Below are 144,179 nucleotides of genomic sequence, written 5' to 3'. Positions count from 1 at the left end.
GTGTGGTGAATTGCTTGATATTACTTCCAAGTGATGGTCTCTAAAAGGCAGCAGAATGACCAAAATTTCACTTAAGTTTTTGAAATTTCATATTAGAAGCAGTTAGACATTGTTCATAAATGTTGTCACAATCCAGTGGTTCTCAGTCCTGGTCTTGAATTACCACTGATCTGCACGTTGTTAGTGTTAGACCTCACTATAACACACCTGCTTGTTAGTATCCAAATTAGTTAGATAATTTGTAGTGCAAACAGGGGAATCTCTAAAATGTGCAAGGCAGTACTACACTCTTCAATCGTTCTTCGAAGGGGTCTTTATTAAAGGGAAAGGTGCATTTCAAAAAAGGTTCTTCTGTTGTTACAAGCTTGACATCATAATAGAAGAACCATTTCTGGTGCTATATAGAACCCCTTTCAAAAAGAATTCTGTATAAAACCATGTACAACGCATTCTCCATTAATCTGAAGAACAATTGCTTCATGCAAAGAACCATTTAAGCATAAAATGCTTCTATATAGAACTCATGGTTCTAAACAGAACCATTCCCTTTACTAAAGAACCCTTGAATAACCATCTTTTAGGAGTGTGCTTTAGAACAGAACTAAAAACCACTGCTCTTCCCTAATGATATACTTAAGGTCTACATTACCCATTTTGAAGGCCTCCAGTAGTTTCCTAAGTTGGATTACTGGCAAGACTTCAAAATATCATCTTGTTGTACATATTGTAGTTCTTCTTTGTAGTTGGTTCTCTGGCCAAGTCTTGAGAATAGTGGCCTTTATGTCTTCAATTAAGATAGACATCTTTGTACAAAGATGGAATAATGGAATTAGTAATGGCATGCCCGACATCATATACTCAGGCAAGGGGTAGTAATCCAGCAGATTCTCTTGACTAACACAACATATTTTCTGTAGTGGTTTAGGGATATAAGTACCCATGTGAGGAAGATGTATGGCCTGATGCTTCTCTGTATTAAAATGTACTGCTGAAACCTCATGAAAGAGAATTACTTCAATGTTTTTCCACTACAAGGCCTTCTTCAGTCAAAACATACTTGTTGTTTTTGTATTCTGTCCCCTTCACTGTAACCTTGTGGGCTATCTCAGTGTTGAAAGACTCAAAGTTGAGATGTGAAACTGCTTGTTGAATTTCATTATTAATAGTCCCCTAAAAAGAACTGTGCTTTTCTCCATAACATCTGCTGTATTCCAGCATAAAGAAATGCTTGCAACAGCTGATGTCTCTCTGCCAGGGTCCCACAAACATTTTCAAAGTTGTGCAATTTTCTGGCACACTGCTAAAAAAGTGTGTTTTACTCTCAATTCTTAGTGTCCACTGACATTTGAGAGGCCAAAAGTAGACAATCAGCTCAGGATAATGACTGAGATAATGATGCTTGGGTTTTAGTGGTTGGTTGGGAAAGGCTTGCCATAGAAAGCCAGTGAAAATATCTGGTGCACATATGGGCTCAACAATCTCTCTTAGTTGCAAAACCACCCTCCATATTTTACTATCACTTGGATTACTGGTTTTGTCTCCAATCATGACTGGCAGCATCCTGGGCAAACACCAATTTTGTACTGCATGGCCAGATAGCTTTTCACTCCTTGAACTAACGCTACTGGGTTATTGCCCAAGTACTTGAATTGATTTATCCATTGACAAGAGGACAAATGTATAATGCCAAATCAGATGACGCAACCCCTTCAAAAAGGTCGTAGCCAAGACGTGGAGGTAACTCTGACTGACATACATGAAAATAACTGAGCTCTTTAAACACTGAGTCAAATTTGATACCACCACTGGAACTTTAAGTTGCATCAGTGTTCAGAGACTGGCTGTGATCTCTATGTAACTGCACTGTTCACTTACTGCTTTTGAAAAGAGGAGCTGATTTGAATGCTGTTCTGTCAATAGTGCAATAGCTACAGAAGTACTCACTCTTACTGAAATTCTCTATGAATCCTCCTATATTATGCGCAACCAGATTGTCTCCAACAATGGAACACAATGCCCCTTTGCAAACTTGTCCATCAAGAAAAGTAATGCCACTCACCTCTAGATCTTGTCAGAAATGCTTAAAATCCTGCTCTCTGCAAAGTAGAACACATTGCGGTTGGTCAGTACTCGATCTAAGGTATGGTATAATGTCTGCAAGAGTAGCATACACGCAATGTATTTTGTGTTTTTTCTTCCCAGATCCTAGAGGATTTGCTACTTTTAAGGCATCCTGATATAGGATTAATCCACTAACACGTTTTCTGACATATTTTGTCATCCTAAACATCCTGAAGGATGTCTTTAGATTGGGAAGTTGTGAACACTTGTTTATGATGTTCCCTAACTGAGTCAATCTGAAACAAAGACTAAATAGTTTCTTTAATTTAGCAGTTCAAAAGAAAGCTTCGGTTTTCAAGACATCAAGAAGTTACTGTGTTAACAGCAGATGTTGGACCCTATATAGCGGTATCGAGTGGAATCATCCTTCTTCGTCAGAACCGAGCAGGAACAACTGTTAGCCAAAATTAAAAATTGGTTGCTTTACATTTAACAGCTCAAAGGTGTGTGAGAATCCAAACTTTTACATTATTTTATCTTTGCTGTCAAATTAATTTGTTTAAGTAATATAATGTACGATTAGTTTAAGATGTAGTTATTTATTTTATATATTTGCGAATTGGTTTGGTGGACCAAATAAAGCCAACTGACTGGCTAGCTTTGCTAAAGTTAGCCAGCTAGGGATTTTCCAAGGGTGCAGCTACCATAGATGGCTGTGTAGTTAATGCTACAGTTAGTTGTTTTTCTAGCTAAGGTTTAGTCAGCAGGAGACATACTTGGAGTTCATATTTACTCTTTAGTTTAGAACTCCAGCTGCAAGGCTAGTGTTGCTATCAAATACTAGAATTCGATACTCACCCAAAAATCCCAATCATTTTGTAGAAATACATCAACAAAACTTCTCTCAAACTGCATAAGGTCACACAGACTAGCTGATGTGTTTTATCAAACAATACGACTGACTGTAAACTATAAAAATTACTAAAACTTCACCGCTGTGTGCAACCATTTCAGATAACAACAGGTCTGGTAGAGGGCTGATCTTGAATCAGATTTCTCTGTATTTACTGATTCTAGATCAACACTCTTACTCCTGAGGTGGTTGTCTAAAAATAAGTTTTGTTAGCTTTTGTAGTTCACAATAAGTGAAGGTCTGCAACAATAATTAATACCTGGATGCACTTTGAGCATGTTGAGTGAAGTTTTATAATTTTAAATAGAAACAATTGGGCTATTTGGGCTGTTAGTAACATTGACTTTGCAGCTCCAGTTCTAAAGAAAAGAAACAAAAATATTAACCCGAAACATATCCTGGCAAATTCACTACTTTTAGGGTAAGTGGAAAATTATGTAAATTAGATTTTGGCTAAACCATTCCTTTAAAGATTTTTAAGAAAATTGAGTTTATCATTCATTTTCAGAATGTTTTCATTTGTTTTTCAGCTGTGATCCTCATGTTACCAACCCTGTCTCATGAGTACATTCATGATCTATTTCCTGGACCTGAATATTTTCACAGAAGAAAAACTATATGGGAACTGTTTCACAAGGAGCAGGAGGTACACGTTACATTAAGTTGGCCTATACTGTACTCTCACTACAAGCATTCAGTTAGCTTAACAAACAAAACTTGAATTAAACTATTAACCTGTAATTTGTTTTTTAATTCCTAATGGTATGCGTGTTTGATGTAGTCCATTGGCCGAGGATGTGCACTGGGACATATCTGTATCTATATTATTAAAGTAAATTACTGACTATTTATTTACAATACTTTCACAGTAACCTGCTGTACCATATTCAAAGTAAAAGTAGTAAAATAACGGCTGTATACTGTGATGTCCCAGTGAGATACGTCTCAAAATTACTATAAAAAAAAAAAGCTATAGGCTACTGGTACAATCGTTATTAAAATGATTTTCCCACAGTAATCTTGGTAACGCTTTACTTGAACCCTGCTGCATAACCATGACATAAACATGTCATGAAAGATGTCCAGTAACATAATGTTGTCATATTAACATTGCCAGCTGTCATTATAGATGCTACAATGTTGTCACATGCTAATTTAGTCATGACATTAAACATCATAGTGTTTTGGGTTTTGAAACTTTTTTGGCAAACAGCCCCAAATGGATATGGACATGGACAATTTTCTGCAACCCAAGCCTGTTGACCACCCACATTTTTAAATTTCATATTTAAAATGGAGCTTCTCAAAAGATGATTTCAGCACTGTTATTCTCAGTTACTGCCCGTTAATTTAATTGGTTTAAAGAGATTATGGTTTGTTGGCACATTCTTTATGAATGTCTTTTAAACTTGCTTGGCTTTGTGCTCTATGTTGAGCATAACCCCACTTGTGCATCAAGTGTGGTCCTGACCTCTAGTTTGGGAACCCCTGTTTTAGTACCATATTAATTTACATAATCTGGCATGACAGCTTGTAATTGTAAAATGATTAACTCTCAATCAAGAAAATGATTCGGGTGACAGAGGACTGGCTGCTCTACAAGTGAACCCCAGTATATCTCAGAAACTCCTAGGCCCAGCATTCCTGGATCTCCTAGACCTAATGTTCAAAAAAAACATTGAACCCTCCAAGATCCCTACAGCTACCCAGTGCTGAATATGTTGTATATATTGATAGTGAGCTAAAACACATTAGAAAGCAGTATTTTAAAATGCAGCGCATTAGCCAAGAAGATGGATGCATGTGAGATATATTTAAAGGAACATTTTTTATAGAAGATGGTAAAAACACTCTTAACTTCTAGTATAAGTTGAGGTCTGAAGTTCTATGCGTCCTGTGTTTGCAGAATTTGGAATGTTTAAATTAAGGGGGCCCCCTGGTCCAAAGGCCCCATAGGGAGTGGGCCTCTCTCTCTTAATCCCAAATAGATGAGATCCTTTTAATAAGGACCATATGTTCTGTCTCCTTTTTCAAAAACAAGCAGCCTATATAAGTCATTGGCTATAGTGGTCTGAGGGGGACACTTTAGAATTGGCATGGATCCTCTCTCAGGTACTTTATAGTGCTTGATATGATACTGTTTTATTTTGTAATAAAAATCTTATACAATGAAGACAGTGTCAGCGGAGTCTCCTTCATCATCTTCACATCATCGCTACTTAATAAACAACAAGATTTGGCATCACGAACAGGATCGCGGACAAGATTTTGGCGTCACGAACTTCGGACGTGTTGTGGCTGGCTGCGTTGCCGACAGCTTTGGCGCACTTACTCCCACACCTAGCCGACAATTCAGGTGAGCGCTGGTTTGTTCGTTAAGGCTGTAGGATGTTTGCTGTCTAGTCGCATCGTAAAAAATCATGTGTGTGTGTGTGTGTCATGCTGTGTTGATGTTTGGAGTGCTTCTCCATTCTAAATTGGGGTTTATTGCATTGTAAACGCCGCAATGAAAAGGGGGAGTATTATAGAGAAAAGGAAAGCTGATGTGAAAGTGTAGAATAGCCTAATTAGTAATGATAAGGTGAGCTAAATAACACCATGTGAGATTAATGAAGGTTGGGCCCTTATCGTCTTAACGGTAAGACATGTGTATATTAGTCACTGCGTGAAAGTTGGCTTAGAGAAATAGTCAGATCAGGTTAAAAAGGGAAAAAAAGTGGGGAAATTAGATTAAGGGAAAATTGGATTAATGGGGGAAAAAAAGAGACGAGAATAAGAGAAGTTAAAGAAAATAGAGAAGAGAAGAGTTAAAGAGAAATAAGAGAAGTTAAAGAGAATAGAGATGATAAGAGTTAAAAGAGAAAAGGAGCCACAGATTTGGACCAAAGCCCTCTGGGAGGCGGTTTTAGGCGGTCCTAAAATCCTGGAAAATCACTAGGTTAATTTCGGGTCAGTTCAAAGGAACTGGAGGTGTGGAATGGAAAATTCAATTGTAAAGTTCCCACTCGAACACTAGTTGATGAACAGTGTCTAAAGCAGCTTTTTATTGAATATTCACACCTCATAATGTCTTGGCTGTGTTCCAGTTGTGTGACTGGCTTTAGGAATGTATAAATGATAATATGTAAAAGCATATGAACCTCTACGAGAGGACATTTCTTTGATTTTGTTAAAATTCATGAGCTTTCTTGAGGGACATTTTTGGATTTGTTAAGACTTATGAGCTTCAGAAAAAGGGGACTTTTATAAATGTACATACTATTCATGAGCCTCATTCAGGGGACTTTGATAAGCTTTATGAGCCCCCAAAAAGGACGTTTATGATTTTTGAGAGGAGTGGTGAGACCATTGAGGATGTTTGTGTGCATGGGTAAAGAAAAATTAGTAAGTATTTAATGTGTTATTAGAGTGAAATAAACTGAAATTTCTTTATTGATGATAATTTAGTATTTAAAGGAGGAAAACATTTGGTATAGATAAAAATGACCTAAGTGTTGGCAGATAAAGTGTGTGAATCATATGGGATTGCCTATTGTGTTGTTAAAAATACCTAGTGGGTTCATTTGGTATTTAATTCTGATTTGTTTTTCCCTTTATCCACCTATGGGGTGTGTGAGAATTGGAGAGGAGAAAGAGGGAGAAATAAAAAAATAGAGAGAAGAAGAAACAGAAAAGAGAAGAATAACAGAAAGAGGGGAAAAAAGAAAATGATAAGAGAAGGAGAGAGAGACAGAAAGAGAGAAAAAGAGAGAACAGTGTATGTGTAGAGAGAGAGAGAGAGAGAGAGAGAGAGAGAGAAGAGAGGAAGCAGCAGGCCAGTGCTGACACAGAGTGAGGTCTGATGATTTAGGAGGCAAAGGGGTCAGCTCATGTCGCAAGGGGGGAAGTTAGGAGAAAGATTACAGAGAAGTAAGTTGCTGAAGGTAAAGAAGAGAGGAGATGTTGAAGGCTCAAGAAAGCTAGAAGAAAATGTGTGGAGAGAGGGTTATATAACTCGTAAGGTAGTAGTTGTGATAGAAGATTTGAGTTCTACTGGGAGTTTTCATGGTTGCTACAAGAGTTCAGGAACGATTCACCACAGCAACCACTCCAAGGGTGACTGTTGCATCGATGAGGCTATGACTTTAACTACGACTTTGAAGGGGATGAATGCTACTACAGGGAAGGCAACAAGTTCTACTTTTGTTTCTTCTGGAAGTGAGGTTGGGCCAAGGGCAACCTTTGCCAATAAAACAGTGACGACATCTCTGTCACCTACGAAATATGTAAATGTAACACAGACACCTGGTATGACATTTTTGAACTTTAAAGAAGTAGTAAATACAACCCAGAAACCTATGTTAAAAATAGAGCTTAGTGTGAATAGTAGTAATGAGATATTTGAACCTAGAGAACAGATGGCGGAAGAGAATGATGCAGATGACAGCTCAGAGGACTATTTTAGACGTGGAAGAGGAGTTTTTTTTAACTTTGACTGGACATCAGAAGACGTGACTGACCAATATCATGTATTACAGAAGAGAGAAACTAAGTGGAGGGCATATGGATTTGATTTCTAGGTGTCACAAATCGCAGACCCATGGGCAGGTAGGAACTCATGGTTCCAGCAGTTAACTCATTCTGTAGGAAACGGAATTGTCCATCTGTGGTGAAAGTTCCAACACCAGGCACATGGCCTTTAATTTTAGAGGGGTACCAGAACCATTAAGTGCTAAATGTCAATCTTATGCATTATTGTGGCTGTTATATCAGCAGCAATCAGCAGAAGATAAGGTAATGGCTCTGTCAGTGCATCTGTTTAGACCTAAACATAATTGTTCTTGGTTGGGAGAGTTACCATATGTGAATTTACTTGATCAGTGTAACATGACAGAACCACTCAGATGCTCGTGGATAAAAAGACCAAAAAAGGCTTTACAGTTTGAATCATCAATCAAAATCATTGTCAGGAAACAGGCACAGGTCAAATCCAGAAAGGGCAGCAAGTAAAGAAACACAAACATAACAACAGGCAAAAACAATCCAAAAGGGGTCAGGCAAAAATGGGTGAGTCAAAATACAGATGAATAGTCAAAACCGGAAAACACAACACAGAAAATAAATGCTCAGTAGCTCTAGAAAGAAGCAATACCTCACACTGAACTGTTCTAAAAGCCCAGGCTTTATACTGAAGCTGGTGAGAGGTCACAGGTGTAACAGATCAGTACTCAGGAGAGAGAGACCTGTGATAGCAGCATGGTGGAGGGTCAGGAGTCATGTGATCTCCCAGAGGATTCAGGGAGATGGAGTCCAGGGAAACCTCTGAGCCATAGGGATGCATGACAATCAGCATGAAAATATGATAACGGCGATCCCTGATCCGTTGGAAGTGAAATCTGTGGGGTTTGTGGTGATAAGGCATATATATTTCTACCGTATGGGTGGATAGGATGCTGTTACATTGCAACATTGAAGCTGCCACATGAGGTTTTTACTGTCCAGAAGGGAAAAGTATCTGATGAGATTCAATCTGATGCTATTTCTGGAAGTAGGAAAAAAAAAGAGAACTGGCACAATTTCATAATCTGGAGTCCTATCATTGGAGGATAAGTCTAGGAGAGAAGTGGGGTATAGGATTATTTGCATGGTATGGTGTGATATTTTTGGCAGATCACATTGATAATATTACCTACACCCTACAGGGTTTTGCAAATGAGATAAGAGGTTTTGAATACTTGTCAAATACTCAAAAGAGTCATAGACTGACGTTGCTGAAACATGACATGGCTCTTGATTATCTTTTGGCCAAACAAGGTGGCCTATGCGTGGCTTTGAACTTAACTGGTGATGCCTGTTATACTTTGATTCCTGATAGTTCTGACAATATGACTAGTGTCATAGATACATTGAAGCATATAAGGGATGCATTTGGACTATCGGAAGGAGCTGGATGGTCTGTGAATGCTTGGTTGCAGGAGAAATTAGGACCATTGGGAGCAGTGTTGGTTCAGATTATGGTAGCAGTTCTTATATCATTGAGTGTGATGTTCTGTTTCTGTACATTGTTGTTAACTTTTGCAAAGGCTATGATATTGAGATGGGTTGGCATTGTGATGCCTGGAGATCAAGTTCAGATGCCATTACTACATAGGACTGACACAGACAATGAGAGGAAGTGGTGATAGAAGGCGAACTGATGGAGAAATATCCATTTTGAATATCTATTCTTATTATAATCTTAACATTTATTTCTGTTACTATTTGGGTATTTAGCAGCCTCTTACTATAGAGTGGGATGATAGCAGGGGGAAATGAAAAAGGTGCTTTATAACTTGGAATAATGTGAAAGTATGATACTGTGAATTTCACATTTATTTATAAGGTGTTAATCTGTATTTGATGTTTCAGTTTACATCTGTTATTTTTGCAAAAGATACTGGTTGGTGGTTTTCTTTTCTTTCCTTCAAGAACGATGTTGGGGGAAGACCACTGTAAGGCTGGTTGGATCTTCGGGGACCCCGATGTGCATGGACAATAAGACTGGACTGAAGGACTTTGAATAAGGACACTGTGATACAGTGCCCAGAGTCAGCACATCATCGATACTACACTGAGAGTCGACGCTGCTGAGGAGCTGCAGTGTGATACATTTTTATGTCTTCATATATATATTTGCATAGTACTGGATTTTGTTATATTATATTGTAATGTGTGATATTGATAGAGGACATTTATAAGGTAGTGATAATCTTAGTAAGACATAATAGTTGGATTGAGTGTTTGAGTTGTTTATTGCATAAATTTATAACACTTTCTTTGGTTATAAATTGCTTGAAGACTGATGTTTTCTGTTATGGGGTAAGTACATTGGGACCTCAGATGTTTTTTTTCTTTTTTCGTGTGCTTAGGGATATTGGTGTTAGGCAGGGAAAGATCCATTGGAAGGTCCGATGGGTCGACCAGCCTGAATGTGGACATTGTTTTGATTTTATTTTCTGAGGTTTCCGTATGTATTTGCTTAAGTCATATCTCTATACAATTTGTCAAAATTCCTCCTTTTTAAAGTGGTCTGGAGTACTCTATGTGGTTTCCTAGGGCAGAGGGACCGTGAGAGAATTATTCCTGTCTAGTTTGTTTGATGGACATTTCAGGAAAGATAGCCTGACAGGTTTTTTCACTCTCACTCCAGAAAGTTGTTGCATTGCTAAGGTTATGCTGTAGGAAGCATGTGTAGGTGGAACTATTATTTTGTTACAACTGCAAACATATATGTGATACCTTTTTGTTTTTTGAGACTTTGTGGAAGTCTCGGAGGGGGGAAATATGAGGTATATTTAAAGGAACATTTTTATAGAAGAAGGTAAAAACACTCTTAACTTCTAGTATAAGTTGAGGTCTGAAGTTCTATGCGTCCTGTGTTTGCAGAGTTTGGAATGTTTAAATTAAGGGGGCCCCCTGGTCCAAAGGCCCCATAGGGAGTAGGCCTCTCTCTCTTAATCCCAAATAGATGAGATCATTTTAATAAGGACCATATGTTCTGTCTCCTTTTTCAAAAACAAGCAGCCTATATAAGTCATTGGCTATAGTGGTCTGGGGGGGACACTTTAGAATTGGCATGGATCCTCTCTCAGGTACTTTATAGTGCTTGATATGATACTGTTTTACTTTGTAATAAACATCTTATACAAGGAAGACAGTGTCAGCGGAGTCTCCTTCATCATCTTCACATCATCGCTACTTAATAAACAACACATGCTTTCAAAAGAACTTCGCTGCCGATTAGTGAGGAACACAGTCACCAACATAGTGTCTATCATCAGAGCAACAACTACTGAATTTATGTATCCATCCAGAAATGATGTCCAAGCAATGGTAAAGTGGCTGGTAGAGTATTATCCCATGCTTTGTGATAACTCTGAGAACTGCAGAGATACTTGGGTAAGTGTCTGCTACAATTTGTGCACTATGTCACTGCAAGACATTAACTTGTTGGTAATGTCATGAAATGCAACTTTAAATTTCTCAGTGCTGGTAAACGCATTGCACCATGCATACCACGTATATTACCCACAATATTAAAGTTTTTCATTGGGTAATGCTTTCTTTTGTAGTCCCTCAAGTTCTAGGTATTAGCAAAGTAAGTATGTGGTATAAACTCCAAAATACTAGATAATTATTTTGGGTAACATGATGGTACGTGTAGTTTAGTTTGAGGTACAATCACAGTAAAACCACAGTAAGAAGCAGTACTTCCTTTTATGGTCCTGATTCAGTTTCATTTCTAGGTAAAGATAAATACATGCTATATAACATGCTATATAACATACTATATAAGACTTCAAGACAAATAAGTCTTTGTACTGTGTTTTTACAACCCCAGTTCCAAAAAAGTTGGGACACTGTGCAAAATGTAAATTAAGCCATAATGCAATGATCTGCAAACCATTTAAACCCTATGTATCATTGAAAATAGTACAAAGACAACATATCAAATATTGAAACTGTGAATTTTTTTTGTTTTTTGAAAAATATTTGCCCATTTTGAATTTGATGCCAACAACATGTTCCAAAAAAGTTGGGATGGGGCAACAAAAGGCTGGCAAAGTTGTGTAATGCAAAAAAACATCTGGTGGTAAATTGGCAACAGGTCAGTAACACGATTGGGTATAAAAAGAGAATCCCAGAGAGGTTGAGTCTTTCAGAAGTAAAAATTAGAAGGAGTTCACCACTCTGTGAAAGACTGCATGATCAAATAGTGCAACAGTTAAAGAATAACGTTTTTCAACATAAAATAGCAAAGAACTTTTGCTTTTCATCATCTATGGTGCATAATATCATTAAAAGATTCAGAGAATCTGGAGAAATCTCTGTATGTAAGGGACAAGGCCAAAAACCAGTATTTAATGGCAATGATCTTTGGGTCCTCAGCGGCACTGTATTAAAAACAGAAATGATTCTATAGTGGAAATAACTACATGGGCTCAGGAACACTTCTGAAAACCACTGTCTGTGAAAGCATCATTAATGCTGAATGATACATACATGATTTGGCCACATATGCACATATTTTCAGGGAAAGCCTTACATATATTAGCAAGAGAATGTAAAACCTTATTCTGCATGTATTACAACAGCATTGCTCCGTATTAAGAGTCCAGGTGCTAAACTTTTTAAAAAACAATACAATTTCTTAGTTTCAACATTTGATATGTTGTCTTTGTAGTATTTTCCTTTAAAAATCTGGTTTACTTGATTTGCATATCATTGCATTCTACTTTTATTTATATTCTGCACAGCATCCAAACTTTTTTGGAAATGGGGTTGTACTTGTAACCTTCCTGCATTAACATGCAGCATTACAGTGACATATGGTTAGGCTGTTTTGTTCATACTATCATTTTACCATTTTACCCCAAATAATTTCACAGTACTTTGGTGAGGTGCCTCATACCTCGTTAATATCTAGAACCTTTTGGGCATTTCAGTGTAATTTAGTTCAACTGTCTTTGTCATCATGCTACCCATTGTGTCTAAACAAATGATTGCTTTTGATTTTGCGAAGTTAAACAAGGAAGAAACGTTGTCACAGGTGTCGCTTTAGACAAGCGAACTAAGCAAAAATTTCACCACAGGAACAATTTCTAGAGATGTACAAACACAAATATGGTAAGTACTTTGTACAAATACAACGATCAATAAAACAGTAAAGTCAGAAGTCAAGAAATAATTTACATTTATAAACTCCTCGGCAGACACCCAGCTAAAAAATAACTAGATTATCTAGTTATTGTTAATGTTATCTAGTTAATGTTATCTTTAGCAATAATGCACAGATAAATTAATTAAAAGCTGAAATTCAGTATTGATTATAATTGCTGTAATGACCATGGGCCAGAAATATGGAAAATCATCAAAAAATGAATGTCTCTCTCTTTGATGACAACGTCGTTTTATTCTGGTCCAAGGTGAAATTAACTGTCACTATGGCACATTGACCAGTAATACACATGAATAAAAGGCTAAAGTTCTTCAGGGATATTGAAGGCCTTATTCATGACAGGCCATATAACAGTGAAATAACCAAAAAAGAACAGTTCCCCCTGTAAGAAAAAAACAAAATTCAATCTAGCTGATACCAATTTTCTACCTTAGAAATAGGTGCCAACATGGCACAAAAAAGCAATAATGCATTCAAATAAATGTTATTAAGAAGCTGAAATTATAGATGGATTTTGAGATCCTTAATGATGGGCCAAATGAGAAATCACCAAAGGAGAACAAGTCCCCCCCTTAAAAAAAACTTGATCTGGCCCATGGTGATTTCATATCATAATACTGGTAATGTGGCACCTTGAGCAACACTACACACCATTAAATGCATAAGAAGTCGAAATTTCAGATAAACTTTGAGAGACTTATTTCTGTCACAGCAGATAAAATAGAAAGCCCCCAAAAGAGACACCCCCACCCCCAGGATAGGATCTTTAGACAGAATATTTGTTGAATTTTTCTGCAATAGATTCTGTGCATGATAGATAGCCCAACAACAAGACATACAAAAACGTATTGCCTATCAAACACTGATACAGATATCCTGTTTGTATGTTAATCACGCATAACGCTTCTGACTCATAAAAGAAATTAGATCAGTCTTATCTAAGAAAATATAGAGTAAAAGAGGCCTATACAATGTTAGTTGTGAGGCCAGTTTAAAATCATGGTGTAGCTCAAAGCATTGCATACAGAAATGAATTACTCATAGATTTGCCAGTGAAAGAATACAAAACCTACATTTGGCAAAAGAACATGTACAATGTTACATAATCTGACATGGAAACAACATCCACCAATAATTTAACCTGTTGTGGAAATGTAAAATCACTAATTGAATAGTTGATTTAAAGTACACTATAAAAAGTGGCTCGTCAGATCTACTTAAAAAAATACTTATTGTAACAAGCAATGAAATAGTTTTATTCAACTCAAAAAATGACTTTGATTGAAAGAATCATTCACACATTTACACAAGTATTTATTTAGGTTGAATAAAACTAGTTAATTTACTTGTTACCACATGACGTAATTTTTTAATCTGACAAGCCACTTTTTACAGTGTATATTTCTTTTTAGTATTGTATTGATATCCAGCTAATAGCTCAGGTCAGTTCAGTAATTCTGTAAAACTTTAAAAATTCAGAACTAGAAACTACTTGGCGCACTATGAAGTTTTTGCTTGTTTTTTTTTCATGGAAATCACTGATGTGACCAGAACCATTACAGCACACTGTAAAATGTGATTCTGACTCAAAGCAAGTTAATAATTAATAATTTTTCTAGACCTCAGAGCAATATCAATAAACTGAGTTGGCAAACGTATTTTCATTCAGTTCAAAAGTGCAGTGAGGCACTCTGAAGCACAAGTGCCGTCGTTATCCTGTGACTGGGTAAGGTAAGTAAGGCTAAATGCTTAATATTATTTAAAATAATAGGATCTCAAAACATAATTTATACATTTAAAATAACTTTGAAGCCAACTTCAGCCTTGTCTAAATAAACCTAGTTTGTTTAGTATGTCCTGCTTCCAAGCTAGCTAAATAAAGAACATTATAAAAGTTATTTAAAAAACTCGTTACTAGTTTTTGATAGGGTTTTTTTGTTCAAATGTGGCACTGCTTTGTCTGTTCTAACTGATCAGATGTCACAAAAATAAATATTGCGGCACATGGTGTGTCATAAAAAAAATTCCTGATGATATAGTAATATTATGTTTTGCCATATTGCTACCTCTAATCCCAATTTTTGTTTACTTTGGAAAGATGATAATAAGATGATAAACACTGTAAAGATTCCTGTAAGGAATACATTTTAGTTGTTTCCTAACAAGTGACTGAACTCAGAAATATTCAGATTCAGATTCAACTGTGCTGTTTGTTTTTAACAAGATGTGGATGGAGCAGTTATTAAGAAAAAAGGTGCAGTAGAGGATTACATTTTTTAGGCAATATTTTATGTTTATTTTTACATGTAGTAAATTTAAAGTTTAAAAATTGAATGGCATATCTAAACCTTTTTGCTGCTTGTTATGTTATGCTTGTATTCTCAATAAATGTGGCAGATGTAGTCTGAAAATTATTATTTTTGAGTAGTAAGTAAGTGGGCTTATATTTTAAGAAATGTTAAGAATGCAAAAACAGAAGTTTGCATGGATCTTTCTATGTTGGAACAACTTGAATTTAAGAATTAAATTCTTAAAGTCCTTATTTAGTCTTATTTAGACTTAATTTAGTTGTATTTACTACAAAACTTGATTAAATTCCAACTATTTTCAGTTTATATTAAAAAATAGGTTGACTTAACATAGTGATTTTGAGCATACTGTGGTAATTTATTTGAGTATAATTTAAGTGGTTTAGATCAATATACTTAAAATAACAAAGTAGAAATAAATCTAATAGTATTGTGTTTGAGGTTTTCTACTTTAAGGAGCCCAAATTACTACCTGTTACGGCACAAACAAATAACTCTAAAAGTTTAATTGTTTTATATAATTAATCTTACTATTTAATAGCCAAAATTAAAACAAAGTTTTTCGTCAGAAATTGAGTTTACACATTGCTTTATTAGTTCAAGCAAGTAAACAAATAAACAAACAAATAAATAAGCGAATATGTACATGAATTATGTAAGTAAATAATAGAAAAAAATCAGTTACAGGAATAACTAATACATAAAATTAAAAAAAAAATTATAACTCTGTTTCTGAACACCCTTGTAAGAGCTTAAGTCACAGACATTCTGAGAATTCAAAACAGGATGGATTGCACACATGAATCAAATTTTTTTCCAAAAAGTTTCTAAGATTCATTTTGTCTCTTACATTTTCCAGAAAGTAACACATTTCTGGGAACAAAAAAGAAAAATTCACAAGCAAATCTGCTTTTTCATCTTCACTGAGAATTTGCGCAGGGCCTCATAACTGGTCATTTATAGCAGTGGAATTTGTGCAACCTCTAGCTTGAAATGGGCTTTGTTCTCAGGGCACCACCTGTCTGCCTTATGTAGGTATATATTGTGCTTCTGGAATGAGGAAAAAATAATGACTTATGACACATTGTGCAGCTGACAAAGCCATTATTACGACACTGAAGTAAATTTTTACCAAATGTGTGCCTTGTAGCTCATCTGTGTCACTTGTCTGCAGATTCTCCACATCAGTCTGTGGAAGATGACAGATAAAAAGATTAAACATTTAAAATGCAGAACAAAAACAGGTTTATGTAGTTAATGATTAATTTAGTGGATTAAAATTTAAAAGCTTATGTAATGTGAAATAATAATGACTGAAAAAAGCATCACAAAATAAGTTACAAACAGAATGGACAACAGCCCATTTTTTACTTATAAAAACATATGTTTCAGTTTTATGCACTAGTAAGTACTAAGCAGTTTTATATAACTCCTTGAACATTTGGCTTCTGTGTTCAATGTAGTGTGAACTTTTTTTGGGTAGTATATTCACTTCTTACCATGTTTTCCACCCTGTGTTTCTGATTTGATTACTTGTTTGCATACCTAAACACAGATGATGAAGTTTAATTTCTTTTTCTCTTTTTTTCTCTCCTTCTAGTGGCCTAGCAGTGGCTGGGCACACTTCAACACTTGTCAAGGCATCACACCTGTAATGATGTTCTGACACCAAAGGAGCTTTGAGAATGTGTTTGAGAATTAATACAAATGTTTGAATTATGTGTGTAAAATTTAACTTTTGGGAAAATAGAGCAGCACTCTTAAAAAAAAAAACAAACACTTGAAATATGTACAATGTTAGAGAATTACGTAAATACATTAAGTGTATTACCTATGAGTGTTGTTATATTTATATGTTGTTAATACAGAACCTGCATTATTGTTTACACCTTAAGTACAGTATTTATAGACTTGAACCATTTGACCATCTTCTATTACAAATTACAAAGTATAAAATAAATGGCCATTTAAATACAGTGGTTGTACACTAAATTTAATTTTATAAATTATGTTTTAGTTACTACAAATTGAAGAGTTCATGTGCTCCACTTTCTGCTTTCAAAGCTTGTATCACCAGGGGTCTACTTTCACCATGCAAAATTTGGCATTGATTCCTCCTACTGATTTGAAGTTATTCACGCTAATTCAAACTAATGTTCTGTGCCCCTAGTGGCCTCTCCAAGTGGCCTTTTTGACTTTTCCAAGTGGCCTCTTGTGGCCTCTTGGTACCTTGGTTGCCTATATTGGATCTTTAATGTTTCAGATATACTCTTGTATATACAATATGATTGATTTCTGGCCTGCTGGTGGGGCATGGCTTTTTAACAGGATCTCTCAAACACATACTTAAGTATATTGAACTAGTATTGTAAAAGCACAAGAATTCTTTTATATATACAAATTATATACTGGGATTATATAACTTGACATACCTAACATGTGATTAAAGTTAGTCTTGCACACATACTTTTAGCATGCTTTAAATGTATTTTTACAGTTCTTTTTGGCAGCACAGACTAGTAATATTTAATTATTCCTTAAGAGAAGTGAAAATAACACGACTAGTATACCTAGTATACATAAAGCATGACTTAAATATATATATCAAGTACACATTAGTAGTGATTAAGTACAAATTAGTGGTTCCAAAATAATGTAACATAAGTTAACACTATTTTGAAATACCTTTTTGTCACAAGGGTAGGCTACTTCTGCTCCCCTATCTTTAGAAAATTCTGAGTGTTTACATTTCACTTCTCTTTTAGATGCCCTTTAATCAATGCAGGTAAAGTTGTAGCAAGCTATTTATACTAAATCCGTCTTTGCCCATGACTGTTGCTAGGCCCAACAAATGTAGCTCCAGGCTCAGCAGGCCTGTCTCCCTATCCCCATACTCCTACCAATAAATCTGCCCTGTGTCCCCATTCCCATACCCCTACCAATGAACCAGCCTTGTGTCTCTATCCCCATACCCCTACCAATGATTCAGTTCTATCTACCCATTCCCATACCTCTACCAATGAACCATCCCTGTGTGCCCATCCCTATACCCCTACCAATGAACCAGCCCTACTCCCAAATGAAGGAGCTGAAAATATTTTTTAATTCTTTTCAATTATAAAAATTATAACACTAATTGTTTTTCCACAATTCATTTTCAAATATAGCTAAATGTTTATAAACTATTGTGCATTGTGTTGGTTTTTATGACAAATATACACACATGGCAGCATATTTGTGATTTTAGTTTAGTGAGTATCCATTTTACAGCTTTTAGTACATTGAGGGATTAGCATGATAATTTTGAAGCTGTTGTTTAAAATAGCCAGCTGATGATCAACTAAGTAGCCAAGCAAAGGTTAAATTACATTTAAACTGTAGATGTAATAAAAAACAGGTAATAGAGGGTATCTCTGATACTGTTTCAGTTTTACATCAAATAGTGAATTTCACTGTATTCAGAATGTTGGATGCATGTCTGCACAGTGTTATATTCTTAATATCTATTTAATATGTAATCTTATCATATGTTCTAAATAGCATAATACTTACAATGCTTATAATGAATAATGCTTTCACTTTGTGTTATAGTCAAGGTATGTCCAGGTATAGGTTTATTTGCAGATTATGTGCGTAGCCTGTACAGTTATACAGATAATATGTATATTGAGCTGAAGCTCAGTAATAATGAATTACTTTTGTATTTTCACATGCATCTTGGCACTGGAGACTCATTTAAGACCATTTCCTACAATTCCATACTTCATGTACTTAACAATATGCTTCCAAGGCCTATATTCAGTTACACCTGACCCACCTCTACGTTTGTCTTTTGCTCTGTATTTTGTTTTTGTCAAAATTAAGTGTCCCTTAATTTTTTTCTGCTTCTGGTGGCATGTCTCCTCTGAATGGTATAGAAAGTATATTACATAAAATGTTCAGATTAAGTGCTTTAGTGTGAGTTAAATGAAAATGTGTATTTTGCTGCACTTTGCTCTCAAACCAGCTTCAATTCTTCATGGCATGGATTTCACAAAATGTTGGAAACATTCCATGAGATTCTGGTCCATGTTGACATGATTGTATCATACAGTTCCTACAGATTTTTCAGGTACACTCATATGCTATGAATCTCCTGCTCTACCACATACCAAGTGTTCTATTGGATTCAAATCCGGTGACTGGGAACGCCACTGAGAAACACTAAACTCAATGCCATATTCATGAAAACAGTTTGAGATGACTTTTGCTTTGTGACATGGTGCATTGTCATTTTCGAAATAGCCATTAAGAGTTGGGTAGCCTTAAGGGGCCTGTGCATGGTCAGCAACAATGCTCAAATAGGCTGTGGCATTCAAGTGATGAATGATTTTAAATTACACAAAACTGTGCCAAGAAAAAACATTCCACACACCATTACACCACCTCCATGAGCCTGGACTGTTGACACGAGGTTGTCCATGGATTCATGCTATTGGTGCCGAATCCTAACCCTACTATCTATGTACCGCCGTAGAAATTGATATTCATCAGACCAGGCTACATTTTTCCAGTCTTTACCTGACCGGTTTTAGTAAGCCTGTGCCCACTGCAGCCTCAGCTTTCTGTTCTTGGCTGACAAAACTGAAACCCAACATGGTCTTCAATGTGTTGTGCATTTTGAGATGCTTTTCACACACATGCTCACCACAATTGTATATAGAGTTTTATTATATGGGTTACAAGTAATTTCTGCAGCACTGCTGCTTCCTGGATGTTTTACCTTTATTGCGTCATTCTGACTTAACTGTAGAGGCTGTTGTGCGTGAAAACCACAGCAATTATAGAAATATTCAAAGCAGTCCGTCTGGCACCAAAAATCATCCTACAGTCAAAACTACTGTAAAGGTGTTGTAAAGGTGTTCCTAATAAAGTGCTTGATGAGTGCGTAAATTGTTGATTTTATGATCAGATATTACTGGTTTTATTCCTGACCAGATAGGTGCTTTGAATTGTTGCAATTCCCAAAAGATAATCTCTGCTAAAGTAAAAGCTATTTCCACTGGTACACCCATCATCATTGTTTTATGTTTGAATGATTTCCATTTTAATCATTTTCCAGCTGGCTGCCTAATTTATCTTTGCTCCAGGTTTGAGGTGGGAACAGAGCTTGCAGATTAAGCTGCTGCCTTTTTAACCTTAAAGCCAAAGGTATGTACTATGCCTTAGCCTAATGCCGGGTGCTATTTGACAATTATAATCGCTAACACTGTATTATACTATCTGCACATTCTTTTCAAGTATACCTTCATAAATACTACACTTTTAACTTGACTGGAGACATTCCTTTTAAAAAACACTTAAATAGGGATTGAAGACACCAATTATTTCTGTTTTAATTTTTTTTTCCGTTCTTACAAATCTTTAGCTGTGCAAAAGTACAGGGCCTTTACTGTCATATTACACATTTCATACAAGTCACACAGTTTCAATGGGAGGCAACTGTGGACTGCAGCCAGGCCAGTCTGGCACCCTCACTTTATGGTTATGCAGCCATGCTATTGTAACACATGCAAAATATGGCTTGATGTTGTAATGTGAAAACATGCCTGAAAGAGATATTGTCTAGAGGGCAGCATATGTTGCTCCAAAATGTGTGTACTTTAGCATTAATGGTGCCTTCACAGATGTGCAAGTTGTAAGTTACCCATACCATGGGCACAAATAGACCCCAATACCATGGCGTTTTAGCTTTACATTGTTAATATTCTGGATGGTCCTTTTATTCTGGCCTAGAGAACATAATATCCTGCCATACTCATAATATCCATTGTGCAACAGTCCATTTCAGACAAGCTTGAGCACAGAGAAGCCAATGGGTTTTTTTTTGTTTCACATGTGACTTCTGCTGTGCATAGTACAATCTTAACTTCAGGGGTGAAGCTGGACTACTAGAGCTAGACCTTCAATTCAGTAAATGTCAAAACTCAGGCAAAACATGGTGAAAAAACTCACGTATAATAGTGCTTATAATAAGCTTAAAATAATGCTTATTCCTGCTAGCATCCCTATGGGAATCTAGTGGTTTGTTAGCACACAGCATTTCACATGAACATTTTTAGCTATTGTAGATTAAACACATATATTTGAAGCTACCGTAAGATGGTTTATTTTTTACTTGACACTTGTCACACACATATTAGCATATTTTTACCTTGTAGTTTCACAGTGACTCAGTAGAGAGTACTGGAATACTTGCAGAGTTTAAACACAAGCATGACTCTAATGATTAAAAAAAAGAAAACCTTAGACCTTCTATGAAGGCTTCCCTGAGGGTTCCCCTTTGCTTAACTTGCATTTGTGGATGCAACAATCAATGTTGTTTTTTTAAAGGTTTGTCAAAGTATTCCTGTGCACATGTGGTGATACTCATCACAGAAACGTGCTGTTTTTTTAAATGCAGTGCTTTGCGGATAAGATCAGATACCTCGGGCCAAATTTTTTGACAATATAACACACTTTAAAATTGCAATCGCTTGTTTAACACTTTCTGAAACATTCCGTTTATGTTAAATCTATTCACACACCACAACAGTCAGCCTGATATTCTAGCCATAAATCCAAAAAGCATAGTCACTGTGTAAATTTGTTGGACAGTGGTGTCTGTGTGGGTAAAACATAGACAGGACAATTTTGACATTTTATAGTGATCTGCTCATCCTCTTGTTAGAATACCTGACCCATTTTGACTGAGCTAAGGTCTTAGCTAAGGAATTAACTCTGCTTTAGTTTAGATGTTAAAAAAAGATGTTATGAAAAATTGATAAAAGGAGTCTTCAGCAAGTCTTTTCAGCAAATGGTCTTATTTTATTATAAGTGAGTTTTGCAGAAATAGGGCACTGTATCTCTAATGCCTGGGGGCACCACATAATCTTAATTTGATGCAGATCTTGTAGACGTAACTTTTTCTAGTTCATCCATCAGACTGCTAAATAGTGAAGTGCAATTGGTCAATCCAGATAATTTGTTTCCTTTGCTCTAGAGTCCAGTGGCAGTGTGCTTTACATCACTCTAGCTGATACCTGGCATTGTGCATGGTGATCTTGTGCAGCTGCTCAGCCATTGAAATCCATTTCATGAAGTTTTGGACGCATAGTTCAAATGCTAATCTTGCTTTTAGAGGCAGTTTGGAACTCTATAGGTGTAACAATCCCCTTGTAAATCTCAACCAAGAAAACAGTTACTGAAGTCCAAGGACTATACACCCCAAGTATAAGAGTAGAGGAGATTGCAAATAAGCCCAAACAGGAGAGACAAAAACCCGTTGAAGTTATATTGGAAAAATCAGTGGAACAAACACATACACATATACAACCCCTATATACACATAATAAGTGCCCAGTGTCCATCAACTCTGAAAGTCCACCAAGTCCAAAACTCAAAGTCACAAAAAATCCAAAATCCCACAAGTCCTTAGCAATGCATTGCAGTGAACGAAAAAAGAAAAAATCCAGGATAGATCTCACCGGTGGAGCAGGCCTGACATCCAGTTACATCCAAGACTGTTAGAGGAAATCCACCTTCTAGTTCCTCCATGCGCTTGTCTTGCCCTTTTAGATGGATCCTCGGCCGAGCTCATGAGTTCCCAGGTTGAGTGGTAGGCTTTGGGTTGTACTGCTCCTCTCACCCCAAACACATCACCACCCCCACTTCCACATGGCCAAACTTTTTTCTCTCCTTCCTCTTCCTGGTTCCAGTCACCTGTCCCAGTGACTCCACCCCCCTTTTCCAGCAGAGCTCTTAAAGGGCCTACGCAACTCTTAGTTCAGTTTCAGTTAGGGCCCCTGTATAATACATGGCTAATACAGAATAAAAAAAACTCCATTCATTTAATACGGTAAACACACACAAAGAAGGTTTAACCTTGCAAGGATTTTAATTTAAACCATTTTAAGACTTCTCATGTGGCACTGTCACAGATCAGCCGGAGGTACGAGGGACTCAACTCCAAAATAAGGCTTGAGATTTCCCACATGCACTGTGTCTACTCTGTCAGGGTTATTCTGCCATTGTAGCCTATAATTAACAGGACCTAGGATTTTCATCACCTTAGCTGGACCTGTCCACTTTGGTGCTAATTTGGATGAAAACCTATCAGAGGCTTTGGACTGTGGGTGTGCCCTAACCCAGACCAGATCTCCCACAAGAAATTGCGCTGGTCTCCTGTGGGCATTATAATATCTGGCTTGTCTTTGTCTGGCCACTCCCACTTTCTGCCTTACCTCCTGTGCCATCTGGTGTTGTTGTTCGAGTAGGGTATATGATTGCTGTTGAGGATGAGGTGCTGGTGTTTGATGAAATAGCCTTTCTAATGGGCCTTTCAGTTGCCTTCCCAGGGCCAATTCAGCCAGAGTTCGCCCTGTTGTTTCATGCTGGGTGCTGTTGATCGCAAACCGGAACTCTGACAACCACTTATCCCAGTCATCATGGCGATTACCCACAAAGGAGGCCATCATAGTTTTTAGAGTGCGGTTAACCCGCTCTGTGAAGTTGGCCTGAGGATGGTAGCTGGTGGTCATCTTCTGTATTACTCCCCATTTCTTGCATACATCAGAGAGGAGCTGGCTGGTGAACTGGGGGCCCCGATCTGAGACAAGGTATTTTGGCACACCCCATCAGGTGAAGATCTCATCCCGCAGCAACTGACAAAGATGTGGGGTTTTACTGTCCCGTAGAGGGAATAACTCTATTCACTTGGTGTAATAGTCTACCACAACTAGCAGATAACTGTTTCCCTTCTTGCTTCGAGGAAAGGGCCCCATAAAATCCAGTCCCAGCATATATCCAGCTTCTTCCACTTCAGTTGTCTGTAAAAACCCAGCAGATTTCTTGTTGTCCGGCTTGTACTGCTGGCAAATCGCACACAGTCTCACATGTTGCCACACATCTTTTCGGACTGTGGGCCACCAGGCCACCTCTAAAATCCGCAACAGAGTCTTAAGTCTGCCCAAGTGACCCCCTAGTGGATTGTCATGAAAATAGTGGAGAAAAGCGATGGTCATCTCCTTGGGCACTACCAGTTGATACTTCCAGCCTGCTCCTTTAATGGGAATCTTGAAGTATCTCCCAACCAATGCACTCTGTCTGCTTGCTGATGTCGGCCTCTTTGGCCCGCATCTCTCTGACTTCTTGATCTTGTTTTTGAGCATGTGCGACCTCAGCCAGAGAAGTGGGCAAATCAGAGGTGTAGGCAGTTGGGGGTGTAGACACATAAGGGGCCATCACTGGTGATTGGTCAGGCTCCACTGCCCGCGAGAGCGCATCTGGCATGACGTTCATGCAGCCTTTACGATAGTAAACATCAAAGTTAAATTGTTGCAGCCTCAGAGTTCAGCGGGTAAGCCTGGAGCTGGTCTTTGGACAATTGAATGCCCAGGCCAGAGCACTATGGTCCGTGAAAACCATGAACTTGTCTCCCTCCAGGTAATGGCGCCATTTCTCTATGGCCCAAACCACTGCTAGGCACTCCTTCTCCGATGTAGAGTAGTTCTGTTCTGCCCCATGGAGCGCTCTGGAGGCATATGCAATCACTGTCTCCCCCTCTGCAGTCTCCTGGGTCAGAATTGCTCCTAGCCCTACATTACTGGCATCAGTATGTACCTGGAAGGGCCGAGATAGATCAGGTTGGGCCAGAACAGGAGGTGTTTTCAAGGCCTGCTTTAGCTGATCAAAACTCTTCTGGCATTCCTCTGTCCATGCCCACTCAACTGCCTTTTTCTTCAGGTGGTTCAAAGGCGCAGCAAGGTCTGCAAAGTGAGGGATGAATTTGTGATACCATCCCACAAGACCCAAGAACCTTTGCAAGGACTTGATGTCTTGCGGGACAGGATAATTAGTCACAGCCTGGGTTTTCTCTTCATCAATCTCCACCCCCTTTCCTGAGACGATATGTCCCAAAAACCTAAGCTGAGGTTGCAAGAAGTGGCACTTTTTCAAGTTCAAAGTGAGGTTTGCAGCCTGCAGTTTGGCGAATACAGCATGGAGATCTTTTAAATGCTGCTCGCGGTTAGGGGAGTAGACAATGATGTCATCAATATACACAAAGCATATGTGGCCCCGTAATTCCCCTAAAACTGTTTCCATAAGGCGCTGGAAGGTTGCCCCTGCATTTTTTAAACCAAAAGGCATAGATTTAAAATGGTAAAGTCCTACAGGCGTAATAAAGGCTGTCTTGGCCTTGCTCCTTGGATCCATTGCTACTTGCCAATAGCCAGATTTCAAATCTAAAGAGCTGAAACACCTTGCCCCATGTAAAGATTCCAGGATGTCATGAATCAGTGGCATAGGGTATGCATCTTGGAGTGTCTTGGCGTTCAGTTTTCTGTAGTCGACACAGAAGCGGTAGGATCCATCTGGTTTTCCCACCAGCACCACAGGCGAAGCCCAAGCAGACTGAGATGGCTCTATGATGTCATCTTCCAACATGCATTTCACATGCTCCTCTATGATGTTTCTTTTCAGGGGGGATACCCTATAGGCCCTAGTGCGAACTGGAATCTCATTACTGGTATATATATGATGCTGGGTTATGGTGGTCCTTCCTAATTTTGAAGAACACACTGAGGGCCAGGTTTGAAACAGCACCTGCATCTCTGGTGGATGAGATTTCAACAGAGCTTCATGGGCTTCATGGGTTCCAGACGCAACAGTGACCTTCACACTGAAGGAGAGAGGAGGAGCCATAGCCACATACAAATTCACAGCCTTTCTTGATTCCGCCGATAGTGACCAGGTCAAATCACATGGAGAGTGGTTTAAAAATGGAAAGAAAGATCTTTTCCCCTGGATCAACACTCCATATGTATGTCCCCCTAAATTAAGCAGGACTTGAGCTTTTGTTAAAAAATCCAGTCCCAGAATAAGAGGAAAGGCTAAGTTGCTGTCTGCCATAATGTAGGTCTCCAAGGTCCAGACGGCCCCATGCCAGGTGTATGCCAGTTGAGTCTTCCCTTCGGCCCGGTGTGACTTGCCATCTGCCAACACGAAAGTCAGAGGATCCCCTGTACTCAGAGTCTCTCCAACCCTGGCCATCTTGTGCCAAAGACTACTCTGCATCAAAGTGTAGGTGCAACCCGTATCCAGCAAGGCTTCTCCTTGGAGCCCTCGTGTTTCAATAGGAACAACCAGCAGGTGTGGAGATTCTGCTTTAGCTAAGGCCACGTGGTGACTGTGTTGGCCCCGGTGTTCCAGATTGACACTACTGGAGCTTTTGCTGTTCTGTTTCTTCTTGGTCTTGTCACTAGAAGCCTGGCTATTCACTCTGGCCCAGTAGTCCTTTTTTGCAGCCCAGTCACGCTCTACCATGGACCCAACTTTAACTAGTTGTTCCACAGTATGGATTGTCCCTCTCAAACTACTGACTAAGGCTGGATTGCTGTTGTTCATGATACGCCTGACCAATTCGACTTCCGTCATGTCAGGCTTCCATTTTAAGCACAGTGCCCTGTAGTCATAAGCAAAGTCTCTTATGCTTTGGTCAGGGGCCTGGACACTGACACGCAGCTGCTCCTCCACCTCAGTCAAGTAATCAGTGGGCAAAAACGCAGACAAAAAGGAGTGCTTAAATTCAGTCCAGTTATGAATCTTTGTCTTCTCTGCCATCCACCAGCTCTTTGCAGATTGTTTTAGGACTGTTGACAACGTGGCTATGAGTTCGGCATCAGACAAGGGCCTTAGTGATAAAAAGTTTTCACACTGCTCAATAAAGCTTAACACAGCAGGAGTATCACGAGATTCCCCAAAAGTCGGAAAATCTAAGCGAACAGGAGGCTTAGCAACGAAAGAAGGGGGGCCAGACACAATGCCAGAAGAGGGTGTCATGATGTTACTAACATTAGGAGATGGATAAAAAAAGGAGTTTTGACTCATAGGGGTGCTAGAGCGCTTTAGCTTACCAATCTCCCTTTTCCATTGTTCATCTCTGCGCAACAGACATTCAACTACCCCCTGCTCTAATTGTTTTAGAGAACTTTTTAAAAGCAGCTCAAAGTCCTCAAACTTTTGATCCACATATTCTCTAAGGCTGTGCTCTCTATTCACTGCACTCTCTACTGAAGCTCTAAAATCCCCCTCTAAAGTATCAACCTGGTTTTGGAGGCTGTTAACAGATTCTTTTACCTCTTGTATCATACTGTGGTTAATAATGTCTGTAACTGTTGAATCTTCCTCATCCGAAACCTCTGAGTCATGAATATACATTTCACTTAAAAGAGAGGAAATTTCTGCGACAGGTTGCCTGAATGTTACAAAGGGTCCAGGTCTGATAGCTGGAGTTACATCCTGGCCCTCCTCTGGTTCTCAAGTGTCAGCCATTTGCATTTCCATTTTAACCTCACAAACTGGGCTATTTGCAACTCACAACTCTCTATAACTCTATTCTCTTGTAGTGTATATCCCCGTACGGGCCACCACTCTGTAACAATCCCCTTGTAAATCTCAACCAAGAAAACAGTTACTGAAGTCCAAGGACTATACACCCCAAGTATAAGAGTAGAGGAGATTGCAAATAAGCCCAAACAGGAGAGACAAAAACCTGTTGAAGTTATATTGGAAAAATCAGTGGAACAAACACATACACATATACAACCCCTATATACACACAATAAGTGCCCAGTGTCCATCAACTCTGAAAGTCCACCAAGTCCAAAACTCAAAGTCACAAAAAATCCAAAATCCCACAAGTCCTTAGCAATGCATTGCAGTGAACGAAAAAAGAAAAAATCCAGGATAGATCTCACCGGTGGAGCAGGCCTGACATCCAGTTACATCCAAGACTGTTAGAGGAAATCCACCTTCTAGTTCCTCCATGCGCTTGTCTTGCCCTTTTAGATGGATCCTCGGCCGAGCTCATGAGTTCCCAGGTTGAGTGGTAGGCTTTGGGTTGTACTGCTCCTCTCACCCCAAACACATCACCACCCCCACTTCCACATGGCCAAACTTTTTTCTCTCCTTCCTCTTCCTGGTTCCAGTCACCTGTCCCAGTGACTCCACCCCCCTTTTCCAGCAGAGCTCTTAAAGGGCCTACGCAACTCTTAGTTCAGTTTCAGTTAGGGCCCCTGTATAATACATGGCTAATACAGAATAAAAAAAACTCCATTCATTTAATACGGTAAACACACACAAAGAAGGTTTAACCTTGCAAGGATTTTAATTTAAACCATTTTAAGACTTCTCATGTGGCACTGTCACATAGGGAATGATGTAACAAAGAATAGTAGATTTTTACTCACTATGTGCTTCAGGACTCTGTGGTCGCACTGTGTTAGTTTGTGTGGCCTACGACTTTGTGGCTGAACTGTTGTTGCTCCTCAACACTTACATTTTACAAAAATAGCACTCATAGACTGGGGCAGATCTAGCAGGGCAGAAATTTCAAGAACTGACTTATGGCAAAGTTGGCGTCCTATGACAGTGCCATGTTTAAAGTCACTGAGCTCCTTAGTTCAGCCCTTTCTGCTGCTAATGTTTGTATTTTATACAACTGTTAGCAAAGTATGTGGCTAAATCACCTGAACTAATACTTCGGGCAGTATAGTGTATCTAAATACAATGCTTAATGGACATGCTGATTGGAAATGATCACATCAGTATATTACTTAGTGTAATTAAATACAACCCCAATTCCAAAAAAGTTGGGATGTTGTGTAAAATGTAAATAAATGTAAAATAAACAATGCAATAATTTGCAAATTTCATTTTTTTTACAATAGAACATAGAATACATATCAATGTTGAAAGTAAGACATTTTACCCTTTCATGAAAAACATTAACTCATTTACAACTTGATGGAAGCAACGCATTAAAAAAATTTGGGACAGGGGCAACGAAAGGCTGGAAATGTAAATGGTACTACTGAAAAACAGCTGGAGGAGCAAAACTAACTCACATGACTGGGTATAGAAAGAGCATTTTAGAGAGGCACAGACTCTCAGAAGCAAAGATGGGCAGAGGTTCACCAATCTGCGAAAAAATGCATCTAAAAATTGTGGAAATCCCTGTGGAAATCCCGGGACAAGGCTGATGCTCAATATTGGATGCTCGTGATCTTCGGGCCCTCAGGTGGCACTGCATTAAAAACAGGCATGATTCTGTACTGGAAATCACTGCATAGGCTCAGGAACACTTCTAGAAATCATTGTCTGTAAGCACAGTTCGCCGTGCAATCCACAAATGTTAAAGCTGTATCATGCAAAGAAGAAGCCATATGTCAACACGATCCAGAAATGCTGCCATCTTCTCTGGGCCAAAACTCATTAAAATGGACTGAGGCAAAATGGAAAACTGTCTGTGGTCAGATGAATTAAAATTTGAAATTCTTTTTGGAAACCACGGACACCGTGTCCTGCGGACTTGAGAGGAGAGTGACTATCCAGCTTGTTATCAGCGCACAGTTCAAAATGGTATGGAAAGGCACCATCAATGCTGAACAGCATGTAGAGGTTTTAGAACAACATATGCTCCCATCCAGACAACGTCTCTCTTTCAGGGAAGGCATTGCATATTTTAGCAAGACAATGCCAAACCACACCCTGCATCCATCACAACAGCATGGCATCGCAGAAGAAGAGTCTTGGTGCTGGACTGGCCTGCCTGCTGTCCAGACCTTTCACCAATAGAAAACATTCAAGTTCACGGCAAAAAAAACCCAGGACTGTTAAGCAGCTAGAATCCTACATCAGACAAAAATGGGACTCCCAAAACTCCAGCAACTGGCCTCCTCATTTCCCAGACGTTTACAGACTGTTGTTAAAAGAAGAGGGGATGCTACACAATGGTAGACATGGCCCTGTCACAACTTTTTTGAGTTGTTGCCATCAAGTTCTAAATGAGTTAATGTATTTCATGAAATGGTAAAATGTCTCACTTTCAACATCTGATATGTGTTCTATATTCTATTATAAATAAAATATGGGTCTATGAGATTTGCAAATCATTGCATTCTGTTTTTATTTATATTTATTTACATTTTACACAGCATCACAATTGGACTTGGGGTTGTAATTACATAAGTTCTCACAAGAAGAGCCACTGCAAAATAAATTAATTAATAAATAATAAAAATCAGTAATTTTTCAGTATATAAACAATGTAATTGGAATAAATGTTTAAATTGCAAATGGATCATTGTTTCCGCCTTTGTGAGGTTGGTACATGGATGTAAAATAGGACATAAACAAATAAAAAAAAAAAAGATTTAGGATTTAGATTTTTTTTTTTGGTGAGTTTTTAATGTTTTATATTAATGTATTTTATGTTTAGCTATATTTTACTAATTTATACATATTTATACTTTGTTTTATGTTTTCTATTATTGTTATTATTATTATTAATATTATCATTTTTATATTGCTGAGTTTATATTATACTATCATGTGCCCATGTGGCATAACAGTAACACAATAGCTTCAGATTAGTTATACATATGTAAAAGAAATGTGAAATATTGCAAGTGTTGTGTCACTGCATTCTTATTCAAATAACATATTCACAGATACTATTAATTCAATAGGGTATTACAAATAAAAAATAACAAAAAGTGCATGGATTTCTTTGAGGTCATAAATGTGTCCTACATAAAGAAGGACTTCAGTTCAGAAGTTTTTCACTTCTGTATTTCTTTCCAATGCAAAGCAAAATGATTTTGATGATAACATGGGGAATGGTGACGATGGGAATGCAGACTCAGTAATCCTGATCTAGCGCTGAAAATATTTTAGTAGATCTCCAGTTATCTGCATGAGTGAGTCTGATGTCTGATTCAGGCGGAACTTTAGGATCAGATAAAGGGCGAACAAGGCCTGTTTGTTTAACAGGGGACTTTCACACAGTTCAGAGGAACTCAACTAGATAATCAATAACAAAGCTTGTAGAGTCCATGGCTCCCTCACCCTGACACAGGTATGCTAAGACATCAGCAAGCATCACCCACAAAACGCCAGTGAGGCAGAAAACCTTTGGTCAGCTTAACACAGCGCGTTTCAGTTTTGGTCATTTCAGTTTTAAACATATTTTCTTAAGGTATTTGTACCTGCTTGAAAAAGTGAGAAGAATTATAGGACAATTGGTTTGTATGGCTATAGATTTAAGACTTTAAGCTTGCAAACTAATTTTGAAGATGAAGATGTAAGCCCAAATATAGGTATGGCATGTTGTAATGAAATAAATGTTTTGTTTTTCAATAAGATTGATGTCATTAATAGCTGAAATTTGATTCACCAGGTTATATAGGTTTGGTTTTAGTGTCAGTTTAGGATTAGGTTTTGAGTTAGTGCTGGACTTGTGTTCTTGTTCTCTGCTAGTATTTCAGAGATGAGTGTGATCTAATCGGTTGGACAGCTTTGTGAGCCCAGTTCCCAGTGCTTATATGTGGAAAGTAAGTGTGTGTGAGTGTTTTCACAGTGTCACACATTCTCCCTCTAGCCCTTGGGCTCTCACAGTGAAAAGGTTAATGTGGTTCCTCAAACATGTAGTCAATTCAATTCAGTTTATATAGTGCTTTATAGTGGTTTTAACCGAAGTCGTTATCATAAAGAAGCTGTACAGAAATCTAAGTCATGATCCCTACTGAGCAACAATGATAATATTCTTTCTAAGAGTAATAGGAAGAAACACTAAGGGGAATCAAGAGTCCTCTGTATAGGTGGTTCTAGCTGAGTACAACATTTGATCAGAAAAAGTATCTGATTTAATAGGGAATTTCATAGTTTTTTCATAATTTTATTTATAATTTTATCAGCTTATTTAAATAGTTAAGATGTAAACAAAGTCATTTGGTGTATTTTTTTTTTGTGAAATGCTCCATTCTAGAGAATCTTACCAAGTCAGAATTGTTTATAGTGGTGGTGCTACAGACTAGTTGTCTAAGGAGTCTAATGGCACTACATGCCACGTTAGAAAGCAATTACATGAAATGGTTATGGATATGTTGTGTGATGTCTGAGATTCTGTGTTACAGAGGTTTTACAACAAGTGTTTGGGCCTAAAATGTATTTATTCATTTATTTTTAAAATGATCTGTGGTGGAGAGGGCTTTCCGCCCAATGACCTCTTGGATAAGCTCCAGCTCCTCCCGCGACCCAGAAGGATAAGCGGCTTAGAAAGAGTGTGTGTGTGTGTGTGTGTGTGTGTGTTTGTGCTGGAGATGTACATGCAGTGTGTTCTAAGGTAATATAGTCCCCAAAAAAAGCAAAGTGGTTTTGGATAGTAAATAAAATGGATGGTTCCTATTGCCAGAACTGCAGAGAAATCCAAAATCATTTCTGTACAACGAACCTTTTCACACAAAACCATTCTAAATGATAAACCTGCATTTTGACGTTACAAAATATCCTGGCTGTAAGAGTTACTTTGATGTGATGCACGTTGCGAGGAGCAAATGTCTTGTTAATGCCATACCTGTTTTTCCTAAAGTTTGCAATTAAACAGTATGTGTAGCATAAATCTGCAAGCAGCACTGTTTTATATAATGTGAATTCTGAATCATCAGCTACACAAAAGGTTGCAAAAAGTAGTAGAAATGATCTTGTGAGGCCAAGTATTGTGTTGGTGCATCGTGAGGAGCTAGATAACATCACCATTCATGATGTTGTATAGTTTCATGGAGTATTTAGTGGAAAGGGGTATTAAACTGTTTTGACGGGTGAAAGACAATTCAGCAGACAAAAAGTGCAAAAGGAGGTACACTCTCTCGTCACTAGGGTGCAGGAAAAGCTCTGTCATTGCATCTTTCACTCTCCAGGAAGCAGAAGCAGAGTGAAGTTGACAGGTATATGAAGATCGGAATGTTGACCGTTGTAAAACCTGACCAGTACACGCCCACTTGTCCCACCTCTCTTCCATTCACTGGCTAATTTTGTTATGACAGACACCAAATAGGCTTCAACCACTGGCCCTGAGAGGTACCCTGACTGAGAGCTGAAAGGGAGGTAGGTGGAGTAGAGGGGGAAATAAAACTCCCAGCGAGGTGTCTGCAGAAAGATATGAAGTGCACTGTATATGTAGTTGAGCTCTATGAAGACTAATAGACTAAAACCTGTGAATGTAAGAGGGACTCTGCATCTGGCACCTGACTGATATGAAACTCAGTTCAATCACTGAGTGTGACTTGATCTGAATTGCGTGCATTCTGACAGATGTGGACAAACATACAAAGGCAGCGACACAAATCCTTCTCCACTCTTGTTCTTACTAGCAGTGACTGCTGGAGATGGTTAAAGAAGACTCATTTCTCCATGGCGCAGCGGTGTGAATTATGTCAGAAGGACAATGGAAAGAGCACTTGGAGCTCTGTGTGGGATGTAGGAGATTCTTCTCATGGTCACTCACATCTCCTTATCACTTTTCCAGCCCAGCTAATGATGGTGAATCCGTTGGACGGAGAACTGATAAGGGCATGTGCCTGACACTTACAACCAGTGTCTATTTAGGACACATCAGAGGGCTCAATATGTGACAGAAGTTAAGTGAATGTGACTGATTTCGTAAGTGCTCTTTTTCTTAGAACTAGAGAGCCCAGCTTCCCAAGAGCGTTGTAATTTTTAAATATTACTAAGTGTTTAAATATCTTTTGATTATCCTGGCATCTAAGATTATTTTATAAAGTTACTGTGATATATGTGTGTTCAACAAAATGTGTCTTAGCCCTCCATTTGATTAAGTTTGGCACATCTGGGATATACAGAAGTATTTAATCAGGCAGTTTCAGGCAGTAAGGGATCATGCGTGTTTATCTTTTGTTTTTATGTACTCTTCTGGCACTCTTTGAATCTATGGCAAGTATTTTGCCTATTTACATAAAGTAAAGTTAATTTCAAATTATCTAAAACTTTTATGCTTCACAAACAAAAGGGAACAATCATGAGGTTATATTCTATGACATATTATTTATAGAAATGACAACTGATTTATTTCCTATTCCCAAAAGCCTGGTTATCTTTCACTGTGAGATGGTATTAGCTTCCAGGAGGGAACCAGTGTCGCTACTTATATGTAAGTCTTGATAATTTACTGCATTAAATTACAAAGTACACTATAAAGTGCCATGTCTCTTATGAACTAGTGTTAATCAAACATGATTTAACCCACAGATATAGTTAGCAAAATGAAACGTTTATTATATATAGCAGAGGCAATGAGGATTGCTTACCATTAGAGGTTAAGAGTATACTTTGCACTATATATAGCACTACTAGTCAGTACTTTTAAAATTTAATTATTTTTTTTTTTTTTTACAGAATGTTACGTTAGCAATTCCAACTGATAATTTCTTTTTAAGCTTTGAAGAACAGTTGTAGTACACATAAAATCGGTTTCATAAAAGACCAAATAATGCAACATGTAAAGCAGCATCAGAACTATCATAATCAGCGGCACCCATAAATAGTGTAAAATACAGCACCATTCAAAAGTTTAGAATCACCATTCAAATGTTTGGAATCAGTATTTTCAACACTATAAAACCATTTTTTTCTGCAGCTATATTTATACAATGATTATATTAAGATGGCAGTACTCTACAAACTTATAGGTTCCATCAAATGATGATGTAAAGAAATAAAGAAATTTAAGATGTGTAAGAGATGTAGAGGATGCCACTATGATTGACAAAGCTCAAAAATCAAGAAAGATTTTCTAACAAAATTAACATCTAGCATGCTCTCAGTGGAAAAACCTGAAAAATCAAGAACTGAGAATTGAAACAGTGTGTATATATATATATATATATATATATATATATATATATATCTATTTCAGTATTTGACATGAAAATGCCTGTTGCCCTTTATATTGTGTGTAAATTTCATGAAAAAAGGACCAAAAGAAATGGCCCAAAATGACTTGGAAAAAAGTCTAGTTCCATTGACTTAAATTAAAAGTAAAGTAGGTTTTTTTCTTCTGCTGCAAAGCTATCATTTTGGAGATGTGTATAATATTTTACTAATATGTCACTCTGATAGGCTTCAGTCGAATTTAATCTAAACACTTCCGTCCAATGGCAGGCTCATTTCTTTTCTTTATTCAATATTCACTATTTGCTCATGTTATTGTTTCGCTATCCAGTGTAGACAAGAGTTTTGGTCTTTAGTCTTGGTTTCTTTCAAAGTAACTGTTTAGAACAGGGGAAAAAATGTGGGCCCACTACAACCTAAACAATCTATAAAAACAACCCATTATTGTCCTGTTTATATGTGCCTTTAAAATCAACTTAGAGACAAATATGCTCAAAATTTGACAAAAATTATCTCACTGAATATGAGTTTTCTCAACGATTAATGGTATTCTAAACTGACTCACCCCTCAGTACCTGAGTGAACTTCTCTCATACTATGAACCATCACGCCTTCTTAGATCACAAGGTGCTAGCATACTATTAGTACCTAGAATTAATAAAGTTACATCGGGGGGAGAGCCATCTCATACAAAGCCCCCCAACTTTGGAATAATCTTCCAGTCAGTGTTCAGGACTCAGACACAGCCTCAGTCTTTAACTCTAGGCTAAAAACTTACTTGTTTAGTCATGCCTTTGCTAATTAGTTTTCTGTTAGATAAAAGGTGCAGTATGGTAAACTGAGAGTGTTGGTGCTGTCATCCAGCTGCTCTCACGCATCCACTCAAGTTTGCTGACGGTGGGGTGGAGAGGCACTGACATCTCAGGGAGCCCTCATGTCTGTTACCTTTCTGGTTTCTCCCTTTTAGTTAGGTTGTATTACCTAGACCTGCCGGAGTTTCTGCTGCTCTCTCTTAATACTGTAATCTGTGATCAGTCACTCTTTACAGAACTAACTCTCTGTGTGTTTTCTTTTTCTTTGCCGAGTTGAACAACTCCCCATCCTGTGCCTTCTGATGCTGTTGCTTCTTCTGCCTTGATTGGGTGCCCATTGTTTGCCAGTCTTCTGGACTGTTTCAGCCTTCTGGATCATTTCAGCCTTCTGGACTGTTTTTACCACCATGTAGCTTCACGCTGTGCAAACCTCACCATCATGAACTGACCCTCCAAATGATGCTGCTGCTGCTGCATAAACTCAAACTATTTAATTAACCGTTGCTCTACCTGTATTTCCCTGTTTTGTATTTTAATATTTTAAACTAACGCTGTTTGCTATCTGGTGACAACCAGAGGACAATGGGTTCCCCTTTTGAGTCTTGGTTCCTCTCAAGGTTTCTTCCTCTTGCTCATAGGGAGTCTTTCCTTGCCACTGTTGCCATTGGCAACGCTAATGGGGGCTTGGACATGGATTTTTCTGTAAAGCTGCTTTGTGACAACACCTGTTGTAAAAAGCACTATATAAATAAACTTTGACTTTGACTTTGACCTTAGATGTTAGTTTGAATTCCTCTTAAGTGACTCCAAATATCTTTAGTATTTACGCTGTGTTAACTCTTTCATTAAGAAGTGAAGTTTTACAGGGTGTTTTATGGTGTTATATGGTATTATTACTATAAATGGATTATTGCAGTGTAATATTTATCATTTAATAAGTTCTTTCTGTTTTCCCTGCTGCAACACACCATATTCTACCCAGAAAAGCCTTGTAAAATTTGTTGTTTTGAAGCAGGAAAACCCCTAAAATGTGCAGGGCATTCTCCAGGGTATATTTAAAGATATTACAATGATCACATTCCAAAGAATAAAAAAGGATCAAAATAAAATTCTGGTATAAGTTAATTTTCAATTTGCATTCAGTGTTATGTAGTATTTCCCATTTGTATTTGCATTCAACATGTCCACATGTCCTATGATAGATTTAAGTTTTTTAATCTCATGTTCACTGAGCAAGGCTTCTATCTATTACTTTTAAAATTAAAACATCAATTCCCTCATAGCTATTGATTGGACACTTGACTTCAGTATTTTTCATTGATGATGCTGAAAATGCTCTGTTAAACCTCCTCTATTCAACAGGTAACTATATTTAGTCCAAGCTGTCCTATAGTATTCAAATGAAAGCTCTACACTATGCACCCTTTTGTTGTTCCACTTTATCAAACAATGTGCTACAGCTTTCATTTTTTTCTGAACTTTTTAAATTTTACACATTTAAGGTACAAGACAATGGAAAAGCAAATGGTAAGTGTAAATATAAAACCTTAAATACAAACAAACATGGTAAATAAAATATAAATTATAAACATCAAAGTTAAATCTAAATATGGAAAATTTGTTATTTTTTGGTGCGGCCTCCCTACAGATTTAGGGCTTCTATATGTTATTCATTTTCTATTTAAATGCCACTTAAAATTTTATTACTCTCCAGCAGATGTAAATATTCCAAAACTATCAATGAACACGGAAGGCAAAAACAAAAAGGTGCACCATACTGAACAAAACTGTAGTAGAGACCAGTGATATTCTGAAGGCTTTCATCCACAGCACAGTAGATGGTGGTCTGAGCTCCCTCCCACATGGGCAAATGCATAGCAAGTACATGGGCACCATCAAGAACCTCATCCAAAGAGCAATACTTTGTAAAAAATGTCAACCTAGCTCAGTATGCACAACTGCAGTTGACTGAAAAAAATTATTTCTGTATTTTAAACTATGGTTAAAATGTTGCCATTTCCTGTGTTCTGCTACACTGGTCATACAGTACCAGCAAGTTCTTCAGTGTTGCGAGATTCGACAGCATCCCCCCAGGTTAGCATTTTATACTGTTTGCCATAATAAATTAATTGCTTTGTAGTTTCTCAATTAAATTTTCTTTTAAAGTTTAAAAAGCAAAATAAACTATTACAATGTATGCATTGGTACAAAAAAGCAAATTTCTTCTTCTACTTCTACTAGTACTACTTAATAATAATAATAATAATAATAATAATAATAATAATGCAGAGTTTTTTGGGTTTTTTTTTTTCATTTAATCAAATGAAACAAATGTCTTAAGCTTTTCTTATTCTCACAGAATTTTCATGTCTCTGAAATCCAAGAGATATTTCAAATCTTAACGGACACTGTTTTGAATGTCAGTTTTGAACATTTTGTCACATGAATGTTCCTTCATCACTTTCGTGGAACAGACTGGAAACGGTGACTATATAGCTGGGAGCGGATTTCTTTAGCTGATCTAGAAGGTTGGTCTGCAGGAAATGGCCCAGGTGATTCACCCCAAACTGCATCTCAAAGGTGTCTGCTGTTTTGGGCACATCATCATTTCTGGAAAAAAAACAAAAAACATTCTGACACTCCTTTTACAGCCACATTTTAAACCTCAAGCAGGACATGTACGTATATTATTGCTGTCAGAACAAAACCTCTCCAAAATAGAATATATCAAAGTATTGTGAATGATAGCAGCAAAGCTCTAGTAACCATCACTTGCATTCTTGATGAGAATGTCCAGTATGTCCTCATTCTCCTGGATGTCTTTTGCTAGGGCCTGGAAAGAGTGCAGTGAGGCCAGATCCAGCTTCTTCAGCATCACATTGCCATTTCCATTCCTCTTCCTGATCTCCTCTGCTGTGGTGTGTGGCTTACCTAAGTCTCACACATAGACACTCTTTTTTCAGTTATTTTTTGGTGCCACAATCCACAATCAAATGCTGCATATTTTGACTACTGGCTGCTCATCAAGCAAATTATTAGTGCTTGAAACAAACCTTGTCTAGAACAATCCTGGCATACAGTGCTATGAAAAAAGAATTTGCTCCCTGATTACTTTTGTTTTTACATATTTGTCACACTTCTTTTAGATCTTGAAATAAAATTTACTATAAAATAAAGACAATGGGCTCCACAGTAAAATACTGATCTCCAGTCATAGAAAGTGTTTGGTTGCAGTTGTTGCTTCCAAAGGTTGCTATAGCTGCTAAAAGGTAAAAGGCTGTAAAAGTTTAGGGAGGCAATTACTTTTTCACATGATACAGGTGTTGCAAAACTTTTTTCCTTCAGTAAATAAACTGATCACTTAGAACCTGTGTCTTGTCTTGAACTGCATTTTGTATGATGATCTGAAACCATTTACTGTGACAAATATGCAAAAATAGAGAAAATCAGGGCAGGGCAGATACTTTTTCACAACACAGTATGCTGGCTCAGCTGGAAATGCACTTCAAAGTGCAAGTGTAATTGATATAAAAAACAAACATGGAAAAAATTTGTTTCAGTTTCTTGAAGATTTTAAGTGTTACCTCTTTTCTGGAATTAATTAATTAGCTGAATCTGGAGGATGTAAAACAAAAAACAACCTCAAACAAACAAACAAACAAACCAACCCAAAACACTAATGTATTTCATAGCTCAACAAAATAAATTTAAAATGATATGCTTCATATTTCATTACGATAGGTGTATTTGAGTGTTTTTTTTTACATAACCTCCATAATTATAGCTTTAAATGATAAAATATAATATTATACAAAAAAAGAAAGCTATATTCACTTTAAGCTATGCTGTTTGCCTTGTAAGGTTTAGAATCATATGCTTTGCCTAAATTATTAGCATATTTTACCTAATGACATCCTGTTTTTAAATTTATATTTAAATGTTGAAGTATAATCATTAATTTTACAGATATTGTTTTATTACCTTTACTTTCATAAACCCACCTCTTTTAGCCATGTCCACTACCTCCTCTTTTCTGATCCCATTAGCTCCTGCGATCAAGACTGTTTTGACATCCAGACAAGTATTGCTTCGACACATTCCACCAGCCTTCCATCTGCGCAAAACCAAGAAGTAGTCATCCTATATGGAAAAAAAATATATGGACATATATTTTTGTAAATATGAAATACATTTCAAACACATTGCAATCCATGTCAAAATAGATTCCAATTTTATTGTTAAATTGATTGGAATGGAATCTGGTGCTGACCCCACATTCAACAGGATATACATTTAAATTCCATTCCACCATTGCAGTAGGGGCTAGCCTACAGTATACAAAAGTATTCTGTATATTTGCTCAAAGACAATAATTGCTGGTGACATTAGATATGGTTTAATTGGTTGATATTGTCATGTCAAATAAAACATCTCTTTACTTTTAAAAAAATGTTCTTTACTTTTAATGTAAATGAATGTAAAGACATTTTATTCCCAGCAATTTTGGAGTATTTCAAACGGTCCATTTGTCATGACATTTTCAGGCAATGTAAGTGGCATGTGCAGCGCTCAAATGGCTTAGAAAAATAAAAATCAAAAAAGAGATATTTGTTTTTTTTGGACAGCAAATATGTACTAAAAAAATGCAGCCTCAAGTCCACCCTCATGTTAAGAAGGTGAACAGCAGACAGTGAACATTATCTGCAGTGCATTTATTTTTAAGATTCAGATACACTCAGTGCAAAGAGCCCCTGAGATAATCCAGCTTCAGCAGAATGCAAGATGTATGCAAGTACATGTCTGAATAGGAGCCACAACCAAGTGGGAGAGGTTGTATATAGGAACATCTACAAATCATGTGGATAGACACTCCCTTCAATATTACCAATACGCAAAGAACACTAAACCAATGCATTTCAAGTTGAAAATTCAAATCCGAAAATCCTACAGGATGTCTGTCTATAATCTAAAACTCAGAAGAGTTTGGGTTGTGCAACATGGTAACAGAAGAAGTAGTCATCCTATATGGGAAAAAAAATATATGGAAATATATATTTATATATATGAAATACATTTGAAATACATTGCAATCCATGTCGAAATAGATTCCAAATACCAAAATGTATTTCAGAATATACTGCCATATTAATCAAATATATTTTAAAATGCATTTGATTCAAAATATAAGGGGGAGGGGAAATATAAGACATAGAAATGTACTATAAAAATACATAAATGTATACAAATATATTTATCAAATACCTCCAAAAATGTATGAAAATATTAGCGAGTAGACCTTTAACATGGCAAAAGCAAGTGTTGTAGATACTAATAAACTGTGAAAATGCAGTTTGATCAAAGTACAATGCAAAATACAAAAGTCAGTATCATTCATTCAGTTCATGTATAGTTAGTTATATTTATAACCTTTGTTAAAACTACATACAATTAAAAATATGACAAATACAAATGAAAGCATTTTAAATATACAACTAAGAAATACATTTTTTGGCCATTTTCATGTAATGCAGAAATTTATTTGGAATATGCATGTGGTAAAAATGACCTAATTATTTTTTTTGACTTTCTCCACAGTGATTACAAATACGCTTGACAAGCAAAGTGTATATGCATAGCTATGGTGACAGCAGCTTCCTCCTTCCGCTGGAATGTAGGTTCCCCAAAAAAAAAAAGTTCCCAACCCATACGGAAAAAAATATGTCTATATTTTTGTAGATTTAAAATACATTTCCAATACATTGCGCTCCATGCTCATATACAATCCAAACACTAAAAGGTATTTCAAAATATATTGCCATATTAACCAAATATATTTTAAAATGTGTTTATTCTAAAATATATGGAGAAATATTATACATAGAAATGTAGCATTGAAAAATATAATGTGAATAATGTGAAAATGTATGAAAATAGCCAAAATACTTGTCTAATGTGCTTTTTGATCATTTTATATTTTCTTTATTTTAAATACATTTTGTGTGAGCATGATCTTACTGCATAAGTACATGGTTAATGCAAAATACAATGAGGAAAAATGCAGAAGTCAGCACCATTCATTTATATCTGTAACTTTTGTTAAAACTACATACAGTTGAAACAATATAACAAATACAAATAGATACATTTCAAAAACATATTTAACAAATAAATTTGTTGGCCATTTTCATACATGGCAAAAATATATTTGATAACTATATGTGGAAAACACATTTAAAATAAATTTTTTAAATATATTTAACATATGCATTTTTTGCCATTTGCATACATTATCAAATATATTTTTGCAAACACATTTGGAAAATACATTTAAAATGGATTTTAAAATGTATTTAACAGCTATATTTTTAGTCTTTTTGGTTATTTTCATATATTTCAAAAACATCATGGGAAAACATGGGAGAGTTTACCCATGTACCAAAACCCTCTGCTTTATAAGGAGTGAGTGCCTTCCAAAGCTTCAAGTGTTACCTGATATGGAGTGACACTTTGTAATTAAGTGTTAATGGGGAGAGATCAGTTTGGGAAAGACCATTAAATACTCTCACAGGAATGGAGCTGAGTGGAGAGAGGAGGCTTCCAGAGCAAAGACACACATGCATCCTACACACAGGCTTTTTTAAGTTGTAGCATCTGACATAGGCATTTATTAGATTAATTCAGTTAATGGGCACATACTGTGAAAGGCTAATGAAAATTAAGTAAATTGCTGATGTGACAGAATTTTAATAAAGCATATTCATGTGAAAATTCAGTTGATAACAGGATCTCATTTGGCAAACACCGCTGGTGTCAAATCCTCCATTCTTGTGTCTTATCCTTGGATCTATTCCTCTTGTTCTCAAAGGACAGAGAGAAAACCTGAGGAAAGAATGCAAGGAAAGAAAATGAGGACATATGGTGCATGATTAGGGTTAAAATTATGCCAGTTCCTCCACTTCCTCATCTATGTGCTGCAGACCTTTTTTCAGCCTAAAATCTCTTAACATTGACAAATCATGGTGAAACTTGACTTAGTATATTTATAAATACTATGTTTATAACCCTTTCTAACCCTGTGAAATTTCAAAACAATCGGCCCCTGGAGGGCGCTACTCTTGATTTAAACAGTTAAATCAAGTATATCTTCTTATCCTTTTCTCTGGTGAGCAGTTGCTTTTAGTAATTCTCTGCAGTGAGACTTGCAACTTTATTATTACAAGTGTTTTCAAAAAAACATTCACATAATTTTTTCACTGTTGTTAAATGTTTGAAAACAGCACTTTTCAGCTGAGTCCCAGAATTGTTATCCAATAATTACAAAATTGGTCTTGCAATAATGTTTTGCTTCTATAGGTGAATAATGATTTTAAAAAAATGTTGATTTTTTTGCCATCAGCCAATCATAACCTTGCCTTGGCGTTTCTGATCTAATTGTCAAAATATAAAAACTATTTAGCCTGATCATCTCAAAATTTAAAACACTTACAAAGCCATAAGTTCCAATGAGGCAAACAAAGTTTGACCTAGTTTTGTCTTTATACTACTATAGTATAAACCACTATTTTTACCACTATAGCGCACAGTATGACTTATTATGAATTATTAAAAAATCATACTGCAGTAATTTTCTGCACTCTATAGATAAGTAATGGGTGTGCTATAATTAATCTTTTTAAGCTGAAAAACTTTACAATTACAACTCATGTTAGAATTTAAACTGTTTGTCATGTATTTTCACTTACTTATTTAAACTCCACCACTTACTATACCAAGGTCAAAAGGTGAATTTCACTTCAACTTGACAAACATTATCTTTGAACATTTCTCATCAAGAATTATGATAAATAGAGGCCTTCTTCAAAATTCTGTCTGCCTTTTATTTATCTTCTATCTGGGACGTATATAAAGCCGTATGCTTGCACATCAAGCCGAATAGTGCTAATAGAGCTTGTGGCATCTACAATTGCAAAACTCTGCCTAAACCATAAGTTGCAGAACCACGAAGCTTGGAGGTCATACATAACGCCTCATTGTGCTGATTAGTGCTTGAACCCTGCATATTGTCATTAGCTTGGGAATTTACAGCCAACAGTCAACATCGCAGAATAAGATGAATTTTTTTCTGTAATCTTACATGTTGAGCATCATACACTTGAGGTAGGGCAACACATGTCAACTTGATTTGGGTGAATACAAGTAAATGCTTTGCCATACTTCAGAAATACACTGAAAATTTCTTTTCCATAAGACATGATGGAATACTTACCGGCATGGCAATAGCGCAGAATTAACCTAACCTAGTTTCACGTCTATGATAAGTTTTATAGCAGGTAAAAGCAGACAGAAATGGGAGTGCAGTGTCTGTAAAAGTTAACTGATATTTAGAAAGATCTAAAATACCACAGAAACATTGATAATACTTATGCCAACTTTACTCATAAAACTGGTCCAATTTGAATAGTGCATCTGTATCATAGGCTGCTCTGGCCATTGTTAATAATGATAACAAGCTCATACCGCAGTGGTACCATTCACAGTCTTGGGGATGCTGTACACATTTTTTGCTTTCACTCATCTACCACACCTGATTCACCTGATTAAGAGGCTCCCCATATGCTGGCTTAGGTGTGTTAGTGTAAGGAAATCATAAGAGCATGGAGTCCCAGAACTGGAATTAGGAACTACTGCAACAATTCTGAGAGCCATTGGTCACAAAACACATGCAACTTAGACAGGGTTTCTGACCAAGTTCCAACTTAACTAATGCAACCTCAGTTAACTCATTCTACAATTAACAACTTTCTTTTTAATCCCATGTTAAGATTCTCAATCTTAGATTAATTATTTTATGTGTACATTAAGCATGCTATTGATCCAAAAAAGGAATAAGGAAATAATACTAATTAATTATTAAGAAAGAAAGCATTTTTCATGACAAAAAGCAATGCTGTGTCCCACTATCACTGTGTTAGTGCATCCTGGAGTAAAGACTGCTTTCTTCAGGGCTCCCGAGTGGCTTCACAGGTCTCGGAGGAAGCCTGTGTTAGCCTTCACCCTCCTAGCGTTGATAGCATCGTGTGATTGGGGGAGTCCCAACTAGCGGGTGGAATTGGAGACGACTATATTGGGGAGAAAATCGGGTAAAAATTAAAAAAAAAAAAAAAGACAAGACTGCTTTCTTCATATTATTTTCCTCCCCTGAAAAGCTCTATTTTTCATGTAATTGTTGCCACAGACATCACAAAAAAAAAACAAAAAACAAACAAACAAACAAAAAAAAAAAGCAAAAAAGGCTAGAGGTATTTTTAATATAGATATCTAATACCATAACACTATAGCTATAGCAATAATTTTCGCTACAGGCTTCAGGCAATCCGCGCAAAATGTGAACCATAAGCTGCCGTTAACTGGACTGGTGGTGATTGTGCAGTGATGACTGAGCCGCGGACAGGTCGAGCAAATGGGCACGATCACCCCTTAGTTAGCTTAGCTCAGGGGTCGCAACCGAAATGTCAAGAAGAGCCATTTTGTCTTTTCAACAAAAATGAAACCACCTTGGGAGCCACAACATTTTATGTCCGTTTTACGATCTTGGCTGTAGGTATGTCTCAGTATGTACTGACGCTCTAGTTCGGGCTAAAAATATAATATAAACGAAAAAGCAGACTTACTTTGCTCTGCTTTAAGCTTTAGCCCAGCTGTAGCTGCTTTTCTCACATCTCATGAAACTTCTCTGCGAGTTTCCTGTAAAATGTCTCTCAATGTTCGACTTTTTACGAAGCTGAAGTCGCTTCTCACTCTCCTGCTTCTCATTTGAATTGTCCCGAACCACCTTAAATGGTGCTTGAGGCACCAGATTGTACTGCTGCGCCATTTAAGGTGGAACGGGACAATTTGAAAGATAAACGACTTCAGCTTTGAGAGTTGTTGCAAATTAAACGTATCAGGAAACCAGCTGGAGTGCTTATAAATGCAGATAAGTCCATTCATCTCCGAATTATCGATGTTTGTCTTAAATCTTTCTTTTTGCCTTTTCGTTATCTGCATTGCTGTGTGTCCAGCAGTTTGCGCGTCAATATTCAGCGTTAAAGTTTTGTGAATTAGCAATTATACATTAACTCCAGCGTTTAAGACCATTTATTGTGAAAACTGTGTTTGAACTGTGTTATAACGATTTTACATTATTATGTTATTTTCAGTGGTGGACGAAGTACACAAATCATGTACTTGACTTAAAGTAGAGATACCCAAGGTAAAATATTACTCCAGTAAAAGTAGAAGTCCTCCCTTTAGACCTCCTCTCGAGTAAAAGTACAAAAGTATTTGCCTTCAAATGCAAAAGAATTGAAAGTAAAAGCACTAAAAGATTAATTATGGCTCTAATGTCCTATTATCATTTTTGTAACAAGACTCTTGCTTGATTAACTTATTTTAGGTGAAAATATTCTGGTGTCACTCTTGGTAAACAAATGTTTTAATAGAATGTCATTAATTAGTCTGACACTGATGTCTATTAAAAATATCATCAGCACAAAACACTGAAGGCAAACAATTTCCATTAGTTAGAACCAAGTGGCTATGAAATAACGCTTCTTTCGTTTTGACATTACGTTTTTATGCACACATATCCAAAAGGAACAACAGATTTCGCATAATGTAGCAGAGTAAAAAGTAGGATATTTGACTTTGAAATGTAGTGGAGTGAAAGTAAAAAGTCGCCCAAAATGGAAATACTTCAGTAAAGTACACATACACGAAAAAACTACTTAAGTACAATAATGAAATACATTTACTTAGTTACTGTCCACCACTGGTTATTTTACCTAAAAATCCAGTTCTGCTGTGGAGCCCCAGCAGCTCTGCAGCAGCAGTGGAGAGATTATTCAGGCCTGATTCTCACCCCAAACAGAGCCAGGGTCACTGATGAGGATGATGAGGCTAAAGTGTTGCTGAAGCTTAATAAAGGACTCTGAATATCGTGTCTGTATCTTGCTGAAATGTTTAAATTGGAGCAGTAGTATTTCAACAGTTGACAACGCTTTGCACAAAAGTTGATTGGTTTGTATCCGGTTATTTTTGTTGATTTTTGTTAGGAAAAAAATGGAATTATTGACTTTGCCTTTACTTAGTCTAAATCTTTGTTGGATATCACACCTTTGGTTATGTAAGTTTGATTCTTGGTTTATACTTAAACTTACTTCTTGGTGATCTTGTATATTTGCAGCTTTTCAATTGTATGTTTCTTTCTGGCACATGATTAAATGCAGTGTCTTGTTCACACTATCAGTTGGGCTTGTTTGGTGTGTCAGATGGAGATTCACAAACATTCTGACAATCATGCTGTGGAAGGTAGCGCACTACTTTTCAAAAAGTAGCTTAAAAGTAGCCACTACTTTTTCTGGAAAAGTAGATAAATTGTAGCTAGCTGTATTCTAGCTCATTTTTCAGTAGCTAGCCCAACCCTGTTTGTTTTCCATATACATTGAATAACCAGAAATTGTTTTTGCACATTGAATAATCGGCAAATTCCTAGTATGACATACTTTATTAATTTGTTGTCCAAGCATGTAGGGCTGGAACGCCAATGTTTTTGTTAAGATTCTTCTTTTTTTCATTTTTATTCTGATTTTCCACTGAAACATATCATAAAGACAAAATCGTAAGCTGTAGGGATGCACAATGATGTTGAAAAAATCATTGGGCCGATTCTTAGATTTAGCTGATATTTCAAACCGATATTTGATGACACATTTATTGTAAAACCGGAAGAGAACCGTTAATGTTTAGACAATGATGGCTGTGCTACAGCAGTGCAGCTAAAATGTCTCCAACATCACCATGCACACAAACAAAACCTGCAGCTATTCCAGTAAAACCTCTGGGTAGGATGTTTTAATGGCTTAAATCTCCTAAAAAAAGACCCTACCAGCATTAAATCTACAACGCTGAAATTGGCTTTTTTGTTCGCCTGCTTCTTATTCGACTTTTCCTGTTCCACCTTAAATTTAGGTTAACTTTAGATGACTATGCAATACCAGTGAGTATTTGTTCAAATATTCCGGTAATTAGTGGTCGGAGACCTAGGGCCAATTTTTTATTATTTTTTTTTATGTAAGAGCAAAAGAAATGTCAAGGAATCAGACAAATATAATGGTTTTATAAATACTTACCTCAAAAGGATAAAACAGATCAACTGAAAGTTCTGATAGCACAGTCTGATCCTGATATCTTAATAATAACAGAGACCTGGTTAGGCACCCCATAAGTGATGCAGATGTAGCTCTAAATAATTTAATTCTATATAGAATTGGAAGACAACTGAGAGGAGGTGGAGTAGCTATTTTATAAAAGCAAACATCCAAGCTAAATCCTTAATCACAGTTTCAAAAGAAAAATGTTTTAAGTTCCTAGCTTTGAAGTTGTCCCTAGGGAAAATTACTCTTTGTGTTAGTAGGGATTTACAGGCCTCCTTCTGCTCCGTCTCCTACAACAGCTGAAATAGCTAAACTTCTATCGCACCATACTTCTTCAGAAATGCAGGTCCTAGGGGATTTTAATATTAACCCATTGTCTAATATAATAATCCAATAATTTAAAAGAAATGTAGGACAATATTACCCTCACACAGTCAATCACTACATCGACTCAACCAAACCTAAACGACCCCACCAAGTCTACCCTGATTGAGATTTATGTATGGGGCCTCGGGCGCCAGAATGCCACTGCTGTATCATTTAATCAATCAATTAATCAATTAATCAGTCAGTCAATCAACCTTTATTTTTACTCAGAAATACACTGAGGATGACCCTTGTTTTCAATGCAGCTGAGCATTTACAGCAGAAAGGGAAAAAAAATAATTTTGGAATGGAATAAACTAAAATAAACAGAGCTACAAGAACAAATTAGCAGTAAAATCAAAGAAAAGAAAGAGTGTTTCTAAATAAAAATCAGTGTGCTTCTCATCGTGCTGCTAGTGGGAACCAATCAACTTTTTCATACAGTCTACAGTAACCGTATTCATTCCATATATTCAGACTTTTTGTATATATATATATATATATATATATATATATATATATATATATATATATATATATATATATATATATATATATATATAAAAAAAATATAGTGTTAGAATGTTGTGCAAAATGTAAATAAAACCAGAATGCAACGATGTGCATATCATTAGAACTGGACTTTTTTTTTTGTTTTGTTTTCTGAAAAATCTATGTCCATTTCAAAGTTGATGCCGGCAACACATTTCAAAAAATAGCTGGGACGGGGCAACAAAAGACTGGTAAAGCTGTGTGATGTTAAAAAAACATGGTGGTTAATTGGCAACAGGTCAGTAACATGATTAGGTATAAAAAGAGCATCCCAGAGAGACTGAGTCAGAAGTGAGGATGGGTTCACCATTTTATGAAAGACTGTGTGGGCAAATAGTGCAACAATTCAAGAATAACTTTTCTCAACATAAAATAGCAATGAACTTGGGGATTTCATCATCTATGGTACATAATATCATTAAAAGATTCAGACAATCCAGAAAAATTTCTGTATGCAAGGAACAAGGCCAAAAAGTAATACTGGATGGCTGTGGTGTTCAGGATCTCAGGCAGCACTGCTTTAAAAACAGACACAACTCTGTAGTGGAAATCACCGCATGAGTTCAGAAACACTTCTAAAAATTTTTGTTTGTGAATCCAGTTCATCACTGCATCCACAAATGCAAGTTAAATCTCTACCATACAAAGAATAAGCCATGCAGAAACAGGATCCAGAAAAGTCACCACCTTCTCTGGGCCTGAGTTCATTTAAGATAGACTGAGGTGAAGTGGAAATGTGTTCTTTTTGGAAATCACGGATGCTCCATCCTCTGGGCTAAATAGGAGAGGGACCATCCATCTTGTTATCAGCACACAGTTCAAAAGCCAGCATCTGTAATGGTATAGGGGTGCATTAGTGCACATGGCATGAGTTACTTGCACATGTGCTGAATGTGATCTAAGCGATGATGGTGAAGGCTTTATATAGATGAGACTATCTATGTTAACTGTAGGAGCATTTCTGAAATTTCTACTACGATGTGTTGTATGGGCTCTGTGTATATATGCCATAGAGTTCTTCCTTTGGGTGCTAATCACAGGAATGCTAAGACAGTCATAGTCTAGCAGATTTGCAAAATCAAAATGAACCATGATAAGGTTAAAAATCCAATTAGCTTCTACGCATGTTTTTGTTAATTGAAAAGCTAACAAAGGTATCCATAACCAATCTTCTTTTAATAAGCTGATCCCTCTCCAGACTCTGAAGCATATTGTAGTACCTTGAGGTGGCACAGGTCCTGACATCACACCAGAGAAGCTCAATCCTAGGAACATTTAAGATAGTTTTAGTCAAAATCACGTCAATGCTGACACATCTGAAGAATTTAGTTCCAGCTGTTGGTGAATGAAGCAAGTAATATGGACAATATCATGAACACCAAGAGTATTAGCATGTGGAAAAAAAAAATGTCCAGGTGTCTGGTAGTTTTGAGGGGTAAAAGCCATCAGCAGTATATCTACAGATATCTACATCTATTGTATATGCATGGGTGTCACTATTTTAAAACAAGACAAAAGCAAGATAAAGAAGTATTTATGATTTTACACACAATAGACCTTAAATGTTTGGTAGGTAAAAGACAAACGTAATGTCTTTTACCAGACATAAAGCTTCATGTAGAATTTGTGGAGTTCCCATTTATGGCAGATGCTGCAATCCGTATCTCTGCTTCAGTGGCACTTTTGTCCCATTTCATTACGGCAGCTGCAACATGAATTTCATATATATTAATCATAATAAAATGTTCAACATTCAAACTCTTACCAATTAATAAGGATTATTACAGAATATATGAAAATGCTTACCTTTAATCACAGAATACAGGTGTGTATCTTCAAGGGCCTTCTTTTTCCTTTTCCCCTTTCCCCTTTCCCTTCATGTTGAAGCTGCCCATGAGGTTGTTAGTTAAGTTAGCCTTAGAACAATAAAAATAGTTAATACAAGAGCCAATTTAAGGGTAGTCTGGCCACTTCTTATTTCTCCCGTTATATTAAAAACATGACTGCAAAACGCCAGGGGGTGCCCGCAGTCGAGTCCTTAAGGAATGGCGTTGAATGGAGCTAAACCATCTCTAACCATCAGGACATTCTTTGAATTTTGGAGCAAAAACCTGCCTACATATTCCCTTTTTTAACAGGTTTTAGGCTGTAGAACACTAGCATTACAGCTACTGAGTGCTGTCTGGTTGGTGAGCTGATCAGTTCATTGGCGGAATAAAGCAGCTTACCGATGTCACGAACATTGATGAGGCGCTGTTATAAAGTCCTATAACTGGAGTTCAAATGTGCTCAAAAATATACTAGCAGTGTTAAAATGTTTTATGCTGTTACATGTTCAGGAAATGAATGTATTCTTTTATATAAAAATATTTAATCATTTACAAGCCATGATTTTGCTCAAATGCTCCATATTAACCCATTCGTTTTGGACTCGCCTAGGAGCCCCCTCTAGCATTTAAGAAACCCGGAAGACATTACATAGTGGCAGCTCTCCTCTCTACATATTCTCTGTCAATAATTAAAAATGAATTAAATTAAAAATAGACAACAGAATTTTTTATCTACAATTAGTCAAAACAAATTACTCAACTAATGAAGCTATATGTAGATCCTTCACATTTTTTCCACCAACGCTGGACAGTTGTACAGCCCTAAAAACAAAAAAAGACAGACAAAACAGGACCACCATTGTGACTTTCATACAGCTCTTCAGTGTATGATTCGAACACCTCATCCAGCCTCTGCAATCTTACCAGAACCTCTCTTGCATTCCTGTCCTGAAGTCTAGACTCTTCCCTTTCAAACTCAGCAATACTGTCCATTTTAACTATATGTGTATCAGACAAAGGTAGCTCAGCTCTTCCAAGCCACTTGACCTCCTCATTTATGTCCAGACATTTTGACAACACTCACTTCTGAAACACTAACCACAAGAATCACAATAAATTCTATGCTTAGTTAAAATTTAAAATGATCATTTTACAGTTTCAATTTATTATTGTAGACAACATGTTATACAAGTGTTAGATTCAGAAAATATTTCAACTGGAATATAATATAAATGTCAAAAGTAACCAATAATTCATTATCTGTCTGCATTAATGCTATGTGATGTATATGAAGACAAGTTCTCTAGGTTCTGAGTGTTAGGCAGGATGGAGCCAGGCAGAGGCAAATTCCCATCTGGAAAGCAAAAGAATTCTTCAAGTCAAGACATAGTACTGTGAGAAATGCAAAACTAAAAAGAAAAAGTGTTAGGAGTCTAAAACAGGATGGGAGTCTTGAGATGATTTGAATTTGGGCATACCACTGTGTTTAATAATTTAAGTGCAGAATTTGTGGCCTGAAACAGGAGTTGTTTCTGTACATTCTATTTTACCTTGCTAGTCACTGAGAGGAAATGTCATATACCAAAATTATCTACAATGAATCGAACCTTACCAGAGGGCTGAGAGGTTATGTCACCATAAGAACTAGAACAAACTTGGCTGAGTCTGCGAAAATCTGAAAACAAGATATAAACAGCATCACAGTCACTAAAATGTTCTACACAAAACCTGAAGGTTGATACACTATATTGCCAAAAGTATTCACTCACCCATCCAAATAACTGAATTCAGGTGTTCCAATCACTTCCATGGCCACAGGTGTATAAAACCAAGCACCTAGGCATGACTAGACCCATGCAGACTGCTTCTACAAACATCTGTGAAAGAATGGGTCGCTCTCAGGAGCTCAGTGAATTCCAGCATGGTACCATGATAGGATGCCACCTGTGCAAGTCCAGTCATGAAATTTCCTTGCTATTAAATCCTCCACAGTCAACTGTTAGTGGTATTAAAACAAAGTTATAACAAAGACCTCCAAACTTCATGTGGCCTTCAGATTAGCTCAAGAACAGTGTGTAGAGAGCTTCATGGAATGGGTTTCCATGGCCGACCAGCTGCATCCAAGCCTTACATCACCAAGCGCAATGCAAAGTGTTGGATGCAGTGGTGTAAAGCACGCCGCCACTGGACTCTAGAGCAGTGGAGACGTGTTCTCTGGAGTGACAAATCACGCTTCTCCGTCTGGCAATCCAATGGATGAGTCTGGGTTTGGTGGTTGCCAGGAGGAAAACAAGATCCTCCAACAGCTCAGAGCGTTAGTTGTTGCTTCCACAACACTGGATGACCTCCGAAATTGCATTGAAAGAGCCGTGAGCACAGTGACACCCAACAAGCTCAATCGAGTATGGGATTTATTTGACTATGGCATTGATGATGTCATTACAGTTGGAGGAGATAATATTGAGCACTTGTAAAATTATATTATAAACTTTATGCTCACATACACCATTTACAATTTGCATTGTTCTGTAATGATTTACAAGTGAAATAAATCATTTTGAAATCGAATTAATGAATCACTATAATCACTTTTTGAATATATATATTTATAATGCATTTGTAGGCTAGGAGCAGCTGATTATGGGATGTCCTTTCATATTTTACTAAAACCCATAAGTAACACACTAACATAATACACATATAATACATAAATAAACCTATACTTTCTTACCCTAACCACTCAGTGCTAAATATTACTTCGCATCCGAATTTCTACGAGGTTGAAATTGGCTAGGCTAATGCTAACTCCAAGAGACTGCTGTTCTTTTATGTCTGCTGTTTCAATCCAAACTGGACTGCCTTAGATTACAATAAACAAGAAAGTAGGAGGTGATCGAGGGACTGCTCCAGTTTTGTTTTCATTATCAACCGAAATGTGACAAACATCCATGTCTCATGATATGCTGTGTTATTTGTGCTTATTTGTGATTAACCAGTACAAAGGTTATGACAAAGCTTATACCTTAGGAAGAATTTCAACTTGTACACTGCCTACTATTAAACACCATAAAAGTACAATAAGCACATTAATAAAAACAGAGGAGAGAATCTGTAGGTTGTGTGCTGTTTTTAAAAACTGCCTTTGTAAATATAATCAAATAATTGTGCTAACATGTTATATGAAACAAAAACTGCAGTGAAGCTGATCACTAACCAGAGGACAGGATGGTTTGGGTTCCACCATAAGAACCAGAGCAACCGGGGCTGCATCTATGATGATGTAAATCTGGGAAACAAGACAGTCAGCATTAGAGTGACTTCAACAAATTTGTATGTTGATGTATTCATAAAAGGTGATTATTTGTAGATACTAAAGAAATAACTTAACTACTTGGCCAGCATTTTGTGCTCACATGAGCAATGACCCCCAACTACTAACCAAAGAACTGAGGGGTCACCATCATGACAACTAGAGTGACCTGGTCTGTGACGATCTAAACCTGGAAAATGAGACAGGCAGTATTACAATGAGGTGTGCTGGATAAATAAAAAGCCAAGAATTTTAAGAAGGAAGTAAATATATGTTTAACTGACTACAGAGAAGTCTTACACCCTATTCGGATGGGATAAGTTTTAAATGAGGAGGTGGGGTAAGGTATTTATTACTGGCATTTCTCAGTGATCTTAGTCATGTCCGAATGTGGCACATTAGTCAATTTTAGTAACTGCGCACTCCCGCATCAGTAAAGATGCTGGTGCCTTTTACCTTTTGTAAAACAAGCCATAAACATAACCTTAGGTCATATTAATTTCGGGCAAATTGATGTCGGTAAAAGCGATATTATAGCCTGTGAAAAAGGAGTTTCTTAAGTATGGAGGCATGCAAAGAAGCATTTTTTTTTTAGTTTATTTAGTTTTATTTTATTATATATAGCACTTTTTACACAAAGCAGCTTTACAGAAAAATCCAAGACCCCATGAGCAAGCCAATGGCGACAGTGGCAAGGAAAAACTCCCTAAGAGCAAGATGAAGAAACCTTGAAAGGAACCAAGGGGAACCCATCCTTCTCTGGTTGACACCAGATAGCAAACAGCATTAGTATAAAATATTAGAATACAAAATGGGGGAAAACAGGCGGAGCAATGGTTAATTAGATTAGTTTTAGTTTATGCAGCAGCATCATCATCAGGAGGGTCAGTTCATGATGGTGAGGAGAGAACGCAAGTTCTCTGACAAAGCTGAAGTCGGCTTCTTATTCGTGAGTTTTTCCTTTTCCATCTTAAATGGTGTGACAGTTATTTGTGTAATGCCTGAGGTGCCAGAATATAACTGCTGCTCCATTTAGGGTGGGAACAGAAAAATTCCAACAGGAAGCTGGCGAATAGGAAGCTGACTCCGGCCTCACTGTTTTCAGTGACTAAAATTAGGCCGATATATAATGTTACAATCCTTTCTCATGTGTTCAACTCAGAACATGTAAAAATTCCAGAAAAAAAAAACTTTGATTTTATGCGGTGAAGTTGACTGTTTATTGTGAATTCCCAAGATAATGGCAATGTTAATGACGCATTGCATGGACAAAAAGGTAAATGGTTAGGTTAAACAGAATGGCTAAATTAAATGTTTTAAAGGGGACCTATTTTGCTCATTTTTAGTGTTCATAATTTTATTTTTACATGCTTCAATGTTCCAAATACCTGTTCTGCCCCTATACGCTCCGCCCCTAAACAAACTCTTCCTGCCTCCAGTATAATATAATAAAAAAACAGAGTATCTCACTGTTCTAATGAGAAACCTCTTCATTGATCATCAAGCACAATCATGGCAGAAAATGCACTGTCTAGTTCCACATCAACAAAGGAGTTAAACAAGGCTGCAAAAATCGTCATACTTGTTAAATCTGTATGCTGAACATATAATAACAGGAGCAGGATTAGAGGAAGATGATCAAGTACATCCATACCTTCTTTTAGCAGATCTCAATGCTCATAGCGGAAAATCAGGAAGACATGAAGGCCTATTTAAGGAAAGTTAAAGAACAGCGGACAGATAAGACTCAAAATAAAAGATATTAATACGACACATATCAGGCTATTGTCTTTTCTGTAATTCTTTTTGGATGTGAAAACAGCACAGGAAAATTTTGGTATCTCTTTAAGATTGCCCGGATGACTAAACTGAATCTCGATTTCGGACATATTGTGAGAAGAACCAATTCAAGAATTATGCTTGGAACAGCTGAAAGTAAAAAAGGAAAAAGATGGCCCACAACAAAATGGACAAAAAACTATCCATATGGTCAGCAGGTATCAACCTGATGTCATTAATGATAAGAAGAAAAAAGCAGGAAGAAGAAGAATGACAAAACAAAATAATAACAACAATAGTGACACATCAGAAAAATAACAGCAAATGTAGTGTACCAAAGCCATAATCTAATGGTTCTCTGTAAAACTGCGTCCATCCATCCATCCATCCATCCATCATCTAAACCGCTTATCCTTCTGGGTCGCGGTGAGGTGCTGGAGCCTATCCCAGCTGTCATTGGGCGGAAGGCAGGATACACCCTGGACAGGTCGCCAGTCCATCGCAGGGCAGACAGACAGACATACACATTCACACACACACTCACACCTAGGGGCAATTTAGCATATCCAATTAGCTTAATTGCATGTTTTTGGACCGTGGGAGGAAACCGGAGTACCCGGAGGAAACCCACGCAGACACGGGGAGAACAGGCAAACTCCACACAGAAACGACCGTGGTCGCCCAGCTGGGAATCGAACCCAGGCCATTTTTGCTGTGAGGCAACACCGCTACCCACTGCGCCACCGTGCTGCCCTAAATCTGCGTCATATTTACTAATTATATAGACAATGAACCCAATTAAAATTTAAGTACCGTTATATGTAAACCAAACTACTAACCAGAAAGCAGAGCAGTTCTATCAGCCTCATGAGAGCCACAGTGACCTAGGCTGTGTCTGCCCTTATCTGACTCTTGAAAACAACATTCAATCAACAATATTTATGTAAGTCATTCTGTCCTGTTTTCCATATGCAAATAGTCACTCATCATTACATGAAGGTGTCACTTTTAAATGGAGCTGGCACCATATTCAAAATTGCAAAAATGGACGTGAACAAGGAAAGGGATGAAATAGTCATTTTTGTCATCAATATCCAACAAAATGTAGTTCAGCAAAACAGGTCTTCTTCGGACTAGGTAATGGAATCAGCCTACTTACCTTTACTTGTATTTGGTCTGTTCTCTTCCTCTTCCTCTTGTAATTTTACAAGTGCTCAATATGACCTCCGCCAGCTGTACGGACAACATCAACACGACAGTCAAATTCATCCCATACTCGATTGAGCATGTCGGGCATCAATGTACTCATGGCTCCTTCAAAGTGATTTCGGAGGTCATGCATTGTTGTAGAACCAATAACGAATTCTCTGAGCTGTTGGAGGCCGACAAAAATCATGTTGCACAGTTATGACGGATTCACTTTTATTGAAGTGGAGAGCGCAAAATGCTTTCTGCTCAGGGGTCGCTATCTCCTCTCAGACTGAAGGGAGCCAGACAATCAGAAACTCTATGACCCCCTCTTTCAATTGGTATGTGATTGGTTCCTAGGCGCCTCACAGTTGTAAAAATATGGCGCTTCAGTTCAAAGAAATCCAATGTATAACCACGATGCAGAACGTCACACACAACTATCTCATCCTATCTCTGTTAGAGTACAAATGCATATTTTTCATCATGAAGCATCTTTTCTGATATGAACATGAGAACCCATTCCTGCATTGCCAGGGTCTATCTTGGCATTCTCAATCTGTCAATCGTTTAGTAATTTGAGCAATCGGATTGTGGCTGTTCTTGACCTGCTTCTAAAGGGCTTGAAGGTGGTTTTCAAAAGGAAAACATGAAATGTCATTTAAGAAGCAGTTATAGTGAGTGACATCTCCTCATGAAGACAAACTAAACCATGTACGTTATACACAGAGAATGTTTTACCATACAATTGTGGGCATCTTTGGACAAAGTACCTCATAAGCTGACAAGCATAATCAATGTAGCCATTGTGGGTCCTCTCATCTGACTCAAGCATAATGGACACAGCCACAGTCAGAGACTAGGAGTATGTCTCTGGTGAAAGAATGCCTTTAAGTACAACCAGTCCTGTGTACAATAAGAACTGTCTAAATTCAGTGGCCTTCCACCTGTCTAAATCTTCTAATCTATGTAGTTGCCTGTTAAACTCACTAGGCATCATTCCCCTTAACTGGTTCAGGCACACTGAAATTTCACACTTATGACTGTTAGGTAGTCTGCACAATTTTGGTCTACGAGTTAAATACACCAAGATGCGCCTCACTACCCCTAAGCAAAACATATGCATGTAATCTAAAACAAATATAGAGATGCAGTGAATTACTGCATCAATCAAAGGGGTCTTAGTTTGATGGTTTGTGTAATGCATTTCTTTGGATTTATCATCCGTTCTTACTGTGCATATTTCTTGGTAAACAATCTAAGACGTGTACCTTTAAGGGTACACCTCTCACAGCCATAACATGATGTATGACCTTTAATGCATTTCAAATGCGCCCTAGTGGGTGCATCACACACACACGCTTGAATTTGAGTTGTATAGTTTTTCTCATTTTGCAGCAGGCCATTTTCATTAAGTAGCTTGAACTCATCTAAAAAGTCCCTCAGGTATTCCTCAAGAGGTTCAGGCTTTAGCATGCCATAAAATAGTGCCACAACAAAGGCTGAAAATTGTTCGATGTTGCCTAAGATTGTGTTCTGTTGGACTTAAAAAGGGGAACACTCAATATTTATACTAAGGCTGATCAAATCACAAGGGGGATTAAACTGTGACAAGTAGGGGTGGGAATCTCTAGGCACCTCATGCTTTGATTTGATTACGACTCAGAGGGCTACAATGCGATTCTAAAATGATTATCGATGCATCTTGATGCATCTTTTTTTTCTATACTATATATTTTTTTCTCACTGTGTGAGGTCTTGGTACTTTTAAAGCAAAGTATTTGGAATGATCTATAATGAATTTACTTCCAATATCTGTTATTACCAAAACAAATAGAAGTGATATGGCAAGTGAACTAGAAGGCTCTCATTCACTGCTCTTGTTTGAAGCACATGAGACACTGGCTGCCACTCATCTGGGATAAAATGCGCAGTTACGGTGAAATAAGATCCTGTGGCAATAGATGTCCATGCAGCACATGGTACAGCTGTTCTACCCGTTTTCTTTTATATATTTTTTTTGTAACTTCGGTTTTGGTCTCGTTGTAGACAGTGGGGATTGCTGTGTCAGTAAAATATCTTCGAGACGAGACGCTGTATCTCGGCTCCAAAATGTGCAACATAGCGGGAAAGCCCTGGTTCTCAATAACTGAGAACTGGCGTGCAGACTGCAGGTCACATAGCAACGCAGTCTCGCCTAGCTAGTAGCTAATGAAAAGGCAAAGAGAGAGATTTAAGATGAACATTTGGAGATAAATGGACTTATTTGCATTTATAAGCAGCGCAGTTGGTTTCCTGGAACATTACACCTGCAATGAGAGACTGTCAAACACTAAAAAGTTGCGAAGATGAAGTCAGCTTCCCTTTCGAATTTTCCTGTTCCACCTTAAATGGTGCAGCCCTTACATTCTGGCATCTCAGGCACCATTTAAGGTGGAACAGGAAAATTCGAAAGGGAAGCTGACTTCATCTTCGCAACTTTTTAGTGTTTGAAAATTCAAACAAGAAGGTAGCAAATGAGAAGCTGATTTCAGCCTCGTAAAAAGTCGAATGTTGAGAGATATTTTACAAGAAATTATTTTACTTTTGAGGAAGGGTTTCCTGCTGGGGATGCGAGAAAAGCAGCAAGAAGTCTGCATTTTGTCAACATTATGTTAGCAATTAAAATTTTGAAAATTTATTTTTTAAATTTGTGAATTGATTCAGAATCGTCCGCATCCACATTGCGATGCATCTAAGAATGGCTTTTTTCCCCCCACCCCTACAAACAATAGGGAACACCTGGGAGAGGGAGGAGGCAGGGAATACAAACAGGTGAGGATCCTATTCGGGAAGATAGGGAAAAGCAAAACAAAACACAAGCACATGGCTAAAAAGCACATGGCTACAACACAGGGGAGGAAACCGATGAAGACAGAGGGACAGAGGAAACCCTGACAGAACCCCCCTCCTAACGCACAGTTCCCGAGGCATGAATACAAAAGGCATCTAAGGCGGGAACTGGGTAGGAGGAGGGACCAGAAAAACAGGAAACTAGACAAAGGACAGAACACCAGACTGGGACCATAGACTAAACTGGGCATGGACTGGACAAGTGACTGAATAACAGAAACAGGGAGAGTGACCATGACAGTGACTGGGACAGGGACTGATACAAATCCATAAATGGGCACAAAAACATGAACATTAACAGGCATAGACACAGTAACAGAAACTGGAACAGAAACAAAACCTGGGGTAGAACACTGGCTAGACACAGGGGAGAACAAAAACTGAGTTCTTAGGCTGAGCAGGGGACTTCAAGGGTGGCTTATACCTGTATAAGTATCATGGATGCAAGGGTGGCTTATACCTGTATAAGTATCATGAATGTAATAACAATGCAGCCATATTTTAGAGGGGGTGCATTTCCTGGCAGGTGGACAGCCCTAAAAGGCATCCCCCTATAACTTACTTTCTGTTGACACAATGATATGTTTTTAATTACACATATTTTGGACCGGTATGTGATACCTGTTTAAGGATCATGGATGTATTAATTATGTTGCCAGATTTAAGAGGAGGTGCATTTCCTGGCAGGTGGACTGCCTCAAAAGGAATCCCCTATAACTTTTATTTCCATTCACACAACTATGATATGGTTTTAATCACACATATTTTGGACCAACATGTGATACCTGTATAAATATCATAGATGCAATAATAATGAGGCCATATTTAAGAGGGGGTGCATTTCCTGGCAGGTGGACTGCCTTAAAAGGCACCCCCCTATAACTTTCTTTCTGTCGTCACAACTATATTTTTTTTCATCACACATAATTGTGACCAACATGTTGCAACAACCCCCCAGCCAGATCCAAAGGAGCGTTCTTTTCCTTACAGGTGCACTCAACTGAAACACCTCGTGTAACCTTTTTAAATATTTTAGTAATATACAATTAGGGCCAGCATGTGTTTTCTGCAATAAATCTTAAGGGATGCAACCAATTCAGCAAAAATTTGCATTTTTTTGGCCTGCGTTCTTCTAATATAAAGTATTTCCCTGTCATTTTCTTTTATTTGAGATGACTATGAAATGATTTTAGCATTATATATTTGCAAACAGCATGTACCTGTGCAAGTTACATGGCAGCAATAAAAGTGTATCCTGGTTTATAACGAGTTGCATTTCCTGAGAGGTTATTACAAGTCACTTAGAGCACGATTTCTGTCAACATTTTTCAGCTATAAAACAGTTTTTTCAGAGTGTAAAATCTAAAGAAGCTGAACCAGATTGGTGAAAAACGTAACATGAGTAGTAGGCGAAAAGTTTTACTGCATCAATGCAGACTACTATGTCGTAGAATAAGTAAGCAGCGGTGTATGCAGGCTACATTATACATTTTGTATTATTATTATTTACGAGTCACTGTACTTTAGAAGAACATCTGGTGTATTTCCATTGTGTAAAACAGCGATTTAATTTGTTGTTGATCGAAATGAAAGTGATATTTTGCAAGTGCTTCAAGTCCATAAAGTAAAGTAAAAGCGGATTACCTCCAGTTTCTTGCAAAAGACGTTGAGGTGTATCTCGCGGCAGGGGTGCCGAATTCGGCACAACACCGGCCTTAAAATAACCAGACACAAAGTACAGTAAAAGTAAACACTGAAAGTGCTTCGTAAGTTCCGGGCTCACCTTTCACTAAGATACGCCAAAATAAAAGCTCAGTTGTCCAAGTTGCTGGTAGAAATAAAATGACTGCGCCATCGCAATTAGAAGATAGCAACATATAAATAAAATAACTATGTTATTTTTTCAGTGGAAATGCCTATAGTTCTTTGTTCTTTTTAAATTTGAAAACAGCCACAAATAACCCGGAAGTATGACCGTCCTCATGCCACGTCAGTATGAGTTTTGATTCACGATTACTTGTAAGTTGTCACATCTGTATGTTTTACATGACTCTCAAAGTGCATGCAACTACCTCAGATTTTATTTGAAAACTATAATCTCTTTTTGTGCATTTGAAGCAGTATGCATCTCGTCGTGTTGTTGATTGTGATACTGTGCACAGCTTTGACTAGTGGCACCGAATTAACCTTTGAGTTACCTGATAACAAGAAACAGTGTTTCTACGAGGACTTAGCAGAAGGAGTGAAGTTTGATATCGACTTTCAAGTAAGACGCTTTATGCTTGATGGGTTATATAGTCATTATTTAGACATCTTTAACAAAGTATGTGCTAGTATTTGGTATATTCTCCAGTGTGAGATATTTTGTAGTGTTTAATATGTATATTTATTCATTTAGCAGAGTCTTATCCAAAGCCACGTGCAAAATGTGCAAATAGTGAAAGCCAAGAGACAGAGACACAGTAACCAGAGAAGCCACAAGAATCCAAAAGAATTCACTACCTGAAAGACAAGGTCTCTGTCATAACTTGATCTTGTTAATCCAAGTGTAGACTTTGATGTCTAATTTAGTATGTTTAATAAACTTGGAAAAAAAGATTGCATGTCATTTCCACATCTTAAACATGAATTGTACAAAACATGCGAACCCTTCTTTATGGTGGGGTTGTCATTTTATGAAACCTTGACATTATTCAGTGCTGTCTGTTTTCTGTTTGATTCAAGTTATGGATCTATGGACTTGAGGATGCTTGCAAGTAAACTGCAATGATGTGCTGAGTTGGGGTCTGAAAAAAGCATAGAATTATACATTCTGCAGATGTCAAATTGCTGTGTAATTTTTTTTTAAACTAAATTTAGTCCATTTGTACTGTTTCAGTTATCTTTTACTGCTGTTACACCATGCATATTCACACTGGTAGTGCTTCAGTGAGGCCATAGGTCCTGAAGATAAAGAGCAGCAATGAACCACTTCTACAGATATTAGCAATGTGAGCACAAGAAATGAGTTTGTTGTTACTGCAAGGATGTGTAAAAGATGCAACAAAAAAAATGTGTTAACGAGAGGATCTTTTGCATTGCAGGTTATTGCTGGAGGCAACTATGACGTTGACTGTTTTGTGACGGATCCAGTCAATAATGTTCTGTATGAAGAACGGAAGAAGCAGTATGACAGCTTCACTCATACAACAACTCTAAAGGGTGTTTACAAAGTCTGCTTCAGCAATGAATTCTCCACCTTCTCTCATAAAACTGTGTATTTAGACTTCAGAGCTGGAGAAGAGATACCATTATTGCCTGATATGAACAGAGCAACAGCGCTCACACAGGTAGGAAATGCATATACTCACTGGGCTGTTTTTATTGCTCAGATGCCCTATTGTTTACTTTTGCACTCTAGTTTTTTGTCCTTTATGTTACTGACAGAAAACTGATAGAATGATCTGGAATAAAAAAGAATATTCTTACAGTAATTAATTGGGTAATAGGTCAACCTTGTCCATAATTCATTAGAAAATCATAAAATGTCTGCATAAAATCCACAAGAAATAATTACATTTCTCTATAAAGTCTGCTTCTTGTTTTACAGATGGAGTCAGCCTGTTTGTCCATCCATGAGATTTTGAAGATTGTGGCAGACTCTCAGACAAGGTATCGTCTTCGAGAAGCTCAGGACCGCATTAGGGCAGAGGACCTGAATGAGCGTGTGTCGTACTGGTCCATTGGAGAGACTATCATTTTATTTTTGGTCAGCCTTGGCCAAGTTCTCATGCTCAAGAGCTTCTTCAGTGAGAGGAAAACCAATGTAGCCACCAGCACATAGACCCTTTTTAGTTGCCTTCCCACTATTACACCACATTACAACCACTTGACTAAGTCTTTCCCCTTTTTAATGGAAGCTGCTTCTGTTAGTTATAATGCGTTTTATATTATATTATATTGTATTATATTATTATACTACCATTGTTAATAGCACGCACACCCCACCACTTGGTTTTTTTTTTTCACTATTGGGCTTAAAAAAAAACAAGTGTCCACTAGAATCATCTTTTGGTGCAAATTAATTATCTATCAATAAAATATTTGTTGAGTACTGAGAATGTTGCATTTTAGTGTAAGCTGGTTGGATCATTCTTTACCCTTTTTCCCATTATCCTTTTTTTTTTAACTTTTCAAAGCTTTTTGATGTTATGCATTGTAAGCCAAGAGTACTTTAGTTATCAACATTGTCATGTCATTTGTCTTTATCCATATTTTACTGTGTTTCACATATTTGTCATATTGCTTAGGCATGTTACATATTCAGAAAAGTGAAATTAAGGTGCAGTTCTCAGGATTTTTTGGATATTGAACACAATTCTTAAAATATCTGTTACAAATAGGGGATTCATTTTAGGCTAAACTGTTGTTAACCTGTTAGTGTAGCATAATTTAATTAGATATGCCAAATTCCATTAAACTATTATTTGAATGAAATTTTGTATGATTTTTTTTGTTAAATCCACTATCTTCTTGGTTTATTGATTATGTTCTAGTGGAATTGTCAGTCTTGCTGCCTTCCTACTTCATGGTTGCTGATTAAAAACAAAATATTGTTTTCATTTAAGCCATTGACCCAAAGCTGAAAAGCACTGCATTATAGATAATGTGACCCTACTCTGTTTTGAAATTATTAGAGAAAGTTCAGAATAAGCTTCATTGTTCTGTGACTGGATCTAATTAAATTGAATTGTCATGAATAATTACCACAAGGGTACTTGTCATTCAGCTTTTGTTTCCATTAATCTGGCAGCATTGTTTTTGGCATTATCATAATATATCTTATTCCATCAATCACATGGTTAGTGGACCAACAAATCACAATATATTTTTCTTATACACTGATATACATACACAGGATGCATCAAAAGAAAGAATCAAATGCACAAAAACCTTCTCTTGTTGAAAAAAAATGGTAACTATATAGTTACAAAATAATATTTTATTATTTGACAAAGTTGTAGTTGTCATCTTTTTCTGAACATGTTAGGAAAAGTGGGACATCTTTTAATGGCATTCTGATATATTTTGACTATTTTAGACACTTTTACAAGCTAGCATGTCATGGCCCCATGGCACGAAACAGTTATCAAAGCTTGTAATCCAGGATATTTCACAACAAGCTTAATCATGTATGTATATAGGGGTCTACATTATACTACCAATGGTAGCCTACCTTATTGATGCCTCTGTGTAGTGTGATAGTGTTAGTAGTTGCATACTTCTCTAAGTTACTTACACTCCTAATTCTTAAAATTCTAACATTTTATCACTTTAAGCAAAATGAATCCTAAATCACAACAGTTAGGGGAAATGCAGCATAAAGGAGCTGAAAGTCAGTCAGAATTAAAGTTGGTTTGGAATATAGAGAGCAGACTGAGCCTCAGCTTTGCCAGAGTGTAATAAATGTGCAGAAGTCCACCGAAAGGTGCTTGATTTTACACTTATTAAGCCAATTACCTTCATTATTGTAACAGACACATATGAATGTTTTGTTATTCTGTGTAGAATTGTGCTGCACTAGTAATGAAAGAAATATGAAAGTATTTATTTTCTTTTGTTTTACTTTTTCTATGTAATATCCTAATAAAAAGCTATATTCAGTACAGTTTTAACACATTTAGCTTTAGAAGGCTTGTAACAACTCACAAAGACTCAAAATACAAAAATTTAGTTTTTTTTGTTTTTTTTTTTAATCAGAGTCCCATGACGCATTCCCCAAAAAGTGTCCCTCTCTTGCTTTTAAAATGTAACTAGATGAGGCATACATGCTAGTGCATGAAATCATGGAAGGCCCTGCAGCACCAAGAGCCTTATTTCGACAACAAACATGTTGTAAACAATCAGATGAACACTGATGACCTGTATTTATTTATTTATTTTTTTTGGAGTATCATGCTGAATGCTCACGAACAATGCTGTCTCGTGCAGGCCGTAATGAATTACAATATTAGTTGTTAATAAATATTACGATGATAAATTGGTCATATATGGTTGAACACAGGTCAGTCAGGATTTGCAAATATAAACAACGGCTTGTAGCTATCAACTTTCAGAGCTTACGAATAAATGAGCCTTAGCCTTCCGCATGAACGAGATTAATAAATATGAATAGACTGCTGTGTCTGAGTGCCCTGTGTAGAGCGCTGTGCTTTCTCCGCGTTGACATCAAATCACTACTGGCAGAGGCACACGTAACAATCCAGAAGATGACTACGACAAGTCAGACAAGACAGACATTTTCTGATAAGCAGGTGTGAGAGAACATTGATATGTTATCACTGACATGTTGGGCTTAGCTTAATGCCTAGGTTTCGGAACCACTGACTGGGCATGATGTTCAGTCGACTGATGAGCGGCAGGGTTCGGAGTCTGGACAGAGAATTCAACTGCACTGTCCGGCTTCTAGACGACACAGAATACACCTGCACGGTTCAGGTCAGTTTTAACATGTTTTCATGACATGGTGGTTACCGTTGTCGCAGACACACGTGTTTCCTGTGCTGCTGCTGTTGCGCACTGAAGGTGAAAATTGTTTGTGCATGTGCCGTATACGATGATTCGCCACCCTGCCAAATGTGGACGTTGCTTTTTGTCTGCAACATTAAGATACCGTTTAGATATTTTGGTAACACATACAAGAAGACAATACTCGTATGGACGCTGTGTTTAATACCTTCAGCCCATTGCTCGGGATACAGCCAGACTTGCCCGAACCGTGTACTTAAAGGTAAGCATACATTCAGCCTCATGCATCACACACAAGGTTAGGAAAGGGAAATCTCTTTAGTAAGTGGTTGTTCTGCTTTGCATACTTTCTGCTATTGAACTGGGAAGCTCTCATTATTGTTTTAGTTGCTATGCTTCCAGCAGTAAGAGTCTTCAGTTAATTCACAGTCTAACTCTTTTACTATCTAAATGTGATAATTGCAACCCACTTTAACACATAGTGTTGTTATGGATTTGGTCTGAAGATTAAAGCTTTTCTTTTTACATCCATTCATCCCTTTATTAATGGACATGACAAAGTTAGAAGTTGTTTTTGCCATGTATTTCTTAAACACATTCCCTGAATTTTGATTCTTGCTCCCTTGGTTTAGATCAGAGAGGCATGCAGATTTTCCTGCTTGAGAAAAGCAAACTTGCTGAGACTCAATAAAGCGTGTAATTTTACATAAAAGTGTGGTGATCTAACTCTCTATCTTGCAAATCAAGTATTTGTCTACAGACCTTTTTGATAGTTTCGAGGTATTGACAGGCCAGACCTGACAAACTTTTGTCATACTGTGTGTCCTAGGATCCTTAAACACACCTGAAACAAACAATCAAAAAACCTTCATTTACTTAAGTTGAATTACATATACTTCTTCAAAAGGTGATGGACCTGGAATTTTAGGGCAAAACAATGTACGGAACACTTTCAGGATGTACCTCAGTGAGTGTGCTTGTGGGCAAGGTCATTTATGTAATGTTTTTGGGAATGTCAGTCTTCAACCATGACATTCCATCATCCTTATAATTCTATGTGATGCTGTGGTCTCCACAGCAACAGAACGATTCCATTAGTCTCCATCTGCTCCTGCACACACACACACACACACACACACAATGAAACGTCATTAATACATAGCAGGTCTCCCCTTTTTCTCCTCCTCTTCTTTCTTCTCCTGTCTTCTCCTCTGTCCACAGTCCTTTTCTATTCTCATTATTGATTGGTCAGAGGGGTTCTGATAGAGACAAAATGCTTATTAGTGAAATATGGCCCCTCTCTTTTGAAAGACTGCTGACTTGTATGCATGAAATGTCATTGGACCAGTAGCCTCAGATTTAAGTTTGCACACCCTAAACTTGTCAAACACTCGTGTGCAGATCAACTCTTATTTGGATCTGTTCAGAAAGAATGTTTCAGTTTTTTTAATCTGACTGGGTTTTTGCCATAGTATGCAATAGGAATATTTGAATTTAATGTAAAGCAAGATACAGCTATGTATATAGTGTTGCTCTTTGGGCTGGGGCCTATGATATGTTAAGGACACTCAGCAGGTTAAACTACTTATAATTTGTGTGTGAGTGTGTGTTATGTGAGTCAAGCCAGTGAGTGCCAGTCAAGCATATCCAGGTAGATATGTTCCCTTGCTTGGCACAATCCTACTATATGATACACACATATATTGCTCTTTCTGTTGTACCCAAGTCACCAGCTCATTTACTTATACCCAGTGTTTACGCCATAAGCATTGCTTTTCCTCTAGTTATAATTGAGCACGAATTTGGTCAAATTACCTGTTATACTGTTACTGTTTTCATTTATTCTCCACCACAGTCCTTGCAGTTCAAATCGAAGGGCAAGCTCAAATAAGCTCAACTCACTGTGTAATTGTTTGGTTAAATAACTTTAGGGACCACATTGCTTCCTGCTTCATTGGAGCCGCCTCTCTCTTCAGTCACATTTAATCAACACATGATCCTAGAGGACAGAAAAAAAATAAAAATAATAAATGAATTTGTCACAAAATGCAGTGCTTATTAATGATGAGATCTTTTCGGTAACTCCAAGCAATGCTTATTTGTCTAGATATCCATGCAAAAGTCCTCATTTTGCGGTATGTGAATATGGAACATCATGATAAACTATGTAACCCAATTTGCGAATCAAGAATCAAGTTTCCTGTCTTCAGCAATATGGTGTGCTCCATGAAAAGTCATTGATCAGAGCTTTGAAAAATCCCCAGTAGGATGTAGGAGTGTGGCTTATTTTACTACAGTTGCATTATTCAGCTTCAATTCAGTTCAGTCCAATTCATTGTACAGTGCTTTTTACAATGGATGTTTTCACAAAACAGCTTTACAATAATCAGGGTTCAAGCTCTACTAAGCAATCTGAGGATAGCAGTGGCAAAGAAAAACTCCATAAGAGCATGAGGAAGGGTCATTGAAAGGAAGCAAGACTCAAAAGGGGACGCTTCAAGATTACACAGTATCTTTGTGGAATGGGTTCACATACAGAGAAAACAAAAGCTTTATGTATTTATGCCGTACGGGTAACATACAGACACAAAACCAAAGTGTTAGCATTAAGTAACCCTCGCATACTATTTGGATCAACTTTTACCCATTTTAAGTAGTAAAACAGCAATACTAAATGCTCTAAATCTAAAATCTGAATGTTGTGTTTTGACTTTGGAATTTTATAAATGTACAAAAATTTCACATTTTTGTCCAGCTCCCATGTTTTTGTACAGATTTACTGGCCATCTACTAGTTTTAAGAACAATGATATTGTTCTGCTCCTGCTAAAGCGTTGTAGTGCTCATGCCTGCTAGTTCAAAGTTCTTTATTGTCATTGTCATAAAACAACAAGGCATCATGGTATCTCCACAATTAATTAGTTAATAAAAAGACATCCATAATAAATAATAATTTAATGACTTAATAAGGCACCTAAATTGTGATGGAATTAGTGACACTTATGTTAAAGGGATGTTCAGTGAGGGGGTAGTGGGGGGCATGGCACAGCTATTAAGTTGTCTTATTGCTTGAGGTGTAAAACTGTTAGCCAATCTGGAAGTCTTTGCAGGATCTGAACCTTCTACCAGATGGTAATAATTAGAAAAACGGATGAACGGGGTGTGATGAGTCTTTGAGGATACCGAGAGAGCATTTCAGGCAGTGGGAGGTCGAGATGGTGTTGATGTCTGGCAACATAAATCCAATGATTTTTCCTGCAGTGTTGCTTACCCACTGTATGGCTGTCTACTCTGCCTTTGTGCAGCTGAAAAAACATAGCACCATGATAAAGGTTTATCAGCAGCTGCTGTGGCAGGTTTACCTTCTTTGGTTTCCTCAAAAAAAGAGACGTTGTTGTGCTTTCCCGATTACAAAGGCTGTGTTGGTATCCCAGGACAGTTCCTCCATCAATTACAGGCCGATGAACTTGAAGTTGGTGCCCCTATTCTGTCCTTATTGCGTGTAACGTAACACAACTTGACAGATAGCTAAACAGTTGGGTTTGAATAAAGAGCTGGACCAAAGGCATTTCAGTGTCTTCAGTGTTTATTTTATCCAGATTCCCAATCTTTTTTGTGAAACTGCAAACAAACATTACATATCTTCAGTTTTGGAAGACATCAGTATGCTTACAAAATAGACCACTGAGATATTTGTAAAGCAACATGCTTTGTATCCATACAGTATGTAATATAGAAAGGCATCTAACATTACTAACAGCTCAAGAAAATGTAAGTAATATTCTACTCATCAGCATCTTAAAACATAATGCACAAAGTTTTACTCACAAACAGTGATGTCTAAGGCACAAAACATGAGGATGGACAGAGATGAAATTACACCTGCTTCATCACGCACAGCTCAAATCCAAGATGGCTGCACTGACCTCTAACCCTCATCATGTGACTTAACTAGAAAATCAGAATTAAGGAACACATTTGTCTAACCTTAGCAGCACCATCTAGTGGCTGTAAAATAGAATAGTCAATGTATAAAAGAACATTCACAACACCCCCGTGTGCTGACTCTGATCTCCTAAAGTCCATAACAATCTCCTTAGTTTTCCTGATGTTCAGGCTTAAATTGTGGTCATGACATCAAACTGCCAGATATTGTACCTCCTTCCTATATGCAGACTCATCATTGTTTGTAAGGAGGCCGAGCACCGTGATGTCATCAGCAACTTAAGTAATTTGATGGGTAGGATCAAATGTTAGTTTCAGTGTAGGGCATGATGTGAAGTGATTTATTTTTATCCAAGATAAAATTAACCTCGCTTTTGTAGAATATCGCCACCTCATGCCAGATTGGGGTCAAACTTGATTGGCTATTAGGGATTGCCTGTGTGGATGCAGCATTCGTTTTTCATGATGATTTGCCAATGCTAAGCCTTCCAAATGCCTGTTGAAACTTTCTGGCTATGATGGCAGACATATTTTTCTAACAACTGAGTTGTCTATAACCCTCAGTTATAAAGTAGCCCAAAGATGCAGCATGCAAAGTTTCAGCTTAATCAGACAAGAGGTTGCTGAGAAACAGTTTTTGGATATTTTAGTCCCCCCTATTGAAAAATTGATTTCAGTCTTGGTGAGCTTCCTCAAAATCATGTTGGGTATAAGACTCTTCAGTTTCATGAAAATTGGTCAATGCACACCCGATCTGTGATATTAGCTCAATCCAGGGTGTAATTGACATGTGGTGGCCATATTGCTTAAAAATACGCAAATTTTTACATATTTCTCCACCCTCCTGCGAACATTTAGACCAATATTCTGTGGATATCTTGAATACACCTACCCTCCAATTTTGGTGTTTGGATGCCTTACAATATCTGCTTTCCAAACAGTTTTAGGGCAGAAAAAGAAGAACAAAAAATCCTAGCAAAAGCAATAGGGTTCCATGCACCTATGTTAATTAAAAGATTCAAGGAATCCGGAGAAATGTCTGGGCTAAGTTTTGCTCATTTAGTGTCAGGTTTCACTAACTGTGTGTTATTTCTAAATTTATCATGTAAGCAATTAAAAAAAAAAAATAACTGTAAGGTGGCACAGCATTTAAGGAACTTAATTTAAGGTGGCACTAAATTTAAGGTGGCATTGAATTTAACAGAGCTGCATTTAAGGTGGCACTAAATTTAAGATGGCTCAGAATTTAAGGTGGCACTGAATTTAAGGTGGAACTGCATTTAAGGTGGCACTGAATTTAAGGTGGACCTGTATTTAAGGTAGCAGTGAATTTAAGGTGGAACTGCATTTAATATAGCACTGAATTTAAGGTGGCAGTGGTTTAAAGTAGCGGTATAAAGTAGCACCTAGCAACACATTACCTTCCACCATGGATACTGTAGCAACCGCTACAGTCTTCCACCATTTTAATGTTTTAACGTAATTAGCTGGCTTTTTTAAGCCAACTTAAAGTTCGTTTACAAATTTTCCCTTTCTAGTTAAATTTGCCCTCGGACCCAGCTCAACCTAGCCAGAGCCTTTTTGTTTTTTGACTGTTGGGTACTGTACTGTGTGTCTGCGATTTTAGTAAATGGACTGCTAGCTGACTTACTAAATAGGTTGGTTTAAACAGTGTAAAAAATAATGTTTTTGTTCAGAGGTAAAGAATAAAATAGAACAAAACTTTGTGTGAAGAGAGGGGTCATTTTTGCTTTGATCATTTTGTTATAAAGCAATGACAACCAGAGTTTGCTTTTTTTTGCATCTTCTGGCGCCACTTAAGGTGACTGCCTTTTCCAGTAGCTCCGTGTCTGCGTTTTTTGCTTTGTAAATAGTCTTTTTGCCTACTTTTTTTTTTCTTTTGTGGACATCAAGGCGTGAATAGTGAAAAGTTGTACAACTTTTTAAAAACTTTTATTCACTTTTTAATGGAACTTTCAGACTATGGCTGCACTGCACGTCTTTACTTTGTCTACACTAGGGGTCAGCTTATCGCGCTGAGGAAGCCGGTGGCTTTGCTGACAGCAGCAGAGATATAAACCAAGGCCCAATCCCATTTCTTATTTTTAACACTGCTTCTTGTTTTTCGAGCGTCACCTTGCCCCTTGGAACTAAGCTACAGTGAGTAGTGGTTGAAATCGTCTCCTACAAAATGGAACAACCCTCAAATAAAAAAGAACATTACTTCATTAACAGGCTACTAGCAGAGGAGGGTAAAGTTCAGCAACCTTGCTGCTGGTCTTTAGTTAAATTTAGGGCATCATATGCCTTCAAAGAGGAGGGATGAGACAATTATTAATTATTGCCCACCCCTAATTCTTCCGTGATATGAAGCTGAAGTCAGCTATTTATTAGCTTCTTGTTTGAAATCTCCTGTTCCATCTTAAATCGTTCGGGAGTTCTGATGTCTAAGGCAGCAGAATGTAACTGCTGCACCATTTAAGGTGGAATTTGGATATTTAGCTAGCTAGCTACCGAGACATTGGCGTACTGCTAGCGATTTTTTATGCTTGTTATGAAGAAAAGATTCATAATACGTTCAAACGACACTAAACTAAGATAATACAATGGTTATCGTAATTTTTAACAGACAAAATACTTACATTTGTGGGTTTCTTTGGTTGCTTCCGCAGCCATCTTGCCAGTTTTTCTTTTTTCTCATAACACCCCATTTGGAGTGTGCCTCTGAAAACCTCCATTTGTAGGGCCATTTAGCCCTAACACTTTGCTCTATCCCTTTAACTCAACAAAAATTAGGACACCCTACTCCTAGGCTTGAACACACAAAACGGAGGGCTAAGTGGTAGGGGCAAAGGGTGAAATGGGATTGGGCCCTAATGTTCCTGCAATAATTATGTGGAACATACGGTCACTGGCTAATAAAATGGACGAACTGTCCTACTCTAACATGGACACAATGGGAATACCAGGAATGCAGCATTTTGTGTTTCACAGAGTTATGGCTGAGCCCGTGCATACCAGACTCTCATGGTCATCTGAATGGTTTTACTTCTGCGAAGGCGGACAGAGACCACAAACAAACTCGTAAGAAGAAAGGAGGTGGGCTGGCTTTGTTCATAAATAACAGATGGTGTAATCCTGGTCACATCACAGTTAAAGAAGTATTCTGTAAGCCAGACATTGAACTGTGTTGTAGCTCTGCGCCCATCTGCTGCATGAGTTTTCCCACATCATCCTGTGTGCTCTGTACATTCCACCTTCAGCTAATGCAGACGCAGCGTGTGACGTCACCAACTTCATTCTTAAAAGAAATGAAAAATTGTTATTCTTCAAATAACTTAAGAATTCTCTAAATTTTTTAAACTGTTTTCTTAAGAATAATTCTAAGGATAAGTAATATTTTTGAAAATATTATGTTTTTAACATTACAACAGACTCACACTCATCTTAGGCTTTAAGAGTTGGCAAGGTCAGCATGTAAATTCATCAATTTGTCTGCTCCTGCCCATCTTCATCTTGCTTCATCCCCTATAGATCTTGTTCACCATTTTTTTTTTACCCCATTTGTTTGCCCCATTTTGCTCCTCTGAGCAGATTAAACCTAATAACAAAAATAACAATACAAGTTCAAATCTCACGTCATATATGGTATAGGGTAAAATTGCAGCCTACATAAAAAAAATGAAGATTTTCTAAGGAAAATAATTAAGATTATCTTAAGAGAATATTTGAAAACTTCTTAGGTTTTTTTTTTTTTTGAGAATTGCATTTAAGAACATTATGAACTTCTTAGTGTTTGTCTTAAGAACCTTTGTAAGTTTTTTCCTTAGAAAGTTTTTGTGAATCCAGCCCCTGATCCCTAGTGCATTCATTGAAGTGTCTGGAGACTTCAGCCATGTTTCCCTCTCATCATGTCTGCCCATTTTCAGCCAGTTTGTGGACTGCAAGACGAGAGAGAACAAGACACTGGACCTGTTGCCAGTGTTAAAGAGGCATATAAATCTACAGCTCCCCCCCCCCACTGGGCCATTCAGACCATAACCTGGTTTACCTCAGTTCACAGTACAAGCTCATGATTCAGAGACAGTGAGAAAGTCCTTGGGAGCCACAGCATTTTATGTCTATTTTTATCTTGGCTGTAAATATGCCTCAGTATGTGCTAATATCTTAGTGTAGGCTAAAAAACATAATATAAACAAAAACACAAACTTACGTATCTCAGGAAACTTTTCCGAGAGTTTCTTGTAAAATGTCTCTCAATGTTCGACTTTTTACGAGGCTGAAGTCGCTTCTCATTCTCCTGCTTCTCGTTTGAATTGTCCCGTTCCACCTTAAATGGTGCTTGAGGCGCCAGATTGTACTGCTGCGCCATTTAAGGTGGAAAGGAAAATTTCGAACAAGAAGCTGGTGAATGAGAAGCTGACTTCAGCTTTGCGAGTTGTTGCAGACGTATCAGGAAACCAGCTGAGTGATTATAAATGCAAATAAGTCAGTTCATCTCCAAATTATCGATGTTTGTCTTAAATCTTTCTCTTTGCCATTTCGTTGTCTGCATTGCTGTGTGTCCAGCAGTTTGTGCGTCAGTCTTCAGCGATAAAGGTTGGTGAATTAGCAGTCATGCGTTAACTCCAGCGTTTATGACTTTAATGTGAAAAACTCTGTTAGAACTGTGTGTTATAACGATTTTACAGCAAAAGAGCTAGTTCTGCTGTGGAGCTGCTCTGCAGCACTGGAGAGATTATTCAGGCCTGAATCTCACTCCAAACAGAGTCAGGGTGACTGATGAGGGTTTTGAGGCTACAATGTTACTGAAGTTTAACAAAAGACTCTGAATGTCATGTCTGTACACATCTTGCTGAAACATTTAAATTGGAGCAGCTTTATTTCAACAGTTGACAATGCTTTGTACAAAGTTGTTTGGTTTGTATACACTTATTTTTGTAGATTTATGTTAGGAAAACCTGTAATGATTGACTTTTCCTTTACTTAGTCTAAATTTTTGTAGGATATCATGCCTATGGTTGTGTAAGCTTGATTGTTGGTTACACTTAAACTTACTTTTTGGTGATCTTTTTGCAGCTTTTCAGTTGTATATTTCTTTATGGGGCATGATTAAATGTAGTGTCTTGTTCACACTATCAGTTGGGCTTGTTTGGTGTGTCAGGTGGAGATTCACAAACATTCTGACAATCATGCTTTGAAAGTAGCTAAAAACTATCCGCTACCTTTTCTGGAAAAGTATCTAAATTGTAGCTAGCTACCCCATTTTGGGAAAGTAGCTACAAAGTAGCTAACTACAAATTTTTCAGTAGCTTTTAAAAAAGCTGAGAGGGAACAGAGCAAGAGAGAGGGACGAGCAGCAGCAACTGCGAAAGACTGTAGGAGAGCTGAAAAGGCTAACTGACTGAAGCCACTGAAAAGTGGCCAACATAGTTTAGGTTGTTTGGAGTTTGTTTATTTTGTGTGGGTGAAATAAAAATAGGGCTGCTGCGACACTGAACACTGCCTCCAGCGTCCTCCTTGAGCCTGGGATAGCACATGCCGTGCTACACATGTTCTTTGACTTATTCAGCGCATTTTACACCATACAGCCGGTACTGTTAGAGGAGCTAAGCTTTAGCTGATGACGGTGGATGAATCTATCATCTCATTGATAATGGACTATCTTACTGGATGACCTAAGTATATGCAGAGTCTTCTGCCAAGAAGACTCTGTCTCAGAAAAAGTGGTATGCAGTGTTAAGTCAAGGGACTATATTAGCCCCATTTCTGTTCAGCCTGTACACCTCACTTTAGGAAGTCCAAACCTGCCTTGTCATCAGTCATTATGCCATTGATGGAGTAGATGTGGAGGTCGTGGGGACATTCAAGTATTTGGGTGTGCACTTGGACTACAAAGTGGATTAGAACTGTAACACTCTGTGTACACTCCAAAGCCCCATGTACTTCCTGGGGAGGCTGAGGTCTTTTGGTGTGTGCACAAAGTTCATATGGACATTCTACCAGTCTGTTGTAGCAAGTGCTTTATTCTATGCTGTTGTGTGCTGAGGCAGCAGCATTAACAAAAGTGCTCTGAACAAATTAAACAAACTTATTAGGAAGGCTGGCTCTGTTGTAGGAGTCAAGCTGGACTCTTTGGAGGTTGTGGCAGAACAAAGGGCTCTCAACAACCTGTTAGCCATCACTGGAAACAGAGAAGCACATTAAGTGGCAGCTGTGCTGTGTTAAAGAGCACCTTGTAAGATCTTTCTTACCCACTGCTATATGGTTCTGTAACGAGTCTCCTTACTGCAGAGACGGTACTGATCTCCTGCTGCCTGAACTGTGCTGAACCACATCACTCATCTCTCTTATTAATACACACTGCAATATATCATAACCGCTACTGTAATGACACTCTCACTGTGCACTGTGCAAATACAACAAACCTGTCTTATATGTTATGTAAATATGCAAATAGATATACTTTTATTCCATTTTCTCACACTTTTTGTTTATTTTTTATTAATGCCTAATTTATGTCTATTTTTATTTATATTTTATTTCTGCCTAATATATTTAAGTTTGTGCAATTATCTATCTGTCTAATTTTTTTAACCATGAAACCATATGAAACTGTTTATATTTCACACATACATACCTCTACTCCTAGCTACATCTACATTTCCATATTTCATTTGGCTACATTTCCTTTTTCAATGAAGACACCATTTATTGATGTCATTTCTGATGGGGATAAGAAACTATTTTGAATATTTAATAAAGGAGGCAGATCATGAAAACTTTGCTACAGTTGTGTGTGTGCCTTTTACTTTTGAACTGTCTGAGGACAGTTTCCATGAAAACTAATTTCTGTCTAAATTCCATAAAATTCTCAACTTTAGAATTTAAAAGGTAATTCTTTTTATATTTGTAAATTTCAACAAAATTCATGTGTTAAGATATAAACAAAGAGTGGTTTGAGAGAATTAGTGAGAATTTCTGTGTCCAAAAACTGCACCAAGCAGCTATGCTGATGTAAACCTACCACTTTCTCTAACATAAAAAGTATTTTGAGGAGATTGTACTTCATATATGTTGGGAAAAAATCATTTTCTGAAGTGCCAAAGGCTGGCATTTTAACAACCACATTAGTAGGAGCATATCCTGGGGTGATGCCACAGGGGCACTGGCCCCAGTGAAAACATTGAAATACCCCTCTTATGTTAATCACCACCTCCAAGCATGTCACTGACTGATTTAAAATATGGTACTTGTGAAATTAGGCACATTAGATATTTTACCATGTCTGCAATTGACAGTAAAATGCACTGAATAATATATGAAATATATTGAATATATGAGATATACCAGCTGTGTGGTTAATGCTTAATAAAATGTTCTCTTTATCACAAATGTCTCTACAGATATAATGAGATAAATATGGAGCACTGTGTATTTGAAAATATTTAATTGGCCCTTGAATAGCAACTGTGGCCCATTATGGCCCCACCTCAGAATCATAGCATCACCACTACACAGTAGTTATGTAGTGAAGCTAAGATTTGATAAAATTTAAAATACTAATGTCACATTAACCCCCTTGTGTTTATGTTACAGAGTGATGCAAAGGGACAGTGGCTTTTTGAGCAGATATGCCATCATCTAAGCCTGCTGGAGAAAGACTACTTTGGCATCAGATATGTTGATCCAGACAAACAGAGGGTGAGTCACAGTGGTTAGACCTGAAGAAAAGATGACAGAATCTGCAATTATTTCAAGTAATAAAGAGCAGTAGTGAGTTCTGCAAGGATATCAGGTCTCTCCCTATGGAATTAAATAGAGTGCTATCTCACACTGTAAAATTGGCTCGTCAGATCTACCTAAAAAAATTACTTCATGTGGTAAAAAAATGACTTTGAAAAAAAAATGTTCATTCAAAGTATTTATTTAGGTTAAATCAAACTAATTAATTTACTTGTTACCACATGAAGCAATTTTTAGGTAGCTCTGATGAACCATTTTTTTTAAAGTGCACCGCTACAACAGGATAGGATCAAAGTATCCAAAGCACACAGCTGTGCTCTAAACATTCAGAGCACAGATCACACTCTCTATTCAGCAGCTAAGCTAGTAATCTGTGAGGAATATATTTCATATTAAAGCACCCTAAAATGGATTTAATTTAGTTTTGAAAAGTGTTCCTGCACACATAAAAAGACAAAATACAAAACCAAACCTAACAAACAACAAGCAACTTTAGTGGAGGAATAGGGCTAGATACAACTTGAAAGGAAGCCCCTATAAATACTCAGTTTACCAAGTTTATTGGTTTGTACAACAAACCTTATTGAATCCCCAATAAGCAAGCTGAGGGTGACAGTAGAAAAAGAAAAACTTCCTAGAAGTAAGAAACCGTGAAAGGAACAAATACAATATATACAGTACTGTGTATGTAAATATACAATAATACAAGTTTGCAAGGTACCATGGCATTCTGAATATACTGAAGAAAGATCCATTAGATAAGCCAGTGACCAGTGTTTATTAGTCAGTCCAAGACCTGTTGGACTACTGATTGTGTCAGACAAATGCCAGATAGTAGGCAAGAGAGCAAATTAGGATGAATCATTATGTTTTTTGGTCAAAGGCTTTAGGACTGCTAATTTGAAAGCATGAGGTGTATACCCAGTGAAGAGAAGAGATCACTGAAAAATAGACCAATCTGTTAAATTAGAATTAAGGATTTTAGCTGCTGTATTGATGTGGTTATGCTGATCTGGTTATATCCTTTATCCACGTGCAGATGTGTTTGATAGCTGAAGTTGAATGCATTCTCTGAATTTTCTGTCTGGATAGACATTTGTAACATTACTAATGAAACAATGAGAGAAAAAAATAAAGTTTGAGTGAGAGAGAGCTTTTGTTTGTTTTTGTTCTCTGCATTTTAAAGTAATCACAGGGCAATAACAGCCTCTCCTCTTGTGTTGCATTAAAATGTTTCACAACAAACTTGCTGAAAAGAATTCATAGAGAAACACATGCAGAGAATGATGCAATAAATATGCAAAGGTAATGCAAAGCCTTATCAGTTAGTATAGAGAACTTTTCTCATGACAATCAGTAGTTCATTATATAGCCATTTCTGCACCCAGTATAATCAGTTCTTTTTGATTTTTACTTCTCAGCATTGGCTGGAGTGTACCAAGCCAATCACCAAACAGATAAGATGTAAGTCTGTTTTTACTTTCCGAAGCTTTCCAGTTATTTTCTGAAATGTAGTGGGGCACCAAAGCAGGGACAAGACTGTGAAAGAGAATATTTTAGTCCTGTGGTTCCAAAATCATGAGGAAAATCTAGAAACTGCATTTCTTTCTCTTTTTCATCACAGCTCAGCCACCATTCACTATGTGTTTGAGGGTGAAGTTCTACCCCCCTGACCCTGCTGCTCTAAAAGAGGAGATCACCAGGTGCTTCCAGTAACCTATATATGTGTGTGTGTGTGTGTGTGTGTATATACACTAAATTGCCAGTTTAATAGGTTAGCACATAAAGGGCTTAACTAAGGCAAAAGCTTAAATGAAAATCAGCAGGCTAAAATTCTAAAAGTAGAGAGAGAGAGAAAGGAAAAAGAGAGAGAGACAGAGAATGTGGTGGGGGTGAGAGCACCTGCAGTTGTCTTCCCCATCTAATGCAGACTTGGTAAAAGCAGTTATACCTTTCTGCAAATTACACGTTAATCACACAATCTACATGCATGCTGATTCATGGTTACAAATCAAAACTGTTATTATGCCGACTGAGATGCGCTCTGGAGCAAAACTAAATGCAGTGTCATTGGTGAAATTCAGTCAACAAAGAGAGAGTCCCTCTTAATGATGTCAGCAAAAGCCACTCTCAGTAACAACAAGGGCTGAAGGCCTTGAAGGTTTCCAAATAGTCACTTTTCACCCAGGTATATATACATTTACCCAGTTAAAACATAATAATTAACTGTTTCTTGAATAATCCTTAGTTAGTAAGTATATATACACTGATCAGGCATAACATTGACCTTGTTTCTACACTCATTGTCCATTTTATCAGCTCCACTTACTATATAGGTGCACTTTGTAGTTCTGCAATTACAGACTGTAGTCCATCTGTTTCTCTGCATACTTTGTTAGCCCCCCTTTACTCTGTTCTTCAGTGGTCAGGAACCCATGGACCCTCACAGAGCAGGTACTATTTGGGTGGTGGATCATTATCAGCACTGCAGTAACACTGTTGTGGTGGTGGTGTGTTAGTGTGCGTAATGCTGGTCTGAGTGGATCAGACACAGCAGTGCTGCTGGAGTTTTTAAACACCTCAGTGTCACTGCTGGACTGAGAATAGTCCACCAACCAAAAATATCCAGCCAACAATGTCCTGTGGGCAGCGTCCTGTGACCACTGATGAAGGACGACACTGATGAAGGATGACCAACACAAACTGTGCAGCAGCAGATGAGCTATCGTCTTTGACTTTACATCTACATGGTGGACTGACAAGGTAGAAGTGTCTAATAAAGTGGACAGTGAGTGGACACAGTGTTTAAAACTCCAGCAGCACTGCTGTGTCTGATCCACTCGTACCAGCACAACACACACTAACACATGCCTCTACATCAGTGTCACGCAGTGCTGAGAATGATCCACCACCCAAATAGTACCTGCTCTGTGAGGGTCCATGGGGGTCCTGACCACTGAAGAACAGGGTAAAAGGCGGCTAACAGAGTATGCAGAGAAACAGATGGACTACAGTCTGTAATTGTAAAACTACAAAGTGCACCTATATATTAAGTGGAGCTGTTAAAATGGACAAAGCACAGAAACAAGGAGGTGGTCATAATGTTATGCCTGATCAGTGTACATATATTTGTTTTCTTTAATTTGATGCCAAAATTTAAGAACATAACAACTTCAATTGACATTCCAGTTCAAATCAAAACTCACACCTTTGTCAATTTACAATAAAATTAGCTAAATGTTCATCTGTTTCTGTGTGGATGAATAACACTGTATATAAAAGATCAGGTTCGTTTTCGCCCAAATACTATTTACTCTAAGCTATTCCACTTCAAACTACAAGCAAAGTATACTCAAACTTTATGAATAAGGCAAAAATACTTAATTATTCTTTTCTGAATCAAAATATATCTCAATCAAAAGATTAAGTACAAGTATAGGCCAAACATACTTAGACTTTTCTGTACACTTGTCACGATAAGCCAAGTATACCCAAGTATAATTTTGTTTAGTATGTTACTAATAAGTACATAAAAAGTAAAGTGAAAGCATGTTCACTTAAAACACCACGGCGTCTTTTACGACTGCAACACCCATTAACATGCCACTACCATGTTGGTATCACTGCTACAAAGAGGCCAAAAGTATGTGAACACCCAAACATCAGATATCAGATATGCTTGTTGAACATCTCATTCCAATACCATGGGCATTTATAAAGAGTTGCTCGCCTCTTTGTTGCTGCAGCTGTCTCCACTCTTCTGGGAATACTTTCCACTAGATTTTGGAAAATGGCTGCAGGAATTTGCTTTCATTCAGTCATAAAAGCATTGGTGAGGTTGGGCACTGATGTTGAGCAATAAGGCATGGCTTACAGTCGCTGTTTTCCCAAAGGTAATTGATGGGGTCAGGGATCAAAATCAGGCTAGTCAGGTTCTTCCACACCAAACTTGGCTGACATTTCTTTGTGGACCTTGGTTTGTGCTCATGGACATTGTCATGCTGATACAGGAAGGCTTTACTCAAACTGTTGCCAAAATTTGGAAGCATACAATTCTGTAGAATGTCATTGTATGCTATAGTACTCACTTCAAGAAAAACCCAGACAATTATACCTCCTCCACAAAACTTCACAATTGGCATTATGCATTCAGGCAGGAATGCATTTCCACTGTTGCAGAGTCCAATGGTGGTGTCAAGGGTCCAGGGATTGAAATTCACAGGTTTTACTGGGGGAGCCTGGGTTTTCTTTCTTTTTTTCCATAAATGCACCCTAAAATGCCTGTTTCTGGCTCATTCTCATGTTGAAATACGCTTTCACAACATAACCTTTACATTCTCTTTTATGTATTTCAGGGTCTTTTATGTATTCCAGGTATTATGTATTCACACAAACACACACACACACACACACATTGTGCATTACAGTGCAAAAATGTTTTTTTTTTGAACTGTTAAAACTGTTTAAACTTTTTACCACATTTTGCCAGTAGTAAAACACTATATAACATTAAAATAAATACAAATGAACATAAATACAGTAAAACATGAGGAGAATGTTCTGTTTTAAAGGAAATATGTGAATATGTTTGTTAGAAGAATAGTTAGAAGAACACAAGTTTTTTGTTCCTGTTGACTTTCTGAACTCCAGTCCTTAATGGATTTCTTCAGTTCCATCAGCAGCACACCTCATTTAATTTAATAAAGGATTGATTATATAAACTAGATATTTGAGAAATAAATTCTCACTGACCAGGTAAATATGCTAGATTTACATATCATTATCACTGTTTATTTATAATAAGAAGCAATATAAATTGTATTTATGTCTAATGCCCTACTTAACTATGATGCTCATTCATCAAGAATGACAGTACCGTAATCATTTATCTAAAACTTTTTCTGATACTTTAATCTGATTAGTCAGAGTACTCATGTGAGTACAGGCGGCATTTTTTATTTTTTTTTTTATTGACCTGTTTCTTCCTTGCTGAATTAGTGATTTTTAGTACACTTTTTCTCTCAGCTGCACCCTTCTCTTCTAAACAATTTTGCGAAGAACACAAATTGTGATGCTGTAGGCAAAGTTAGTTGAGTAACTAAGCTAGTTCACCAGCTCTATTGCACATCCCCATTTTTGACACACATACTGTTTATTACGCATGTGTTTAAAAGAAATTAGACAGTCATGATAGACCATGGGACAGAGAGGCAGTAAAGCAGGTTTGTTGACATCAACTGTGCAGCTACAGTTTAGTCAATTTATCATGGATAAAGTATAGTCAATTTATCATGAACAGGTTACTGACAAAAATTTCAACAAAAAACACACAAAAATATTGATTACATAGAGCAGACTATGTGACTTTCCACTGACTGAGTGAGCCATAGGTTGATTCAACACACACTTCCCTTAATGCACACTATTTTGAACAGAGTAGAAGAACCCTAAAAATGGTCACAGAGATGCTTCAGCAGGCACTTTGAAACTTGGTAGTGAGTGTTACAACTGAGGGAGGACAGCCGATATTTACTTGCTTTGCAATCTGTGGCCCCTTCTGTAAGCTTGTGTGGCCTACCTAATTGCAGTTAAGCTGTTGTTGCTTCAAGACATTTTTACTTCAAAATAATAGCACATACAGTTGACCTGTGCAGCTCCAGCAGGGCAGAAATTTGACTGTTGGAAAGGTGGCATCCTATAGCAGTGCCATGTCGATACCTTATGTTTCCGTTTGCACTGTGTGTGGTTGAAATGCTGAACTCAGTAATTTGAAGGGGTGCCCATATCCTTTTGGCCATGTAGTGCATATGGCAGGTGTAACTGATGAAAAGGCCAATGAGTGTAGGTACAAGGTACCTAATAAACTGGCAACTCTATATATAAATTTTAAATGACTATTATAGTAACAACATTTACAACAGACTTAAACATAATTTCTGTTGAGCCCTTTAGGACAAAAAATTTATAGTAGACTGATCTAACAATATATATTTTTTCTTATTGATGTTTTCAGATATCTGGTATTTTTGCAGATTAAAAGAGATTTGTATCATGGCCGACTTTTGTGCAGGAGCTCAGATGCTGCTATGCTAGCTGCATATATTCTACAAGGTGAATATACAACTGGGAATAAGTTGTGATATTTGCTGTAGTACTGGGCGTACGTTGCTGGTACCAGAATATTTTCCTTAACAAAACTTTCATATATTAAAGCTTACATGTATAGTTCAATGGAGACAAAATAATATACAGCAATTTTTGTTGTTGGACTCATTTCATATGTTGGTCTCTGTTGTCAAAAAACAAATAAGAGCTGATTCTGTGTAAGTGGGTGTTTATTGTATTGTGAAGTATGTTCTTATTCTATGCACTATTGTCAGATTGTTTCACATTATTGCCTTCCTTCTCTAGCTGAGATTGGGGACTATGACCCAGGGAAGCATCCAGAAGGCTACAGCTCCAAGTTCCAGTTTTTCCCCAAGCACTCAGAGCGCCTGGAGCGCCGCATTGCTGAGATCCACAAAACTGATCTCATGTAGGAGCATCATTACCATTATAATTGCCTTGCTTTTTCTTTTTGTCTCAGCAAATATTTGTTTTGAGTAGAATTGTATTCATGGCACAAAATATTACAGATGAATAACAGAAACTTGAATGTATTTAATGCATTAAATGTATTGAATCTTTGTATGTCTTGGTGTGCATGTGCTGTGTTTCGTGTGTGTGTGTTACTGTGTGATCACTCTCTCCCTCTCACAGAGGCCAGACTCCTGAGACTTCAGAGTTGAATTTCTTAAGGAAGGCCAGGACTTTGGAGACATATGGGGTTGATCCACATCCTTGTAAGGTAAATATCATACACATTATACCATATACAAGTTTGTGGCTCAGTACTGGCTACAAAACATCTCAGTATGAAGCACACTGACCTCCCTGACTAACTTTTTAGTTTACAAGTTTAGTAGTTGACTTTGAAATGAATAAAAATAAAATTAACTTAATGAGTAAGATTAGAATTTTATTTGATATTAATTCTTTGTAAATGGAGATCTGTCTAATTTTTTTATTGTTTATGACAGGATGTGTCAGGAAATGCTGCATTCTTAGCCTTCACTCCATTTGGCTTTGTGGTGTTGCAGGGTAACCGGAGAGTCCATTTTCTCAAATGGTCAGTGAGGAGAAGCTATCATATCATATGCACATGCTTTGTGTGTGTGTGCCACTATAAATAACTGTCGGTCTGCTTGTGAACAGGAATGAGGTCACTAAAATGAAGTTTGAGGGAAAGACCTTCTGGATTTATGCAAATCAACAGGAAGTAAGTAGGTGTAAGAGTGGTGGTTGGTTGGTTACTATAGTATGGGAAACATTTCTGTAGTATAATGTTCAGTTAAATAGCTTATGTACTATTTATAATATTTTTCTCATAATGTCGACAGTAATGGCAGTACTCATGACTTTGACCACTGCCCTTCAGGATCAGAAGATCATTCTGACTTACTTTGCCCCAACACCTGAAGCCTGTAAGCATCTATGGAAGTGTGGAGTAGAGAACCAATCCTTCTACCAGTGAGTCACCAGCACAAATAATAACAAATAATTTAAAACAATTGTAACAAATAAAACACACAACACATTAAAACAATAATCTAGTGTTCACAAATATTAACCAAAATACACCTGTTGTCAGTTTACCAGTAACCCCAACAACACTGCTGTTCCTGATACAACTGTACCCACTAATATACACTATATTGGCAAAAGTATTTGCTCGTCTGCTTTCACACGTATACGAACTTGAGTGACATCCCATTCTTAATTCATGGGGTTTAATATGATGTTGGCCCACCCTTTGCAGCTATAACAGCCTTAATTTTTCCTGGGAAGGCTTTCCACAAGGTTTAGGAGTGTGTTTATGGGAATTTTTGACCATTCCTCCAGAAGCGCATTTGTGAGGTCAGACACTGGTGTTGGACGAGAAGGCCTGGCTTGCTGTCTCCTCTCTAATTCATCCCAAAGGTGTTCTATCGGGTTGAGGTCAGGTCTCTGTGCAGGCCAGTCAAGTTCTTCCACACCAAACTCAACCATGTCTTTTATGGACCTTGCTTTGTGCACTGGTGCGCAGTCATGCTGGAACAGGAAGGGGCCACCCCCAAACTGTTCCCACAAAGTTGGGAGCATGAAATTGTCCAAAATCTCTTGGTTTGGTGAAGCATTGAGAGTTCCTTTCACTGGAACTAAGGGGCCAAGCCCAACTCCTGAAAAACAACCCCACACTGTAATTCCTCCTCCACCAAACTTTACACCTGGCACAATGCAGTCAGAAAAGTACTGTTCTCCTGGCAACCGCCAAACCCAGACTCGTCCATTGGATTGCCAGATGGAGAAGCGTGATTCATCACTCCAGAGAACACGTCTCCACTGCTCTAGAGTCCAGTGGTGATGTAAGGCTTTGATGCAGCTGCTCGGCCATGGAAACCCATTCCATGAAGCTGTCTATGCACTGTTCTTGAGCTAATCTGAAGGCCACATGAAGTTTGGCGGTCTGTAGCGATTGGCTCTGCAGAAAGTTGGCGACCTCTGCATGCTATGCGCCCCGCTCTGCGCGCTATGCACCCCGCTCTGCCATTTTATGTGTGACTTCGTGGCTGAGTTGCTGTCATTCTCAATCACTTCCACTTTGTTATAATACCGCTGACAGTTGACTGTGGAATATTTAGTAGCGAGGAAATTTCATGACTGGACTTGTTGCATAGGTGGCATCCTATCACGGTACCACACTGGAATTCACTGAGCTCCTGAGAGCGACCCATTCTTTGACAAATGTTTGTAGAAGCAGTTTGCATGCCTAGGTGCTTGGTTTTATACACCTGTGGCCATGGAAGTGATTGGAACACCTGAATTCAATTATTTGGATGGGTGAATGAATACTTTTGGCAATATAGTGTATCTCTACTATAAGGCATGGGCTGGACACAGCTCCTGTTCTTTTGCTCTCAGACAGTACTTTCTCTTGGCTGATGGGTATATTTATTGTTTAATCTATTGTTAATAATTTGTTTTGGCGAGGTACAATTGGCTCAGTCTTGAACCATGAATAAAACTACCAGGTTGACATGTAGTCATCACTTTTATTACCTTCCATTCTGAATCCATAGGCATTAAAATGGAGTTGCCTCCCCTTTGCAGCTACAACAGCTTCCACTCTTCTGTCAAGGCTTTTAACAAGATTTTGGAGTATATCTTTGGGAATTTTTGCTTATTCATACAAAAGAGCATTTGTGAGGTCCGACATTGATGTTGGACGAAGGGGCCTGACTCGCAATCTCCATTCTAGTTCGTCCCAAAAGTGTTTGATGGGGTTGAGGTAAGGGCTCTGTGCAGGCCAGTCAAGTTCAGAAAAAGATTCTTCACCAAACTGTTCCCACAAAGTTGGAAGTGTACACTTGTCCAAAATGTCTTGATACTCTGAAGCATTAAGATTTCCCTTAACTGGAACTAAAGGGGCCTAGGACAACCCCTGAAAAACAATCCCATAGCATTATCCCTCCTCCACCCACTTTACACTTGGCGCGGTGCAGTCAGGTTGGTAGTATTCTCCTGGCATTCTCCAAACCCAGACTCGTCCATCAGACTGCCAGACAGAGAAGCGTGATTTGTCACTCCACAGAATATGTTTCCACTGCTCCAGAGTCCAGTAGCAGTGTGCTTTACACCTCTCCATCCAGTGCTTGGCATTGTGTTTGGTGATGTAACGTCTGCATGCGTTGCTCAGCCATGGAAACTCATACCATGAAGCTCCCAGCACACAGTTTTTGTGCCCCTGCAACGGTGGCATCCTATTAGAGTACCACGCTTGAATTCAGTGAGCTCTTTAGAATGACCCATTCTTTCACAAATGTTTGTAAAGGCAGACTACTTCACTAGATTTTATACACCTGTGGCACTGAATGAAACACCTGAATTCAATGATTAAGAGTTGTGTCCCAGTATTTTTGTCCATATAGTGAATGTATGCTATGTATGCCCTAGTCGTCTAGTCTAGTCTACTTTAAGCTCCTTTACCGTGCTTTGTGGGTGTGACCTTTTTGCTGTGTCAGAGGGCCTGAGCAAGGTACACCAACCACAGTCTCACAAAATCTTGCGGGAAACACTGTCCCAGTTCTAGTGAGAACAGCATTGTTTTAAGCTGCTTGTAAGATTCTTTGGGCAGGACTCTTAACAAAGCGTTTGCTTTCCTCTGAAACATAATTATGTTTGTTCTCTGGATAACGCTGTCAGCCATGTCCTGTAAAGAGTGCCGACTCTCCCTAATAAGCGACATAAGAAGCTGCTTAGGGCACCGCGGCCACCAGGAGGCCACCTACCAACTTCTGGGTTACTACTGTACTACTGTATTATGTTGATAATTTAGATGCTCCAGTGAGGACAAAAAAAGCAACTGGTTAATCATGTCTCAAAAAAAGAACATACGCATCTTGAGCCGAAGAACAAAAAAGAAAAAGAGAAGATGAGGAGAAAAAGCTTAAAAATAAAGGATTTTTTTGTACAAAAACTAACAAACACAGACATAGTCTCACTTTATTCACTTCCGGCGCCGCGCGAGTGGCAGCCTGTTACAGCAGCTCTTGCTCACCGTGAGCTTTTTTTTCTCTTATTTTTCCTTTCTTTTATAGTACTTTCTAAACCTGAGTACTTTTCACACTGTCTGTGCACCATGGGCATTAAACTCGTGCAGTTTGCGCTTCTTTTTATTTTGTTTTTCTCGCGCATTTCACACGCGAGAGCGGATCCAGCGTGCTCCCGGCGGGATCTCTTTGTTTACACCAGGGATCAACTGATAGCGCTGAGGGGCACAGCGGCGCTCCTGGGGGCTCAACGCCGTGCGAGGAGAAGACGCTACAAAGCAGTCCTTCCCTCTGTCATCATGGGGAACGTGAGATCTCTTCCAAATAAGATGGATGAGTTAGCGGCGCTGACCCGGCACGAGAGGGAATTCCGTGAGTGTAGCGTCATGCTGTTTACGGAGACCTGGCTAACTACGCTAACTCCGGTAAGAGGAAAGGAGGAGGACTGGCAGTATTTGTGAATGATAGATGGTGTAATTCTGGACACATCTCTATTAAAGAGCAAATCTGCTGTAAGGAACTGTTAGCCGTTAGCATGAGACCTTACTATCTGCCACGGGAATTCTCGCATGCTATCGCGATAGCTGCGTACGTTCCTCCGTCTGCTAACGCAGGCTGCAGACGCTGCCTGTGACGTCCTGCACTCAGCTGTGAGCAGGATTCTGACCCAGCACCCACAGGCCCTCCTCCTGATCTCTGGGGACTTTAACCATTCTACTCCATCCTCAACACTGTCTACCTTCACCCAGTATGTCACCTGCCACACCAGAGACAATAAAATACTGGACTTGTTTTATTTCAATACAAAGGAGGCATATAACTCCCTACCCCTCCCTCCCCTGGGAAGATCAGATTACAACCTGGTTCATCTCCTGCCTGTGTACAAACCACTTGTACACAGAGAACCAACCATCACCCGCACAGTGAAGAAATGGACTGCAGAGTCTGAAGAGGCTTTGAAAGACTGTTTCAGCACAACACTGTGGGAGGAGATGTGTGATCCTTATGCGGAAGATATTGATGGCCTCACACACTTCATAACGGACTATGTCAACTTCTGTGTGGAGAATACCGTACCCACCAAGACCATTCGGTGTTTCTCCAACAACAAACCCTGGATTAATCCTAATATAAAGGCCCTCCTGAAGGAGAAGAAGAGGGCTTTTAAATCAGGTGACAAGGAGGAGATGAGATCTGTGCAGAGGGAGCTGAGAAGGAAGATCCGGGAGGGGAAAGCCAGCTACAGGAGAAAGATGGAGGCCCAGCTGCAGCAGAATAATGTCAGTGGAGTCTGGAATAGCCTCAAAACTATTTCTGGACACAAGAAGCCCGACTCCCGGGCTGTGGGGGACCACAAGTGGGTGAATGAACTCAATCTATTCTTTAATAGGTTTGATCACTCGCCTGCTCCCCCCACCACAGGCACATCACTGCTGAATTCTCCCTGTCTGGCACTACCAGCATTTGGCCCTCCCCCCTCTCCTGCACCCACCCCCCTTCATCTCAACACACAGCCACCATCAGACGGCTCTCCTGCTGACATACATCCCAGCACTGTTCTCCCTTACTCCAACCTCACATTCACAACATCCCAGGTGAGAAGTGAGCTCAGGAGGATGAAGATCAGGAAGGCTGCAGGTCCAGATGCCATCAGCTCAAGGCTTCTCAAGACCTGTGCGAACGAGCTGTGTGACGTGGTCGGGTACATCTTTAACCTCAGCTTGAGGTTAGGGAAAGTCCCACAGCTGTGGAAAACATCCTGCGTGGTGCCAGTGCCAAAGACCCCACACCCCAAAGACCTCAACAGCTATAGGCCGGTGGCGCTGACATCTCACCCGATGAAGACCCTGGAGAGACTGCTTCTTGTCCACCTGTGCCCCCTGGTGAGCTCTTCAATGGACCCACTGCAGTTTGCCTACCAACCTGGCATTGGAGTGGAGGATGCCATCATCCACCTCCTACACAGCTCTCTCTCTCACCTGGAGAATGCTGGGAGCACTGTGAGAATCATGTTTTTTGATTTCTCCAGTGCTTTCAATACCATCAAACCCACACTGCTGAAGGACAAGCTGGAGTGCACGGGCCTGGACCATCACCTCACCACCTGGATCCTGGACTACCTCACTAACCGACCGCAATATGTGAGGACCGAGGGCTGTCAGTCGGACACGGTGGTCTGCAGCACGAGGGCTCCACAGGGAACTGTCCTCGCTCCCTTTCTCCTCACCCTCTACACTGCGGACTTCAAGTACAGCTCTGCCAGTTGTCACCTGCAAAAGTTCTCTGACGACTCTGCTATCGTCGGCCTCATCACAGACGGAGATGACAGGGAGTACAGAGAACTGACGCAACAACAAGCTGGACTGGACTGACAACACAGCTGCCCTCTACAGGAAAGGCCAGAGCAGGCTACATCTCCTGAGGAGACTCAGGTCCTTTGGCGTGCAGGGGGCACTTCTCAGGACCTTCTTCGACGCTGTGGTGGCATCAGCCATTTTTTATGGAGTGGTGTGCTGGGGCAGCAGCATCTCCATTGCTGACAGGAAGAGACTGAATAAGATCATCAGGAAGTCCAGCTCTGTCCTGGGATGTCCTCTTGACCCAGTGGAGGTGGTGGGGGACAGGAGAATGAGGACTAAGCTAACAAACATGCTGAAGAACCTGTCCCACCCCATGCACCGCTCTCTGACAGCACTGAGCAGCTCCTTCAGTGCCCGGCTGCGGCACCCGCGGTGCGTGAAGGAGAGATACCGCAGGTCCTTCCTCCCAGCCGCTGTCAGACTCTATAACAGTCACAGCACTCAGTAGACAGTAGTTTACAATTACTTTCCATGTGCAAGAACTCTCAACATCACTGCCATAGCACTTTACTGTGTGCAATATCTCAATCCACCATGCGTAGTATATTCACTGCGGATCATTGTCAACATGTTTACCACCATTATGTGCAATTATGTCAAGTGCAATATTTCTCCATTTATTTACTGTTTATTTATTTGCTATTTTATTCACTGTGCAATACTCACTACAATACATACATTTCTACATTTCTAAATTTAAATTTAATACTTTGTATATTTTTCTTATCTTTGTACATATACATATATATCTTTATACTTTTATTGTTTATTCTATTTAAATATTGTTTGTATATTTCCTGCTGCTCTGTCTTCTGTGCTGCTGTAACACCGCAAATTTCCCCGTTGCGGGATTAATAAAGGATTATCTTATCTTTACAAGAGTGGTTAATGACTTTCTCGGTTATTCCAAATTTTGATACTCAGGCTTAATCCTCATGTGCATGCATTTATGACAAACAGCATGAAACATGAGAATGAGTTGCCAAAGTAGGAAATCATACCCAAAAAAAACCCCAAATATATTTATAGCAATGTACAAACAGTGCAAAACACGCTGATTCTGTCACCTCTTGTGTGGTGAGTTGCAGCCTGTGATAAGTTAGTCCAGTTTATTGTCAAAACAGCAGACATCAGTTTGTAATGAGTAAATGAGTTAATGGGGGAAAAGAGAGTGGAAGGAAAAAGGCAATTTCTTGGGGTTAGCTATTAGCCATTAGCCTAGCATGAAGACTAGCCAGCTTTTGCAGTGCTTCTGCAAAATATATATATATATAGGTATGTATGTGTGTGTGTGTGTGTGTGTGTGTGTGTATATGTGGGGAAAATTCTGAAAAATTCTGAAAGATTCATATATATATATATATATATATATATATATATATGCGTAAAATACTTTATATCAAACTACTTTTTTTCATGAGCAATATTCTGTATACTTACTGATATTGCTCTGTATAATAAAAAGAATCAATTGTCTTTCTGTCTTTTTGCAGGTTTGAAAAATCAAGTCAAGTGCGGACAGTGTCTAGCAGTAATGTGTTCTTCAAAGGGAGTCGCTTCAGATACAGGTAAATACTGATGATGTCCAGTCTGAATTACTACTTGTGCAACTTGTCTCTTCTGTGACTTTTGTGAGCTATTCTGAGATGTTAAATAATGATCTAACAGATGTTTAATTGGTTAGATTGGTTTGTGTTGTGATCTCTCATAGTGGCAAGGTGGCTAAGGAGGTGATGGAGCAAAGTGCCAAAATCAGACGAGAACCACCAGAAATCCACAGGTTGGTTTGTAGCTAATGTTTCCATGTTCTGTACTCACCACTGTATTTACCACTCAAGTAGAATGATGAACACCTTTGTTTACTGTTTTGTACATGTTTTTCTCACCGAGCTATATTAAAATGTACACCGATCAGGCATAACATTATGACCACCTCCTAGGGCTGGGCAATAAAACGATAACGATAATTATCGTGATATAACTTTTCCTCAATATAGCAATAAGAAATGTACGATAAATTTTCGATATAACAGACCATTCTCACACTTCTACATTGTAGCGACAGCCCTGGTGGCATTTTCTACTGCAAGGAAAGCGACAGTACTCTGCTGTCGCCAGGAGAGGGCGCACTTCCGAGTTTTCCGACATGATTAGAGAGGGAGGGGGCGACGAGTGAAATGAGTCTTTAACAACGTCTGAAACGTGGAGTTGTACATTCCCAGTTTGAGTGGAGCGACCGGCGATCTGTTCTCCTGTGACCAAGTGTGAGTGACGAGATCAGTGGCGTAACCGTACTGTCCTAAAGTGAACTCACCTCTTTCCTTACATCCTAACAAGCTTTAGCAGCGTTAAATCACGTCTGCTTCTCTCAACTACAGCGCTGTTACAGCACTCAGTCATATTTAAGTATTAGTGCATTCCCAAGCAACAAAAGTGAAAGAATGAAGTGAGTTCATGCAAGTTACAGCCCTGATTTAAATGCAAGTAAACTGAGGAAGCTGTGAGGCACTGGAAAGCATTGGGAGAACGCTATCTTTCCAGGCTAGCTGTTTTTAGCAGCTGGCTAACTTGAAGGAGCGCTCCATCACTCGCACACAATGGCAAATTGATGATACTGTAGATCAAACAAGACATAAAATCACCGCTTTCAGTTTAAACGTACCTAAAAGGAGGTGTCTGTTTGTCTGGTGTTAGATATATTGTGGTTCACCCCTTAAACTACTACGATAGAATAGAGAAATCCAGACGTCGCAAGCTGGTGTTTGAATACTGTGATATGCTCTGACATGGATGCGGTAGGAGTGACGGCAGTAAGGCGGTGTGATCCATCACCAAGCTACTAGGGCAGTATGCTCACTGCCCTCTAGTGTGTGTCTTCACTAGTGTGTATGTGGTGTTTCACTGCACGGATGGGTTAAATTGCAGAGGTTGAATTTCCCCATTGTGGGACTAATAAGGGTCACTTAATCTTTACCCTGTTCCTCAGTGGTCAGGACCCCCATGGACCCTCACAGAGCAGGTACTATTTGAGTGGTGGATCATTCTCAGCACTGCAGTAACACTGATGTGGTGGTGGTGTGTTAGTGTGTGTTGTGCTGGTACGAGTGGATCAGACACAGGAGTGCTGCTGGAGTTTTAAACACTGTGTCCACTCACTGTCCACTCTATTAGACACTCCTACCTTGTCAGTCCACCTTGTAGATGTAAAGTTAGAGACGATAGCTCATCTGCTGCTGCACAGTTTGTGTTGGTCATCCTCTAGTCCTTCATTAGTGGTCACAGGACGCTGCCCACAGGACGCTGTTGGCTGGATATTTTTGGTTGGTGGACTTTTCTCAGTCCAGCAGTGACACTGAGGTGTTTAAAAACTCCAGCAGCACAGCAGTGTCTGATCCACTCAGACCAGTGCAACACACACTTACACACCACCACCACCACATCAGTGTTACTGCAGTGCTGAGAATGATCCACTACCCAAATAGTACCTGCTCTGTGAGGGTCCATGGGGGTCCTGACCGCTGAAGAACAGGGTAAAGGGGGACTAACAAAGTATGCAGAGAATCAGATGGACTACAGTCTGTAATTGTAGAACTACAAAGTGCACCTATATAGTAAGTGGAGCTGATAAAATGGACAATGAGCGCAGAAACAAGGAGGTGGTCACAATGTTATGCCTCATTAGTGTACATTGGCTTGTCTATTAATTTTCAGTTATGTATGTGTGTGCTACTCAGGGCTGGAATGGTCCCAAGTAGGAGTTGTCCTTCCATCACGCATGGCCCGCGACAGTGTAGCGTGCCCCAAACACGCAGAAGAGCAGTCCATATATCCATTATGGAAGGTAAATACTCAGACATAGACACAAAAAAGAAGAATATTTGATAACACATCACTTAACACTGTAGGGTACTGTTCATTAGGCTACATGACACTACATGAGCTTGTCATGACAACTGACATAACCCTAAATAACATGCATGTTTGTAATTGCTTATCCCAGTAGAAGTCATGTGTCATGAAAGCTACTTAAGCTTACTTGCTAAATGTAAACTTTATAGGGAATGATGCCTATTGGAATAAGCATTTATAAACACATATGCAAGGGTTATGTCAGTTGTCATGACAAGCTTATGTAGGTGTCATGTAGCGTCATGAACAGTATCCTCCAGTAAAGTGTTACCAAAAGTTTTGTTATACAATAAAAAGTTTGTATGTACATTGTTTGATAAATTCACACAATGTTCTCATGATGCATCAAGTACAAGTATTTTTGTTTATTTTGTTAAAAAGACCAATCTTTTTTCATATGCTAATAAGCTAATTCTGTAATTCTGAAGTACAATCCTTTATATGTTAGACAAAGCTGAAATATAGTGACCTCACTGAATGATTTACGAGATCTGTTGTAACCATGAAAATGAAAAGTAGATTTAAATGTGGTTTTATTCTATACCTTTTTACTATTTATTACTATTTTATCATTTTTTACTAAAATGTTTTGGTTTGGAGGCAGCAAACTAAGCAAAACACAGAATTGCTAACTTCTTCTTCTGTCCATGTGTCAGTCTCTCCTTCTGTAATGTGAGAACCTCTGCCTTTGTGCAATATGTAACCAGACATTCACCTGGCCCTGTCGTTCTGCCTTTGTAATGAGGACATCAATTTTTTTGTGTGTGAATGTGTGAGTGGGCACTGATTGTGTGTTGTTTTTAAAATTATACTTAAAAATATACCTGACAGCATTTATTTATTTATTTATTTGGATGTTTGTTTGTTTGTTTATATCTACCAAAAAACACCAACCCCAATCCCCAATCCAACCATATAGATTATTAGAGAATGTGTCCACTTTCCAACAGCACACAGAAGGGAGGCTCATGAAATAATGGATATGAATTCGGCAGCATGGATATGAATTTGGCATCTTAATCAAAAATAAGGACAAATAAGACCAAAGGTGTGCAACTTGCACAGATATAAAATGATTGACCTTTGAAAATAATTGCTTTGAAAATAACTAAGCTTTATATGTGATATATTTATATTCGTGTCTGTACATTAACAGCATTTTGGTTGTGTATTTGTAGAATAGTATGTGGAAGGTTATACCACAGCAAGAGTAAATATTAGTTGTTGGCCTACCTCTCCTCCTTTCATTGGCACACAACACATTTAAAAAGACAATGACGAGTGTGACATCCTATTCCCCGCTGTTTCAAGAGTGCTATTTTTACACTCTCTGTAAATAGTCATGCAGGGGCTCTCCATGTGTGTCATTACAGTGTAAGTGAAAATAAGCAGTGGGGGGGTGGGTTTTTTTTTGTTCTTTTGTAGTGGCTTATATGTCCAGTCTTTGTCTTTCTCTTTCTCATTCTCACACACATACAAATACACACACACACATACATATATACATACGTGTTCGGGCACCATGGTGAAGTGTCTAATCCGGATTAAGACAAAGGTTAACGTTCACCTTCGAATGATTAATCATTGTTACTGGGATGTGAAGGTAAGGGTCTTTACGCTGGGCCCCAGGCTGCTGGGGAAAGTCCTGGGCTCTCTGCCCCTCATCCCCTTGCTGCCAGACTCCACCAGTTCCCTTGGAGCCTCTTCCAGACTCAGCATCCCCCAGTACAATCGACTCTCCAGAGTTGCAGGTAACACGCAAGCTCAACACAGAGCTAACGACAAATTCAACAGCCTTTCTTTGTGTGTGTGTGTATATGTGAGTGCACACGTTATAATCAATTTTGGATGGCCAGAGTGATGGGGAACAGTGTATATCTGGATTTACAACAATAAATTTCTATTCTATTCAATTGAAACCCTTTTATTTAAGTAAGGCAAGTCTAAGAACAGTTGTCCAACAGTCCACTATAGCTAAAGCTATTATCAGAACAATGGCCACAATTGGCAGTGTCAAAAAACATGAAAAAAATCAGACAAGATGGCTTAAGAACTTAACAGGAACGTGAGAGATTGCATGCTATATGTCTTAGTCCTAATGAGTCCTAAAATGAGCAGAGGTGGTAGGTAATGAAGTACAACTACTTTGTTACTGTACCTAAGTAAAGTTTTTAGGTATTTCTCTCACTTAATACTTTTTACTTTTACTCACTACATTTCAAAAGAATAAACCTGTACTCATTACATTTTCGAAACACGCTTGTTACTTTCCTTTTAACAATCTCTTTATTTATTTATCCCTCTTTTTATTTATGTATTTTAATCAGGCAATTGTATTAGGGCACCTAATGAAATGCAAATCGGCTCTGTGAAGGTGGGGGGGGGGTGGAGGGGAGTGAACCTGTGAATCACTACTTACACAACTTACAGGCCCCATCAGTGAGCACATGGAAAAAAGGAAGATAAGCAAACATATGAGACAGTGGAATCCACAGAAATGACAGCGCCGAGCCCGCGCTTAATTAAGACAATGCAAAAATGAAAAAAACTACATCCATGGCTTTACTCAGTGCCGTAATGGGAAATCAGGAGAGTGGAGAGAATCTACTTCAAAATCCACAAAGTTCCTGAATAGTTTCCTCCACCTGCTCATTTGATGGAGGATGTGAGGCTCACCATGATCAAATGTCCTTTGAAAGACCACAGTGATGAGAAACTTGATGGAATTGTGCCTTGGCAACCTGGATGGCAGTGAGGATAGCAGCAATTATATTTTTAGAAAATTGATCCACAGTCACTAAAATGTGAATACAACCATCTGAGTGAGGGGGTGGCGGAGGGTCAAATTTGTTAATGGATAAATTTGTCACGTATTCGGCGAGCTCTAACAAGGAACCGGACTTCATCTCCCAGAATCCTCCGGGAGATCACATGACGGAGCAACTTCCCTCCGACTCGGATTCAGACACGGACACCATTGCCCACAATACAGTTGGGACTCATGTGACTTCTGACTCCCGCTCGCGCACCAATCAGCGCTCTGCATCACTGGAATACTAACTGGTGTAACCTGTGTTTTTATTCACATGACTAGTCAGTATACTTTAAAAGCCCGGGCTTTAGATAGACTCTTTGCGAAGTATTGTATCATTCTGATCTACTGAGCGTTTGTTTATGATTGCCTGTTTTTTCCGTGTATTGACCTCTACTTTAGTATTTTCGACTTTGCCTTTTGCCTGATCCCTTTTGTACCTTAGCCTGTATTGACTGAACTGTGTTTTTGACTTCCTTGCCTGTTTTTGTGACTTCGTTTTTTGCTTTGCCCTTTTGTTTTGGTTGCCCGATCATATTAAACGTGTCGTCTACATCCGCAAGCGTCTGTGTTCTGCTGCAACGTCACAAAATTGCTAATAATGATTAATAATAATTATGGTTTCAAATACATATAGGAACCATTGATTATTTCCTCATTTTTTACAGTTTTGACTGATCTTCTGTATTTTGTCTTTGCCTGACCTCTTTTGTTATGTTTTAGCCATATTATAACTTATGATTTTATGACTGGATCAAACCAGACAACTTTCACCTAACCATCCACTTTACTTTAAAATGTACTTCAAAACATATGTTGGGACACTAATCCAGATGCACATGTTTAAACCAGAAATCTCCAATGCTACTCCTGGATGCTCTTTGTAGGTGTGTGTGTGAAGAAATCCACTTTGATGCTTCATTGTTGGGATGGTGTGTTTCTTGTTTCTCTTCATGATCCTTGTTGACTCCTCTACAGTATAATATTTATGGTTGTGACCATAAAGCTCATTTTTTTTTATTCCAAATTAGTTTATTTCAGAAGTCTTGAGGGTTTTCTAGATGCCCATACTACTTCATTTCAGAGAAGCTTGTAGTTGACTAGAAGTTGCTTGCTAGGTTTTTCTTTGCATCTCACATTTTATTGCAGATTATCTCGTTATCTCTTTTTTCTTGGTTTCTGAATACTAATACTAAATGGAACAAATGTGCTTTGTATGATTATATTTTTTCATCACTCCTATTTTAAACAATGGTAGATGTTTATAAATTCAGTCAGAGATATGTAGAATTTTGAGCAGAAGTGTATATAAATATAAACCTTGAAATAAACAACAGAAAGTCTCAGATTAAAAAAAAATGTTAAACAAAATAATATGAAAGGTTGGAAGGAATGCAAAACAGAAGCATTTTCACCAGTGGTACCCCACAGTACACACACATAAAAATAGTAATGTCAACATAAAATGTAGGTTACAACCTATGGCTGGTGATCAAAACCATCTGGTTAGCTTAGGCCATCAACATGGTGGCTCTTATATGATGTCAAATTAAATTCATGGATATGACCATGCAGAGCAAACAGTTACTCCCATGTGATTGTTCCCTTTATCATTTTGGATCCACTGCCATGTTTAACACTTGACAAAATAGTGGGTTGAAGGCATCTTTTGGCTTCCTCCAAAGGTAAACACCCAGAGATAATAAAAAGATGACTTTTTAGACCTTATTACTTTTTTCTTTGTCCAGGGGTCCATATTTTATGCTCCTTATACTATGTCTTTAGGAGGTTTTTTGGATACAAATGGTTTTCATTTGGTAGGCTTGATGTTAATTCCAGCACAACATATAGTTTCTGTTGAGACTTAGCTATAAGGTGCTGATTTTAATTCTATGGTAATATTGTGGATGTGATGTTTAGCAGCTATTAATTTAAATGTATGTCTATCTGTGTTCTTCCACTTTGATCAAAGTGTTCTTTGTAAGACTTTTGTCTGACACATACTCCTAGTTGGCACTATGCCTTGAATTGAACAAGCATTTAATAACCACCATGTTGCTGTCCGTCATTTTACTGAAACTTCTAAAGAAAGAATTTAAAGGACATGAGACACTTATCTACCCTAAAGACATTAGGGACTTTATGCAATGATTGCAGAAAGAAAAAAGTGCTATTTGTTCTACTACAGCCAAACCACCAGTTTTATGTAGTCACTAACACATTTTTCAACACTAATCTTTTCAGTGAATTCAGAGACTTTTTGTTTGACTTTTCAAAGATACTGATAAAGTTTTGACCAAAACAAAAAGGAAAATTGAGTCAAAAGCCACAAATTATCTATGTAATTTCTAACTTTTTTTCCAGGTTATTTTAATGCTTGTTTTCAAATTTTAGCTTGGCAGTTACTTTTGGGTTTATAGATTTCTACATTCAAGTAATACATTGTCAAAACAGCCACAGAGTGGACAGACTTGCCTGTAAAGACTGTCTTCACAGCCTGAGCAACATTGGTTTTAATTTCTTACTGTTTATTGCCAATTTGACTTATGATGCACTAATGATTTTGCTACATAATGTTAGTAAATAAACACTCTGGTTTAACTTTAGTAGATCAACTACAGAATAAGTATACTGTATTATTATTATTAATATTAATCATGGATGCCTTCATACTCGTCCTCATGATTATTCTGTTCCATTATTCCAGCCTTTTATTGGTAAGTGAAGAGTACTACTCATTTCATAATTACTTAATGTATTTCTCCTTGTTTGAATGCAAACACAAAAATGTGGAGAACAAGGGGTACCCACAACTAGGAACCACTCTTTTGAGCCCTGTACTTTACACTGGCAATATATGACAGCACTGCCTTGGGAGGATCACTTTAAAAATGCAAGATAATGAGTTTGCATTTGAATGTAATCCTACTGGTAAACACTCTATTTTTATAATGTACCTGTAATCTGATTACTGTGTTTTTTTTTTTGGCTGTAACTAACAGAATACATTTTTTCTGTATCCTAATCATGTAATTACATTAAATGCCATTACATGTATTCCATTACTACCCAACCCTATTACTGCATTAGTGTGTTGGACATTACTATTTTAAAAAAAACATAGTAACTAATATTACAAATACAACCATTTGATCAACTTCATATACATTTTGTTCTTTTCACTCTCTTAGGTTTAGAGTCTTTACGTGACAGCGGCCACTCTACGCCTGTCAGATCCACCTCTCATGGTGGCTCTTTCGTGAGTACACATGGCAATGGAGCAGAGGGTGGAAATGCAACAGCAGAATTCTCTGAGGAATGCTATAGTCCCTCTGACAGTGTGCTACCCACACCAGTATTCAGCAACTGCTCACTGGACCAGTCCTTGGGTGATAATACTAATGGCTCTCCCAGCATTCAAGAGGCATTCACTCCAGACAAAGCAGGGGAGGCGTTCACTCCAGACAAGGGGAGGTTCGCTGGCACAAGAGGAGGAGCCGCTCATCTAGGAAAGCAATCCACCGGTAGCATTGAGGTGGAGCGGCTGTGTGAAGTCATTGGCAGTTTGACACGACTCTTCTTAGTGACTCTCACTCTGCTATTTGCCCTTCTCCTGTTTCTAATTGCTCTGACAGAGTCTGAATTAGATGTAGCCTTCCTGAGGGACATCCGGCGGACACCTGAGTTTCAGCAGTTTCACTATGAGTATTTTTGCCCTTTCAGACGATGGCTGGCCTGCAAGCTGCGCTGGATGGGAGGGCACCTCATAGATAAATGAGAGTGGGAATATGTTAAAAAAGGTCCTCTCTGTTCTTTAGATCATAAGAAACATTCAGGCCTTTTGACACTACAGGTTGAAGCATTATTATCACTGTATCATGCTCTTAGAACTTACAATTCTGTACTAGGCAAAAGCCACAGATAAAGCCACAGTACCTTGCCAAGAGTGCTGGGTTTCATCTCTCTATGTGATGGAGTATTGTTTATTAGTTTTAGTCTGTGTTGATGAAAGTAATGCAAAATTTTTTGCCATCAAATACCCTGTCCTTTTTTTAATTACAGTAAAAACTTGAAGTGGTTATTCATCAAAGTATCTCATGAAACACTCCTCTGTTCCCTTCCCCATTTCCCCATTTTGCTGTGTCTTATGCTCTTCCTTTTTCTTTTTCTCACCAGTGCTTGACCCTTTTCACATGCAATTCCCTTTTGTTTTGTAGACAAAAGATGCCTTTTTGTGGTTTATGGTTTAATAGTTGTACAACAGACAGGAGACTAAGATGAATTTAGAGGTATGTACAGTGCCATATGGGACTGTGCATTAGTTAGCTCCTTCAGAGATGAACATTGGAGTAAGGAGATATTTTAGGGTGCATACCAATTTTGCCAGTTGGAGAGCCCTGGTAAAAGATTCAAGTGTGTGATGTAAGCTACAGTTTCAAAGGAGTTGTTCATACTAAAATCAGCCATGGGCTTCCACAGTTTGACATTTTATTGAACCTTTTTGGAGAATCAAAATAAAATACACAGAGTAACAAATAGAGTAATGCAAATGCAAGTCCAAAATCACAACTTTGTCAAGGTGATTTTTGTGGTGATTTACACATCCAAATAGAGTAAGAGGATGGACTCTTAATGTGATATTGTGTCACATTAAGTGTTTTTGTTTTCAAGCGTGGCTGGTGCAATAATTGCTGAACCTATTTCTCTTGATAAGCAATTACATGTTCTTCCAGTAGCAACATTATTATTTTTTTCAATTAAAACCTAATGTAGATTTTCCAGTTGATTAACTCATATAGATATTGGTTATAATGCTCAGTGACTGTGTGCATTTGAGCCACCATGTGCCAAGTTATTATGAAACAAAACTCCATCCCTGCTGCATAAACAAACCTTCAGCTTGCTTTTAGTTGAACAATACAGCAACTATATTCTTGTTATTTTATTATTTTCTGTTTATGATCAAATTTAAATGATCACTTTTGCCTCTGGAAAAGTTCCTTTTTTGCTATTGTCATGAATCAAGAGATCCAAACATCTATACTCAGTTACGCACAGATGTGCATTTAGTACTGTGTAAGTCTGGGTTCTTCAGTTCTGATCCTGTAAATTTATTTTGAGAAAAAATCATCATCAAGAAATAATAATTAACAAACACACATATCACCACAATTTTTGGCACCCCTGCATTTAATATTTTCTACAATCTTCCTTTGCGAATAAAACAGAACTTAGTCTACTCCTGTAATATCTTATAAGATTGGAGAATATGGAGCTGGGAATTTGAGACCATTCCTCTTTACAGAATCTCTCCAGATCATCCGGGGTCATAGGTCCTCTATTGCGCACTCTCCTCTTTAGCTCACCACACAGATTTTTGAAGGGGTTTAGATCAGGGAACTGAGATGGCCATGGCAGAAGCTTGATTTTGTGTTCAGTAAACCATTTCTGTGTTGATCTGGACATATGTTTTGGATTGTTGTCCTGCTTGGTAATCGAATGACAAACCATTTATAGTTTCTTGGCAGAGGCAGACAGATTTTATTTTAAAATGTCCCGGTATTTCATGGAGCCACTGAGGTTCCTAGGGCCTTTGGAGGAGAAACAGCCCCATGTCACAGACCCTGCACCATACCAACACTGGGCATCAGCTTGTTTTCTGTGCTTGAGTGTTTGTTGCCAAAAAATTTTGTTTCAAAGTCCCAGTAGCGTTTAGCAAACTCCAGATGCTTATGTTTGTGGTTAGATGATAGAAAAGGCTTTTTCCTGGCATATTTTCAAATATTCTGTTGGCATGGAGGTGGCATCTGATGGTAGTTTTGGAGACTTAGTGACTACAATATGCTACTTTTTTCTGTAACTCTACAACAGTAATCTTTAAGAATTGTTTTTGCCTCACTTACCATTCTCCTCACTGTTTGTGGGGGCAAAATAAACTTGGGTCCTTGTCCAGGCAAGTTTGCCACAGTTCCAATTGATTGGAACTTTTTAATTACTGCCCTAACCATACATGTAGGCACTTTTCCCTTATTTGAATTGTGTTCTCTTGTCTTTCCTATGTTTAAGAATGAAATTTGACCTCTGTGTCACCTCATGTATATATATATATATATATATATATATACTCCAGTGAAGCAGGAAGTCATGGACTCCTAGACATTTTGATCAACTTTAAAAAGTAAAATGCAACTGGAAAAAATGCTTCAGTTACATTTTGCTTCTGAATCTCTAGGGGTGCCAATAATGATGAAAATGTGGTTTTGCTAAAAAAAAAATCTTGAGGATTTTTTTTTTATCTCAATAAACTTACTTCAATTAAAGTTTGGCTTGACATTAAGCTAATTCTCCAATTGGTGAATTTTTTTTAAACTTTCTTATAACCTCATTTTTACCAGGGTTGCCAATAATTTGTGAAGGGGTCTGTAGCTGTGTTGGAGCAGGTAAATCACGGTACTAAAATTAACTGTGTTGGGTCCAAAATGAATGTGAGCAGGTATTGCCCATACGTTGCTCAGGTTCCAGGGTCCAGTATGGCACATGGACACCCTGATTCCTTCCGATAGAGTACATTATCACTTAATCAGATTTCTATTATTTTGTTATAGTTATGTTTGTTATAAATACATCTTCCTGCATTATATATGATATATGTCAAAAATGGCATTACAGCAGTTTATTTTTATTCTATGTAGAAAATACAGCCTGTCCACCTATATGAAAAAGTCTGGACATTTTACTTTCTTTTAACATTTTGCAAAAAAAATTAAAGAAATTACCCATAGTACAGGAACAGTTCCTTTATGATTTCTACAGCAGTACACTTGACAAAGGACCTCAGCAAAAATCAGGCTAGTTTTGCTGACATGGAAAAAAAGCTATGCAAAATTATGCAAAATAGTTTTTCAGGGCAAAACAATCACAGGACAATCATGCAGTCATAAAGCAAGACTGACGAAAAAAATACTGAACAGGTTTCAAATGTATTTGCAGGACAGAATCAGTAAAACAAAAAGTAATTTTACAGTACTTTCTGTTTTTTTTTTATTTGGATGGATACAACAAACTTTTGGATACCTATCTATGACATACTTCTGACGAACAAATTTTATGCTTTACAAACAGTTCAGAATTTGAAACCTTTTCACAGCTGAGCTTAGATCAAAATAGACATTCTCTTCTGAACCTACTGTTGTACCTATTGTTTTTACAATTGTATGCATTTGTGTTTTTATAGTTTGCATTCCTCCATTTCTCAGATGAACATTCAAAGTTGGTTTTGCATTTATTTGTCTACTGATTTCATCTCAGAGGTGCCTTCTGAGCAGCGCTCAAACTCACCACAGCAAATGATGAGGACTGCTCACTTTGTCCTCCTTTTGGCAACTCTAACAGAAGCAACTACATGTCTGTTAGTAAGAAGACATATTTATGTGAATGTATCTTTGACCTGGTCTGATGCTCAGAAATACTGCAGAGAAAACTATGAAGACCTGTCGACCATTGACACTGAAGACGAACATAAGAATTTTACAAAGGATGCAGGAGCACATGTCAGTGACTGGTGCTGGTTTGGCCTGAGCAAGAGAGAGAATGAGACATCCTTTATTCAGTGGTCTGATGGAAGCAAGACAGAATTTCAAAAATTTAGATCTGGAGAACCAAACAGTCCTGAATATGAACACTGTGTGGCTCTGAACAATGATAAGTGGTATGATGACTGCTGTACAAGTCGGAGGTTTTTCTGCTACAAATGGGTACCTGAGTTGATCATGGTGCAGGAGAACAAGAAGGGAGGAAGCCCTGGAGCACTGCAGAAATTACTACACTGACCTGGTGAGCTTGACCACAGAGAGAGATCTGCTTGTTGCTAAAAAGAATAGTTTGAATGCTCAGACACATGGTGTATGGTCAGGTCTGCATTTCCTGGATGTCTCATGGCTGTGGGCAAACAAAGACCCTCTGGGGAGCGATGTGTCACTGCCCTCATGCCCTGCCCAGTTTCTCTGCTGTGGAGCCCGAAAATCTGGAGCTGATCACTGGGAGAACAGAGATTGTGAAGAGAAACTGAACTTAATTTGCTATTAGTGAGAAAGATGTGTTTCTCATAGATCAATAGCAACTGCATCAATCATCAACAATGTGATGTTCATATCGCTATACGTAACCGAGTGTTTTGGGGCTTCCATAGTAAATTAATGATAACCAAATGAAGCAAAAAATGCCTTTAGGCCTTTAAGTCATATCAGTCTTTCGTACGTTGAGTTCACTGTAAATGAAAATGGAAGAGATGATTAAAAAAAAGATGGAGAAACATGATACATGTAGTGTTATTTCTTTAAATTTTGCCTAGGTTAATACAGGTGCATGTTCAATAGCATTGTCCAGAAGTTGTAAATCCATTGTAAAAACCTATTAGTATCTTATACATCTTATACAATAGTTGGCTTAGATCTGAAGTATGGCATGATCTTAAACTCGAACATTCTGAGTATCGTCATACTGCCTGTAATAAAGAATAGTTTGTGGTTCTACTTTAATGATGAAAATAAACATGTTAAAGAAGCTATTTGTTGTTAGGGGCCTTTTTATTTATCTGAATTTCACTTCATCCACAGCCTACCTGTGCTCCTGCCTGAGCTCCACTCCCTGCTGAAGCTGCTGTTTCTGCTGCTAAGTTACAAATAAATAATTTAGCATGTTGGCTATTACTGTGCATTAGCCTAACTATATTTACTACAAGAAAATATTTAGCAATAATGTTGTTCTAAAGCCTTTACTGCTGCCAATTAGCTCCTTACTCATCTACAACCCTCTGTTTCTTTTTATGTTGTTCCTTTATGCCAATCTCGTATTACCTTAATAGCTACAATTAAAATGACAATATTTTTTTTTTCTTAATAATCCTCACTTAGGCTGGTTATCTGCCTGGTTAAATCTTTAAGGCTGGTCTACGCTTCTGAGTCATTCCATTAAAAAAGTGCTGTTTGAATCTAAAATTAAAGGGAAACTATTGTTGGAATGTTTCTCATGGTTGCCACTTGCAGTCCCACAACACTTGCACTCGGACTTGCTCAGTGATTTCAAAATAGATCTCCTCATTTTCACCTTTTCCATAACCCCTCCCTGACTTCTTAATGAACAAACCTGCCTTGATTTGTTTTTTGGTTTTACTAAGTCAAGTTTTTCAAAAGTTTTACTAAGCATTATTGGGTAACACTTTACATTAAGGGTCGCTAATCAATCATTAAATATATAATAATCAACTATTAGTTTCCCATTATTTAGTTATTAGTTAACTCTTCATTAAGCATTAGCTATTACTTAGTAATTGATTAAGCACTTATCAGTTAGTAATTAAGTACACTGTTAGTTGATAAGTTAGTTTGTCGTTAGTTTGTGGCTTACTTACTCATTATCTGTGTGCTAATTACTGCTTATTACATTGTTTATTAACTAATAAGTATTTTTCTTCATATAAAGAAGTAACGTGATAACTTACTAGCACTTGTGTGTTAATCCTGCTAATTATCTGTTAATTAACTTTCCATCACCTCCATATATTCAGTTGCTTCACTTTTCTCACTTTGGTTCTTGTTCATTAAAGATGCTTACCGTAAGATAAGCGCACACAAATTCACTGACCGTTTTGTTATTCATCACGTTCATCTTGGCATATCTGTACTCATATCTGGTAGGAGTGCATGTAAATTTGGGCATAAATGCTGGATATGTGGCTAATTAACCAAAGCTATTATCAACATAATCTGTAATTGCAAAAATAAGAACAACAATAGAAAATTTCAATAATACTAATTCGTGTGCATGACAGTCCAGTACAAAAGTGGATGTACTTACTTTACATGCACATTGATATAAACAAGTGCTGCAACTATTTCATGTTCCATTTAAAGACACATTACAATGTGCTTTTGTTTCATACTACTGACTCACAAACACGGCTTCGGTCATACACTGCAATAATACAGCGTTTATTTTAAGGGATTAATTACACTAAACAATCACTCTACTATGTTAACAACACTGAGTATTTTGTTTTATTTCACATTTTATTTTTTCCAGTTGTTTTCCTTTTAATACTATTAAGTTTGGTCAGCAGGGGAGGAGTGCACTCACTGCTGGACATCAAACTCCACCCACGAGCACGGCCATTAGCTTTCATGCCAAACACTGCCGTTTTATTGGCTGGCTACTGAAACATCTGCATGAATTAGTGTGTGCTTCATGTAAATGATATGTAAATGAGGTGCTGGTAGGCTGGTTTCATGCACTGAAGCTGATTTATCATTTATGCTCAAATCTCCACTTGTTTCCACATCGTACAAAATTGTTATGAATCAGACGCAGAGCAGTTCATACCTTATAAAAGGCAAAAAAAAGGTGTTCTTTTTTTTTTTTACATAACTTTGATGATTAATGGGCCCTTTTCACAAGATTCGTGATTACTTCCGGTTTAAGCATTAGCAGGGTAAAACTCACTTCCTCTCCATATAGCTACTGCAGACGCGATGTCAAAATGTTTAGTAGTAAACTAGGTTATAACGACTCTGATTTAACTGTAAACAGAGCTAAAACGCTGTATGTTGTTTTTACTGCAGTTCTGCTGCAGCTGCTTCACATCAAGCAGCCTCTGTGTCTTTGTACAACCTGCCAGCGATTTCGGTAATCTTCTGTTTTCAAAAGAAAGAAGAACTTTTATATGTAGCATGAATGTTATAGACTCTGTTAATATTAAGCTAGCTATACTGGCTAGAAGCTACTGCTAACCAAACTAGCCCGGCTTACATAAAGCAGCTTTTTCAGATGTTTTTTTTCAGTCTCGTTTTTGACTGAGCAATGAAAGGTGGATGTTTTCTGAAGTGCTGCTTCAAAAATTGCCATGAAACTATAAGAATAATGCTGTTTGGCAGATCGCTGACATAGCTAGCGTTAGAGCTAACTTAGCTTTAAAGTTTGATGCTCATACGAAGCTGGTGTTCCTCAAACAAAAAAGCTAATGGTAGGCTAGCTAACTAATTAGCGACTGTAGCCTGCTAGCCTACCATAAGCTAATACAGTTTAAACGAGGTCTGTAAAATAGACTTTACATATAAAAGTTTTTGTTTGCGTTTATGTCAGAAGTCGTAGCTAGCGTTAAATGTGTCACAGAACCTGCTCCACGTTAGCCATCTGGTGGCAGCAGTTAATGAAAGCTAACTAGCTTCCTTATTTTGGGAATACAGCTACAGTTAGAAATGGCTTCTAGCGTTGCTGAACTGCTCTGCGTCTGATTCATAACAATTTTGTACGATGTGGAAACAAGTGGAGATTTGAGCATAAATGATAAATCAGCTTCAGTGCATGAAACCAGCCTACCAGCACCTCATTTACATATCATTTACATGAAGCACACACTAATTCATGCAGATGTTTCAGTAGCCAGCCAATAAAACGGCAGTGTTTGGCATGAAAGCTAATGGCCGTGCTCGTGGGTGGAGTTTGATGTCCAGCAGTGAGTGCACTCCTCCCCTGCTGACCAAACTTAATAGTATTAAAATGAAAACAACTGGAAAAAATAAAATGTGAAATAAAACAAAATACTCAGTGTTGTTAACATAGTAGAGTGATTGTTTAGTGTAATTAATCCCTTAAAATAAACGCTGTATTATTGCAGTGTATGACCGAAGCCGTGTTTGTGAGTCAGTAGTATGAAACAAAAGCACATTGTAATGTGTCTTTAAATGGAACATGAAATAGTTGCAGCACTTGTTTATATCAATGTGCATGTAAAGTAAGTACATCCACTTTTGTACTGGACTGTCATGCACACAAATTAGTATTATTGAAATTTTCTATTGTTGTTCTTATTTTTGCAATTACAGATTATGTTGATAATAGCTTTGGTTAATTAGCCACATATCCAGCATTTATGCCCAAATTTACATGCACTCCTACCAGATATGAGTACAGATATGCCAAGATGAACGTGATGAATAACAAAACCGTCAGTGAATTTGTGTGCGCTCATCTTACGGTCAGATGTGACCATAAGCATCTTTAATGAACAAGAACCAAAGTGAGAAAAGTGAAGCAACTGAATATATGGAGGTGATGGAAAGTTAATTAACAGATAATTAGCGGGATTAACACATAAGTGCTAGTAAGTTATCACATTACTTCTTTATATGAAGAAAAATACTTATTAGTTAATTAACAATGTAATAAGCAGTAATTAGCACACAGATAATGAGTAAGTAAGCCACAAACTAACGACAAACTAACTTATCAACTAACAGTGTACTTAATTACTAACTGATAAGTGCTTAATCAATTACTAAGTAATAGCTAATGCTTAATGAAGAGTTAACTAACAACTAAATAATGGGAAACTAATAGTTGATAATTATGTATTTAATGATTGATTAGCGACCCTTAATGTAAAGTGTTACCCATTATTGTAGAGATAAGTTGAATTACCAGTATTTTATGTACACTTGCAAATGAGTCATTTGAATTCTGGCCCTAAATATTTACCACAAACCACACTATGCAGTCTATGGAAAGAACTGTGTCGTTTTGCAGCGTCAGCAAATATGACTCCCCTTCCATCTCAGACTCCATATTATTTCTTAAACTGAAACTATGAACACTGAATGAAGCTTTAGTTGAAAAAAGGGAAACTAGTTTTACTGTATGCAAATTACTTTGGACAAATAATTTGCCTGTGTTATGAAGCAAACTGGAATGGAAATCTACAGACAGATCTCTCAGAGCTGCTTTTTCAAAGGTTATGCAGTATAACATTCTATGTCACTGTACACATAAATAAGTTAGCAAAACTTAAAAAAAAACAAGATAATTGCTTTACATTTATAAATACAATACAGACTGAACAGGTAAATCGGAACATAAAATACCATAATGGTAAAATACCATGACAAATACCTGTAAAATGCATCCAGATCTAACCTTTAACATAAACATAACATAGTACGACCCAAAATTTACTTTATTTAAAAAAAATAAATAAGAGCCAATTAATAGAAACCCACAACCCCTTTAAGAATGTTAGGAATCTCCACCTTCTGGCTGCTTCATGTATGATGTCAGACGTAATGCTGTGAAACTCACATTGTTCAGGTGTCAATGACTGCCATTTTTACTTTAGGATTCAAATCAAATCAAATCACGTTTATTGTCACATCACATTTACACAGGTGGAAAGTGAGTGAAAATCTTAGGTGCGTAGCTCCCTTGTAGAATTTAAATACAAAAAATATAAATATCTAAGAAAAAAAGAAATATGTATATTCCGACTCTGAATATACATATATACACAATATACACTAGTATTGCACTGTTCCAATGTACAGTTGTACAGTAATAAGTTATGAAATAAAACTATGCAATGTACTGTTGTACACATTCCGTATGTGCAGTTAGTCTGAGGTAGATAAATAAATGAGATGCAGGTACACAGGGATAGAATACTGATATAGAAATCTTCCAGATTATACAAGATATGGATATGAGATGTACAAGATGTCAATCTATATGTGTAAGTACAGATTTGCTAGATTGAAGGTGCAGAGGATCAGAGTGAGTCTGATGAGATGTGGATGAGGTGTAGATTGTCCCTGGAGATGATGACTCAGAGGTGCAGTGACGGGCCTATAGACCGGTACACCAGCACTACTGGCTCATATTCATGAACTGAAATTCAAAAAAATGCTTGTATTTTCTTCACTCAGTTAATTCAACATTGGGGTAGCGCAGTGGGTCGCCTCACAGCAAGAATGGCCTGGGTTCGATTCCCGGCTGGGTGACCAGGGTCATTTCTGTGTGGAGTTTGCCTGTTCTCCCTGTGTCTGCGTGGGTTTCCTCCGGGTACTCTGGTTTCCTCCCACAGTCCAAAAACCTGCAGTCAGGCTGATTGGACATGCTAAAATTGCCCTAGGTGTGAGTGTGTGTGTGACTGTGTATATCTGTCTGTCTGCCCTGTGACGGACTGGCGTCCTGTCCAGGGTGTATCCTGCCTACCGCCCAATGACAGCTGGGATAGGCTCCAGCACCCCACCGCGACCCAGAAGGATAAGCGGTTTAGATGATGTATGTATGTATTCAGTGTCATGCATCGCTCAGGCTCAGAGGTCAATTTCCCAGAATCCCCAGGGGGATCACATGATTCTCAGCCCCCCATCTTGCTCCAATCACCGCTCTTTGTCGCCTGAGTACTAACTGGTTACACTACACCTGTTCTGATGTAATTAGCTTAGTATAAAGCCCGGGCTTTTGGTCACCTCGATGCGAGGTGTTGCTTCTTGTTTAAAAGCTACTGAGCGGTTTATCTTCTGACTATTGTGATTTTTCCGGTTTTGACTATGTTTGCTGTTATTGACTTTTGCCCTTTTTGCCTTTGCCCTTTGGACTTTTTGTGCCCTTTGTTTTTGCTGGATTCGACCTTTGCCTGTTTTTTGACCACGTTTTTGGATCATGAATCAAACATTTAAGCCTCATTTATGGAGTTGTGCTACAATGTTTGAGAGAAGATCCTGATGTTTGAGAGAGGAATGTTCCGGTTTGAGAGGACAGCGGCGCTCTGAGCGCGCAGCTACTGAACTTGAAAGCATTTGTCAGCACGAAGTTCGCAGGTAAACGCCTCGGATTTGTTCAACAAAACACTCATTCAGAACTTGAAAATCTGCACAACAATGCGTTTCCCTTTCAGAACTCGCACGTGCAAAACACTCCGGTTTTCACTCAAAACTGGAAAACTTGCTCAAGGGTGCTCGTCACCTTCAAAACTCGTACATGCGCGCAAATCAATTCTGCTCTCAGCTTCACAGCGTGCGCTCAAGTTTCACATCTGCACGCTGTAAAATGTCTGAACGTTTGTGTCAAAACTCCAGCCAATTAGAGCTGTCGCGGGGCGGTTCCTGTCAGTGCACCAATCATGGCATCTTTTCTTAAGCAGCTTTATGCCAATTGGTCAAGGTACGTGGCTGTGGTATTGAGTCGGCTAGTGTGCTTGTAGCTTTCTGACATTAGCTGGATGGTTTATAGCTTTCTAGTAGCAAATGAATAGAAATGATTTATCAGTAATGCTTCGTCATAAATAATAACGTAGTAATCTAACTAACATTGCTAACTTCAAATAAATAGCTAACATTAATCAACTAAGCTGGCATAAGGTTCTTTTGAATCTTTGAAAAGTCATAACTCTCCTATAGCACTTGTCTTCATAGGCTTATCTCGTTAATCCTGTATATTTATCTTGTATAACGGCATCATCAAAAAACAATACTGATGCCGTGCAGTTTTATATAGACAAAAAACCCTCTTTTCAGTGAGTACAGGGAGTTGTATAGTTCATCCTATTTTGTTTAGTAGACAATACTGTACTTATTTTCTAAGGCCCATACATAATGTATTTTCCTGTTGTTATTTAGCAACCATCAACAGTAGGTTGGTTAGAAGCCAAACGTCAGTGTGTTATGATAACCTAGTTTAGCGTCCAGGATATTAACTGCATTAACGCACTGAAATGCTAACAGCAGATAAGTCAGCCAATTAAGTCTTTTAACAGTAAGTTTCAGAATCACCTGGTTTTTATGTTAGGGTTTTAGAGTATACTGCTTATTCAAAATGATTGGTGGAAATCCAGAGATGGTAGCAAAGAGAATGAGAAGAAAATCCCTTATATTTATAGTTTGTGTGCTTGATATTTTTAATCAATGATTCGCAGTAACCGATGTGTGAACATCATACAGAGGAAAATACATTATGTGTGGGCCTTAGGAAAGAACTACAGTATTATGTCTAATAAACAAAATAGGGGGAACTATAGTACTCCCTGTACTCACTGAAAAGTTTTTTTTTTTTTTTTATAAAACTGCACAGCATCAGTATTGTTTTTTGATGACAACATTATACAAGATAAATATACAGGATTAACAAGATGAGCCTATGAAGACAAGTGCTATAAGAAAGTTAAGACTTTTCAACAGAACACTGTTAGACATTGTTAGCTACAGTCAAAGAAACCTTGCTAACGTCAGCTTAGTTGATTAATGTTAAACTATTTATTTGAAGTTAGCTAACGTTAAGCTTCTGGTAGGGAACAAATGGCCTAGCTACCAATGTTAGTTAGATTAATACGTTATTATTTATGACAGAGCATTACTGATAAATCATCTCTATTCATTTGCTACTAGAAAGCTATAAACCGTCAAGCTAATGTCAGAAGGCTACAAGCACACTAGCCGACTCAGTACCACAGCCACGTACCTTGACCAATTAGCATAAAGCTGCTTAAGAAAAGATGCCATGATTGGTGCACTGACAGGAACCGCCCCTCGGCAGCTCTGATTGGCTGAAGTTTTGACACAAACGTTCAGACATTTTACAGCGAGCAGATGTGAAACCTGAGAGCAGAAATTATTTGCGCTCACGTGCGAGTTTTGAAGGTGACGAGCACCGTTGAGCAAATTTTCCAGTTTTGAGTGAAAACCGGAGTGTTTTGTTGAGCAAATCCGAACATTCCTCTCTCAAACATCAGGATCTTCTCTCAAACATTTTGGCACAAAATTAACTCACTCTCAAACATTTTGGCACAAAATTAACTCACTCTCTCTCTCTCTTTTTTTTTTCTTTTTAACCTGAGTTATTTTTAGTCTGAGTTATTCTGCCTCGTTACATTTAGCATGAGTAATATTCAGCCAGCAAGTGAACTTGCCCTATAGGTTTGAGGTTATGCAGTAGTCTTTGTAGTGTAATAACTGAAAAATATATCTTCATCACACTGCAGACAAAAGCAATTAGTGCAAATGTAGATTGCAAAGACACCTGGTACAAGACTTCACTACAAAACACACAACTTTCTTTTGCACACTGCACATTTGACCAATTAGAAAACATTTGTAATTTTACTACGAGTCAAAATAAATTATAGCAGGAATGCCAAAAATGTTAAACCTATGATTGAATAGCCTGATCCTCTCTCATCCATGTTTCTTGTCCCATGGCTGCAGCAGCTTACTATCTGTTAATACTGTAATCTGTGATCAGTCACTCTTTACAGAACTAACTCTCTGTGTGTTTTCTTTTTCTTTGCCAAGTTGATCAACTCCCCATCCTGTGCAGTCTTATGCTGTTGCTTCTTCTGCCTTGATCGGGTACCCACTTCTTGCCAGCCTTCTGGACCGTTTCAGCCTTCTGGCCATTTCAGCCTTCTGGACCGTTTTGACCACCGTTGAGCTTCACGCTGTACAATGCTGTGCAAACCTCACCTACATGAACTGACCCTCCTGATGCTGCTGCTGCATAAACTCAAACTATTTTATTAACCATTGCTCCACATATCTTTCCCCGTTTTGTATTCTAATATTTTATACTAACGCTGTTTGCTATCTGGTGTCGACCAGAGAAGGATGGGTTCCCCTTCTGAGTCTTGGTTCCTCTCAAGGTTTCTTCCTCTTAGGGAGTTTTTCCTTGCCACTGTCGTCACTGACGACGCTCATGAGGGCTTGGACCTGGATTTTTATGTAAAGCTGCTTTGTGATAACACCTGTTGTAGAAAGCGCTATATAAATAAACTTTGACTTTGACTGTCTATGCCAGAAAGTAGGAATGTTCCTCCAAATGGGTCATGTGCTTTGTTCTCCAAAAGGAATGAAATTTTTTATAAATGTGGTCTGGGCTCCTAAGCAGCACGGTTAGGATGGGCTGTATCTTATCCAGAGCAGGGTGGAGTAGCCTAACCCATACTCAAGTCAAAGTATTGCTCCTTCCATGGGATAAGACTGAGGTCAAAGCAGAAGTACTTTTCCAAAAAACAGCTTGTGTATGAATGACAAAAATACCATGTTGTCAATGAGCAACACAATACTGAGTAATTTATAGAACAGTAGTGGCTTATCTTAAAAAAGTAGAATCATCTGACATTAGAACAGAAGCTGAGCCAGAGGGAAGGTGCTGATTATCCCTGACACCTGATTGGCTGCCATGTTGCAACCCCAAACTTTTTGTCATGTAACTGACAGAATGCTTCCATCCAGGAGAAATCTGTTATGTGGGTAACGTTAAGCACAGTCAGACAACTGTGAAGAGAGAACCAAATATTTTGCAGAGCTGCAATATGGAATTTATGTTTTCTGTATGCCACACCTATATTTTAGGGGGTAGCTAGTAGAACAACAGAATGTGCAGAGCTGTGGCCCACCAGGACTAGAGTGTGTCTTGAGTGTTTAGAGACAATGCTGTTTTTGTTATGCAACAAACCTAAATGAAACATTCCCTCATTAATTATTTATTGTTTTAAAAGCACCATAATGGACACATTTGGGCACTGCTGCAGTTTCTGCCAGCAAACAGTAGATTCATTACTGCACCTCATGCCTTTAACCACTAGGTGCCACTAATGTGCTCTCTTTTGAAAGAGCCTAAAGAACTCAACACAGTTTAAATCAGTAGTTTCAATTATAGAACATTTTAGACTTTCTTCTGCCTTTCCCAAGTTTTCCTTGTTTCCCCTGCTCCCTGCTAAACTGATGCAACCACTAATTAGTTACTAATAAGTCCTTCCCGAGGTGAATTGGGTGTGTGGTACGCCAGGACCTAAACTGATAACTAGCCTCATGTATATGTCTACATAACCAAAGTACATGAATTTACAATGTTAGTCACAACATTATCTGTGTTGTAATTCATAATTAAATGACAATCTTTTTGTTATTCCAGATGGTGTACTTAGAATATGTAAGGAAATATAGTATATAAGAGTATTGTTTTGATTTAATGGACTAAGAAGATGAGTTCTGAGCTTCAGAGTTCTGACTGTCATAGTCATGTAGATTGTTACATGCCTAGTTAATGGACTGAAAGATTTGATTTGATACAGTGATGTAATTGGTTTTGGCTCAGAGCGATCCAACGTCTTGTTGAAAATCTGCATAAAGAAACCATAAATTGTCAAATCTGTGCAATTATTCTCCAGAGTTAGCTTAAAACCCACAACATTAAAGCTAAATTAGAGTGTGTTTGCATCTAGGTTCTCACTGGGGCATTTTGCAAAAATTTACATTAATGGATGTTGAGTATATTAGTACAGTACTCAAACTTGTTACAACAATGAAGAAAGCTACACACTTCATTCTCCTCTTTGGTGCTCTTACATGAGTAATCACAAGCATGTTAGGGAGAAAACAAATATACACTGCATGGACAAAAGTATTGGGACACTCCTCCTGATATTGAGTTCAGGTATTTCAGCCACACCTATTGCTAAGAGGTGGATAAAATTAAGCTGATAGCTTTGCAGTTTCGAAAGACACACACCGGCAGTAGAATGGGTTGTACTGATGAGCTCAGTGACTTTAAATGTGGCACTGTCATTGCATGCTACCTCTGTCACAAGTCAGTTTGTGAAATTTCTGTCCTGCTAGATCTGCCCTGGTCAAATGTACATGCTATTATTGTGAAATGGAAGCATCTAGGAACAACAACAGCTTAGCCAAGAAGCGGTAGACTACACAAACTCGCACAGTGCCTATCTTCTGTTGAATCACTCAATTAGAAGTTGCCTCTGGAAGCAACATCAGCAAAAGAACTATGGGTTAGGAGCCTCGTGAAATGGGTTTCCATGGCCAAGCAGCTACCCACAAGCCTAAGATCAAAATGCACAATTGCAAGTGTGGGGGGTGATGGAGGGGGAGTTGTGTAAAGCAAGGCACCACTGGACTCTGGAACAGTGGAAACTATTCTGTGGAGTGATGAATCACGCTTCTCTGTCTTGCAGTCTGATGGACGAGTCTGGGTTTGGGAAAGCCTTCCAAGAAGAGTGGAAGATGTTATAGCCGCAAATAGAGGACCTACTCCATATTAATGCCTGTGGGTTAAGAATGGGATGTCATAAAAGCCCCTGTAGGTGTAATGTGTAGGTGTCCAAATACTTTTGTCCATATAGCGTATGTGGAAATCTCTATGATTTGGTCTTAGGCTCGAGAATACTGCAGAAGGAATTATGGGGACTCCAACAATGACAGTCAAGAGGAACAGGAAAGACTCCAAAATGATGTAGGAGATGTATTAACACTTAGAGCTGGATAAGTCTGTGGAAGAAAGTGAATGAACAGACATTTAGTCAATGGTCTGATGGAAATATTGGACAGTTCAGAAAATAGAAACAAGAAAAACTCACCAACCTGAAAACAGAACTTTGTGATGATAGCCAAGGGAGAGTGGTGTAATGCTAGTTGCAGCTCCAAACAGAGTTTCTTTTGCTATAAATGGGTCCCAGTGCTGATTGTAGTGAATGAAACAAAGAGCTGGAGGAAGTACTGGAGGGCTCATTACCCTGACTTGATCAGCCTCAACAACAGCAATGAACTGATTTTCTTTAAAAAGAATGCTCACATAGCCAGAGTGGGGATAGGTCTATGACTTCTGTGTGACGCACAGCTTTTGGTGAACAGGGAGCCTCTGGGTAGCATGGCCTCACCGCCTTTTTACCCTGCCTGTCCCCTGCACTCTAGAGCCCGAGCCCTGTTTCAATTAAGGGGAGCCAAGATAAGCTTACAAAGTTCCCTTAAAAAGAAAAAAGTGTGCTGATACTCATAGCCTAATTTAGCAAACATTCCATTGTTTATAACAATATATGTTTACTCTTGCAAAGGTTTGTCTAAAAAACAATATAAATTAAATCAAGTCAAAATCCAAAGAGTCCTCTGTCTTTCTGTTCTAGCTCTTCTCCACAAGGCATAAATACATTTCAAATATATAAAAATTCACATTGCAGTCCAAACACTAAAATATATTTCAGAATATATTCTCAGATTAACCAGATAAATTTTAAAATGCATTTTTTTAATATATGGGGAAATATTGCACATAGAAATGTCAATGTATGTAAATGTATTAATCAATACATTTACATGCATATACATTTGAAAATGTATGAAAATAACCAACATACTTGTCTAATGAACTTTACTGTTTGGAATACCTTCTCAAATAAATTTGTATTCCAGTATTTTAATTTTAAGTATTAGCAAATTAACCTTTAATATGGCAAAATCAAGTGTTGTAGGTATTGATACATTGTGAAAATGCAGTTCGATGATTTGATATCTTGTTTATTTGAAATACATTTGTGTGAGCGCTGTCTTAACACATTGGTACAATAGTAAATACAGTATTATTCATTCAATTTATGTATATTTATATCTGTAACCTACATAAAATGGAGAATTAATAATAAGAAATACAAATAAGTGCATTTTTGTAAAAATATGTTTGATAAATACATGTGGGATTTTTTTTTCCATATGTGGCTCTTCCAAAATTAACATAAAGTGTTCTACTTTTATCTATGTAAATATAGTATGGTGTTGGCTTGTGTGTGTGAATGAGTGAGTTGGTACATGTTTCATTCTTTCCAATTGCCCAGTAGTCAACTATATTGCTAAACCTTGGTCATGGCCCTTGAATTTCACTTCAGAACAAATGTATGTGTGTTTGTACTGGTATATGTAGATCAGTTTGTGTGTTCACCATTGCAATGTACAAGAGCTATATTCCACAGTAAATGTAACAACTGATTTTATGCAGTCAGGTTAGCTTCATATTTCATGTTGGAAATTCATTGGGTCAGTGGTGCAAAACATATATCCACACAACAGCACTAAAAACAATAGCACTATACAAAGTTACCCCCACAAAGAAAGAATACAAAAAACTTGAAACCACTGCAAAATATTACAAAAGCACCTTTGACCATAGAAGTGTAGCCAAGAAGTGTTTTTATGGACTTTTTTAATAATAAAATGGAAGATATTAGTCAACAAATTCAACCCACAGTATTAAATCCAACTTGGCTGTCATCTGATGTGGCTGATATAAAACATAACGTAGTTGCAGAGGAAAGGCTGGAAACTTTCTACCCACTACCACAGTTAGAACTAGAGAAGATTATCTCCTCTGCAAATTGTACAACCTGCACACTTGATGCAATCCCCTCAAAATTACTCAAAGAAGTACTACCAATTATCATTAATCCTCTTTTAACTATAGTAAACTCATCCCTTAGCCTGGGCCATGTACCCAGAGCTTTTAAACTAGCAGTTATTAAGCCTCTGATCAAGAAACCAAACCTTGACGCTAGCGTATTGTCTAATTACAGGCCTATTTCTAACCTACCATTTATATCTCAGATCTTAGAAAAAGCTGTAGCCCAACAACTTAGTTCATATCTACATAAGAACCACATATATGAAAAATTCCAATCTGGATTCAGGCCACATCACAGCACTGAGACAGCTCTAGTTAAGATAACAAATGATCTTCTTCTTGCCTCTGATCAAGGCTACGTATCCCTGTTGGTACACTTGACCTCAGCGCAGCTTTCGATACGATAGACCACAATATTCTCCTAGAAAGGTTAGAAAACATGGTTGGAATCACAGGGACAGCTCTATCGTGGTTCAAATCTTACTTAACGGAACGTTATCAGTTTGTAAAGGTAAATGATTCATCTTCCAATTATTCACAAGTAAGATCTGGAATTCCGCAAGGCTCTATTTTACGACCATTATTATTTACATTATACATGTTACCGTTAGGCACAGTTATAAGTAGCCATGGCATTAACTTTCACTGTTACGCAGACGATACGCAATTGTACATATCAGCCAAGCCTGATGACAAATACAGGTTAAAGAAAATAGAGGACTGTGTAAAAGATGTGAAAGGCTGGATGTAACGTAACTTCCTCCTTCTAAATAGTAACAAAACAGAGGTTCTCCTTCTGGGTCAAAAAGTGGCAAGAAATAAATTACCAGATTTAATTTTAAATCTTGCTGACTTTCCAGTTATACCTGGCTCAGCAGCAAAAAATCTTGGCATCATAATTGATCCAGATTTATCATTTGATCAACACATAGGCAGTATCACTAGGACAGCTTTTTTACATCTTTGCAACATCGCCAAAATAAGAAATGCCTTATCGCTGCACGATGCAGAAACATTAGTACATGCCTTTATTACTTCAAGGCTAGACTATTGTAATGCACTACTATCAGGATGCACCAGCAGGAATTTAAGTAAACTTCAACTAGTTCAAAATGCTGCAGCCAGGGTCCTCACTAAAACTAGAAAATTTGATCATATCAGTCCAGTTCTATCATCACTCTATTGGCTGCCTGTTAAATTCCGTATCGATTACAAAATTCTTTTATTGACGTATAAAGCCCTACATGGGCTCGCTCCTGAGTACCTGCAAGACCTTATTTCCCATTATGAGCCACCACGATTAGTCAGATCACAAAGTGCTGGCTTTTTAATAGTTCCCAAAATTCAGAAGGTTTCAGCTGGGGGAAGAGCCTTTTCTTATAAAGCCCCCAAACTCAGAAAATGTTCGGGACTCAGACTCAGTCGCAATCTTCAAATCTAGGCTGAAAACTCACTTGTTTAGTTTAGCTTTTGGTAAACTGAGACGCTGGTGCTGTTGTCCCGCCGCTCGCACGCGATCACTCAGGTTTGTGGACGGTGGAGCGGAGGGATGCCAGATTGTTTCAGGGTGCTCCCGTGTCTGTGTGTCCTTTTGGTTCTCTCCTTTTAGTTAAGCTGTTATAGTCAGATTTACCGGAGTCATTAGCCACACGCTGGAAATGTTCACATTCTCTGTTTTACATACATTCAAACAGAACAAAACTAATTCCATCTCCCTACCTTTTTCCGAGTAAACGACTGCCCACCTGCCGGACGGACACTGATGGATGATTGTCTGCGGAGCTCTCCTGCTATCCGCTTCAGACCAGTTGCCCACGCCCCAGTCGCCGCCACTTGCCCAGCTACCGCCGCTTGACTTGGACTAGCTGCCCACTCCCACTCTACATTGAAGTTTTCATGGACTCCCAAGTTCCTCCCAAGGTTTCTTCCTCAGCTCTGAGGGAGTTTTTCCTTGCCACTGTCGCCCCTGGCTTGCTCACTTGGAGGATTTACATTTCATGTTAAAACTTTGTCTTTAATGGATTTCTGTGAAGCTGCTTTGTGACAACATCAGTTGTAAAAAGCACTATACAAATAAATTTGACTTGACTTGACTAGCCAAGCAACTGAAGTTCCAATACATGTTCCATTTGACTGCTGAATATATTTATGGCAGCAGGAACTATTATGATTGATGGGCAATCTTGTATTGTATCTTATTGTATATTATTGTTAGATTGTTTGATCTCTGAAGGGATCTGTCAGCCTTCACGTGATTGTTTGATTGCTGTGTTTGATCAAATATAGTGAGTTGACCAGCGTGAGAGTGATATAAGAGCATCTGTCCGACAGAGTGATTATGTTGTATGGACCATTCTGACCAGTTCATTGGCTCAGTTGAGCTGGTTCACACACTGTGTGTGTGTAAGAAATGGTTTCCTTTGTCCCTGTCTGATCCCACCTTGACCTCTCTATATCTGTTTTTTCTCCATCAGAGCTCCGGGAGTGCTCAAGAAGCAAAGACACACACACACACACACGTGCATCAAAGTTCCAAGACACACTCATTTATTTTGGAATGGAAGGGCCTTTTTATACACTTAGAAGCAGACATGGCCAGCAGTTGGTCAGTACAGAGATAAACAAGATTTCTAAGAACAATATGCAGATAAGGTATGAAAGAAACAGGAAACCATGGCTGAACAAGACGTGGCTGCCAAGAAATGTAATTGCAGGTCAAGACATTCTGTCCTGACACACAGACATACGATGATTAATTTAATGAACTTGGTGTGCTTGTAGAACAGCTTTGTACAAAAAGCTCTCCTTTTAGGAAAATCCACTGAATTTCCTTTCAGTGTGGAAAAGGAAGAAGTAGCCGAGGCCCTGCAAAAATGACATTCTTTATTTAATTTGCTTCACCTTCATGAATGTCAAAGATATGCATAGGTTTCTAGGTGAATTAGCTGACAACAGAAAACTTACAGTGTACTGTCATTTTATTAACTCTGCTTGCCCTGCACCATTGTAAGTGGCAGAATTTCGGTAGTCACTGTTGACTATCAGTAAGTCATCAGACCCCATTAAGTTTGCTATTCATTAAATTTTCAGCTACTACCCAGTTGGCAAAATTTACCTGGCCCACTTGTGGGCCAAATCCTTGGTTGGAATTATAGGTGTCAACCCATTCAGTGCCTTTATAAAATATGTGCATAAATAAGCTCAAGTCAACTGTGTATGAGACACTGTTTTGCAATTTAATTTAATAAACAGCTATGTTTTCTGGATCTGTATAAAATAATTAATCAAACTTCTAGAGGATTTCTTTCACAGTGAGCAAATACAAAACTGGACAAACTGCTGTTTTGCTTATAATTTTAAATATATAATTTTATCCTATACTATGTTAAACACGGGCCCAGAAGGTAACAAAGCCGTGAGGGCTCCCTGAGATGTCAGCGCTCCTCTGCTCCACTGTCAGCAAACTTGAGTGAACGTGTGAAGTTTTTAGCCTAGACTTACAGACTGAGGCTGTGTCACAGATGCTTCGCCATTTACATTTACAAACTGATAGCGATCAGTCAGCTGTCAGATCTGAACCAGGAAAGAGCTATTCCTGTTATACCTACAAGGTTTTCTAGTCTATCTAGTAAGACAGAGTCGTCTATCGTATCAAATGCTGCACTAAGATCAAGGATTAGCAAAGATACATTTCCTTGGTCAGAGAATAATAAGAATAATAATAACAATTTTCACTAGTGTCTCTGTACTATGATGCGGCCTAAACCCAGATTTAATTTTTTCATGTATATGATTCCTATGCACATAGGAACTTCATTGTTTTGCCTAGATCTTTGATATAAAGGTAACACTTTATAGGGTACATGAACTGGCAGTAATTAAGGCATTTACTAATGAATAACTGATCAGAAAGTAATGAGTCATTAATCAGGAACAAATGAAGTCATATATTAACAACCACAAGACTAAATTACTAACGCATGTACTAATGAATGAAGATGAAGGTAATAAAGGCTTTATTCAGTGCCTGAATTAATTAGGAATTCATGTGTTAATTAAGCATACAAAAAGAATGTTAGTACACATTGGCGAACTGCCAGAAGCTCTGTTAGTTTCATTCTATTCATGCAATTTATGATTACCGTCATACTGCAATGTCACACTGTTACAACAGAAACATAAACTGTTGTATGTTTAATAAACTGTAAACTAGTTTATTTACTGAAAATAGGCATTTGATTAAAACTGTGAATTATCTTAATATATGCCACAGTTATTCTGAGAAATACCACCTTCAGAAAATGAAAATGTGTTTCGCATTATACATCTATTATTCTTTTTAAAAATTTGTTATATCTAAATGTTTTATTAATGGAAACACAGCATTTTGCAATGTAACACTTCAACTGTTTCTGCAGCTGGAATTACTGCTATTTTACTTCGCCAGTAAATGGCAGTAATTGCATTAAATGCTATATGTCAAGCGGCCATAGAGTTTTGAGTGAATATCTCTAGTACAACGTTTAAGGGCAGCAAATGAAAATAATTGAAATAATTTTAAAAAATTCAATATTTCTCTTTTTGCCTTTTTGCAATATTTCGCACTTTCCTTATTTTTAAAGGTGAGTTATGCATATGCATACTTAATTATATACGTAATTTACATGCAGATATAATATTTACACGTGGTATTGTTGTCTGAGTGTTGTGAGTGCTAGTATGTATGTTCGTGCCTCACCTCTTTTTAGACTAAGGTGTAAAACATGCAGCTGTTATCTGTGGTGAAACAGAACGGATTTGCAGGAACTATTAAATATTTGGTTTGGTGCTTAGTTATTTGCAATAAACCTTTTTGGATTTAATAGTAAGGTGTTTGTGTTTCTCACGAGCGTCGTGTGATTGTAGTAGTAATATGTGGCGTCAGGCACGTCTATTCTGCCTGGTTAAAATCACATGTTAATTTTATGCTGCTTGGTTTATTTGTTGACAGGGACTCTTATTGTGAAGGGCTATGTGTGCGGTGGCAGTGCTTCACAGGGCCTAGTAGTAAACAGACTGAGCCGAGACAGCGAGAGGGCGCGCTAACTGCGCTTAGCCGAGCGCTAACCTAGCGCCATATTCTCAACTTTCTTTTGTACTCCGTTCTGAGTTTTTCAGTAAAGCTGAGTCACAGACTCGATCTTCAACTTGTGTGAGTCATTTGGAAACACCGCTGCCGTATGAATATCTTTGTGACTTTAATTAGCTAGCAGTTCTGTCCGTTTTACAGATGTTTGTCGAACTACGTTACAGAACCAGTATGTATTGGTTTCTCTTCATTTTCCGTGTTACAGTGACATATTCACGTGCTGTAGTTCTGTGTAATGTGTAGAAGTCATAAGATGATAATAAAATATGCTTTTTTATTCCTGTGAATTTCGTCAATGTCATGTTTTCATATGAGCTATATTGTAGCTACTTATCCTTCATCACTGTTCTTGAGAGGGCAAAAGAATGACTGTCATTTTGGTAAGTAAAATGATTAACCCCTGCTATTTTATTAGCTCATGAACTCATCATGAAGAATTAGTATATAATCAGTAATAAATTATGATTCGCTCATCACTTTCAGGGGCACAAACATGAATTCATTATGAAGAATCAGTATTTAATGAGTAATAAAGTGTGACTGGTTCATCACCTTACTTTAGGGGGCACAAACATTACGAATTCATCATGTAGAATCAGTATTTAATGAGTAACAAAGTGTGATTGGTTCATCACTTTACTTTAGGGGGCACAAACATTATGAATTCATCATGAGTTATCAGTAATCACTGCTTTCTTTATAGTGAATTGAGAATTGACACTGCATAGTTTTGTATTTTTCTCACTCTGACACCTCAACAAGCACAACAGGAGCTTGTAAATTAGCAGTTGAGTTCAATCAGGTGTACTAGATCTGGGAAAGCACATAAATATGCATACAATTAAGGATTCTTATGACCCCAGGAGAAAGACACTCCAATAATAAACTCATTTCTGAGTTCAGTGGTAACTGTAGGCTAAACTATTCCCTCATGAGGCACTGTGTATCAATACAGGAGTTAAAACGTCATATTATTAACATGAAAGATGAATTAAAACTATGGCAACTGTCACAAATGAGGACTAGTTGCAAAACAATGTCAGTGTAAGCCTTTAATTTTACTAAAAAGGCACTAGGTGGGTAGAAACAGACCATGTGTCATAAGAAATCAAAAACAATAAACTCAAGACCTGACAGATAGAAACAGGTAAATACAAGGACTGCTTACACAACATGATGAAGAAGAAGGACAAGATGATGAGAGGATGGAGCTATAAAAAAAAAAAAAAAACAGTTGACTTTGATAATAGCATAACATTCCAGAGCACTGTGTCTCAGGGGGATCTTGTGACAACATTAACAAACACATGAATTCCTAATAAATTCAGGCATTGAATAAAGCCTTTATTACCTTCATCTTCATTCATTAGTACATGCGTTAGTAATTTAGTCTTGTGGTTGTTAATATATGACATATTCATTTGTTCCTGATTAATGACTCATTACTTTCTGATTAGTTATTCATTAGTAAATGCCTTAATTACTGCCAGTTCATGTACCCTTATTATAAAGTGTTACCGATATAAAGGGAAGATTCGAGATAGGTCTATAATTTGACAGTTCACAGGGATCAAGATTAGCTTTCTTAATCAGAGGTCAGATTACTGCTAGTTTATGAGTTTTTGGAATATAGCCAATGCTAAGAGAGGAGTTTATTATTGACAGAATAGGCTTGGTTATTTCTGGCAAAAAAAATTTGAGTAAACCTGTAGGAATTGGATCTACTATGCAAGTAGAAGTTTTTGCAGAGGAAATAATTTTAATTAGTTCAGTTTGTTGAAGTAAGGTAAATGATTCCAGCCTCTCTGCAGCAGTTACAATATTCTTAAGATCTGCATTGACATTATAAAGCAGCAGGTTTGTAGAGTTTACCTGTGCGTTCAGAATTTTCTGCCTGATTTTTTCAAAATCATTACTGAATAAATTCATAAAATCATTGCTGCTATAGGCTGATGGCATCTGTGTTTCAGTAACTGTTTGGTTCTTAGTCAATTTAGAAATTGTGCTAAATAATAATCTAGGATTATTCTTATTATTTAAAGCTTGAGTATGATCATTGTACCATGGGACAAGCTTTTTCTGCCTTATTATTTTACTTTTTAATGGAGCCACATTATCTAGAGTAGAACGAAAAAGTATCCTCTAAGCACTTGGTCATAATATCTAATTTGGTAAGATTAGACGGACAGCTGATAGAAGCTGATAATTGTGGGAGGTTTCTGATAAAGCATCTGTGGAAGAAGTTATAGTCCACTTAACACGATAGCATGATGATGAACATACATTACAACTAAAGTGAATTTCATATGAGATTAGGTATTGATCTGATATTACTGTGCTCTAGGGGAGAACGGCTGAATGATCTATGTTTACACCAAAGGTCAAAATTAAGTCTAGAGTGTGTCTGCAATAATGAGTGGGCCCCTTTATATTTTGAGTGAAACCTACAGAGTCTAAGACAGATATAAATGCCGTTCTTAGCACATCTTGTGGTTTATCAAAGTGGATATTAAAATCTCTAATTAGTACTTCATTCGAAAATATTATTAAACCTGAAAGTCAGAAAATTCCTGTAAGAACAGAGAATATGGCCCTGGTGGCCTATAGATTGTAATTAGTGAAAAGGAATTCTTATTTGTTCCTCAATCACTTATGTTAAGAAAAAGAATTTCAAAAGAAGAGAATTTGTATCCTACTTTCTGTTTCACGCCTGAAGCTTTTGTATAGATGGTTGCTATACCGCCACACCGGCCGAGGGCTATGCGCATAACTGTAGCCTGTGGGAGTGGCTTCATTTAGACCAAAGTATTCTTCAAGTCTAATCCAGGTTTCTGTGAGGCACAGAGCATCAAAATCATGATCAGTTACAATTTCATTTACAATGACAGCCTTAGATGTAAGAGTCCTAGTTTTAGACCAAAGGTGCTGTGACTGCAAACTGGTATAACTGGTCTGATACTGATCAAATTAGTAAAACGTTCAAGGATTTTTGATGTTTTGTTTTATTCAGGGAACAGACACAGTCTCAACTTGGTGGAACCTATGGGCGTCTCAAGGCAGCTAGCAGATGGTCAGTTTAGCCTGTTCGTCTGCTGCCTGGCCTTGGCCCTGGTTTGTCAGTGACTGACTGTCCTACATTGACAGCTATCTGAGAGACTGCAACCTATACTACAGGAAATGAGAGCAGCACCCTCCCACGAGTAGTGAATACCGTCCCGACTCAAAAGACCAGGCTTCCCCTTAAAAGTAGGCCAATTATCTACAAATCCCACATTGTTTTCACCACTTGGACAACCAGCAGTTCAGCAACCACAACCTGCTGTAGATTTCAGCGCCACATCGAACTGGGATGGGGCCAGAGCATATTATGGCATCAGACATTGTCTGGGCTAATTTACGCACCTCTTTAATGTTATCTTTAGTTATTTCTGACTGCCGCAGATGAACATCTATCTGAATATGCAAACTTTTGTTTGCAAACTTTTGTTTTCATAATAGCTAACAATCTACATTGGGTGCACTTCAGCTAGTGCTTCCTTTATGAAACTGCATCTTTTTGAACCTCTGCTAATACGACATAGCTTTAACAACCAAATGTATTTGGAATGGAACCCTTATCTCTCAATTGTACATTCACTACTTAACTGGCACCACTGAATGAATAAATATAGTCTAATGAGCTTCCTTGTTATGGCATCACTAGCAGTTCAACATATGTCTCAGATCAACATGTATAGGAAAAGGAGCAGGTGATGTACACAGAAGAGCTGTAGGAGAAGCAGGTGATTGATTTGTTTGTCAACGATGCCTAGCACCAATGGTTTAAATAATAAAATAGGACGTGTTATTAAAGCTCAAATGAGATAGCTGTGAATGATCACGTTTCAAATGCTGATGTTAATCTGCCCAATAAATGGTTACCTTATAACAGGAGACAGGCTTGACAAATACTCTTCAATAAAATTGTTTTGAAGGTGCAGTGAAAGGGTAACCGACAAAATTGCAAAGTCTCAATAACAATTTAAAGAGAATAAAAATGTCTGTCATTTAATCTTGTCATTACATTTCAGGTAATAAGGCTATGAGCACCTTTCTTCCTGCCTGTTTGAGATTGGTTGTGGTACGCCTGACTTTATTGAAGCAATGGAATGTGTATGTGATGGTGACCTTGATTACACTGTTAAAAGCTAGAGATGGTACGATAACGTGATTACTTTTCTGATACCATTATCAATATGAAACCTTGAGAAAAGGCCAATACCAATCCAATAATTTTCTTTAATAACTACTAAGCGTTAAAATGAGCTATTTTAATGGAAACTCTTATTATGAGCATTTAACTAGCTCACAGGAAAAAATTACATAAATAACATGACATAATGTGAGCATAAGGTGTTTAAGGCCAGATTTGTAGTATTCAAGTATTTTTAGTATTTAATTGGATTCATTCTTTCTTTCTCTTTGATATCCTATCCAGCATTTTCTTGCTGATATCAGCCTGATACCGATACATGGTATCAGCTTTGTGCCATCTCTAGTAAAAGCTTTTGTTCATCAGTGACCACCCCGATTAAGAATATACCAGTTGGTCATGAGCTGCACAGTTGGGATCACATTTTAGTGGGTGAGTCAGATCCCACTGTGTGTGAACTCAGGAAGGTGATGACAGCACTTACACATAGAGTTGCTGTGGACCGTCATGTGTGTCGTCTCCTGTCACTTCAGTCAACACAGCCATTCACACATAACATCCTCTGTGCTACTCACAGCTCATTACAGCTAACTACGAGAGGTCTCTGACCATAGACTGACACTGCAACAGAAAATGTCCCAAACTCTCTGGCTTCCTTAAAATGAATAACTTCCATGAGCTACAATAAAAGAATGATTACAGTTATACAGTGGACTGTGTTTTAATAAGATAATAATGTTGTACTGACAGGGGAAAAAATAGACATGATATCACTATTCCTCATTATTATGACTAACTATTAGGGAGAGATATGTCATCACGCCATAATGAAACTCAAGCCTTTAATCCAATGTGGGTAAAATGCAGCAAATAGACTATACTGGAGCACACTGACACCACTTAAAAAAGAAATGAAATATTCCTGAACCCAGACAAGATCTGAAATTAGAGTGAAGAGCAGAGCATACATTAACATACTTTCACATGTCCAACAGAGCTGCTTTGATAAAAACACGTTAAAGTCTTTGATTTGGACACATTAATGAGATGAATGAATATGAATTCATGTCAAAGCTTTGCAAAGATGCATCAAAAGGGCACCTAATTGTAGTTCTTTGGCATGTATATGTGAACTAATGCTAACTCACCTCACAATGAAGTAAATTGAGTGGATAAAGAGAAGCTTTAACAGTGTGGTTCAAGACTAGTTAGTTGCTTAGGCACACACATACTCAGCATACTAATTGCCAGAAAGAAGAGAATGAACTGAAAAATAAGTGCTTACAATAACTGAGACAGGGAACTGCTAAAAACAGTATATATAAGAGATCAAATCTTCTTACATTTTCAGTTTATCCAAATGTCAGTGATATGAAAAATTCAGTGAAGACTCATGGTATTACAGGCCAAACCACACTGTTTGTATGGTGATGATCAAAATGAGTATAAGAATGTAATTTTGCCCTAAACAGGCAAACTATATGAAAAGCACAAAAAGCTTCCTAAATGCCACAGTGCCGTTGGCATTTCAGCTACTTTTATCTCGTATCCACCAAAAGTCAGGGGTAGCTAGTGTGTCTGCAGTGTCAATGCGGTAACTGTCACCAGCAGAATAATCTGCCAAGCAGACCACATGTGTGCTGCACGAAGCTCTGACATTCTGATAGTGATCTCGCAGCCTTCAAACTGCATTTCTCAACAAGAGGAAAGGCTAAATATTGTGAGATAAAACAACTATGGGTTAATTGTATTCTATTTGAAGTAAAATATTCTTAAGTCAGTGTTTAATCATTTACTATACATGTTCCAGTCTTAACTGCTGTCAATTGTAAACCCTTAATAAGCTTCAAGTTTATAAACCAGAAATACATTGTGCCCTCTTCAATTTATTAGGACTAGGTATCAAATACTACTGAATAATTACAGTAACTGAAAAAAATCCTTGTCATTAACTACTCTAAACTACACATGTAATTAATGTCGTGCTTCTTGATCCAGTAAATATTACCAATTCCAGCACCTCACACTCATTTCTAGTTTATGCCACACAACCATTTCACCCTTTTTTGGATTATCAGTTATTTTGTTTTCTAAATTATTTTGTACAACCCTTTACCTTAAAAAGCCAAACTATGCTTTTTGTGTTTTAGAGGGTATCAAGCAATGCCACACCATGCATATATTGTTTTTACAAAAAAATGTCACATATACTGTTTTTTGTTGCAAGGGCTCAATTTAAAGAAGGAAAACCAAAACTGAAAAAGTAACATTCAGGAATCCATATTTAAGTCAAGACATCTGTATCAGTATCACAGTATTTTAAACAATACCGAATCCTAACTTGGACCACTAAGATACCCAAGAGGATAGTGATACAAAACTTCGAAACAAAAATCTTGATGCAGTGTCTATTCTATAAGAAGTCTATTTTATTTGTCCTAAACTGACACAGGTGGATTTTAGCACAAATGAACATGACAACGCTTCATAATGAAAAGGATTGACTAAAACTGTTTGAATTGAAAAATTGACCTGTTATAATAAATTCATAATGAAAATTCTCCCCAGGCAATTACTTAACCCTCAACAACTGTCCAACAGTAGGCCTCCCCAGAGACAAAGTGAATGACACAATGAGGTCAGAAGATTTGCTTCTCACTAGTGTTTTTCTTGACCAACTTAGCATGCCTCTATGGCTCCAGAGCAGGTGTCAAAGAATGGGTGTAATTATGCGTCTCAAGCTGTGAACAAATATCAGCATTTAGTTCTGAACTTTTTCTCCAGAGGGAAGGTGTCTATACATTTAGATGGTCATTGTGATAGCAAGATGATGGCAATGGATCAACTCCCTGACTCTCTGTTAACTCAAAAAGGATGCAGGCACTACAGTCTATAAACAAGTGTGTCCTTGCACAGACAAAATTTGAGCACATAAACACTAATCAAACAGACATAGAGCAGACATAGAACAAACAGACATATACACAGAACTCAAACTGAAAAACACAATATCTTGATCTGGAAGGCTATTTCACAAATAAAGTCAACAAAGACTTCCCAAAGACAAACACAAAACCAGGAAGTAATTATACAGAAACAGGTGTCAGTAGAATTTGTGACACATTACATGAGATTAAGCCAGCAGGTTACACATTTGATAAAGGATTAACCCCTTAAAATCCTAAGTGTATAATGTCCTAAGCCTCATTATTCAATAACTGCATGGACTATGATGCAAAATGGATGAACTACTCTTAAACTATTACAGTGTGTAATAGAAGTCTGGACCCATTGATAAAAAAGTACTATGGATTATGAGTTGTGCTATGTTGGTGACCACTGCTGATTCTGATAGCAGAAAGAAAGTTTTAGGTGAAATGAGTGTTATCTTGCATCATTGAGTGTATTTTGTGATATTGAGTGTCTAACTGCACATATATGGTAGTTTCATTCTTTTCAAGTCATGTTTCTCATGTGTGGAGCACTCCAAATAGTCAGGAAACAATTTCATTCCCTCACCTCCTGCTGTGATTGCCAAATGCTCAAAAGCAATAGCCGTCTTATAGCTTACATACTGCTTTTAAAATGAACTTCCAGGTCAACATCTGCCTCTGGTACAGGACATCTTGTAGAAGGATCATGTTTGTAGTACAGTCAGTTCAGCTCTTGAGCTGTGACATTTTATCAGTAGCTTCCACTGAGACTCTGGTTTGTAGTCCTATGGATTATTACACAATTAGGACTAGACTAGACTTTTGATTTTGTTCCTCAAAACAAAATCTTTAAAACTATTTGAACTATTTGTACATGATTATTGTACACGATTATGATGTCATTATGTATTTTGTACATGCTTAATAATCAAAATGGTAATAATCAGAATATTGTTGAATTGATGAATTTAAAGAATCTGAATTGAATGGGGCAAAAGGCATTCATTGACTCTTTCTCTTCAATCTTGCAATTCAGGATATCTGAAAAAGTTTCCGACATCATTACTGTACCCATTACTACAATCCTGTAGACTATTTCCCAAATGTAAAAACTTCTACTGTAGCTGGCCTCTTTACAAAGTCTGTCAATTATATGATCAGCACAATGTTTTAGTGTGAACATTAATGTTTATTTCTTCTAGTTTCTTCGAGTTTTCACAGATAAATACATTCATATGTGAGTCCTTGATTTTATATGAAGGCTACTGATTAGTGCCTCACAATTCCAGGTAAACACTGACAGCTGTGGAGGGAAGCCATGACTTTGTCTCCAGACGTGACTCATAAAACATATCACTTTTAACGTATGTTACATTATTGTTTGTGTTTGTTTATCATTTCCTTCACCATGTGTGAGGTCTCCAGGAAATTTGAAAGTCTCATTTATGATAAGCATAATTTTCAATATGATACTGTTTATTCAGTGTGGTAAGCACTGGGGTAACGTAGTAATTTTGGAGTTATTTGAATTAGGCCTTTTGTGTAAAATCAAAAGCTGTTATTAACCTGATAAACATATCCAGGCCACACTTTGAGTTAGTGACACAAGGCCTCTGATGTACTGAGAACATTATGTGTCAAAGAGCAAAATTACCAGGCGTGCAAGGCACAAAAGTGTTTTCTGGTGATGCAACACTACAATCCCATTAAGGATTAAATGTAAATGACATCCTTAGAGACACAATCATGAAATATACAAAAACATATTAATTCCAAGTGGCTCATTCTAACTTCCTTTAAGAGCATCTTGGAAATTTGCAGGACATTTAATTCTGGACCCTGCAAACTGTGACCATTTATAGTATAAACTCTCCTCTGACCAGTATGTAAGAGAAGGTGTTGCCATTCTTGAAGGGGAATCACTGGGATGAGAATGATCCCATCCTTTCGGATTCCCAAAATCAGTAAGTGCTAATGCAAGTGTTGATTAAAAGCACTTGAAATTTATCACTTTTTGCGTTACATAGCGTGAATCATGACTGTGCTACGTTCTCACACATTAAATGTTGTTTAAATGTTAAAATGACAGGGGTGAGGGCTAGAACAAGTCTTGTTTTTTTCTGCTTGTCTAATGTCCGCACTTAGCTCCGCAAGTTTCAAATGCAGAGTTGAAGGAGAGCTGGTTAGCATAGCTCAGTAAGAGTAAAGTGCAATAAAATATTCCACTTCTGTAAGTAATATTTTTGTCTGTACTTGATTATATGACAGTTTTGACTTAATATTTTTGCTGTACTACAATTAAAGAAGATGCATCCCTTTTGTCCTTTTTACTCAGTATTGCATCAGCAACAAATTAGTCACGTTCAGTGGTGTCTCTGCCACAGAAATCCTAGTGGGGCACAATAAACTGTAGGGGCAGCTGACTTGCCAATGAAACCACACACAAACCTGATCCAAACATAAACACACTCCATCAATGAAATCACAAATTCACAAATTAATGTAACGTGGTGCGTAAAGTGGAGACAGGAATATGAGTGATATGATAATGACATTAGACCATGCAAAACCTTGTTATACAGCATCACATTACAAATTTAAAGTTATCTAGCAGTATAGAATCATTGTGGTAACATTGAGGAAACACATTGCTTTTCAAGCATTAGAAATAACATGCCTTGTAATAATGCAAGATGACTCACCATATATGTATATGTTGTGTAAATACCAGTAGGCCATATATATATATATATATATATATATATATATATATATATATATTTTTTATCCTGAATTATTGATTATGTCACGCACTGCTCCACAGCTACATCTGCCCCTATTGTAGAGACGCCACTGGTCACGTTTGTTAAGAGCATGAGGAAATCAGTTTGCTCTTACAAACAGAGAAGTGCTACATGTGTTTGACAAATGCTCTGCCAAAAGCCATCTGAAACCGTGCACTTGTGTTACACGCCATGAGTAAACCATGTTGTGTTATTGTGGCCCAACTGCCATATCTACATCTCTTAAGAGAAATGTGAATGGAGTGGAAGACGTTTCAATTGAGAGATAAGGTTATTCAATGAAGAGTGAAATTTTTAGGCTTCCAAAAGGGTATTTCATAATTTTATGAAATGGGTATTTCATATGCTTGTTACTTCATGGGGAGCATGAGTTATATTTATCATCTAAGTGACCTCATATCCTTAATATGACACAGTGTTAAGGATGTTACATATGCAGAATATTTTTTTCTCTTGTATTCATGTCACAAGGCAAATTTAGTAGTAGAAAGTACAGAAAGTATTAATTGGTTTCTCATGACATTGGTAAAGGCACAGCAGCATAATACTTACTGTTCTACCACTAGCTTGCTTTTCATGTATGTCATAATACCTCCAAAAAGTTGCCAGTAGTTAATGAAAGCAAGCTCGGCTCAGTTATTATGTGCATTAATCATGCCAATTGGTCTTTAAGCAATTCATCACGAAAGACTGCCATTTCTCCAAATAAATCAACACAAAAGAACGTCTTGTGGCAGCGATGAAACATAAAGGGGCATACACGTGGAAGAGTGAGAACCATCTCTATGAGATACTTGTCTAGTCGTTAGAATTGGTGGATGTAGTTTTCTGGCAGTGTAGTCCCGAATGTGGGTGTTGTCCATGGTTCTGATACGTGTACAGACATTTCATAAAGCTAAGAAGGTCTTATGGAAAATTTCAAGGAAAATTTCTTTAGGACACTGTCATAACAACACTGACACGGCACTTTTGGCTGTAGATGAGCGCAGAGTGAATGTCTGGCGAGAGCGAGAAATGACTGACCTTTCTACGCAAGAATGAAATCCAGCCCACCCCACCGACAGCGTCATATAAAGACAAGGTTGTGCGTCTGAAACACTGACACTTGGGAAGTAATTGAGACCATCACGATTGCTTTTTACATAAAGGAAATTCATTATTATTATTATTATTATTATTATTATTATTATTATTATTATCTTGAATCGACGTTGTTTAGAAATGTCCACTTTTATTTTACACAGATTTTGCCAGTTTGGATTCTTCACATATCTCGTGCTGTTTCCCTATATCTCCTTAACATCTTCAGTTAGCCTAGATTTGACTGAGCTAAGGAACAAAGTAGCAAAGATCAAAGTCAATCCAAGGGGAAATCTATGGGCGACAGGTAAGATTTCACAGCAGGTAGACGTCTGCGTTATTGTCTCCATCGTTAATACTTCAACACTGTGGCAGTCCAGACGGAGCTCTGCGCTCTGAAGTGGTTCATGCTCTTTTAGAAACATTTTGATTCAACAACTATCATCGGTGTCTCAGTTCACCACTCGACGCACAGTTCAAAAAGCTCTTCTTTACAGGTCACTTTATGGGGAAGAAAAGCGTTGTAGACAGCGCACTGTTACCGCCCGAAGATGATGCTACGATGAGCGCTATCGAGGCCGCTCTGAATCCTAAACGCGTCGAACCCGATGATCTTTATCAGGAGGTCCTAAAAACTGCACTACAAGCACGACTCGACTCGGAGGACAGCCGCGCTAGAAACCCGGTAAGCACCGAACAAACAAATGTTTTCTCGAAGACAGCACACACAAATTGTCTTCGTAACTACATATCCTGTAATACCTTGTATCTTTTTTTTGTGCAGCATCTATTTTAATCGATCACATTTGACATTGTAATTGAAATTTTAGTTACTATATATGAGTTCAGTTGCGTCAACAGGTTTGCTTTTGCATTAACTAACATCAATATTCTAGGATACTGCATTATTCATGAAGATATTAGAGAACTACATCCAAGGCAACAGAAGGTGGTGATGGTGAAATCCCACAGACAGACCACCATTTGCTGAAATCTCCAAAGATCCTCAGCTACATGTACAGCTTTCCCTTGATTGCAGTTTTTCTGTTGAGTTTAGTCCAAATCTTATCTGTATATTTATTTTTTCTGATAGTGTGGAGCATTCCAGTGTTTATATTTAACAATTTGTATTTAATAAACACAGATATTAGCAAAGTTATTTGCCTGAATGTATATCATTTCAACTTATGAAGGCAGCATGACTTTCAAAGCTGGTTATGTCTCTGTTTATGTATATATTTATATATTTTTCCTGTTTGTCAGTTAGTGTCAGACTTTACATGACCAAATCGTAAGGCAAATTATTCAGTAACTGCATGAAATAAATGTAAATTTTTATTTTATTTATTTTTTGTAAACGTTCCCCTCAAATTAACAGAAAATGTGTTTTATGCTCATACACATATTGCTGTATGCTTACAATTTACTGCTTAAAGCCAAAAATCTTAGACGCTCTTTGTAATTTTTTATAAAAATAATTTTTACAGGGCAGATCACTGAAGAGACACCATCTGTTTATAGTTTATAGCCCAGATTTTTGAAAAATGCTTCAACTTTCAGTAGACAAAAAAATTGCAAGTTCAGCTTCTTCTATTATAAGGGTTTAAAATTACATTACCCATCTAATTGACTGGAAAGAAGACTATGTAGCTTATGAAATATTAAAGTTATGAAGAATATGACGAAGTGCGTTTTGGAACCACCGGTGGTCTCAAGGAGTTTAAAAGGTCCACCTTAAATAAATAAATAAATAAATAAATAAATAAATGGTAAGGCATTCTGTTGGTTAAATAGCTGTACTACAACAATTATGCAAGTTTATGGATTTTTAAAATGGTACTCTTTTATGAACACGCCCAGTGAAGAAAACTAATTTTACCATTAAATGGGTGTCTGTTCCTGTTTTCCTCTTTTACATGTTCAGCCTCATCAGAATGTGTTTGTGTGTGGGCACTGATTAGACAATCACTAGTGCTGTTTTAGAAAAACTAAGCAGAGCCTTTCTTCCCAGCGACATATTTTCCACTTAGCAGAACATGTTCCACAGATTGTACACACAGCATGGGACAATGAGACAAAACAACACCAATCAACTAGTAAACAACTTGAGTGCCGCAGACTAATCACACCACCAGAAAATGAATATGTGGGTGAACTATGTGGCAGACAGGTACATTCCATGTTTTGAGATTTGTTCAAGTTCCTTAACATTCAAAGCAAAAGCTGTCATTTTAAAATCTGGCAGTGTTAGTGGCTTGATGCTTTCATTTACCCTACTAAATGAATAAACTGCTTATTTATTTAGAATTGAATACATTTGGTAATGGAAGGAACATCCCCCTGCTTCTTTAACACATCACCATCTTTATGGAAATGTATAGACCTACATTGTTGTGCATGTGAATATTTTTAACATTTAGTGTCCATAAGATTGCAGTGTTATGCAACCCTACATACACAAATCCTGTATGAACCCATGATAACTAACATTTACTTTACCTGTAAAACCACCATTAGGCAAACATTAGGTGAAGTACAAAGAATATATAACTTATCCAGCTGCACCTAAATAATCACTGAAGCAAGACTTAATTAATGTACAATACAAGTGTATTGTTATTTAGTACTGAACAGTGGTAGTCATTGCTCTCTGTTTGTATACTTAGCCCATTAAGAACATTTATCTCCACTGACATATGGGTATTTCATATGCTTGTTACTTCATGGGGAGCATGAGTTATATTTATCATCTAAGTGACCTCATATCCTTAATAGTGTTAAGGATGCTACATATGCAGAATATTTTTTTCTCTCGTATTCATGTCACAAGGCAAATTTAGTAGTAGAAAGTACAGAAAGTATTAATTGGTTTCTCATGACATTGGTAAAGGCACAGCAGCATAATACTTACTGTTCTACCACTAGCTTGCTTTTCATGTATGTCATATTCCAGCTACATTGTGTAAGATTTGTAAGATAACCCTTATTTTGCATATGAAATGTGGCCACACTTTATCTTCTTTTTAATGTAAAACAGTAGAGAGAGCAATGTTTTGTTCTTTCAAGATGCACTGATGCACTTTTGTAGTCATTCTTCCAACTTTGATATGTTTATTCATCTAAGTAATTTTTTTTTTTTTAATGTGAAACTTTACATTACATTTATGGCCTTTGGTTGAGAATTTTATCACTTTTAGCAGTGTACAGTCTAATCAGGTTACAGATATAAATGTAATATAGTCTTGCCCAGGGCCTTGAATTTATTTTAAAAATATTTGTGATTTGTGAGACATGGTGTGTGATCACGCAAGGGAAAGGGCAATAGTTACATCACCCTTCTGATCTTTAGACTGTAGTTTGAATGGCACAGTGGGTAATACTGCTGTCCTCCACCAAGCAGGCTGGGATTTGATTTTCCACCCAGTACAGTAAACAGACAGTCTTCTGAACAAATTCCTCATTTTTCTTAAACGATTTAAGGTTAAACAAAGAATAAAGAGTAACCTGCCTGTCATTGTCATATTGAAATGTTGAAATAAAATAAGATTAAAATCACCTTCTTTTAATGATTAGATGGTTTTCATTGAACTACCTTCTGGTTCAGAAGAGAAACATCTACATAAGAGACTCAATCTGAGAAGCGGCTTTGTTCTTTCATGTAGCCCTCTTGTAGCCCAGAAGGTCAGAACTGTACAGAGCATGCAATATTTTAAAGGGCCCATATTATGCAAAATGTACAATTCATTCCCAAGTTCATATAAACCCATTAGGCAGCACCATAATCCATTGAAATTACATTTGCTAAGTTGTATGGACTTCACACACCCTGTCTTCTCCTTCTCCAGGCTTTTATATTATTGTTCTGTTTTAAAACATTAGGTTATGAACAGAAACATACATATACTTTTCACCAGAAAAAAATTATCTAAGGTATGTATATTGGTAAAATGGTAATGTAAAATTTAATTAAGATTACATTTTTGGTACACAAAAGAGGGATAGAAGCAACAAATTACGGTTATCGTCGTTACTTGAACGAAGGTTATTTTTGTGTACTTTCACTTTTTTTGAGTACTTTTTACAAACTGTATTTTTACTTTTACTTAAGTATTTACCCAAAAATGTGGAGATAGCAACTTATAAAACTCTGCATCCAACCTGCACAAGCAGGTAAGTTAATTACCTGTAGCAATAGGCAGTAGCTTTGCTGATCCTGGTTCACAGGGTATTTGTAGCAAATCATTAATATTTTGTGTTTAAATAAACTTGGTGTACTAGCAAACGTTAGCTCACCAGCTAGTTTTGTTTACTTAAGCTACATCCATGCCAGACACATTAGCTTCCACAATGTTGTGCTGTGAAGGAGTACAAATGATGGGAATCAACATTGCGACCTAATTTTTCCTGTTTTAACACTGACTTGTTATGTTTTTAGTGCAAAAGTTAACTTCAAGGAGCAAAAGTAATTAATTGTTTTCTTCTGTTATCATTTCTGTTCTAAAGATGACGTGGCTTGGCTATCTACCACATGAGGTGGCATCATAATGTTGCTCAATATCTTTCAGGCAGTAATGTATGATCAGACAAAATGGAAGTTGTATGTGCACCCTTCGTGTATCATGTTTAGAAATTACAATATGAAAATGAGTTAGGATCAGTTGTTTATAATGTAAATAGTATAATTTATTGTCTATCTTTTCAGTTGATTTCATCTTCAGGCATATCTGTAAGCAAGGAATGTGCTTTTTCAAATGCTAATATCAAGTTTTGTATGAATGTAATAAACAGCTATGTGAAAAAGGGACATTGCTTATATTTATTCACACTGATGGAAACTTTTTGTTTATGGAGGAAACATCTATTAAAGCTGAAAGCCTAGAATGGCCTTGTAGCAACACAAAAGCGAATCCTGGAAAGAGACCATGAACCAGCAAATGTCCCAAGCAAGCAAACAAAGATATCTGATGAGATTGGAGTTGGTGCTTCCACACATCTGCCACAGCAGACAGTTAACAAACTTATTATCAACTTTATTTGTGAGGGTCTTCATCAATTTTCTGTTGTTGAAGAGCCTGCCTTCAAAAGCTTTTGTCAATGCTGAATCCCCAACGCAAGGTCATTTAGGAAGCTCAGAGTGGTGACAAACCCTGGCGAGGACGGCGGGCAGAGAGCCACGAGAGAGCATTAATGGTGCCTTCAGTCCCGGCATCATGATTTTGACTACATAATTACTATAGGTGCTCTTGTTCTGTCTGCATTGCCTGGGAAAGGTCCTAGAGGACCATATATCTGCACCTCACCAACCACAAAAAAACGTAAGTAACTTTTACTCAAAGTACATTTTAAACAAGTTACTTTTTACTGAGTGGATTTTTACACAAGTAATTTTACTTTTACTTTTTAAATTACTTAATTTCTTACATCACTGCACAAAACAAAAGGTAAACATCATAAGTGTAAGTGTACCTCATGGGAAAAATGTAGGTCCTTATGGGTCCTTAAAAAGTCCACAACGTAATACAACGTAAAGACATTAAAACAATCCTGCCACCACTTTAACATCAGCGGTGAAGCCTGGCTTTTACTGAATTTTAACTTCAAGTGTTCTCAAAAAATAGTCTGGGGGCTATGTTTCAGCTTCATTTTCTGCTGTTAAATGATATAAGCAAATTTTGACATGATGCTTCCAAATATGACATGCTGCAGAAAAAAGGAAATATATAGGTAAGTTTTCTTTGTTTTTTTCGTGAAATACATCCTTCTACTTCCCAAAATGAAAGGAAAGATTTGGGTAAGTGATTAAAAACTATTTTAACTTTTTGTTTACATCTGTGGCAGCAAGGTGGTGCAGTGGGTAGTGCTGTCGCCTAACAGTAAGAAGGGCCTGGGTCCTCTCTGTGTGGAGTTTGCATGTTCTCCCTCCCACAGTCCAAAGTCGTGCAGTCAGGCCAGTTGGACATGCTAAATTGCCCCTAGGTGTGAGAGTGTGCGTTCATGTACATGTCTGTCTGCCCTGCGACGGACTGTTATCCAGGGTGTATCCTGCCTTCTGCCCAGTGACTGCTGGGATAGGCTCCAGTTCCCACTGTTACCCAGAAGAAGAAGTGGCTTGCGTGTGCGTGCGTGTAGCCTTTGAGCTCGCGGGCGCCCTCTGCTGTTACAGTCCTGTTTTTGATATAACACGGGGAAATAGGAAGTGGCCAGACTCCTCATAAACCGACTCTGGCTGTGTCTTCTAATGCATGTATGTCTATAAAGGGAGGACCGATAAGGTTACAGTCTATGTCGCAATCTTTTATTAATATGTTTTTTTAGGGATTTACTCTCTGTTGTTGTATTTTTGTAGTTTTCCTATTAGCTGTGAGACTGTCTTAAATCCTTTTATCTCTTTAAGCTCTCACCAGCAAGTATAAAAACAGTCTGAGATTTACCCTTGTCCCGTCTCTTGCTCAGTCACTCTCTCTTTTTCTCTTCCTTGCTTCCTTTTGACAACATCTTCTTCAATCTCTTTGCAGCCTCTGCCAATATGTCCGTGTTGTGAATACTAAGCTGCTTCTTATAGCCAGAAGCCCTCTGTATCTGGTATATCTGTTACAGCTAGCTGAGGAACCATAGCTGTTGGTGTGTGATTTGGTGCCAGCTCCTCCAAAGTTCTAAAGCACTATAGCAGGACAATTCCAGACAATGACAGAGCAATGACAGAGATGCCAGTCTCCCTATTATAAGTCAGTGTACAATCAAAATGATCTTGAAGCTTTTATTTTAAGGGAAAATTTGTGACATAATGGTGCTTTATTGGGTGTTGCTGCTCATGCATACTAAAGTTGCGCTACATTGGGTGGCATAATCGTCCATAGCTTGTTTTAAAGGACTACTACAGAATAGAATATATTATTATATTAGACAAGAATATTTTGTTTGATTTGAGTTCGGTTCTTCACTGAAGTATTTCTTCTGCTTTTAGAACTGTACTTACTTTGAGCTTTATATTCTTGTAAAGCTACTGTAGCAGACTCAGAGATGAGACCAGTAAGACATTTAATGATTAGATAAATGTATCAGAAACTATTATTACAAAGCAAGTTACTACTGTAACCAACTTTATTGTGGTTCTCAATGGAGATTTTGTTAAAAGAAATTTTGCCATACTTCTTGTAATTAGGAAAACCAAAACCCATGGTGTACCATTGCCACCTACAGGCAATTCCAGGTATTGTTGTTTCAAAACCTGTATATATAGGCTACTGGACTAATAAGGAACACTATTATAACTAGTACTATTATTATTACTATTACTATTTTTATGTAAAACATCTGAACATGCTGGTACAACCCTTACACTATTTACCTATCAATTATCCAGTATGTATACTAATAACAATGGTTTCCTCTATATTTAATACAAAAGTACTTTTGGTGGCGCCTTTGGTGTCCCCTTCAGGAATTACTCTTGAGATTTTATCTGTTTATTGCCCCTTCCCCAACAGTGAAATGAAATATCTGCCCATGCGCGCGACCCCAGTAAAAAGGGACGGTTAATGTTGTTGTTTAATATTTTATGTTGTTGTTTTTCCAGTTAAAGTATTTATTATTATGTGCTGAGGATTAGAGTAAGATTTGGAGTGACTGCCTCTCTTTTACAGTCGCTTCTATTGCCTTTTCTGTCGTGTTCAAAATAAAAGAGCATTTTGGAGCACAAATTATGGCCTCTCCTGACTCTTCTTCACTACATTGTAGTGGAATCTTCTCACTGAAATAGAAGGGCACGAGCGGAAGATAAAATAACTTCATGACAGGCGGCAGAGAAGAAGACAAGCCAGCGAAAGAGAAGTTGGCAGGGGGGAGAATGAGAGGAGTGCCGTGGAAGAGAGATGTGACAGAGAGAACGGCTCGCCAAACCATCTAGCCTCCAAGCCGCTGCAGCTGAAGCCAAAGAGGTGGAGCTCATTTTCAGCAAGGGGGCTTCAAAGCGAGAAACACAGTGCTATGTTACAGAAGAGTCCCAGGGGGTACGGCAGGTGAAATGGCCCCCGAGCAAGGGGCGGTAGTGCGGACAGTATATTGGCGGTGCTGAAAAAAAGGACATCACAATGGCTAATGCTGCGAGCCTGAGCTAGCGGGAAACGAGAATGGGCGAGAAAGTAACACCCGGTGTCACTGATGCTGCTGGAAAGAGCAACCGCCGCCACGGGCTTTCGATAGAGTGTAGCATTAATGACGAATAGCTCCCCGTGCTCATCAGCATGGCTTAACAATCTCTGTGCTGGCACCGTCCTTTCACAAGTACAGGAGGGTAATGAGAGGGTCGTCGCGTGTTACAGCTGGCAAGCAAGAGTGCAATTACGGTGTAAAGCAAGGCACACACAGTGCGATTTTAGAAATCTTGTTCTTTGGTGACAGCTCACACTGTATGTTTGAATCGCCCCCGTGCACGGCAAAAGCTTGCGATATACTCATACTGTACG

The 144,179-nt window shown here is 37.8% G+C and overlaps 3 protein-coding genes, 3 long non-coding RNA genes and 1 pseudogene across 14 annotated transcripts; 4 read left to right on the top strand and 3 right to left on the bottom strand.

The window, feature by feature from the left end:
• The first annotated feature begins 14,347 nt into the window (after positions 1 to 14,347).
• Positions 14,348 to 16,956, top strand: LOC118819567. Its single transcript, XR_005008168.1, has 2 exons — positions 14,348 to 14,402; positions 16,581 to 16,956. It is a non-coding gene; the product is annotated as an uncharacterized LOC118819567 (long non-coding RNA).
• A 15,790-nt stretch (positions 16,957 to 32,746) lies between these two features.
• On the bottom strand, positions 32,747 to 43,831 carry LOC118819316 (annotated as a pseudogene).
• Positions 43,832 to 48,963: 5,132 nt separating this feature from the next.
• On the bottom strand, positions 48,964 to 61,415 carry LOC118819571. 7 transcript variants are annotated; one of them, XR_005008175.1, is made up of 12 exons: positions 61,314 to 61,415; positions 56,749 to 56,822; positions 55,465 to 55,518; positions 53,940 to 54,000; positions 53,715 to 53,786; positions 52,270 to 52,377; positions 52,113 to 52,175; positions 51,262 to 51,854; positions 50,478 to 50,587; positions 50,272 to 50,376; positions 49,892 to 49,936; positions 48,964 to 49,503 (listed from the first exon to the last, which is right to left on the bottom strand). It is a non-coding gene; the product is annotated as an uncharacterized LOC118819571 (long non-coding RNA). The 7 variants fall into 7 exon arrangements; XR_005008176.1 differs by adding an exon at positions 56,429 to 56,500 and having other exon boundaries at positions 51,262 to 52,377; XR_005008173.1 differs by having other exon boundaries at positions 51,262 to 51,322; positions 51,425 to 52,377.
• A 65-nt stretch (positions 61,416 to 61,480) lies between these two features.
• tmed3 (transmembrane p24 trafficking protein 3) lies at positions 61,481 to 64,145 on the top strand. Of its 2 annotated transcripts, none has more exons than XM_036587429.1 (3): positions 61,481 to 61,688; positions 62,753 to 62,998; positions 63,259 to 64,145. In XM_036587429.1, exons 1-3 carry the CDS (start codon positions 61,665 to 61,667, stop codon positions 63,490 to 63,492), a joined length of 504 nt encoding a protein of 167 aa, XP_036443322.1. In that variant the 5' UTR covers positions 61,481 to 61,664; the 3' UTR covers positions 63,493 to 64,145. The 2 variants fall into 2 exon arrangements, with proteins under 2 accessions (XP_036443322.1, XP_036443321.1); XM_036587428.1 differs by lacking the exon at positions 61,481 to 61,688 and adding an exon at positions 61,695 to 61,935.
• Positions 64,146 to 65,789: 1,644 nt separating this feature from the next.
• Positions 65,790 to 101,460, top strand: frmd5 (FERM domain containing 5). 2 transcript variants are annotated; one of them, XM_036587115.1, is made up of 14 exons: positions 65,790 to 66,146; positions 77,720 to 77,824; positions 79,288 to 79,330; positions 79,491 to 79,569; positions 83,880 to 83,977; positions 84,278 to 84,401; positions 84,626 to 84,713; positions 84,946 to 85,034; positions 85,121 to 85,184; positions 85,344 to 85,435; positions 92,348 to 92,422; positions 92,566 to 92,634; positions 94,589 to 94,695; positions 100,767 to 101,460. In XM_036587115.1, the coding sequence occupies exons 1-14, from the start codon at positions 66,042 to 66,044 to the stop codon at positions 101,351 to 101,353; spliced, it is 1,725 nt and encodes a 574-aa protein (XP_036443008.1). In that variant the 5' UTR covers positions 65,790 to 66,041; the 3' UTR covers positions 101,354 to 101,460. The 2 variants fall into 2 exon arrangements, with proteins under 2 accessions (XP_036443008.1, XP_036443009.1); XM_036587116.1 differs by lacking the exon at positions 65,790 to 66,146 and adding an exon at positions 66,160 to 66,438.
• On the bottom strand, positions 66,404 to 70,097 carry LOC118819366. Its single transcript, XR_005008146.1, has 5 exons — positions 70,004 to 70,097; positions 69,538 to 69,796; positions 68,079 to 68,175; positions 67,140 to 67,287; positions 66,404 to 67,020 (listed from the first exon to the last, which is right to left on the bottom strand). It is a non-coding gene; the product is annotated as an uncharacterized LOC118819366 (long non-coding RNA).
• Positions 101,461 to 135,750: 34,290 nt separating the features above from the next.
• Positions 135,751 to 136,927, top strand: nmbb (neuromedin Bb). Its single transcript, XM_036586901.1, has 3 exons — positions 135,751 to 136,021; positions 136,212 to 136,399; positions 136,611 to 136,927. The coding sequence occupies exons 1-3, from the start codon at positions 135,856 to 135,858 to the stop codon at positions 136,668 to 136,670; spliced, it is 414 nt and encodes a 137-aa protein (XP_036442794.1). The 5' UTR covers positions 135,751 to 135,855; the 3' UTR covers positions 136,671 to 136,927.
• Positions 136,928 to 144,179: the final 7,252 nt, after the last annotated feature.

Source organism: Colossoma macropomum, unplaced genomic scaffold, assembly GCF_904425465.1.
Source record: "Colossoma macropomum unplaced genomic scaffold, Colossoma_macropomum, whole genome shotgun sequence".
NCBI lineage: Eukaryota > Metazoa > Chordata > Actinopteri > Characiformes > Serrasalmidae > Colossoma > Colossoma macropomum.
This window is presented reverse-complemented; position numbering and strand designations above follow the sequence as displayed.

Coding starts and splice junctions, on each gene's coding strand:
- tmed3 (XM_036587428.1), top strand. CDS start 61,792: ATGCATCTCGTCGTGTTGTTGATTGTGATACTGTGCACAGCTTTGACT. Junction 61,936..62,752: donor AGTTTGATATCGACTTTCAA/GTAAGACGCTTT, acceptor TTTGCATTGCAG/GTTATTGCTGGAGGCAACTA. Junction 62,999..63,258: donor GAGCAACAGCGCTCACACAG/GTAGGAAATGCA, acceptor CTTGTTTTACAG/ATGGAGTCAGCCTGTTTGTC.
- frmd5 (XM_036587115.1), top strand. CDS start 66,042: ATGATGTTCAGTCGACTGATGAGCGGCAGGGTTCGGAGTCTGGACAGA. Junction 77,825..79,287: donor TTGATCCAGACAAACAGAGG/GTGAGTCACAGT, acceptor TTTACTTCTCAG/CATTGGCTGGAGTGTACCAA. Junction 85,185..85,343: donor TTTATGCAAATCAACAGGAA/GTAAGTAGGTGT, acceptor ACTGCCCTTCAG/GATCAGAAGATCATTCTGAC.
- nmbb (XM_036586901.1), top strand. CDS start 135,856: ATGTCCACTTTTATTTTACACAGATTTTGCCAGTTTGGATTCTTCACA. Junction 136,022..136,211: donor GGGAAATCTATGGGCGACAG/GTAAGATTTCAC, acceptor TCTTCTTTACAG/GTCACTTTATGGGGAAGAAA. Junction 136,400..136,610: donor ACAGCCGCGCTAGAAACCCG/GTAAGCACCGAA, acceptor TCAATATTCTAG/GATACTGCATTATTCATGAA.